This window comes from Antechinus flavipes, chromosome 4, assembly GCF_016432865.1.
Source record: "Antechinus flavipes isolate AdamAnt ecotype Samford, QLD, Australia chromosome 4, AdamAnt_v2, whole genome shotgun sequence".
NCBI classification, from domain to species: Eukaryota; Metazoa; Chordata; class Mammalia; order Dasyuromorphia; family Dasyuridae; genus Antechinus; species Antechinus flavipes.
Genome location: NC_067401.1, coordinates 659821 through 798070, shown reverse-complemented (window position 1 = coordinate 798070; position 138250 = coordinate 659821). Strand labels below are relative to the sequence as shown.

At 52.2% G+C, this 138250-nt stretch overlaps 10 protein-coding genes across 10 annotated transcripts; 2 read left to right on the top strand and 8 right to left on the bottom strand.

Annotated features, from left to right (window-relative positions):
* Positions 1 to 11958: 11958 nt before the first annotated feature.
* Positions 11959 to 12670, bottom strand: LOC127562467 (keratin-associated protein 10-9-like). Its single transcript, XM_051998200.1, has one exon. It carries the CDS (start codon positions 12628 to 12630, stop codon positions 12166 to 12168), a length of 465 nt encoding a protein of 154 aa, XP_051854160.1. The 5' UTR covers positions 12631 to 12670; the 3' UTR covers positions 11959 to 12165.
* Positions 12671 to 15987: 3317 nt separating this feature from the next.
* On the bottom strand, positions 15988 to 17863 carry LOC127562465 (keratin-associated protein 10-3-like). Its single transcript, XM_051998198.1, has one exon. It carries the CDS (start codon positions 17237 to 17239, stop codon positions 16454 to 16456), a length of 786 nt encoding a protein of 261 aa, XP_051854158.1. The 5' UTR covers positions 17240 to 17863; the 3' UTR covers positions 15988 to 16453.
* Positions 17864 to 26919: 9056 nt separating this feature from the next.
* LOC127562466 (keratin-associated protein 10-4-like) lies at positions 26920 to 27761 on the bottom strand. The gene has a single exon (XM_051998199.1). It carries the CDS (start codon positions 27688 to 27690, stop codon positions 27166 to 27168), a length of 525 nt encoding a protein of 174 aa, XP_051854159.1. The 5' UTR covers positions 27691 to 27761; the 3' UTR covers positions 26920 to 27165.
* A 5189-nt stretch (positions 27762 to 32950) lies between these two features.
* On the top strand, positions 32951 to 33382 carry LOC127559290 (keratin-associated protein 10-9-like). Its single transcript, XM_051992965.1, has one exon. It carries the CDS (start codon positions 32951 to 32953, stop codon positions 33380 to 33382), a length of 432 nt encoding a protein of 143 aa, XP_051848925.1.
* Positions 33383 to 50711: 17329 nt separating this feature from the next.
* Positions 50712 to 65043, bottom strand: LOC127562463 (keratin-associated protein 10-3-like). The gene is made up of 2 exons (XM_051998196.1): positions 64946 to 65043; positions 50712 to 51854 (listed from the first exon to the last, which is right to left on the bottom strand). Exon 2 carries the CDS (start codon positions 51828 to 51830, stop codon positions 50796 to 50798), a length of 1035 nt encoding a protein of 344 aa, XP_051854156.1. The 5' UTR covers positions 51831 to 51854; positions 64946 to 65043; the 3' UTR covers positions 50712 to 50795.
* Positions 55071 to 65043, bottom strand: LOC127562464 (keratin-associated protein 10-3-like). Its single transcript, XM_051998197.1, has 2 exons — positions 64946 to 65043; positions 55071 to 55972 (listed from the first exon to the last, which is right to left on the bottom strand). The coding sequence occupies exon 2, from the start codon at positions 55946 to 55948 to the stop codon at positions 55133 to 55135; it is 816 nt and encodes a 271-aa protein (XP_051854157.1). The 5' UTR covers positions 55949 to 55972; positions 64946 to 65043; the 3' UTR covers positions 55071 to 55132.
* On the bottom strand, positions 59128 to 64921 carry LOC127559288 (keratin-associated protein 16-1-like). Its single transcript, XM_051992962.1, has 4 exons — positions 64111 to 64921; positions 61994 to 62204; positions 60782 to 61279; positions 59128 to 60374 (listed from the first exon to the last, which is right to left on the bottom strand). Exons 1-4 carry the CDS (start codon positions 64919 to 64921, stop codon positions 59471 to 59473), a joined length of 2424 nt encoding a protein of 807 aa, XP_051848922.1. The 3' UTR covers positions 59128 to 59470.
* Positions 65044 to 67818: 2775 nt separating the features above from the next.
* LOC127559282 (keratin-associated protein 10-8-like) lies at positions 67819 to 73291 on the bottom strand. Its single transcript, XM_051992956.1, has 2 exons — positions 72739 to 73291; positions 67819 to 69235 (listed from the first exon to the last, which is right to left on the bottom strand). Exons 1-2 carry the CDS (start codon positions 73163 to 73165, stop codon positions 68325 to 68327), a joined length of 1338 nt encoding a protein of 445 aa, XP_051848916.1. The 5' UTR covers positions 73166 to 73291; the 3' UTR covers positions 67819 to 68324.
* Positions 73292 to 74055: 764 nt separating this feature from the next.
* TSPEAR (thrombospondin type laminin G domain and EAR repeats) lies at positions 74056 to 115210 on the top strand. The gene is made up of 13 exons (XM_051992954.1): positions 74056 to 74132; positions 74722 to 74793; positions 77833 to 78250; positions 79734 to 79972; positions 80701 to 80791; positions 81448 to 81601; positions 83184 to 83315; positions 84298 to 84524; positions 92271 to 92460; positions 93394 to 93623; positions 106193 to 106380; positions 107746 to 107847; positions 112617 to 115210. The coding sequence occupies exons 1-13, from the start codon at positions 74056 to 74058 to the stop codon at positions 112768 to 112770; spliced, it is 2274 nt and encodes a 757-aa protein (XP_051848914.1). The 3' UTR covers positions 112771 to 115210.
* Positions 115211 to 120505: 5295 nt separating this feature from the next.
* LRRC3 (leucine rich repeat containing 3) lies at positions 120506 to 124598 on the bottom strand. Its single transcript, XM_051998195.1, has one exon. The coding sequence runs from the start codon at positions 124510 to 124512 to the stop codon at positions 123601 to 123603; it is 912 nt and encodes a 303-aa protein (XP_051854155.1). The 5' UTR covers positions 124513 to 124598; the 3' UTR covers positions 120506 to 123600.
* Positions 124599 to 138250: the final 13652 nt, after the last annotated feature.

Here is a 138250-nt window from a genome sequence, read left to right as displayed (position 1 = left end):
AAAGTATTTTTGTTGAGATCATATAGATTTATCATATTTTTATTAAAGTTCCTTAGAGACAACAAAGTAGTTAAGTACATACACACACACACAAACACACACACAGAGTTATGTAAAGTTGGTTCTTAATGTGTGCTTCATCATCTTTCAGGTCATTTTATTCTGACCGAGACAAATATTCAATTCTTTTCCTAGCCCTTTTGTAGTTGAATCCTTTCATATTCTCAAAAAATATTCAATTTCTTTCTTTTGTAAGAAAACTATTGTCTGACAGTGAAAAAATGAAATACCAAAAATTTTAATAGTTGACAAAATGCACCATAAAGCAGTTCCCTAAGGGAGAAGGAATATATGCCCATGGGCTGTATAGTGAGAAGATCAGAAGCTTTGGACCCACAGGATATTTAATTTACAGAAGTCATGAAAAGAATGTTACTGAAAAATGAAAAATCCTGGGTTTGAGTGCCCAGTTAAGATTCTTTGCAGTATATGAGCAAAGCTGTAGCTGCAGTGAGGAAAATGGATGTTCTAGGCTGCTCTCATCTGAGCAGGGACCAGCCTGTCTCAGCAATAGAAGGAGTCATGGAACAAGGATAAGTAGGAGCCTAACTGGCAGCAGGAAGCCTTGTAGGAGGCAATCCCACAGGCTTGCAGCACACAATCAGAAAGATTTGCAGCAATCACACAACCCGCAGGCAGAGTAGCAGGGGCTGGACCCATAGTAGGATACGTAAATGGACCAGCCTGGTAACAGGTGGACTGGTAGGGGCTGGACACACAGGATGATGGTAGTACGTGCCAACTCCATATACTGCTGGCCAGTGGCAAGGATGGATATAGGAGATGAGTGTGGAGCAAGTTGGCAGTGGAGGAGCTGGTGTGGCACATGGTGTCTGGGATGGCTGGGATTTTCAGAAAGGAAAAAGAGGAGAGGATGATAGGGTTACACAGCTACCCCCGCCCCATCCCATCTCTTTGTAGAGTATGTACCAGTATGATGTAGTACCAAAGCAGTCATTCTGCTTGGTTCCTTCAAGTATCGGCTGAAACTCCAGCACTCACAAAACAGCCAATAAAACTTGCAAAATTCAGAGCCAAAAGGATCTGTAAGATCATCTGCCTTGACTCCTCCTTCACCTCAGTGTACAGATGAGAAGCACTTAACTCAGATACTCAGATTCAGAAAGCTGACTGAAGGCAGAATCCCTAGACTCTTAGCCCCTACTCAGAGACCAATGTAGGTCTCTACTGCCTCCTGAATGACCATTTCCTAGAATGAGGTACTCACAAAAGGCTGGTGCCTTTTGCTTCTGGAGAACTGTTGCAATTTCTTTTAACTCTTTTTGGCTAATATTTGCTGACTGCTTATTCTACAACTGATGATGAGAAGAACAAGTGTTGTATCCTGATTTCACCTGTTATAAGCATTTGGAAGGGGGCCATGACTGATAGACTGACATGTATCCCACTCCCTCATGCAGCTGCCCCATCCTCTGTCCACCCATAAGCCTAACAAAGCAACCAGAAGAAATGCAGACAGAGACGAGGTGCCCAGCTTACAGTCAGGGATACTCCCACAATGACAACATGGACTCCCTCCAATCCAGGGACTTCCCCAGCTACATGGGGTAGTCCCAGGCACATTTCTGGGGCAGAGTCCTAAAGTTTCACAAGAAAAAATGATAATTCCAGGTACACATGATGTGTGCCCCAGAACACAGAGTAGAAGGTGAGTCACCAGTTGCATGAACTGCTCTACAATGTTCAACAATGACTATTTACTGGGGCAAGCTCCTCAGACTAAGATCTAAAGCCAGGAAGGACCAGAGGCTCAAGGTCTCTGGTCAAATTTGGATCACATCCCAATTTTATTCCCTGGTAAGTCTTCTGAGAGCAACAGTCACCTCATCCAGCTATGGCTGCAGGTAAAGAAAAGACTGAGGACCAGGAGGTACAAGGACTTCTTGGAGATCCCACTGGCAGTGAAGAAAGGACAATAGGACCAGAGTCTGAGGAAATCTCTGAGGTCTCCGCCAGCTCCAATGTGGCATCCATCCTTGCTGCTCTGCCCTGAATAAGGCTTCCGGCCCAGAGACTGATGCACTGAGTTGGTGGTCATCACCAGAGTCCACACTGGGGGTTTCTTGATTGGACAATCCACTAATTGATTCTTTGGTGTAATGAACAGATTAAAGGAAGAAAGTAGACATGACATGCAGCCAAGATGGAACATCTGCTTTCTCAAACTTCTGTTCTCAACATCTTTACATTATTAAAAATTATTGAGAGTCTGTCCAAAGAGCTTTTTCTTACATGGGTTATGAATATTTATCATATTAAAAGTAAAAACTAACTTTTGAATTTGTGAACCCTTTCAGAGGGCTTCAGAGACCCCTGGGATTCTCTGCAAATCCCTGCTCTAAAGGGTGAAGTTGGGCAGAGACGCTTAAAGCATTTATTAAGCACTTACTACAGCCAGGCATGTGTATACAAATGAAAGCAAAAAGCAAAAAACTCCATTCTAACATGTCTAAAGACAACTCACAAGAGAAACCTGACTTGGGGAGGAGGAATAGGACCTGCTGAGGGAGGTGGGAATGTAGTGGGCTTGGGCAAAATGGGATAGCTGAGGCAGCTGCCGAGCCAATATCCTGTGGAGGAATGGGGGAAAGAGGGCCACAGAAAAGGGCACCAGGGGTCACTGTAGAGGTTAATATGCTATTAGAAGGAAAACAACCCAAATCCCAGTAACCTGCTAAGGTCAGAGAAGAAGGACTTGTCCAAAACACCAAAACATGCCATGCCAACTCCATTACTGCTAGCCTGCTCCATGCCAGTCGCTGCCCCCCAGCGTGCTCTCAAGGGCAGCTACTCCCCTTCATGCTGCCCGTCCGGCCCCTGCCAGCCCTCTGGCCGATGGCCAGTCCCTCCTAGTCCACTTGCACACTGGCTGTGTGTGCCCAAGTGCTACCAGGTAGTCCCTGCTGTTGACCATCCGTTCTCAAGACAGATGGCAAAGGAGACTTTGTGCCAGTTCCCCCAGTTCAAGGCCCCCCTGGAGTCAGAATAATTAGGAAGGCTCATCTTTTGTCTTATCCACCTAAGGGGGGGCATCATTAATTAATCCAGTACCTCGAATACAGTAGGGCTTCAGAAGGCTTTCCCGGCAAGCTCTGCCCAAGTGCCAGCCCCGGGGTACTGCCTGCTCCTCCCCCCACTCTCCTCCACAGGGAGTTACTGGGGGGCGGCGTCTGCTTCCCCCCTCCCTGTCTCCCTCCTCTCTCCTCCCCGCCCCCTTCCCTCTCCTCCCCGCCCCACCCCCACCCCCAATTATCCCTCTACAGACTGAGGCCATGAGGTCCTGTAGAGCTTGCAGTAGGAAGAGGGAATGATAGCACAGACTCTGGGGGGCTCGGTGCAGCCCCTTCCTGGCCTTGACTCCCTCCTCACTCACCTAGGCTCAGGCTCCTCAGCAGCTGCTTCAAGGCCGGGCGGGAAAGGAGAGCGAGCGAGACGAGACTGGGAGCATGCGCCGTGCCCCTCCCACAGCACGTGACTACGACCCGCCCGGACTCCCGCCCCGCCTTCTCGTTGCCTCTCTCGTGAGACTTTCTCTGCGCCTGCGTGTGGGAGCGTGAAAGCGAGCGTCTTCCCCTCGAAGTCAGTTCTTTATGAGAATAAAGGCTGCCGAGCTTTTGTTCTGCCACGATGCCCTTGGGCACAATTTGAACCCGACTGTAGAACTTTAATTTATCTCCTAAAATTCCGCTTTAGAAGAATCTTCCCTATGATCTAGACCTACCGGGATCTTCGTGGACCCCCCTCTTGTCTTTCTCCTTTAGCCGCTTCTCCCTCTTCCCCTTCCCCTTCTTTTCTCCCTCTCCCTCCCCTCTCTCCTTTCTTCCTCTCCTTCCCTTCTGCCTCTTCCCCTTCCCTTTCCTTTTTCTCTCTCCCTCCCCTTTCTTTCCCTTTTCCCCTTCCCCCTTCCCTTTCACTCCTTCCTCTTCCCTTTCTGTCCCCCCCCTCACTATCCCTCCCCCCTGCTCTTCCCTTCTCTCCTTCCAGGCTTTCTCTCTCTCTCTCTCTCTCTCTCTCTCTCTCTCTCTCTCTCTCTCTCTTAATAATTATAACTTATTATTGACAGAACCCATGCCTGGGTAATTTTTACATTTTCCCTTGCACTCACTTCTGTTCCGACTTTTTCCCTCCCTCCCTCCATTCCCTCCCCCAGATGGCAAGCAGTCCTATACATGTTAAATATGTCACAGTATTTCCTAGATACAATATATGTTTGCAGAACTGAACAGTTCTCTTGTTGCCCAGGAAGAATTGGATTCAGAAGGTAAAAATAACCCGGGAAGAAAAACCAAAATGCAAGCAGTTTACATTCATATCCCAGTGTTCTTTCTTTGGGTGTAGCTGCTTCTATCCATCACTAATCAATTGGAACTGAATTAGATCTTCTCTTTGTCGAAGAAATCCACATCCTTCAGAATACATCCTCACATAGTATCATTGTTGAGGTATATAATGATCTCCTGGTTCTGCTCATTTCACTTAGCATCAGTTCATGTCAGTCTCTCCAAGCCTCTCTGTATTCATCCTGCTGGTCATTTCTTACAGAACAATAATATTTCATAACATTCATATGCCACAATTTATCCAGCCATTCTCCAATTGATGGGCATCCATTCATTTTCCAGTTCCTAGCCCCTACAAACAGGGCTGCCACAAATATTTTGGCACATACAGGTCCCTTTCCCTTCTTTAATATTTCTTTGGGATATACAGGCTTTTTCTCTTATCTTCAGACTTCAATTTACAGAGTACTTATTCCTTTTTAGGCTTACCTTGAATGTGCACTGCTATGTAGTCCTGCCAGACATCTGTTTGGTTCAATCAGCAAGCATTCATCAGGCACTTACTGTGTGCCAGATCCTGCCAACACAAGTATGAGACTCAAAACAGTGGGGACTCAAAAATGGGCATTACACATGTGTTTTTCAGGGAGGTTACTGAGAGAGAATGTAAAGGGAAGAGGAGCACTTACGGTCAGACAGTGTGATATCAATGAACCAACAGAGGAGATTGTCATCAGACAGGGTAGTAGTAAGTAGAAACCAGAAGTTCACAAAAGTCTGGGGCCAACCACAAAAGTCTGAAAGGTTGGCTACTAGTGTCAAACATAGCTAATAGGCCAAGAAGGATGAGAGTTCCAATTTGCTGATTAGATAATAACTTAAGAGAGGAAGGACAGCTTCAGTTGAATGATGATGAGATGGTGTGAGAGACAAATTAGGGTTAATTTTCCACAGAATAGTTACAATTGAATTCCTCAGAAACCTTGAGCAGAAAATGAGAAACTTTGAAAAACAAAGTTTCCACAGATGGTTGTGAGTTTTAAGTAATGTAAAATAATAAATATCTCTGATGAATGAGCTTTCAGGAGGAGAAACTGCAGAATTCTTATAAGGGGGTCTTAGCTAGAAACTGGCGTAAACCAGTCAGGGTCAATGATCCTGCTTTATTGTGCTTGTGTAACAAGGCTCATACAGAGTGTCTTCTCTCCATGGGTGGTGGTGGGGTAGCAATAATCCAAATAGGATTGGGAACAGGGCATTCCTAGGGATTCCAGGAACTGTTTCTCTGGGCAGTTAAAGATTAAATGGGAGGGGGCCAAAAAGCTTCCTCTGACTTCTGCAACAGGGCACCACTTCTCAGGGGGATGTATCCCCTTCTCATGAGAATGGAAGGCTTCTTCAATCTTGCACATTCTTTCAACAAAACATCACAGAGTTTGAGATTAAGTTTGGGTCTTTCTAACAGTTGAAAGACAAACTGCAAAGGATTTATGAGTGAAAGAAAAGAGAGTGGAAGAAGTGAGTGTAGATGGCTTTTTCAAGGAACTTGGCTAAGAAAGAAAGGAGAGGTATAGGAGTCCAATGGGGGTTGTAGAATCTAGTGAAGGGTTTTTTTTTTTTTTTTGAGGGGAAGGATAGGGAGAGTTAGACATATGTGAACATAGCAGGGAAGGTCTCATTAGATATGCAGAGAAGTTGAAGATCAGGGATATCCAATATGTTAGAGTAATAAACAAGAAGGGATGTGAAGTTCTCTATGAGATAGGTTGGTGATGGAAAGGAAACCATCTCTATATTAGATATGGAAGGTAAATGAAGAGATTTTGAGAGAGAAGGCCCTAGGCTGATAGAAGCAGGAGGGGAAAGTATGCTAGACTTGAGGAGAAAAGAGGTTTGGAATAAGTGTGAAGTGAAAGAAACCCAAACATCCCTTAAAAAGGCTATTTGTCCCCCATTTGAAGAATGTTCTTCCTTTTATCTCCTCTTAGAATCCCTGATTTCTTGTTTTAAAAAATTGGGAATTTATAATTTTTTTTTAAAGAAAGCATTATTTAAATAATTTTTGAGTTCCAGATTCTTCCTCCTTCCCACCCCTCTTCCACCTACTAGCAGTGATATTCTGGACTAAAAGGTATGTCCAGGTTAATAGACCTTTGGGCCTAGTTTCAAATTGTTCCCCAGAATGATTGGACCAGTTCACTACTCCACCAACATTTCATTAGTATACCTATTTTTCCCCCCAGCATTTATCATTTCTGATAAGGGTGAGGTGGTATCTCAAAATTGTTTTAATTTGCCTTTCTCTAATCTATAGTGATTTAGATCACTTTTATATCACTATAAATAGCTTTGATTTCTTCTGAAAACTGCCTGTTTATGACCATTTATCATTTGGGGAGTGGCTCCTATTTTTTTTTCCATAAATTTGACTCAATTTTATACTCAGTATATATTTGAGAAAAATCTTTATCAGAGAAAATTGCTGTAAATTTTTTTGTATTACTTCATTGTCTACAGCATCTTTTAGCACGTGTTCAACTTCTCTTTTGGGCAATTAGGTGAAAGACTAAAAGTACTGTTTCTCGAGTTAGGAAAACTCTCTGGGTTCAAATCTGGTTTCAGACACTTTTTTCCTTTTTAATTTGATCTCTTTGGTATATAGCTCTAGAAATGGTATTGCTAGGTCAAAGGATAAACATCAAAGGATAAACACAGTTTTATAGCTCTTCTGGCATAGTTCCAAATTGTTCTCCAAAAAGACTGGACCAGGTCATAATTCTACTAAGAGTTTTGTGTACCTATTTTCTTTCATCCCTTCAGCATTTGTCATTTCCTATAGGTGTGAGGTGGCCCCTCAGAGGTGGTTTAATTTGGATTTCTTTAATCAATAATGACTTAGATCAATTTTTTTCATATAACTATATTTTAAAAATCCCAATTTATTAATTTATTTTAATACTTTGAGGTCCAAATTCTCTTCTTCCCTCCCATCCCTTCCCCTACCCACTGAAAAGGCAAAATGATTTATTCATGTAAAATCATGGAAAGTTTATTCATATTAGCTACATTTCCAAAAAAAGTGAATAAAATATAGTGAAAAAAATCTCACATCAGTTTGCACTGAGTATTAGTTCTCTCCCTCTGGAGGTGGGCAGAATTTTTCATCATGAGTTCATCACTGTATTGATCAGAATATTCAAGTTTTCCATAGTTATCATCCTTTAAAATGCTACTATTATTGTGTACAATGCCACATCATTTCTTTTAGTATTCTATCACAATCATATGCCACAACTTGCCATTCTCAAATTAATGAGCATCCCTTCAATGTCCAATTCTTTGCCACTACAACAAGTATTTTTGGACATATAGATCCTTTTCCATGTATCACCTTCCCATATAGGAATGCAAAGAGTTTGATTTTATTGAGTTCCTTATGATTTATTTTTCATGTTTAACGTTTTACAGTCTTGTGGTAATTGGGTTGTTTAAATCTGGTTTCAGATATTTACCAGCCATGTGACTGTGGGCAAGTCACTTAACCTTGTTTGTTTTAATTTCACCTACAAAATGAGCTAAGGAAGGAAATGGCAAATCACTTCAATGTAATTACTGAGAAAACTCCAAACCGGGTCACAAAGAATTGGACATCTGACCCAGTTTTTCCAATTGTCCTATTTAGTTACTCTGCCTCAGGTTCCCTCTTAATGTTTGATGAGATAAAGGTTTTATATCTTTAGGCTACAATCATTCCTTCTTAATGTTTGACAGGATAAAGGTCTATCCATTTTAGACATTATTAGAATATCAGTAACCCCTCCAGTACCTCCCTCCATTGTGTCATCCTAGGTGCCTCCCCCCCATTAGGTTATCCCCATCCTGGTACCTCCCCCATTATGTCATTGTTCTTGTCATCCTATAAAAAATCTTCCTGTCTAATACTCAGTGCGGGATTCTTTGAGATGATAGTCTCATTCAGTCCTGGGATCAACCATGGATCCATTTGGTCCCAATATACCTCTCCATTTAATAAATTATTAAATTGTCCTCTTAAAAAAAAAAGAGTTGGACATGATTAAAAAATGAATGACAATTGAGTCTTGTGTTTGAAGGTAAACTTTTCTATTCAACTCAGGTCTTTTCATCAGGAAAGCTTGAAAGCCCTCTTTTTCACTAACTATCCATATTTTTCTCTCATGAAGGATTATATTGTTTTGCTGAGTAGATTATTCTTGGTTGTAAACCTAGCTCCTTTGTCTTCTGGAATATTATATTCCAAGCCCTCCAATTCTTTAACATGGAAAGTATTAAATCTTTTTTTTTTTTTTTTTTTTTTTTTTTTTGCTAAAGCAATTGGGGTTAAGGGACTTGCCCAGAGTCACAGAGTTAGGAAGTGTTAAGTGTCTGAGGCCAGATTTGAACTCAGGACCTCCTGACTTCAGAGCTGGTTCTCTATCTGCTGCACTACCTAGCTGCCCTCAAAGTACTAAATCTTGTGTGATCCTGATGGTCACTACAATATCTGAATTGATTCTTACTAGCTGCTTGAAATATCTTCTCCTTGACCAGGAAGTTCTGAAATTTGTCTATGATATCCCTGGAAATTTTTATTTAGGAATTTCTTTCAGGAGTTGATTGGTGGATTTTTTTCAATTTTTGTTTTGGCCTTGGATATAAATATTGGGTAGGTTTTCTTTTTTTTTGAAAATTTCTTGTAATATGATGTCTAGACTTTTTTGGTCAATATTCCTTTAAGGATTAGTTCAATAATTCTTAAATTATTTCTCTCTGATCTACTTTCCAGAACAGTTGTTTTTCTCGATGAGATAATTCACATATTCTATTTTTTTATTCTTTTGACTTTGTTTTATTGTTTCTTGTTATCTTAGGGAAGTCATTAGCTTTCATTTGCCCAATTCCAATTTTTTATAGAATTATTTTATTCACTCAGTATTTGTACCTTTTTTTTTTTTTTTCTATTTGGCCGATTCTGTTTTTAAAGGAATTTTCTTTTTTTTCTTTTCTTTTCTTTTTTTTTAAATTTAAATTTTATTTTATTTAATAATAACTTTGTATTGACAGAATCCATGCCAGGGTAATTTTTTACAAGATTATCCCTTGCACTTGCTTATGTTTTGTTTTTTCTACTCCCTCCCTCCACCACCCCCCAAGATGGCAAGCAGTCCTATATATGTTAAATATGTTGCAGTATATCCTAGATACAATACATATTTGCAAAACTGAACAGTTCTCCTGTTGCACAGGGAGAATTGGATTCAGAAGGTAAAAATAACTAGGGAAGAAAATCAAAAATGCAAATAGTTCACATTCGTTTCCCAGTGTTCCTTCTTTGGGTGTAGCTGTTTCTGTCCATCATTTATCCATTGAAACTCAGTTAGGTCTCTTTGTCATAGAAATCCACTTCCATCAGAATACATCCTCATACAATATCGTTGTCGAAGTGTATAATGATCTCCTGGTTCTGCTCATCTCACTTAGCATCAGTCCATGTAGGTCTCTCCAAGCCTCTCTGTATTCATCCTGCTGGTCATTCCTTACAGAGCAATAATATTCCATAACATTCATATACCACAATTTACCCAGCCATTCTCCAATTGATGGGCATCCATTCATTTTCCAGTTTCTAGCCACTACAAACAGGCTGCTACAAACATTTTGGCACATACAGGTCCCTTTCCTAAAGGAATTTTCTTGAGTGAATTTTTGTGCTTTTTAAAAAAACATTAGGCCAATTCTATTTTTGAAGGTGTATTTTTTGTCCCTCGTTTACCAAGCTGTTCATTCTCTTTTCATAATTGTCTTGCATCTCTCTTATTTTTCTTCCCAATTTTGGGGGTTTCTGACTCGCTCTTCACTGCCACTGCAGTACCTTTTTATGGTCAAAATCTTTTTTATTGTTGTTGTTTGCTCATTTTCCCAGTCTATTTCTTGACTTTGAACTTGATGTTAAAGTTGGGCTCTGCTTAGCTGGGGGTTAGGAAGGCACTGTCCCAAGCTTCAGGCTTTTTCATGTTGCTGTTTTCAGAAGTAGTTCCAGAGTATACAAATTTTCAGTGCTTTCAAGGTGATGTGATTTGGGAAATGGTGTGCTCACTCCTGGTCTATAGTCTGCTTTTTATCCAGGAAAGACCACTGCTCTTCTACAGCCACAAGTGCTGGTGTCCCTGTTCTTCCTGGTTCTGTGACCAGGACTTCTGCTCTCCTGTAGCCATAAGAAGTAATGTTTTTTTTTTTTTTTTGCCTTGTAACTGGGACCTGTTCCTCTGCTCCCCTGTGACTGACCTTGGGCATTTCCCTCTACCCCAGAACTATAACCCATAGCTGTGGCCAGTCAATGCCAGCTGCACCCAGTGCCAGGAAAGGGTCCCCTGTAATCTCTTTCTTACCGATTGTCCTACTCTCTTACTGTTTCTAAACTTGCTGCTGCTGCTAAATTCTGAGGCCCATTACCAGTGCTGCCTCAGCTGGCTTTCTGGGTCAGCCCCTGCTCTTGTATGGCATAGCGCTTTTGTTGACAACCCTAAATCGTCTTGATCAGGAAAATGTATCACTTTGACCTTTTGTTGGCTCTGCCACTGCAAAATTTTATCTGAGGGCTATTTTAAAGTTGTTTGGAGGGAAATATTGAAAGAATTTGGCTGAGTTACGGTTTCTACTTTGTCATTGTGGCTTCCCCCACCCTGATGTACTTTAAAATTTAACTCCTCCTAGTTATTAATGCCAGATTTCACCTTGCATTAATTTTGTGTATGTTTACATATATTGTCTTTGTTGATAAAATGGAAGTTCCCTAAGTCAGGGATTACTGAACCACTTTTTGTTTTTGTTTTATGCTTAGTATAGGCCCATAAGTGGAGCTCAATAAATGCTTGTGTATTGATTGATCATATATCTTTTGACCACATTAATACTTCCTCATCTGGGGGTAATATAGAAGTTTTTTGTGGAAAGAGATTTAGAGTGCATTCCAATGAAATAAAAAAAAATTTAGAAGAGATATATTAAAAGCAGTCACATATTTTTTAGGATGTTATCAGTTTTTGTATCTTATGATAGGGAGGAGAACTGTCCTTAAGTGGAGAGTATTGAGGGTTGAGGTTTTCCATAATTATCTTCCTATAAGTTTCAAGAAAATCACCTGCTAGAGTGATACATCTCTTTTGAATGCCCAGAAAAAACCTCAGAATTGGATTGACAAAGCCGACCCCAGTGATCCATGAATAGTAGCTCTTTAAGATGACAGTGCCTTCCACCCAGTTCTTGCCCTACTCAATAATGGAAGAAAACATGGAACTCTTGGAGTACACCTAGAGTACTTTGCTTCCATTATGTGCTTTCCCTCTAGGACCCACAATGGCAGCATGTGAAGAGAAAAACTAAAAAGTAAAGAACTTTAGAACTTATAGAAGTGAAAGAAAAGAATGAGAAGTAGACATATGGCAGATCCCATTGATTTATTAGTTCAACCTTGCTTCTGTGACCAAGGCTGATTCCAACAGCAAATATCCAATGGGACGGCCTTTTGAGAGAAGATCTACCCTCAGGCGAAGTGGACAATGAGCAGAGCCAAAGTATCTGCCTTGAGGATCTTTATTTTGTGGGTCACAGAGGGGATGGGGGAAATGGAAGCTCCTGTTGACTGGATCAATAGCCCTGCTTTGTGTCTCCAGGGAAAGCTTACAGAGTTCTAAGGGATCTGCAGAGCTGTGGCTACAAAGACCCAGGTCAGGGGTTCCAGTCTCATCTGGACTCTGTGTGGATGGCTTAGAGCATTCATTCCTGTTCAGCAGCAGCAGGAGGGGGCACAGGTGGGTCTGCAGACCAAGGTTGTATAGGAAACTGGTTGGCAGCAGGAGACCTGGCAGGAGGGGAGCCCACAGGTCACCGGTTTGCAGCAGACAGGTATGCACACAGCAGGTTTGCAGCAGACAGGCACGCAGCAGGCAGACTGGCAGGGGCTGGATACACAGCAGCTGGATTGACAGGGGCTGGACACACAGCAAGAGGGGCTGCAGGGACTGGCCTGGCAGCAGCTGGACTGGCAGGGGCTGGACACACAGCAGGAGGGGGAGCAGCTGCCAGCTCCACAGACTGCCTGACAGCTAGTCACCACAGGGCAAGCTGGGCGGCACAGCAGGGCCACACAGGAGGCTGGGCGGCAGCAAGGACGGACACAGCAGACGGGCTTGCAGCACATGGGCATGGAGCAGGTGGGCTGGCAGCCAGTGGAGCAGCTGGTGTGGCACATGGTGGGTGAGTGGATGGATATTTCAGGAGAGGAGGAGAGGAGGAGGGATGGGTTTGAAGTGCTCCTTCTCCTCTGCCCAAGGCTTTTATACTCCTCTAGAGAATGACCCATCTACAGAGTGGCTTTCCTTCTTCCTTGGTGTTTTCTCCATGTTCCCTCCCAATATCTTATGACCCTGCTGTATAACTTCCTATGAGAGTTGACTCAGATACTGCACTGACTCTTAAGCATAATTTGTGCCTCCATCTCTCAGCCTTCATTTCCTGGGGAAAGGGATATCTTGTATCCATACAACATATTTGTATACTGCTTGTAAGAAATGGGTGGACTATTTTTTTAAAAAAACGAAGTCCCTGTAATCTAAAAGAATCTAAAGGCACATCTAATGCCTATGATTTTAACATATCACTAATTCCCTCTCAAACTGACCCTTATCCTCTTTTTTTTAAACAGTCCAACTTCTTCATTTTGTTTGTTTTTTCCATGATCAGATGTTTATTTTTTCTTTCCCTCTTCCTTCCTTCTTGCCCATGAGAAAGAGAAAGAAAAGGAAAGAAAAACCCTTATACCATATAATTATGCCCAAACCAAACAAATTCCCAAATTTATCAGATTCAAAATATGTTTGTCATGCTTCATTTTAGTTCATTCTCTCTATGTTCATCATGAACTCTCTGGGACTATGTTTGCTCATTTAGTTAATCAGAGTTCTTATATCTTAATTGTTTTTATTTACAGTATTGATACTGTAAAACAGTATCCTGTTTCTAGTCATCTCCCTCTGTATCACTTCAAAGCAGTAGTCTTAGGTTTTTGTGAAACTGTCTTTCTCTGTGTTTTACAGCACAATGGTATTCAATCACATCCTATACCACAAGCTGAAGCACCTCCTTAATTCCCAATTCTTTGCTGCCACAAAAAAAAAAAAAAACTACTAGAAATATTTTTATAGAAATAGAACCCTTTCCTCTTTGTTTGATCTCTTTGTGGTATAGGCCTAATAGTGATATCCCTAGGTCACAGAGCATGCACATTTTAATACCTTTGGGGCATAGTTCCCCATTATACAGCTCCACCAAATCTGGTATCAGTGGGCCTGTTTCCCACCAACAATTGTAATTGTCCTTTCTTTGTAATCTCTACCAAAACTGAAGAACCTCGGAGTTGCTTTCAGTTTCCTAATAATTAGTGATTTGGAGCATTTAAAAAAAAAATTGGCTACATATAGCTTGGGTTCTTCCCTTGAGAGCTAACTGTTCATAATCAGCGGGGGAATGGCTCTTCTTCTAAATTTGAATCAGTTCTTCATAAATCCCATTTGCTCTATTTCATTCTGTGTAAGACATTTGATCTCATTGGATTTTATTTTTCACATCTGTGAAATGAGAACTCCAGGTTACACTACCTTAATTTGATACCTTCTAACTCTTAGTCTATGATCCATACTTCCTTATATCCACCCTGATCTCTAGCATACCAGCTGACCATCAGTAGAATACCTGATCTCTTTGCTTTTTCTCCAACTTTCCTTATGGGATTCCCCTTCCTGTGATAGTATTACAAACTTCTACCTCTCTAAAGTCCAGTGTTGCCTTAAAGCCTAGTTTAGATGGACATTAGAGTCATAGTCCCATAGTCCCCAATCATCTATTACATTCTTTTATGCTCCAGATTGCTAGTAAACAGTTCTATAATATCCACTGGCAAGGTGAGCAACAATCTTGTGGTCATACTGGGTGACCAGAGGAAGTTGTAATTGCTGGGAAAGATGTTGACCATAGGAGTAAGAGAGATTATTGGACATACTTTTAGAGAGGACCTTGAGACTGGTTGAGACAAGGAAGGGGTACTTTTAAAATGGTGGATTATTTTTAGAATTGCAGACATATAGAGAAAGCCTCAGGTCCCTTGACTTCCATTGCCTACAACTGTCAAGACTATTGAGAGCAGATTCTGCCTAATTCCAAGCTTAAGAACTCTTTTACTCTCATGTATTCTTTAGTTCCTTTTAATTGGTATAATTGCTCTGATCACTGTTCGCTGCTTTCTTTGGTGAGGAGATTGATAATGGCCTTTTTATAAATAGCACTTGATGAGAAAGTGCTAAGCCAGTGAGTATAAACTGAGAGTTATCTTCCTCCTGGACAACAATAAGAATAAAGGGTTGTTGCCCTAGACTAGACATGTTTGAAATATGGCATAGCAACATGTCTAGCTTAATACCTTTCTAGAGAAAAGAGAAATCTGCCAACTTGATCCTGGCAACCTCTGCCTTCCGAAGTCTGTAAGGCATACTAGAATGGTTCCTACTTTGCGAAGGTGGAACAAATCCCAGATCATACTGTTACTGGCATCTTTTTATATTAGGCACAAAACAGAGAGATCTTTTTAAGGTGCAAATTCCTTTTCATTTTTTATAGTATTTAATTTTCCACCAATTATGTCAATTATGTATATATATTTACAAGATCCCCCCCCCCCAAGTACAAGATTTTGAGTTCCAAAATTTAATCTCTCCTTCCGCTCTCTTCTTCCTAAAATGGTAGGCAACTTGATATAGGTTGTATATGTGCAATTATGTAGAATGTATTTTCATATTAGTCACAGTTGTAAAAGCAGCAGCAGATCAGAAAGAAAAAAATCATGAAAGAAATAAAGGATGTGAAAAAGTACACATCAATCTCCTTTCAGAATCCATCAGCTTTTTTATATGGTCAGGGATAGCACTTTCCATAATGAATCCCTTGTACTTGTCTTGCATCATTGTGTTCCTGAGAAAAGCTAAGTCATTTATAGCTGGTCCCCATACAATGTTGCTAATACCATGTACAATATTTTCCTGGTTCTATTCATTTTGTATCAGTTTATACAAGCCTTTCCTGGTTTTCTGCAATCTTCCTGTTTAAGATTTCTTAGTGTAAAATACTATTCCCATACATTCATTTATCAGACTTGTTCAATCCTTTTCCAATTGATGGACATCTCCTCAATTTCCAGTATTTTGGTTCGATAAAAAGGGCTAGTATAAATTATTGTGCATGTAAATCCTTTCCCCTATGTGTGTGCGGGAGGCATCTGGTCTTTTGACTGGTGTGATTGGAAGTAGTGATGGTGGACACAGGGAAAGATTTTAAGGCAATAGGATAATGGCCTGGAAGGCAGGTGGATGGGAGTGCCCGTGGGCAGAGTGTGGGTGGGATGTTTCAGGGCCTGACTCCTGACATGGAATGCTGGTCACTTTGGGCACTGACTCCTGAGGCCTCGTGGGCTCCGCAGGCTGCCTTGTGCAGTATGAAGCTCCCGCTTTCCCTGCTGGGTCCTAGATAAGGAAACAGGACAAGTGAGAGACCAGAAAAGTGAGTTGATGCCGTTTATTACCAGGAGGGCAGTGGCCAGGGCCATCCCCGAGCACTTTGACTTTAGAGAGAGTCTGCCAGGGGCTGCAAGCAGTGGGCCCGGGTGCAGGCATGAGCTTAGAGAGAGCCTGCCAGGGGGCTGCAAGCGGTGGGGCTGGGTGCGGGCATGAGCTGAGAGAGAGCCTGCCAGGGGGCTGCAAGCGGTGGGGCCGGGTGCACACTGAAGCTGGTGCTAAGGCTGGGGGCAGCCATGGTTTGGAGGAGGCCTGGCATTGGTTCCACTGGCGGAGCTGTTCGCTGTGCCTTGGTGTCTGTACGGTCTCTGCAAGGCAGGGTGGTGGTGGGTGGCTGGTCAGATGCTGAAGCTGATGCCCAGGGAAGGAACCAAGAGGCCCACTGAAGTCGGGCCCGGGGTGGGGGAGAGACAAAGGGCATCAGCCAGGGGGACAGAGAGCAGCACCCTGTGGTCAACAGCAAGATTTCTGGCCGCAGCTGGGAGCGCAGCAGATGGGTTTGCAGCAGGTGGGCCGGCAGCTGAGGGACACGTAGGAGGCAGGGCGGCAGCAGGTGGTGGCTGGATAGCAGGAGGGTGTGCAGCAAGAAGAGGAGGAAGACGTGGGTGCGCAGTAAGGGGGTTTGCAGGAGACAGGCACATAGCAGGAGGCTGGACTGCACACTGGCCGGCAGATGAGGGACACGCAGGAGGCCGGGGGGCAGCAGCTGGACGGGCAGCAGCAGGAGGCGGGGCAACAGGATGTGGTCACAGAGCAGCTGGGCAGGGAGATGCAGCAGCTGGGCTTGCAGCACACGGGGACGCAGTAGGACGACTGCACCGTGCAGGGAGAGGCAGCGGAACTAGGAGCTTGGCAGCAGGACTGCTGGCAACAGGAAGACCCGCAGCCAGTGGGCTGGCAGCAAGACTGCTGGCAGCAGGATGGCGAGCAGGAGGAGGCGCAGACAGCCTGGCAGGGGCCGGGTTCACACGCTGCCTGGAAGGTGGGGGGTACGCAGCAGACTGGCCGACACATGAGGGCCAGGCAGGAGGCCGGTGTGCTGCATGGGGCTGGGCAGCAGGGGGGGCCGCAGCAGCTGGGGTCACAACAGCTCTCTGGGCAGTTGTCCAGCTGCCAGGAAGAGCCGGTGCAAGAACTGGGCAAGCAGACTCTGTTGCTGCCGCGGCTCACGTCACTGGAGCAGACCGAGCCGGCTGAGGCCGTGGGCACACAGGGCCCGGTAATACAGGGGTCTGCCATGGTGAGATGTCTTGGGCAGCAAAGACTGGGAAACGGGTGTCAGCGAGGGGCCGAGAACTTGACGCAGGGAGGGGCTGGAGCCTCCCTGGGATGGGGCTTGTTTCTGTGCCTGTGGGTATGGGTGTGGGGATGTGAGTGTGGGTGTGGGAATGAGTGTGAGTGAAGCTGTGGGGCTGCGTGGGAAGGTGCCCTAGCCTGGAGGGCTTTTATATCCCTCCTGCCAGGAGGATGGCCCAAGGGAAGACCGGTCCTTCTTCTCTGTTGTTGTTTGTGGCCGCTTCCCTCAGAAGCCAATCATTAGGGGATGGTGACATAGCCCTTGAGATGGCCATTGGTCCATAAACACCTCTACCTGTGTGAGTGTGAGTGTGCTGGTGCTGGCTTCTGTGTGTGTGTATGTGTGTGTCAGAGTGTGTGAGTGTGTGAGTGTGTGTTTGGGAGAGCACACAGGTATGAGCATGGTAGTACTTTGAGTTTATGGTATCCTACCTTGGGTTCTGTTGGCTCCCTGGTGCCAAAGGTGAGGCTGAAAGGAAGTCAGTGGGTTTGACTTCTGGTGAAGGGAGGAGAGGGCTAGCCAACGTTGGGCATCATCATGTCATACTGAGGGGCAGGTGCCGAGGCTTCTGTTTTCTGAATCGGTTCTTTGTTGTAGAAGCTGTGACTTCACAAAAAGCCAGGGAGAGAAAGCGTCCGCGAGCCCACTGACACAGCGATCTGATTGGCTGGCGGGGCAGCTTCCATTCAGTGACGTCGGAGCGAGCGTGTAGGGGCTTAAGGCGAGAGGGAGAGAGCAAGAAGTGGCCGCCGGCTGGACCGGAAGGCGACTCGAGGGGTGGCCCAGCCTTGGCGGAGGCTGGAGCTGCTTGGAGGGAAGGAGAGAGCTGAGAGCGAGCGAGAATGGCGGAGGCGCGAGGCTGGCGCAACGCGAGCAGGGCTGCTCCGCGCGAGAGTGAGTGGGAGAAGAAGGGCCTCCTGTAGGGAAGAGGAGTTGTAGGTCCATGTCAGGGCTCTTGGGCAGGAAAAGACTTCCCACGCTTGGTGTCTCGCTAACAGAATGGGAGGGCGGAACAACCAACAGGTGGAATACAACCAAATCACCCGGGGAGCACTTGGGTGTCCGGGAGCTCCTGGCCTGGACTCGAGGGCCCCGAGGGACCTTTCTTTCCAGCCTTGTTGATCATTCCGCCCCCACGCCCGTGTCCTGCAATCCAGCCAAGCGCTTCCTCTGTCCCTCGCACCCAACACTGTCTCTCATCTCTGCGCCTTTGTACTGATAGCCCCCATGCCTGAGATGCCCTCCCGCTTCTTTCATCCCTAAGGTGTCAGTCCCTCACTCTGAAACCCCCTTAAATGCAACGAATATGTATGCTATATCACTTACTCTTTTTCTCTTTATCTCATATTTCTCTGTTTTCAGCACCCCCTTAGAATGAATGAATAAAGCAGCGGCCATTGTGCAGACCAGCCCTGCTCTGCAGAAGCTCCCATTTCAGTGGGAAAGGTTTGAGCTATCAGTCAGAGGGAAAAGCCCCAGGGGCCTTGAGGGCAGCAGCAAAACTGATGGCCAGGCCTCTTCTTCCTCCTTCTGATGTTAAACAATTTCAGCCAAGGACTTGGGTAACGAAGTCTGAGTGGGCAATCACTGCAGCTGCAGCCTCTGGAGGAGCCATCATCCCCCAGAGCAGCCTCCCAGGAGGATGCTGACATCTCTGGTGAAGGCCCTGCCCTTTCCAAGACCCTGGGGACGCCACTGAAGGAGCTCCTGGGGTCCTGGGCATCTGCATCAGCGTCCGAGGAGAGACAGTGGTCAAGGTTTTGATGTAGTCTGGCCCGCTAGTCCCATGGTACAGCTCCAGGTATGGTCTGAGAGCAGGACTAAGGGGTTGGAGCTGCTTCCTCTCCCAGGGCTCTCGCTCCTCATGAGTAAAGTTACTGTGTTTTAATTCTTTGTCTTCATGTTCCTAGTGTCTGACATATGGTAACTCTGCAAAAAGTTGTGGATTCATTGATTGAATGTGTTCCCATAAGAAATTCGAAGAAATTCAGGGAATTCCCCTTCTGTTAATGATATCAGAGTCAAGGGAAGTCTAGGTAGACTCGTCACCCTCATGGGTGCCAGCTGTGGGCTGGGGCTGCTGACCTAGAGATACAGAAAAAGGCAGAAAGGATCCTGCCCTTAAAGAGGGATATGAGGGTGAAAACAGCTAGATGGACAGATAGACAGACATGTAGTAGAGGAGAGTTGTTAAGGCGACCCTTAGGACCGTTTTCATCATTAATGCTCCAGCCCCTCCAGCTCCCAACCCCTCCTGCCGGTTCTTCTCTCTGACCCTCGTCTCCTTTTCCAGATTGCCATCCATATTGTTGCTTCCAAAGCTTTGTCCTGGGCCCTCCCTTCTCTACTTTCTGGGCAATTTCATCAGTTTTCATGGGCTCAGCCAGGTGCTCACACATCTGCTTTGGCCTGTCTCTGAGCTACAATCATGCATTGCCAACTGCTACTGGGAACCTCTAATTTATTGTCCCATAAGCATTTCAAACTCAATGTCCAAAGAGTAAAAAAGCCACTTAATATCTTTGACTCAAAACCACTGCTTCTTCCCAACTTTCCTATTTTCATGGAGGGATAAATCAGACTTGGAAACCTAGGTCATCCTTAGTCTGACTCAACCCACATGTTCAGTCTGTGTGTTTTGTGATTTTTTTACATTCACCACGTCTTTCCCAGATATCCTTTTCTGGGATCCCAAACTGACCTTCATCTCTCACCCGCACTATTCAATAGTTTCCTGCCTCAACTTTCTCCACTCTGGGCCGCCAAAGTGATTCTCCTGAAGCAGATATCTGAGTGGATCACTATTCAATAACCTCCAGGGGCTACCTCTTGTCTGCTGAAGACATTCCCTTCCCATCTCACACAAGCCCTGCTCAGCCCGCTCTCAATCTGGCACCCCTGGAAGGCTTGCACTTATTCTAGTCAGTCTCTGCTCCGGTAGCCTTCACACCCTCCTCACCTGTGCCTTTGAGTTTGTCTGCCCCCCCTTCTGAAGGCAACCTTTCCAGTCCCCTGCCTCCTACTATTAGAGCCTTCTCCCTGAGACCACTTTCACTGGCCTCTACAGCTCTTATATGTTCACAGTTCTTTTCTCATTGTCTCTTGTTTTAGTTCCTTGAAGGCCGGACCTGCCACCTAGTAGTATAATATATAAGTAATATAATATCAGTTCCTTGAAGGCCAGGCCCGCCACCTACTAGTATATCATATAAGTTCCTTGAAGGCTGGACCTGCCACCTAGTAGTATAATATATAAGTAGTATAATATAAGTTCCTTGAAGGTTGTGCCCGCCACCTACTAGTATAATATATAAGTTCTTTGAAGGCTGGACCTGCCACCTAGTAGTATAATATATAAGTAGTATAATATAAGTTCCTTGAAGGTTGTGCCCGCCACCTACTAGTATAATATATAAGTTCTTTGAAGGCTGGACCTGCCACCTAGTAATATAATATATAAGTAATATATCAGTTCCTTGAAGGCTGGGCTTGCCACCTAGTAGTATAATATATAAGTAGTATAATATAAGTTCCTTGAAGGTTGTGCCCGCCACCTACTAGTATAATATATAAGTTCTTTGAAGGCTGGACCTGCCACCTAGTAATATAATATATAAGTAATATATCAGTTCCTTGAAGGCTGGGCTTGCCACCTAGTAGTATAATATATAAGTAGTATAATATAAGTTCCTTGAAGGTTGTGCCCGCCACCTACTAGTATAATATATCAGTTCCTTGAAGGCTGGACCTGCCACCTAGTAGTATAATATATAAGTAGCATAATATAAGTTCCTTGAAGGTTGTGCCCGCCACCTACTAGTATATCATATAAGTTCCTTGAAGGCTGGACCTGCCACCTAGTAGTATAATATATGAGTAGTATAAGTTCCTTGAAGGCCAGGCCCACACCTAGTAGTATAATATAAGTTCCATGAAGGCCAGGCCCATTACCTAATAGTATAATATACTATAAGTAGTGTAATATAAGTTCCTTGAAGGCTGGGCCCACACCTAGTAGTATAATATACTATAAGTAGTATAATATAAGTTCCTTGAAGGCCAGGCCCATTACCTAGTAGTATAATATACTATAAGTAATATAAGTTCCTTGAAGGCGGGGCCCACCACCTAGTAGCATAATATACTATAAGTAATATAAGTTCCTTCAAGGCTGGGCCCATCACCTAGTAGTATAATATACTATAAGTAGTATAAGTTCCTTGAAGGCTGGGCCCATCACCTAGTAGTATAATATACTATAAGTAGTATAATATAAGTTCCTTGAAGGCCAGGCCCATTACCTAGTAGCATAATATACTATAAGTAATATAAGTTCCTTCAAGGCTGGGCCCATCACCTAGTAGTATAATATACTATAAGTAGTATAAGTTCCTTGAAGGCTGGGCCCACCACCTAGTAGTATAATATACTATAAGTAATAAAAGTTCCTTGAAGGCTGGGCCCATCACCTAGTAGTATAATATACTATAAGTAGTATAATATAAGTTCCTTGAAGGCTGGGCCCACACCTAGTAGTATAATATACTATAAGTAGTATAAGTTCCTTGAAGGCTGGGCCCACCACCTAGTAGTATAATATACTATAAGTAATAAAAGTTCCTTGAAGGCTGGGCCCATCACCTAGTAGTATAATATACTATAAGTAGTATAATATAAGTTCCTTGAAGACCAGGCCCATTACCTAGTAGTATAATATACTATAAGTAATATAAGTTCCTTGAAGGCGGGGCCCACCACCTAGTAGCATAATATACTATAAGTAGTATAAGTTCCTTGAAGGCTGGGCCCACCACCTAGTAGTATAATATACTATAAGTAGTATAAGTTCCTTGAAGGCTGGGCCCACCACCTAGTAGCATAATATACTATAAGTAATATAAGTTCCTTCAAGGCTGGGCCCATCACCTAGTAGTATAATATACTATAAGTAGTATAAGTTCCTTGAAGGCCAGGCCCACACCTAGTAGTATAATATAAGTTCCATGAAGGCCAGGCCCATTACCTAATAGTATAATATACTATAAGTAGTGTAATATAAGTTCCTTGAAGGCTGGGCCCACACCTAGTAGTATAATATACTATAAGTAGTATAATATAAGTTCCTTGAAGGCCAGGCCCATTACCTAGTAGTATAATATACTATAAGTAATATAAGTTCCTTGAAGGCTGGGCCCACCACCTAGTAGCATAATATACTATAAGTAATATAAGTTCCTTCAAGGCTGGGCCCATCACCTAGTAGTATAATATACTATAAGTAGTATAAGTTCCTTGAAGGCTGGGCCCATCACCTAGTAGTATAATATACTATAAGTAGTATAATATAAGTTCCTTGAAGGCTGGGCCCACCACCTAGTAGTATAATATACTATAAGTAGTATAAGTTCCTTGAAGGCTGGGCCCATCACCTAGTAGTATAATATACTATAAGTAGTATAAGTTCCTTGAAGGCTGGGCCCATCACCTAGTAGTATAATATACTATAAGTAGTATAATATAAGTTCCTTGAAGGCTGGGCCCATCACCTAGTAGTATAATATACTATAAGTAGTATAAGTTCCTTGAAGGCTGGGCCCACCACCTAGTAGTATAATATACTATAAGTAATAAAAGTTCCTTGAAGGCTGGGCCCATCACCTAGTAGTATAATATACTATAAGTAGTATAATATAAGTTCCTTGAAGGCTGGGCCCACCATCTTGTAGTATATACTCTCTATACTATATAGTATATACTATAAGTAATATAAGTTCCTTGAAGGCTGGGCCTGCACCTAATAGTATAATATCATGTAAGTAGTATAAGTTCTTTGAAGGTCAGGCCTGCCACCTAGTAGTATAATATCATATAAGTAATATAATATTAGCTCCTTGAAGGCCGGGCCCGCCACTTACTAGTATGATATCATATAAGTTCCTTTATAATATTAGTTCCTTGAAGGCCGGGCCCGCCACTTACTAGTATAATATCATATAAGTTCCTTGAAGGCCAGACCCACCACCTAGTAGTATAATACAATTTAAATAGTGTAATATAAGTTCCTTGAAGGCTGAGCCTGCCACCAAGTAGTATAATATACTATAAGTAATATAATATAAGTTCCTTGAAGGCCAGGCCCATTGCCTAGTAGGTAATATATTATAAGTAGTATAATATAAGCAACTTGAAGGCCGGGCCCACCATCTAGTAGTATAATAAAAGTTCCTTGAAGGCCAGGCCCGCTACCTAGTAGTATAATATCATATAAGTAGTATAAGTTCCTTGACAGTTGGGCCCGCCACCTAGTAGTATAATATTATATAAATAGTATAAATAGTATAATATAAGTTCCTTGAAGGCTAGGCCTGCCACCTAGTAGTATAATATACTATAAGTAGTATAATATAAGTTTCTTGAAGGCCGGGCCCGCCACTTACTAGTATAATATCATATAAGTTCCTTGAAGGCCAGACCTGTCACCTAGTAGTATAGTACAATATAAGTAGTGTAATATCAGTTCCTTGAAGGCTAAGCCTGCCACCTAGTAGTATAATATACTATAAGTAGTATAATATAAGTTTCTTGAAGGCTGGGCCTACCACCTAGTAGTATAATAAAAGTTCCTTGAAGGCCAGGCCTGCTACCTAGTAGTATAATATCATATAAGTAGCATAAGTTCCTTGAAGGCTGGGCCTGCCACATAGTAGTATAATATCCTATAAGTAGTATCATATAAGTTCCTTGAAGGCTGGGCCCGCCACCTAGTAGTATAATATCCTATAAGTAGTAAAATATAAGTTCCTTGAAGGCCGGGCCTGTTACCTAGTTTTTTAATATAAGTAGTGTAATATAAGTTCCCTGAAGGATACTGTAAGTAGTATAATATAAGTTCCTTGAAGGCCAGGCCTGCCACCTAGTAGTATAATATATAAGTGGTGTAATATAATTTCCTTGAAGGCTGGGCCTCCCACCTAGTAGTATAATATACTATAGGTAGTATAAGTTCCTTGAAGGCCAGGCCCACCACCTAGTAGTATAATATACTATAAGTAGTGTAATATAAGTTCCTTGACGACTAGGCCCACCACCTAGCAGTATAATATAAGTTCTTTGAAGGCCAGGCCCACACTTAGTAGTATAATATGCTATAAGCAGTATAATATAAGTTCCCTGAAGGCCAGGCCCACTACCTAGTAGTATAATATAGGTACTATAATATAAGTTCCCTAAAGGCCAGGCCTACCACCTAGTAGTATAATATACTATAAGTTCCTTGGCAGCTGGGCCCGCCACCTAGTAGTATAATATACTATAGGTAGTATAATGTAAGTTCCCTGAAGGCTAGGCCCATATCTAGTAGTATAATATACTATAGGTAGTATAATATAAGTTTCCTGAAGGCCAGGCCCACCACCTAGTAGTATAATATACTATAAGTTCCTTGGCAGCTGGGCCCGCCACCTAGTAGTATAATATACTATAGGTAGTATAATGTAAGTTCCCTGAAGGCTAGGCCCATATCTAGTAGTATAATATACTATAGGTAGTATAATATAAGTTTCCTGAAGGCCAGGCCCACCACCTAGTAGTATAATATACTATAGTTAGTATAATATAAGTTCCCTGAAGGCCAGGCCCACCACCTAGTAGTATAATATACTATAAGTTCCTTGGCAGCTGGGCCCGCCACCTAGTAGTATAATATACTATAGGTAATATAATGTAAGTTCCCTGAAGGCTAGGCCCATATCTAGTAGTATAATATACTATAGGTAGTATAATATAAGTTCCCTGAAGGCCAGGCCCACCACCTAGTAGTATAATATACTATAGTTAGTATAATATAAGTTCCCTGAAGGCCAGGCCCACCACCTAGTAGTATAATATACTATAGGTACTATAATATAAGTTCCCTGAAGGCCAGGCCTACCACCTAGTAGTATAATATACTATAAGTTCCTTGGCAGCTGGGCCTGCCACCTAGTAGTATAATATACTATAGTTAGTATAATATAAGTTCCCTGAAGGCCAGGCCCACCACCTAGTAGTATAATATACTATAGGTAGTATAATGTAAGTTCCCTGAAGGCTAGGCCCATATCTAGTAGTATAATATACTATAGGTACTATAATATAAGTTCCCTGAAGGCCAGGCCCACCACCTAGTAGTATAATATACTATAGGTACTATAAGTTCCCTGAAGGCCAGGCCCGCCACCTAGTAGTATAATATACTATAAGTAGTGTAATATAAGTTTCTTGAAGGCCGGGTCCACCACCTAGTAGTATAATATACTATAGGTACTATAAGTTCCCTGAAGGCCGGGCCCACCACCTAGTAGTATAATATACTATAGGTTCTATAAGTTCCCTGATGGCTGGGCCCACACCTAGTAGTATAATATACTATAGGTACTATAAGTTCCCTGATGGCTGGGCCCACACCTAGTAGTATAATATACTATAAGTACTATAAGTTCCCTGAAGGCCAGGCCCGCCACCTAGTAGTATAATATACTATAAGTAGTGTAATATAAGTTTCTTGAAGGCCGGGTCCACCACCTAGTAGTATAATATACTATAGGTTCTATAAGTTCCCTGATGGCTGGGCCCACACCTAGTAGTATAATATACTATAGGTACTATAAGTTCCCTGAAGGCTGGGCCCACACCTAGTAGTATAATATACTATAGGTACTATAAGTTCCCTGAAGGCCAGGCCCGCCACCTAGTAGTATAATATACTATAGGTACTATAAGTTCCCTGAAGGCCGGGCCCACCACCTAGTAGTATAATATACTATAGGTTCTATAAGTTCCCTGATGGCTGGGCCCACACCTAGTAGTATAATATACTATAGGTACTATAAGTTCCCTGAAGGCCGGGCCCACCACCTAGTAGTATAATATACTATAGGTTCTATAAGTTCCCTGATGGCTGGGCCCACACCTAGTAGTATAATATACTATAGGTACTATAAGTTCCCTGAAGGCCAGGCCCGCCACCTAGTAGTATAATATACTATAGGTTCTATAAGTTCCCTGATGGCTGGGCCCACACCTAGTAGTATAATATACTATAGGTTCTATAAGTTCCCTGATGGCTGGGCCCACACCTAGTAGTATAATATACTATAGGTACTATAAGTTCCCTGAAGGCTGGGCCCACACCTAGTAGTATAATATACTATAGGTTCTATAAGTTCCCTGATGGCTGGGCCCACACCTAGTAGTATAATATACTATAGGTACTATAAGTTCCCTGATGGCTGGGCCCATACCTAGTAGTATAATATACTATAGGTACTATAAGTTCCCTGAAGGCCGGGCCCACCACCTAGTAGTATAATATACTATAGGTACTATAAGTTCCCTGAAGGCCAGGCCCGCCACCTAGTAGTACCTCAGTAGAAGCTTGTTGTGTCCTTTCTCCAAACCTTGGATCCAGTCTCCCAGCACCTTGAGAGAGTCCACTCTCAAATGAACAAGCCTTTAGACCTCCTGGAAGTGAAAGGAAAGAATGAGAAGTAGACATGTATATGGCAGATCCCACTGATTTATTAATTCAACCTTGCTTCTGACCAAGGCTGATTCCAACAGCAAACATCCAATGGGACGGCCTTTTGAGAGAAGATCCACCATCAGGCAAAGTGGACAATGGCAGAGCCAAAGTAACCGCCGTGAGAATCAGAGAGGGGATGGGGGAAATGGAAGCTCCTGTTGACTGGATCAGTAGCCCTGCTTTGTGTGGCCAGGGAAAGCTTACAGAGTTTTAGGGGATCTGCAAAGCTGTGGGCACAACGACCCAGGTCAGAGGTTCCAGTCTCATCTGGACTCTGCGTGGATGGCTTAGAGCACTCATTCCTGTTCAGCAGCAGCAGGAGGGGGCACAGGTGGGTCTGCAGACCAAGGTTGTATAGGAAACTGGTTGGCAGCAGGAGACCTGGCAGGAGGGGAGCCCACAGGTCACAGGCTTGCAGCAGACAGGCACACAGCAGGCGGACTGGCAGGGGCTGGACACACAGCAGCTGGACTGGCAGGGGCTGGACACACAGCAAGAGGGGCTGCAGGGACTGGCCTGGCAGCAGCTGGACTGGCAGGGGCTGGACACACAGCAGCTGGACTGGCAGGGGCTGGACACACAGCAAGAGGGGCTGCAGGGACTGGCCTGGCAACAGCTGGACTGGCAGGGGCTGGACACACAGCAGGAGGGGGAGCAGCTGCCAGCTCCACAGACTGCCTGGCAGCTGGTCACTATAGGGCACGCTGGGCGGCACAGCAGGGCCACACAGGAGGCCGGGCGGCAGCAAGGACGGACACAGCAGACGGGCTTGCAGCACACAGGCACGGAGCAGGTGGGCTGGCAGCCAGTGGAGCAGCTGGTGTGGCACATGGTGGGTGGGTGGATGGGTTTTTCAGGAGAGGAGCAGAGGAGGAGGGATGGGTTTGAAGTGCTCCTTCTCCTCTGTCCAAGGCTTTTATACTCCTCTAGAGGATGACCCATCCACAGAGTGGCTTTCCTTCCTCCTTGGTGTTTTCTCATGTCCCCTCCCAACACCTTATGACCCTGCTGTATAACTTCCTATGAGAGTTGACTCAGATACTGCACTGACTCTTGAGCATAATTTGTGCCTCCATCTCTCAGCCTTCATTTCCCGGGGGAAAGGATATCAGTTCAATTAGCTCTAGACAATGACAAATTTCTGCAGGACCAGTGGCTCACCCCTTAATTCCCTTCTTTGTGCCTGGTCACCGAGTTCCTGCCAGCTCCTTCAGTGGATCTGTTCATGTGCCTGCTCCCATCCTGTGTCCTTTCTGTTCCTGCCATAGAGCCTCCAAGCTGGGACCCACGCCCCTTCTTCTGAAGCCTTTTTCCTTGTCTCCCTCTATCCCCTGGATGCTGGAGGCCTCCTCTCCCTCCTGGCTGAACCATGCAACCCCGGAGCGCCGTCACTGCCTCCACCTTTCAGGCCATCCTGCATGGCTCATGGCCACCTGCTCATGCCCCGTGTCATCGTATCCCCCTGGGTTTGCGCTACTTGGATTCCTTGGTTGATGTGCTATTTCAAGGTGTATGACAGCACAGGATAACACAGGTGGAAAAGATGGGGTTTGGAATCAGAGGGGATTGGGGTCTTAAAAAAGCCTCAAACAAAACCTGAGGCCCACGGAGCCGAATCTGCAGACATCCTGACAAGAAGGGGAGACAAATGGCCGCTGAAGCCACCTTTCCCAGGTCACCTTCCTGGTTCTGTGGTGCTGAGAAGAGCTCCTTGTGCCCTTGGCTTGTGGGTCACAATAAGCATCTGACTTCATAGAGCAGGGATCTCTACTGGCCCAAAGCCGTGGAGAGTGAGCGTCCAGTCACTCAAGTCAAGCGTGTGGTGTCAAAGTATGTCTGGTATCAAAGCGGTGCCGGCCCTGCCCCAGAGCCCAAGCGGGGAGAGGCCTCCCTTGGGATGGGGGTGGGACAGGTCACTGATTTAGGGGCCGCAGACTGTGACCAGGCCCCTCAGTAAGATCGGCGATTGCTCCGAAGTGGGGAAAGTCCAAGCAGAAAAACCCAAAGGGATGAAAAAACATTCATTTCCCCAGAGCTGGCATATCTGGAAGGCTAGTCCACTGAGCACAAATAGGAATACTCAGACGACAATATCTCCAAGGTTTGGTGGGCCCTGCGCTGGTCACTCCCCTGCCCTTTCCCTACCTCAAGGTTTCCCCTCTCTCACTCGGGGTTTCTTGCCAAGCAAAGAATCCCATTTTTTTTCTAGGCCTTTAGGGATTTCTGAAAGCCAGAAAACCTAGGTCTAAATTCTGCCTTGGCCATGGCCACGCCCCTCAGCTTCAGGGAGAGAAGTAGCTCCCCAATGAAATCACAGTTCGATTCCAATCCATCCACATGGGTATCATCTCCTGATGGAAAGTAAGCTCCCAGGCAGGCACTGTGGGAAGATGCAGGCTTTGTACCACCGGCCTAGAACCCATCATAGTGCATACAGAAGGCACTTAAGACATGGTTGCTGAGTGTTGTCGAATGGACAGGTCACAGATGGTGCTTGATATAGAATAGTCATGGAGGAGGAGAGTCGGCTGGGAGAGTTTGGGGGAAAGGCCAAAGAGCTTCCATGTGCCCCAAAAGATTCCTGTGGTGATCTTTTAAAATAAGCAGAATAATTCTCTCTGGGGGAGAGAGCAGGCTTCTCGGGGGAGGTTTTCTTGGAGGCAGCTTTAGTATCAGTTCAGATCAATAATTACCCCAAATGCAGCCAGCTGGTAAAAATACAAATGCTTATTTCTCCTTCCAAGTCTTGTCTCTTTCCTTGGGCCAGGATAGCTAGATTCTTAGAGGCCGATCTCTCTGCTTGGTTCCAAGAGCTCTTGCAGATTGTCCTTTGCTTTCTTCAGCCTCCAGCCAGCACAAAGATGGAATGAATCTCTTGTCTCCTTCACTTGGGGCTCGGCTAGCTTTCTGGCGAGTCTTTCAGACCAGCTTGGTCTCAGTGGGGGAAGTGCAGGAGCCCAGCCACCACAGAGAGCCTTCTCAATCTCCTGCTCAACTCTCAACTTGTAGCTTCTTCCTCTCAAAACTCTTCTTCTGCCACCAGCCAGCCAAGTGGAAAATATTCGAATGAATCACTCTTCACTGGCTTATATATGACTCTTCTGAGAGAGAGGGATTATGGGTTTTCTCCCATACTGCTCTCTGGCCCTAAGAGCTTCAAGGGAGATGTGAATTCACAAAGTTACACAGTTAACTTTGTGAATCTCCCATACTTGTGAACTCCAATGAGTAAAGGTGCAAACACAAGCATTGTATCAATTAGTTCTACTTAGAACCTCGTCTCAAGTTCTGACCCAAAACATCTTCTTGTAAGATCATATCAATAATCTATCAATTCTACAGAGAGGACTGGCGAGACTTACATGAACTGATGCTGAGTGAAATGAGCAGAACCAGGAGATCATTATATACCTCAACAACGATACGGTTTGAGGATGTATTCTGATGGAAGTGGATCTCTTCGATAAAGAGAGCCTTAATTGATCAAAGATGGACAGAAGCAGCTACACCCAGAGAAAGAACACTGGGAAATGAATATAAACTGCTTGCATTTATGTTTTTCTTCCCGGGTTATTTATACCTTCTGAATTCAATTCTCCCTGTGCAACAAAAGAACTGTTCGGTTCTGCACACATATATTGTATCCAGGATATACTGCAACCCATTCAACATGTAAAGGACTACTTGCCATCTGGGGGAGGGGGTGGAGGGAGGGAGGGGAAAAATCGGAACAGAAGTGAATGCAAGGGATAATGCTGTAAAAAATTATCCTGGCATGCGTTCTATCAATAAAAAGTTATTTAAAAAATAATCTATCAATTCTAATGAGTTAGCAGTTTGTAAAGATTCCAACAGATGCCCAGCTGTTTGTTTCTGGACCAATCCACTGACTCAAACACAAACTTCAAGCATCTGTCTGAAGTGAACATAGGCCCTGCCAGAAATAGGTGGAGAACTCCCAGATGGAGCTTGTTCTCTAGGGCATAACAGCGAGCTGGGGAGGTAGCTCCTACGTGCCTTCATTCTCCAAATTGATACCTGCAATGCTGAAAAATTACCATGCATGTGTTTTGTAAATAAAATATTTTAATAAAAGAAAAAATTTAAATAAAAATCAAAAACACCCCCCCCCAAAAAAAAACCTCAGGTGGTCCTGACTTCAGGTGCTCTACTGCACCAACTAACTGCCCCAGATGGCATTTTCTGTCCAAAGCCTATTGGGCTTGCTTTGGATCTCTGAACCACTGAGAAGGACCAAGTCTTTCATGGTTGATCATCCCACATTCTTGCTGTTAGTGTGTACAGTGTACTCCTGACTCTGCTAGTTTCGCTCAGCATCAGTTCATGTATATCTTTGCAGACCATTTAAAAAAAATTATAACTTTTTATTGACAGAACCCACGCCTGGGTAATTTTTTACAACATTACCCCTTGCACTCACTTCTGTTCCAATTTTCCCCCTCCCTCCACTCTCTCCCCCAGATGGCAACATGTTAAATATGTCACAGCATATCCTAGGTACAATATATGTGTGCAGGACCGAATAGTTCTCTTGTTGCACAGTTGAGCATTTATTGGGGAATGAGTATTGGATTCAGAAGGTAAAAATAACCCAGGAAGAAAAACAAAAATGCAAAGTTTGCATTCATTTCCCAGTGTTCTTTCTTTGGGTGTAGCTACTTCTGTCCATCATTGATCAATTGAAACTGAATTAGCTCTCTTTATCGAAGAGATCCACTTCCATCAGAATCCATCCTCACACAGTATCGTTGTTGAAGTATATAATGATCTCCTGGTTCCAGACCTTTCTAAAATCAGCTTGTTCATTTTAAATAAATTTTGTGGAACAATAATATTCCATTCTCTTCATATACCACAGTTTATTCAGTCATCCCCCAACTGATGGGCATCTAATCATTCTCCGATTCTTGTGCTTTGCAAATCTCAAAATGGAACATGAAGGAGAGCTGCTACTATGGGGGGAGGGACTGAAGGGGGGTGGAGGGGGCAGAAGGGAAACCCATGAGCAGTCATGGAAGAGGAAGAAGGAAGGGTCCTCCTCATACCAGGTTAATGAACACTATGGGCACCCGGAAAGGGAGCTGTGTACCAGAAAGAAAGCTGCTGCAGGCAGGAACGATTCCATCTTTGTCTTTCTGATGGCCAGTGCAGCATCCAGCACTTTGCAGGTGTTTAATAAATACCTATTTGATTAATTTCAAGAAGTCTCAAAGAGGCAGACAGCTTGAGACCTTTGCAGAAGGGAGCAGGGGACTCCCATAGTTCAGGGGAGTTCTCCATCCAAGGCAGCCCTTGGGCTGTTGCTGGGACCAGGAACTTCCCAGACCACCCTGTGAGAGCTATCATTTTCCATGAGGTCTGACACATCTCCTAGCAATAAGGGGCTCTGACCCACTTGTCAGTTGGCTCACTGATCAGTGATTCAATGAACGATTTGTCCCTGAGTGATCCTTCCTCTTCTACCTTTGTCCTCCTTTCAAATCCTCCAAGCTTAAGAGGCGGGTGGGCCTTTCCCCTCTCCACCCTCAGCAGGGAACGTTGCACCACCACCCTGCCCTGGGCTGTGCGATGAGTATCAAGCCAGAAACCTGGGGGCAAGTCCAGGGATGTGTACATGTGTAAATGCTGAAGCCACTGACCAGCAGTGCTTCTGTAGCCAAGTAACCAACCAATCAGAACTGAAAACTAAAAGCTTGGGGCACTATGACCTGGAGCCTCAGGGGAGGGCCTGTGACTCCTGCCAAGGTTCTGCTGGTGGCTCACACATGTGTCCCCTAGTCGTATCCAGGGAACACCCAACTTTATGGAAGTTCACTTAGGCTGTGAATGTGAGAAGCCTGGGAAAGAGGAAGGGATAGGAGGGAAAGGCCAGGGAGGCAAAGGAATGAAAATATCGGAACCACAAGAAGGAAAGCAGCTGCTGTGTTTGTTGTTACTATACATGTACACCTGCGTGCATGCACACACTCAGCAGAGGGATATAAAAGCCTTGGGCGGAGGGGAAGGAGCACTCCAAACCCATCCCTCCTCCTCTGCTCCTCTCCTGAAAATCCTCCCCACCCCAGACACTATGTGCCACACCAGCTGCTCCCCTGGCTGCCAGCCCACCTGCTCCGTGCCCGTGTGCTGCAAGCCCGTCTGCTGTGTCCGTCCTTGCTGTTGCCCGGCCTCCTGTGTGGCCCTGCTGTGCCGCCCAGCGTGCCCTGTGGTGACCAGCTGCCAGGCAGTCTGTGGAGCTGGCAGCTGCTCCCCCTCGTGCTGTGTGTCCAGCCCCTGCCAGTCCAGCTGCTGCCAGGCTAGCCCCTGCAGCCCTGTCTGCTGTGTGTGTAGCCCCTGCCAGTCTGCCTGCTGCGTGCCTGTCTGTTGCAAACCTACTGTGTGTGTGCCCTTGTGCTACAAGCCTGTGACCTGTGGGGTTGCTTTCTGCCAGGTCTCCTGCTGCCAACCAGCTTCCTGCACCTCCTTGGTCTGTGGACCCTCCTGTGCCCCCTCTTGCTGCTGATCACACTGTCCAAACTGCCACATTTCCATTAGAGAAGGAGATGAGCCTTGAAAATCAACTCCTCAGACCATTGTGTTCAGAGCCTTGTTGACCCATTTTAAGGGGCCTTTCCCCTTGAAGCTTGCTTGAAGCTCTGCTGTTGACCTAGGACTTTCGATGGTTCAATAACTCACTTCCCATGACCTCTGTGGAATAAAGATCCTTTGGATCCAAAGATTCTGATCTTCTCCTTGACCAGTTCAAGGCCATTATAGCCCTTCTCTTTCAGGAACACCACTTTGTAACTGCATCTTTGGGTTCCGATTCTGCCCTAAACGGCAACGTCCACTTAATAAATTCATTTAATCAGTGACATAGCAATCTTTGTCCCATCCTTTTCTCTCATAAGTTTTTATTGAGACTTTCTGTTTTTTACATCATCATAGTTATTCCAAGTGTCCTTCCTCCTCCCAGAGAGTCTGCTCATATGACAAATAGTACTTTTTAGAAAGAAAAAGTGCTCAATTCATGGGGAAAGTCTGAAAACATGTGTGATGGGTCACAAAAAGTTGCACAGGGAGTGTCCTCTCATCTCTTCATCTGAGGCTCACTTGGTCTTTATATAATTTTCCTATCATGTGTCATTATTCTTTCCATTTCCATTATTATTATTACTGTGTAGATTGTTTACTCGGCTCTGCTGATTTCACTCTGCATCCGTTCATGTAGTTTTCTCACGATTCTCGTATTCATTACATATATCACTTTTTAGTCCAGTTTCACCTTCGTGTGCTACAATTTGCTTAGCTCTTCCTCATTTGATGGGCATCTACTTTGTTTTTGGTTCAGCTATCACAAAAAGTACCACTATTAATATTCTGGGATATATAAGGATTTTCTTCCTATTAATGGCTTCCTTGGGTATAAGCCAGGAGGGGAGTCTCTAGTTCAAAAGGTATGGACCTCTTAGACATTTCTTTTGCATATTTCCAAATTGCTTTCCAAAATGGCTAGAGAGTTTCACGGCTGCTCCAACAATGTATTAGTATACTATCCTACCCTCCAATTAGTATTACACTCCAATATTGACTGTTGGTTTTAATCTATTTGCAGAGTATGGAATGAAACCTCTGAGTTGTTTTGATTTGCATTTTTCTTATTATTAGTGATCTGGAGCATTCATTCATGTGGTTGTGAATAATTTGCAATCCTTCTTTTGAAAATTTTGTTTATATCTTTTGAACATTTATTGGGGAATGGGTGTTAGTCTTTTACACACACACACACACACACACACACGTTTATTATTTGTTTATATATCTTGGATATCAAACCCTTATCAGAAAAATCTGATATTTTTCCATTCAACTACTTCCTTCTCATCCTAGGTACATTAATGTTGTCTGTGCAAAAGCTTCTTAGTTCCAAGTAATCAAAGTGACCAATTTTATCTTTTGTTTGGTTAAGGATATATCTCTTATTCGTACCTGTGGTAGGTATATGATCTTTTCTATTTGTTTATTTATATTATTTGTTGTTCAGTCAGGTCTTATTCTTTGGGACTTCATTTGAAGTTTTCTGGGCAAATATCCTTCTTTCTCCAACTCAATTTGCAGATGAGAAAAGGGAGGCAAATAGGGTAAAGTGCCTTGCCCAGGGTCCCACATCCGGTGAGTGTCTGAGGTTGGATTTGAACTCAAGGAGAGGAGTATTTTTGACTCTAGGTACTCTGTGCAGTGTGGTGCCACCTAGCTGCCCAATTTGTTTATAATATGAGCTTTAATATTAAATTTGCATATCCAACTAGAGTGTCTGGGGAATGTGTTGTAAGTGTTGGTCTAAACCTAATTTCCACCAGCCTGCTTTCCAGTCTTCCTAGCAGTTTGTATTGAGTAAGGAGTTTTTCCCTCAGTATTTATATTTTCTACTTTATCAACCATTATTGGGTTACTGATTTCTACCGTCTCTGATTCTAGCCCCCCATTGGCTAGTCTGATTTGTTGATTTATTTCTCTGTTCTTTAACCACACTAAATGATTCTGATGACTGCTGCTTTATAATATAATTTGAGGTCCGGGACACATGTTTTCCAACGCTGTCCTTCCACAGAAAGGCATAGAAGAGGGAGCATTTATATAGTCCCCCCAAAATGCACCTTTTGTATGGACAAGGGGGGCAGAGATAGATCATGGGGTGATGAAAGCTGTGGATGCAAGATATCAGTGCCAGAGCTCCCCTGCTCGAGCTGGAGCAGGTAAAGGAAATGCAGAGCTGGTATCTGGTGCATCTGCGTTCTTCCATTAATTCTCTTTCTCCTCCTACTCTTTGACCTTAACATCTCCTTCATATAAATTGAGCTCAATGACTCGATCCCCAGCTCTAAGCGCTGGAGGTGGGACAGCAGAGACCACGAAATCACTTTGTCCTGAAGCAGGTTATGTAAGCTGTGCACAGCAGACAGCAGATTGGTGGAACAGGCCCCCAGGTGCCAGGGTCAAATGCTGGGCTACGGTGACTGAAGCACAAAGTCCACAGGCAGATCTAGCGCCTCTCCGTGCTCTGAGGTGATACGATCATTTCCCTTTCTGGGACTTGTCAGTGCAGATTCTTCCAAGGGCAAATACATGTGCCCCTCGCCAAGGGCCCAGATTTCTGACTGAGCATCATTCCCAATCTCTCTCCAGATGGAGTCATCCACCGCCTGCCGCTCTGCTTGTTGCCCAGCTTCTAAAAGAAAACCGGAGGGAGATTGGCTCTGCTTCATGCCCCTTCATTCCCTCACATCATTCCTAGTTCCAGTTCTGTGCCCTCATGCCCAGTCATCCCAAGGTTCCACATGGGCCCTGCTGAGATACCGTCTTAGCAGAGGGCCCTTGCCCTAGTGAGCTGTCCACCAGCCCAGGGATCGGGAGACAGCAAATTAAGGGAGAGAGGGCCGGTCCAGTGATAACATCCCCTTGCTAAAGGGGCTGAGAACAGCTCCGTTGCACTGCACGTGAGTGTTCTCTGTCTAGTTTCCCAATGCTGGAGAACTATCACTAGGAAAGACTGATGACTGTTCTACGCTGCCTTCCTCTGCAGGGCGAATCCTCTCTGTGGGCGCCGGCTGCGCCCACGCATCCTGGCCTCTGCTCTACTCTTATATCTCCCCTTGGCTGCTCCCGATATTACTGATATGACCTGAAACCTAAGGACCAGCCTTCAGGGAGCCTATCAGACAGGGTGGATGGATGGCTTGCCTTCAGGTTCAGCTCCTCGCCCCCAGACATGCTCCTGGGTCACTGACTGCGTTGTGCAAACTTGCGCTTGGTCCCCCCTCCTCTTGGGAAGGAGCTTCCCACAAGCTGGCTGTTGGGCGCATCATCCCCCCCATCAGAGCTCTCCCAAAACACCAGATTCTCCCGTGTGCCTTCTTGGCTACAATTGCTCAAGGGCCACGAAACATGTCAGTGATGTCCCCGAGAGCACCTGTATCACTCTCACTGGACAATGCTGAGAGTCTACGTGAGAACAGATTGCAAGACCCTGAGCATTTAACCAGACCAATGCTTGACCAATTCCAAGGGGTGTGTGTGTGTGTGTGTGTGTGTGTGTGGGTGTGTGTGAGTGTGAGTGTGTGTATATGTGTGAGTGTGTGTATATGTGTGAGTGTGTGTATATGTGAGTAAGTGTGTGTGTATATGTGTGTGAGTGTGTGTATGTGTGTATGTGTGAGTGTATGTGTGTGTGAGTGTGTGTATGTGTGTGAGTGTGTGTATGTGTGTGTGAGTGTGAGTGTGTGTGTATGTGTGAGTGTGTATGTGTGTATGTGAGTGTGTGTATGTGTGTGTGAGTATGTGTGTGAGTGTGTGTATGTGTGTGTGAGTGTGTGTGTATGTGTGAGTGTGAGTGTGTGTGTATGTGTGTGAGTGTATGTATTTGTGTGTGAGTGTGTGTGTGTGTGTGTGTGTGTGTGTGTATATGTATGTGCTCTCACTGAGCTTTCCCACGTATAGCTTGCTACGCAGGAAGAAGAGATGGGCTGGTGAGTGAGGGATGCTGGGAAGGGACCTTACAGTGTCAGGAGGAGGTCACCAGGCTCTGGCTGCTGGGAGAGTGGTGGTTTTCTTCATGGAAGGAAACGCCCACAGCCCTGAGCTCACGGCTCCATTAGCGTGAGGTAGGTCCTCAACACAATCTGAGCTTTGAATAAGGCTGGTTTATGAGGGGCGGGAAATAAACTCACAAATCGTGACAGATGGTAGAAGAGCCAGGGACCAACACGTGGATTGGAAAGGGTTGGGGGCTCCTCTGTGTCCCTCAGGGCAACAGGAGGCACCACCCTGGCACTGAGATGTCTCGAGTTGCCACAGGGGCTAGCCCAGCTCACCCCTCCCCCAGCTGGAAGGGCGGATCTCCTTCCAAAATGGGCTTTTCCCCAGCCGGCTCTTTGTGGGCAGTCCCGTGCTATGCTTTAAATCCCACCCTGTGACTCTACACGTCCCCAACCCCGCACAGAAATGAAAGCTTCCCCTCGGGCCGAGCTGGCGCCCGGGACGCCAGGCTCTCCCCTGACTGGCCCTCCCCTGGAGGCCGGCATCGTCGGGCCCCAGAAATGAAGCAACAAGAGTCTGAGGCAGCGGAGAGGGCTCCTCGGGGATTTATTAAGCTCCTGAGCCCGCAGAACTCAGGGGCTCTGTGAGCAAGCAGACCCTGGAGGCTGGAGAGCGCTTCGAAGAGGAAGCTGCTGGGAGGAAGACTGGGAGAGTCAGCAACTGATGGCCTCTCCACAGAGCAGACTGAGGGAAAGTCGGCGCTGGCACATGTGAGTTCAGATTAGTCCCCGCCGCGAGACTGGCTGTGATCACATGGTCACCGCACACACAGGACAGATGGGAAAGGGTGGCTTGGAGGACAGCTGGTCAGCAGCAGGAGGGGGCACAGGAGGGTCCACAGAGCAGGGAGGTGCAGGAAGCTGGCTGGCAGCAGGAGGCCTGGCAGGAGGGGGCCCCACAGGTCACAGGCTTGCAGCAGACTGGCACACATACGGCAGGTTTGCAGCAGACTGGCACACACACGGAGGGTTTGCAGCAGACTGGCACGCAGCAGGCAGACTGGCAGGGGGTGGACACACAGCAAGAGGGGCTGCAGGGACTAGCCTGGCAGCAGCTGGACTGGCAGGGGCTGGACACACAACAGCTGGACTGGCAGGGGCTGGACACACAGCACGAGGGGGAGCAGCTGCCAGCTCCACAGACTGCCTGGCAGCTGGTCACCACAGGGCACGCTGGGCGGCACAGCAGGGCCACACAGGAGGCCGGGCGGCAGCAAGGCTGGACACAGCACACGGGCTTGCAGCACACCGGCACGGAGCAGGCTGGCTGGCAGCCAGGGGAGCAGCTGGTGTGGCACATGGTGGGTGGGGTGGGGAGGATTTTCAGGAAAGGAGCGGAGGAGGAGGGATGGGTTTGGAGTGCTCCTTCCCCTCTGTCCAAGGCTTTTATACCCCTGTGCCCAGTGCGGGTGTGGGCTCAACAAACAGCAGCTGTTTGCCTCCTTTCCTCTCCAACACCTTATTTAGCTGTGGAACTTCCTGGAGCGTGCTGCTCACAGGGAGATGCGGAGTTTTTCCACATCCTTCTTGGCTCTTGGAGAATAGCTGTTTGTCATCCTGCCTCTGCCTCCTATTCGAAGCAGAGTGGCTGCTCCCCCTGCCCCGCGTACATCTTGCCCCCCATCCCCTGGAAACATCCTGCCCATTAGGCCAGAACTCAACGGAGCCTCTCTGCTGAGCTCTGCTGCAGCTAGGAGGGGCTCCTGGGAGCTCCCCAGCAAGGAAACCCCCTCCACCTTGCAGGGCGTGTCTGCCAGGGGACTGGAAATGAAGTGACTTGTACAAGGTCCCCCGACAGTAAGGATCCCAGACACAGTGGGACAGAGACTACAGTGAGCTTCTGTGCCTTGCCTGGGGTCAGCCCAGGGTCATCATCTGAGGCAGCCTTCGCATGCCAGCCTTCCTGCCTCCAAGGGCAGCGTGCTATCCCTGCCCGCCTCAGGGCCTCAGCAGACTCCCTTCCTCCCTTTGGGACCATCACTGGGTATCTGTTAGTATATATACCTAGAAATAAGAGAATATATGTACACATAGGAATGAGAGAATGCTGCCGCCAACAGCTATGGGACCTCTGAGGGGAGAAGGCTCTCCTTGGTCCCCCCAGGACTCCCGGTCTGAGGGGACCTTGGGTCTGGACCCCTTCTCATGGCCTTGTTTTTGAATGAATGAAAATGAAATACGCAGGAAACTGAGGCTTAGTGCAAACCAAGGTGACAGTTCCCCAACTTTACAGATGGGGGAGGTCTCTGGTCAAGGGAGCCCACGTTTAGAAGCCGGGGTCTGAGACAATCAGAGAAGTTTTGCTGAAAAGCCTCAGTGGCCCTGGCTTCAAATCCCAGCCCTGCTTCTGGTGGGCCAGTCTGGAGCCCAGCTTCCCTTTATTCTGGCCCCCAAGTCCTCAGGGGGCCTCGAGTGGTCTCTGAAGTGGGCTGTGGGCCTTGTGCCAAAGCCTGGAGCAAACTCATGAGAAGAGTAGTGAGAAGACAGGACCTCTTCTGGGCACCAGGCAGAAGTGGAGGGTAAAGGCCCGTCTCCCCAGGTGCTGCTGACCGGCCAACCCGGCCTATGGAGCTGCGACTTCGTCCTGTGGGGGAAGGACGGGGGAAAGGCCTGGATGCACAGCACTGACCCAGGAGTGAGGGGCTCGGCTTGGCCTGCCAGTCACCTGATAGCTGGGGAGGAGAGCGCCCGGAGAGAAGCCTCCTCCTGCTACTCCCCCAATGCCTGTGCCCAGTGAACAAGAGAACCATAAGCACATGCACGTTTGTGTCAGGGTGGGTGATGGGGGAGGCACTGGAGATGGGGAGGACCCTCCTTCATTCTCCTTTCTCACGGTGGCCTCCTTGTCTCACCGGGAACTGCCTGATGCCAGAGAGGGCTGGCACCCCAAGGGAACTTAGAGCCTGGCACAATGTCCTGTACAGTGGGAAGCCCTGGGAAAATGCTGGAAATGGAGAGTTACACAAGATGTACAGGGAGAAGCTGGCAGTGAGAGTCTGGGGGCTGGACAATCTGGATAACAAGTGCAGAGGGGTTAGAAGCACCCTATTAATTCACATTGTGATGACTTAGGAGCCTTGCCCCCCACCCCCACCCAGCACAGAAATCAGGCACATGTAGTCTGACTTGGGCACGTGACCAGCAGGTTTGGGGTATGAATCCTAAAGAAGCAGGAGCTCGTCTCTATGGAGAGAAGGGTAGAGGCTGGGGGACCGCCCTGGGCCAGTGATCCTGGAAAAGTATCTCTAGGGATCTGGCTCTCTTTTCTCATTTGTAAAGTGAAAGAATTAGATTGGCTGGTTTCTAAGGTTCCCTTCTAACTCTAGGGGTGGTGTCCCATGATCCCCGTCTCAGGAAACAATGCAACAGGCTATTAAGATGCTAGGGGAGGATGTAAGGAAAGCATCTGCTGTGTTTGTTGCTGTGGCGTCCACACACACACACACACACACACACACACACACACACACACACTGCAAAGGAGTATAAAAGCCTGGGGCAGAGGAGAAGGAGCACTCCAAATCCATCCCTCCTCCTACACTCCTCTACTGAAAATCCTCCCCACCCACCCACCATGTGCCACACCAGCTGCTCCACTGGCTGCCAGCCCACCTGCTCCGTGCCCGTGTGCTGCAAGCCCGTCTGCTGTGTCCGTCCTTGCTGCCGCCCGGCCTCCTGTGTGGCCCTGCTGTGCCGCCCAGCGTGCCCTATAGTGACCAGCTGCCAGGCAGTCTGTGGAGCTGGCAGCTGCTCCCCCTCCTGCTGTGTGTCCAGCCCCTGCCAGTCCAGCTGCTGCCAGGCCAGTCCCTGCAGCCCCTCTTGCTGTGTGTCCAGCCCCTGCCAATCCAGCTGCTGTGTGTCCAGCCCCTGCCAGTCCAACTGCTGCCAGGCTAGTCCCTGTAGCCCCTCTTGCTGTGTGTCCAGCCCCTGCCAGTCTGCCTGCTGTGTGCCTGTCTGCTGCAAACCTGCTGTGTGCGTGCCCATCTGCTGCAAGCCTGTGGTCTGTGGGGTCCTCTCCTGCCAGACATCTTGCTGCCAGCCAGCCTCCTGCACCTCCCTTGTCTGTGGACCATCCTGTGCCCCCTCCTGCTGCTGAGCAAGTCTTTGGATTACTGAGGCACAGCTTAGCTGGCCCACTGGAGAAGTCTTTCCTGGTCCTATACAATTCCCAGTGAGAAGGAGACGGTTTTCCCAGAAAGACTCTCTCTGAAACCTCCATCTCAATTGAAGGAAAGATCTTTTGGCTTGGAGTTCAAGAACTGAACTGGCTTTGACTGGAAGAACTGGCTTTGACTCTCCCACTGGGTGACCCGTCAGGTCACGCCTCTACTTCAGTTTTTACATCTTTAAGGTGAAGAGGAAGCCCAACTGATTTATAATGAGGACAACATAGGATTCCATAGATATGAAACTCTGCAAACCTGAAAGTGCTCCCTCAGTGACCAAGGGGAAGAGATTCAGCTTATTCCTGACCAGTTTTAGGCCCTCCAGGAGGCTGGGGGTTATGACCCCTTTCACATCTCTTTCTGGGCACCTCCCCAGCTAAGGAAACCACTCTTTATTGCACTGATTTACTCCTACTTAACAACTTAATAAATCCATCAGATCTTCCATATATGTTCATGTTTCCTCTTTCATTGAATGGCTTGTCAAAACCCCAATTCCTGGGGCAGTCAGATGGCCCAGTGGCTAGAGCATTAGCCCTGAAGTCAGGACGACTTCGGCTCAAATTTGGCATTAGACACTTAACTCTTCCTAGTTGTGTGACCCTGGGCAATTGCCTTGCCAAAAAAAAAAAAAAAACAATAAAACTTCCAATTCCTTTGGGAGAGTGAGAACAAGTGTAATTCTGCCCAATTCTGTTCAACCACACCAATATCAATTCAGTTCCTTTTGTTCTCCTTGTGTTAGGGCCACCTGTTAGGTGGAGTGAGTGAGGATGCCTGGAGAGCTGACTTGCATTGAGCAGAGCTGGGGATGGCCACCTGCTCAGGTTCTAAGAGAAAAGAGAATTATCTCTAAACTCCATTGATTCTGAAGTGGGAGGGGCTCAAGGGAAAGGAAAGAGAAACCCGGAAGGGACAAAAAGCCCACTGTGAAGTCAGAGAGGAAACAGTGGGGGAGTTACTATTTTCTGAATATGCAAATAGCATTTGGAACTGTTTTAGGGGATGTCCACAGGGCAATGGAAAGAAGCTTGGAGAGGATCTTCAGGCAGCTGTGGCTTGTAATAGTGAGAGGAAAGATAGATTTGGCAGGCTTGTGAAGATACAAACCCCCCCACCCCCAAGAGGTGATGGGGTGGCCATGTGCTGTGATGAATGCTCTGCTGGCATAGTTGCTGTTACTGTTGCTGCTGCTGCTGCTATTACTGTTGCTGCTACTGCTGCTACTATTGTTGCTGCTGCTGCTGTTATTGTTGCTGCTGCTGCTGCTACTGTCATACTGTGGCTGCTGCTGTTACTGTTGCTACTGCTACTGTCACTGTTACTATTGCTGTTGCTGCTGCTACTGTCATACTGTGGCTGCTGCTGTTACTGTTGCTACTGCTGCTGTTACTGTTACTGTTCCTACTGCTACTGTCATACTGTGGCTGTTATTGTTACTGTTGCTACTGCTACTGTCACTGTTACTGTTGCTACTTCTACTGTCATACTGTGGCTGCTGCTGTTACTGTTGCTACTGCTACTGTCACTGTTACTATTGCTGCTGTTGCCATTGTTACTGCTGCTGCTGCTACTGTTGCCATTGCTGCTATTACTTTCATTGCTGCTTTTACTGTTGCTACTACTACTAACCCTAAACTCTAATTCTAACCCTAACCCTAACCCTAAAAGCACCCTGCTATTTAGCAGCAGAATAGGAGATACCCCATCCATCTTTTTGAGAATTCATGGATTTATATGAGTCCAGGGCAGATCTAGACAGATACAGATGCAGAAAGGCCATTTTCAAAAGAAGTTTCAAGGATTAGAACTCCAATCAGTAAAGAAGAGAGCCCCATGTGGAATGGGACAATGTCAGTGAAGGGAGGGTCTCTGAAGAGAATTTTGAAGCACTGCAATACCAGGAGTTGGAATCTGCCTTGACCTATTCTTCCTATCAATGCTATACATGTTTGTGTGACATTTGTATCACCAGAGTTACAGGGTTTGAGGGGACAGAATGTACTGTAGTTGCTGTTTTTACAATGCCATTTCAACAAATGTCTTTGCTAAGAGCTAATCATATCTCCTGGCTGATAGTTGATGGGTGTTCACAATGTAAAGAGTGTAAACTCCTAGGATTATCAACCCTCTCTGTGTACCCAACCCAAGAGTTCAGGGGCTAGTGGATGAAGAGTAGGCAATACAAGGGCAATGGGTGATGACTTGGAACTCAAGTTCTAGTAGGTTGAAGAGTTATTTTTCTAGATTCTCAGACTTATAACCGTGAAGGATGTAGAAGACCCTTACCCAAAATGATTACTCAGAGATCACTCAATAGAAGGCAGAAAAGTCGTTTATTAAAAACCTTCAGAGGATGAGCCGTCCTATCTCGAGATAAAAAAGAGAAAGATACACAGCTTTTATACAAGAGATTATATCACAAGTAAGAGAGCATTGAGAGGGGGAGGGGAAGGTATCTAATTGGTTGTTGCTATTTGGGGAGATTGGAATGGAAGGTTTCTGTTTCCTCGAAATCTCCTGATTTCTAGGAAACAGAAAATCAGGCCTTCAGGTTTAATCCAGCAGATAGTGGTCAAGCAAATAAACTAAATATTGAAAAATGTCAAATACTGATAAATGCCATCAGCTCAGGTTAAGTAAATATGTTTCTAGCTGGCCAAGGCTCAAGTCGATATGAGCCTGAACATATACAGGTCATAGGGGAAACACAGACATAATGAAAATAAAATACAGAAAAAGAATTCATCCATTCCTGTAAGTTCTTCACCTTATCTCTCTATTCCTCATATAACCATAGTGTCTCCTCACTCACCTCACACCCCTAGGTCCCCCAGCCTCAAATGGAGACTTCTAAACACATTTTTCTTGCCATATCTCCCTGCCTCTCAGAGCCTCATTAGTCTAGCTAGAAATGTTTAGTGTCTCTGTATTCAGGAGCCTTGCCTAGATGTTCTCACCATTCTCCATTCTCCCACAGCTCTCAGCATGTGCCCACTATCTGTCCAGTCCTGGAGCTTAGCAGCTTGTTTATGTAAGTCACTTCAGCCTCTCCCTGGTATGGCCCTTCTCAGCACCAAAGGAAGGGTTTCAACATCTCCTCTGCTATTCCAAGGAGCAAAAAAAAAAAAAGACTGAGAAAAGACTATTAGATTTGGTATCCTTGAGGACAGAGGTCTCTCTAATTTGATAGGCGAGAAGCCAGACTACAAGGGGCTGTCAAGTCAAGAAGCATGTGAGTGGTTCTGGGCCTAGAGCTACAAGGCCTGGAGTCAGGAAGACCCACACCTACTCTTGTACCTATATATATTCTCACATACACTCATAGTCTCCCACATACAATCACTTATGCACACACACTCATATCCTCACATACATACACATACACACACTCTCACTATATATTTATAATCTTACAATACATACACACATATACACATACTCTATTGCACACACATCACCCCCCCACACACTCACACTCTTACATACATGTATACTCACACACTCATACTCTCACAATATTTATATATATTTTATATATTTATGTATTTACATTATATATACACATACTCTCACAACACATACACACACTCATACTTTTACATATACATACACTCATGCACACTCATACTCTTACACATACATACACCCCACACTCTTACACACTTGCACACACATCCACATAGTCACACTTACACAAACATACACACACTCATACTCTCACATACATACACACACTTGCACATATGCTCAGTCTAATGCACATGTATGTATATGTGCATGTCAATAATTCTCATAATGTTTTGAAGAAATGGCTAATCAGAACGTGAGAGGGGTGTTTTTTGTTTTCTTAGACATCTTTTGGAACACTCATGTTTGTGATTCCCTCCATAATAGTCAATTCCCTCACTTTTCGCCATCTCTAGAGGACTGATCCCCTTCCTCCCTCCAAGATTGTGGGAAGTGTAAAGCCCACATAGCTCCTGAATGTTTGCTTGGTCGAGGCTGGTTACCAGCCATACTTTTTGTGCCCTTTGGTGGATCTTCTCTTTCTTCCTTCAGCTCACTGGGGACGTGAGGCAAGAGTCTGGATGCAGAGGTCCCACTGCCATGAATAGAAAGATGTTTCTGATCCATCTCGGCAGATTCTTTCCATTTCCCCCTGTGGCATTGTTCCGATTTCCCCTTAGATTCCTCAGGGGGAGACGGCTCCGTGGGTTCATCACAAGGCTTTCTGGGAATCTGATTTTTCCTCCCCTGATTCTGGGCTTTCTATGAGACAGTGCTGCATTGCTTGTTTCACTACTTCCTGAAGGAAACTACTTAAAAACGTTAGCTAACATTTGGGGATTTATGAGGAGAGGCATTCAAATGTTGGGTGGGAGCTACAGATTTGTCTTCAATGAGAACTCTGCAGAGCAGGCAGCCGTGGCTCAGGGGAAAGCCACCTCAGCTTTCCTGTCTATGAAATGGGAAAGTTGCTGACTCTATGATCTCTTCCATTCCTGAATCTTAAATGACAGATGCAGTGGAGTGAACATACCGTGATATCCTTACGACAATTCTCAAGAAAGGCCCAGAAAGAGAACTAGAACATAGATTCCTGGACAGTGAGGTGGGATTTCGGATTATTCATTTTCAGTTTTGCTCGGAGACAAAGTCAATAAATCAGTTGAGGTCAATGAGAGTTAAGTGGCGCATCAGCTACAAGAAACTGGGGGTCAGCAGCATCTCCCCTCCCACCACCACTGGTGTGACATAAGCAGTGAGTCAGAGTGGGCAGCGCTTCACTGGCTATTATTCCTATCTGACTTGAGATACCCAAGGAGCAAAAAGAAGTTGAGGACTCAGTTTGTCTGGGATGGATTCCAGGCCTTTATTGGGCTGATGCCGGTGCCTAGATTCCCATTACAAGGGAGCAAGGGCCCACTGAACAAACTGTTCCTCCATCAGAGAGGGAGCTGTCCATCATTGTAGGCAATGAAGGGAGACGGAGACTTTGCATACAGGGATCTCTTTGCCCTGAGCTCCAACGAGGTCACCAATCATCTAAGGTCCCTTTATGGTACTTGCTTTGGTTGCCCAGAGAGGGCTTGCTTCAGTGGAGTGGAAAATGAAGCCGTGGGCACCTCTTCCAGGCTAATTTAACTAGATGTCGTGGAGGACTCTTCCTTAGCAGCAGGAGGGGGAACAGGAGGGTCCACAGACTAAGGGGGTGCAGGAACTTGGCTGGCAGCAGGAAGTCTGGCAGGAAGTGGTGACACAGGCTACAGGCTTGCAGCATACAGGCACACAGACAACAGGTTTGCAGCAGACAGGCGTGCAGCAGCTGGACTGGCAGGGACCAGCCTGGCAGCAGCTGGACTGGCAGGGGCTGGACACACAGCAGACAGGGCTGCAGGGACTAGCCTGGCAGCAGCTGGACTGGCAGGGGCTGGACACACAGCAGGAGGGGGAGCAACTGCCAGCTCCACAGACTGCCTGGCAGCTGGTCACCACAGGGCATGCTGGGCGGCACAGCAGGGCCACACAGGAGGCCGGGCGGCAGCAAGGACGGACACAGCAGATGGGCTTGCAGCACATGGGCACGGAGCAGGTGGGCTGGCAGCCAGGGGAGCAGCTGGTGTGGCACATGGTGGGTGGGTGGGTGGGGAGGATTTTCAGGAGAGGAGTGTGGGAGGAGGGATGGATTTGGAGTGCTCCTTCCCCTCTGCCCAAGGCTTTTATACTCCTCTGCAGTGTGTGTGTGTGTGTGTGTGTGTGTGTGTGTGTGTGTGTGTGTGCATCTGTACCATAACAAATAGAAGCTGTTTTCTTTCCTGTTGCTCCTCCTACTCTTCCTCCTCCCAGCTTATTAATCTCCTGAATAGATCCTTGTCCAGTGTTTCTTAGACCATCAGATTGTTACTTGTAATTTGGGTCTCCTCTGAGGTCACTGTTCTCTTTGTTTAATTATGTCTTCATAATGATTCCCCCTTCTTCCTAGAGCTCTTGGGTGAGTCTTCAAAGCAGGAAGCCTCCCCTTTCTGGTGTTTTCTTCATTTCTCTAAGATTGTCTAGACCCAAATATTTAATGTATTTAATGTATCCAGTGGCAAGGGGAATGGGGTGTAACCTTCCAAATTTCGGGGTTTGGACCTCTTCCTGTTAGGTCATAGGGAGTTTCAGGATTGCTGAGTGAGTGGAATGCTCAGTGGTCCCCTGGGCATGTGTGTTGTAGCTAGGATACTGTCCTGGACCAAACATCACAGGGAGAGAGAGCCGTCCTAGAGGAAAGGTCATTCCCTTTTTCTGGACCTAAATTGAAAAGTGCCATTTTTAGGTTTGGAGATGCCATCCACACCCTGCCCCCTGTGCTCATAAGGCTTCAGTGGTTTCTGAAAATACAAGTGAAAAGTCCACTGGCTGAGTCTTTCCCAGCTTTCAAGCTTCTTTCCATATTACCTCCTTTATCACATTCTCTTTCAGCCAGACTACCCTGCCTACTGTGCCTTATAAACAACATGCCATTTCCCACCTCCATGCCTTTGCCCAAATCCCCCCCCCCCCTTGCCTAAGTGACTCTCCCTCCCTTCTTGCTTTGAGACTAAGTTAGGGCTTAAGCCCCTCCTGATCCCTGAAGATTCCAGCCCCCTCTGTCCTTCTGAAATGACCTTGTATTGTCTGCTCTGTCTTCATCCTGTTTTCCCTGGTAGGCTGCAAGTTCCCCGAGACCAGACTGTCTCCCTCTTGTCCTTGGATGCTGCCCCTGACAGGCAGGAGAGTTTCCTGAATGCTTGTGAAGAGCCCACTTGTAGTGATCTTCTTTTTTAAAAATAAGTAGAATAGTTCTCTCTGGGAGAGAGGTGCAAGTTTCTCGGGGAGGTTTTCTTGGAGGCAGCTTTAGTATCAGTTGAAAGTAATAATCACCTCAAAACGCAGCCAGGTGATAAAAGTTCAGATCTTTTATTGTCTCTAATATAGCCCGGTTAGCTTAGAGCCCTCCGAATGTCTCCAAATCCAAGGGTTTTGTCCTTCAGCCTCTGCCTCTGCTTTCTTCTGCCTCCAGCCAGCATAAAGATGGAATGAATCTCTTGTCTCCTTCACCTGGGGCTCGGCCAGCTTTCTGGTGAGTCTTTCAGACCAGCTTGGTCTCAGTGGGGGGAGTGCAGGAGCCCAGCCACCAACCACAGTGGTGTGAGATGAAGATGAATCTGGTTGTCCGCTGAACTCTCGACTCGTAGCTTCTTCCTCTGAAAACTCTTTCTTCGGCCACCAGCCAGCCAAGTGGAAAATATTCCTTCTTGCCTCGGAGAGAGAGCTTCTGGCGTAATTCCGCTGAAATCTGACCGAGAGCCTCTGTCTGTTTCTTTTATACAAGAGGGAGGAATTGTGGGATATGAGAGAGAGGGATTATGGGTTTTCTCTCTGGCCCTAAGAGCTTCAAGGGAGGTGTGAATTCACAAAGTTACAAAGTTTACTTTGTGAAACTCCCATACTTGTGAACTCCGATGAGTAAAAGTGTAAACACAAGCATTGTACAAATTAGTTCTACTTAGTACCTTCTTTCAGGTTCTGGCCCAAAACATCTTGTAAGATCAGATCAATAATTTATCAACTCTAATGAGTTTGCAGTTTGTAAAGATTCCAACACCCACTCTCCAACTTTCCAGATGTTCCCGGCTTTCTGGGGCTACAATGCTACCTGTGTCTCAATAGTGGGTGACTGGTAACTCAGGAATTATCAAACATGTGAGCCTCTGCAGGTCCCCCATTTTATCCTTCTCCTGGCTGTGCTTGGGGGGAAGAAGGCAAGAAGCCTCATCTCTCTCTTGGCTAATATCCCTCCACACCCCTGCAGACAGTTGTCAAATTTTCCCTTAGAATGATCTGGAAAGATCCTTCTCCAAATCAGGACTTCCTCCTGATTGGGTCTCTCTCCCTCCACTGGAGGATGCCAGTCTCACTCAAAAGCATGGCCCTGACCAAGGATACTCCCTGCCCGCTCCATGGGCCACATGACAATATCATTTTCAGGACCCTTCTTGCGGACGCGGTCCCTTCCTAAGACAGAGTCCTTCCCTGGCAGGGAAAATGGGAGTCCCCATGAGGACAGGAATGGCAGGGCAACTCTGTGAATATGAATGTGCAGGTGTGTTCATGTGGCAGTGCGCGAGGAACCTTTCCAGATTCAATGTTAAGGCCTCTTTCCCCATTGTGACTTCTCTGTTTCTGCATAGAAACTGTCAGTCAGCTCACGGTCAGCCCTGATATTGTTTGGGGTTACATTGTCCTGGGGCTGCTGGCTGTGTTTGTGTGGAACATTCTGGAGGCTGCTTGAATGCTGGGTGTGCAGAGGCTGCCTGCCAGGGACACTCTAAGGGAACTCCCACGTGCCAGGCCTGCTCTGGTGAGAGTCGGGCCGTCCAATGTGAACGTGCTGCCTGTGTGGCTGAAGGAGTACGGAGGCATCCAAGTCAAAGAATATTTTCTGGCTAAATTCATGCCATTGCTGAGGCTCTAGAGGAGATGCTGGGGCAGGGTGCACTGGGTGTCCCGCACTTGAAGTAGACACGCTGAAGTTGATCTGTGAGGCAGGACAAAAGAACGGTAGCCAAGTGTGCAGCCTGATGGGTGTGAAAGTGGCTTAAAACGGGATGGAGAGGGATGGGTCAGGACATGGCCCTGCGTGACCACGGGGAGCTGTGTGCTTGGTGCGGCCATTCAGTTACTATCTCGGGCAGCCTTCTGGGCTCTCCAGACCGTCTTGTGTGGTATTTGTGCTTTTCAGCCACGCCCATACGATGGGCCTAAGGTGAGGAAACAAGACGAGTGACAGGCCAGGAAAGTGAGTTGATGGTGTTTATTACCAGGTGGGAATGGTCAGGGCCATCCCAGGACCATAGAGAGAGCCTGCCAGGGGGCTGCAAGCAGTGGGCCTGGTTACAGGCACGAGATTAGAGAGAGCCTGACAGAAGCTGCACCAGGGGGCTGGGTGTACACCAAACCAGGTACTAAGGCAGCCATGGGCTCGAATAACTGAGGTGTGTATGGGACCTTGTCCTTCACAAGAAAGGGCTGGAGTGGCTGGTCAGTTGCGAGACTGATGATTGAAGATGGATCCAGGAGGCCCGTTAAAGTCAGGCCCGAGAGACAGGGGGCGTCAGCCGGGGGGACAGAGAGCAGCAGCCTGTGGTCAGCAGCAAGATTTCTGGCCACAGCTGGGAGCGCAGCAGGCGGGTTTGCAGCAGGTGGGCCGGCAGACGAGGGACACGCAGGAGGCCGGGCGGCAGCAGGTGCTGGCTGGACAGCAGGAGGGGGCGCAGCAGCAAGAGCAGGAGGACGTGGGGGCGCAGCAAGAGGGTTTGCAGGAGACGGGCACACAGCAGGAGGCCGGGCTGCACATGGGCCGGCAGACGAGGGTCACGCAGGAGGCAGGGAGGCAGCAGCTGGGCTGGCAGCAGCAGGAGGCAGGACAGCAGGAGGGTGCACTGCAGAGGCAGCAAGAGGAGGAAGAGGAGGAAGAAGAAGATGAGGAGGAAGAGGAAGATGAGGAGGATGAGCAGGAAGCACAGCAAATGGGTTTGCAGGAGACGGGCACACAGCAGGAGGCCGGGCTGCACACGGGCCGGCAGACGAGGGACACGCAGGAGGCCGGGCGGCAGCAGCTGGGCTGGCAGCAGCAGGAGGCGGGGCAACAGGCTGTGGTCACACAGCAGCTGGGCTTGCAGCACACAGGCAGGGCGATGCAGCAGCTGGGCTTGCAGCACACGGGGACGCAGCAGCAGGACTGCACCGTGCAGGGAGAGGCAGCGCAGCAAGGGGCTTGGCAGCAGGACTGCTGGCAACAAGAAGTCCCGCAGCCAGTGGGCTGGCAGCAAGACTGCTGGCAGCAGGATGGCGAGCAGCAGGAGGTGCAGACAGCCTGGCAGGGGCCGGGTTCACACGCTGCCTGGCAGGTGGCGGGCACGCAGCAGACAGGCCGGCACACAAGGGTCAGGCAGGAGGCCGGTGTGCAGCACGGGGCTGGGCAGCACGGGGCTGGGCAGCAGGGGGGGCCGCAGCAGCTGGGTTCACAACAGCTCTCTGGGCAGTCGTCCAGCTGCCAGGAAGAGCCGGTGCAAGAACTGGGCAAGCAGACTCGGTTGCTGCCGCAGCTCACGTCACTGGAGCAGACCGAGACGGCCGAGGCCGTGGGAACACAGGACCCGGAGAAACAGGTGTCTGCCATGCTGGGAGCAGCTGGATGGGGCGCCTTGGGCAGCAAAGACTGGGAAACGGATGTCAGCGAGGGGCCGAGTGCCTGATGCAGGGAGGGGCTGGAGCCTCACTGGGATGGGGCTGGTGTCTGGATGTGTGGATGTGGGTGTGGGGATGTGCGTGTGGGTGTGAGTGTGAGTGAGGTTGTGGGGCTGCGTGTGAAGGTGCCCTAGCCTGGTGGGCTTTTATATCCCTCCTGCCAGGAGGACGGCCCAAGGGAAGACCGGACCTTCTTCCCTGTTGTTGTTTGTGGCCGCTTCCCTCAGAAGCCAATCATTAGGGGATGGTGACATAGCCGGGTGACGGCCATCAGTCCAAAAACACCTCTAGCTGTGTGAGTCTGACTGTGCTGTTGCTGGCTTCTGTGTGTGTAGGAGTCTTGTCAGTGTGCGTGTGTGTGCGTGTGCGTGTGTGTATGGGGGGAAGGGGGAAAGTGCTAGGGTTTGAGATGAAGGAACCCTGCCTTGGGTTCTGTTGGGTCACTAATGCCAAACGTGAGGCTGAAAGGAAGTCAGTGGGTTTGGCTTTAGTGCAGGGGGAAAAGGGGCCAGCAGGCAAAAGGAATGAAGGCCTGGAACCCGTCGCCTGCAAGGAGCGTCCGTGGGGGCGCCACCGCTCGGTGCCGCGGCGCTGGGGGCAGAGGTGTCCGCGCGTGTGTGATCGGGTGCTCTTGTCTGAATGGGAGCTAGTTCCTGTGGGCAGGGAGGTCCCGGGGGGCTTTTCAGGGAGCTTTTTCACCCCCAGGGAGATGCGGCACAGCGCGATGCAAAGCGGGACTGGAGGGAGCCGCTAGCCGGTGGGCATTCCCGGGCACACGTCTCCGCAGAAATCTGTCGGAGGAAGCGCGGCGGCCTTGCTGGGGGGTGGACGGGGGGACTTGGAGGGCTCTGGGGCCCTCGGTTGTGCCGTGTGCGGCCAGCAACGGGACAGCCAGTGCTTCTCAGCGCAGGGAGTCGGGTAGCAATGGGGAGATGAGCAGGGCGTGGAGAAGATGCCTCCCATCTCAGGCAAAAAGGGCAGTGGGCTCCCTGCGGGCCTTTCCTGGAACTAGGTCTCTGGAGCATGCCAAGGGAATGCGTAGGAAGAACGTCTGCCGCTGGGCCAAAAGAGACGGGCTTGCCTCTGCGACTCGAGCTCGTGCCAGCCCCGTAACCACCATGCCAACAGTCGCGCTTCCCAGGCCCTCTGCCGAGAGGTCCTCCCATGACCGGGGGAACAGCCGGGCACTCGGGAAGTGATGGAAAGGGCGCTCGTGCCAGGCAGACTTGGATCAGTAGGTGGCTCTTCAAGGTTGACCCCGAGGGGCAGAAGCAGTCATTCCAAGCAAGGGAAGGTGGCCTGAGGGGATGGGCTCTCATGGCACGTTCTGACCTCTGTTGGGCGTCTCCAGGAATCAGGGGGGATGACTTGCTGAAGGCCATGCTCTTAAGCTAGTCGATGCCTCCAGTGGAGGAGGGACCCAAGCCAAGCTTTCTGAGGACTGTGGTTCCTCTTGTGACTTGCCATGCGTGACCTCGTGGCCAGAGAGAGGCTGTGATAGTTGGCAGGCAGGAGCGTTTTCTGACCCTGACCTTTCCCAGGGGTCTCCTGTGGCTGTTTAGCCCCTGATTGGAGTCTCAGGAGAGCTCCTCGCCACACAGTTCTTCCTGTCCTTGCCGTGGGAAATGTCACCTCAGATCTTACTCCTGCAGGGCCTTTCTACCATGGCCAAAGTGTTTTTCCAGGGCCAGAATCCCTGAGGACTTGTGGTGGAGACAACAGGGCCCGGGATATCCTTGCCCAGCGCCACATTTCTCTTGTGTTAGTCATGACTGTCGGCAAGACTGCTGGCATGGGGCTTTTTCCTCTTTTCCCTTGTACCTCAGGTGGGTCCCATGCTCAGACACCTTTGCCTCTGCGGACATGTGAGCCACAGGTGTCATGGCCTGAAAATTCATTCAAGAAAGTACAGGCTGCTGCAGAGGCAGCACTGGATGGGCTGGTGAGCCCGCTGCATTGAGTGTCTAGGGCCCTGCCAGCACACTGGGCCATAAGCATTTGGTGCTTGCTCACTGCTGAGTTGCCCGGCTGTGGGTGAGGCCCCTGTGCTCTGAGAGCTCCAGCCTCCTCAGCAGTTCAGGGGCCGCAACGCCCTCTGTGCTCATGCTATCTGCCTGGACTGCTGGGTGACTAGGGCTTGGTAATCCTTCAACCCGTCCTGGCAACAAACGAGGCTTCCACAGTGTATCAGCTGGCCGCATCGTGTCAAGGCTGGCTCTGTGCCAGGGACCTCTCGCACAGGATATGTGTTCTTGTACATGGATCAAGGTGTTCCTTGTGCTCTGGAGCTCATTCCAAAGCAGTAGCTGCCAGTAGTCGCCATGAGGGCTCAGGGTCTTCAAGGCCAGGCAAAGGCCAGCTTGTGAGGTGCAAGTGCCAGGTGAGGGTCCCCTCATGTCTAAAGGCCTATTTCTAGTGAGCTTGACGCCAGAAAGCTGGAGTGCCAGGGAGTCATTCCAGACAAATGCCTGCCAAGGACATCTTTCCTAAGCAGTGCATGCAAAGGTTCCCCCCTCCTGTGACCTGGAGGCAGCTGGACTCTTGGCTGGTGTGCTTGGATGTGGTGATGGTGTGACAGGGGAAAGATAGTAAGGCAATAGGATTGTGGTCTGCAAGGCAGGGGGCAGAGTGTGGGTGCGATGTGTCAGGGCCCGGCTCTGCAGGACCTCAGTGAGGCGTGAGGTGCTTGGTACGCCGGTCACTTTAGAGGCACTGACTCCTGGGGCCTCGTGGGCTCCTCAGGCTGCCTTGTGCCAGCGTGAGGCTCCCGCTTTCCCGGCTGGACCCAAGGTGAGGAAACAGGACGAGTGAGAGGCCAGAAACATGAATTGATGCTGTTTATTAATAGGACAGCCTATGGCCAAAGCCATCCCTGAGCATTTGACATTAGAGAGAGCCTGCCAGGGGGCTGCAAGCAGAGGGCCCGGTTACAGGCATGAGCTGAGAGAGAGCCTGCCAGGGGGCTGCAAGCAGTGGGCCCGGGTGCACGCCACACAGGGGCCGGGGCTGAGGGCAGCCATGGTTTGGAAGAGACCCACATGGGTTGTGATGGCAGAGCTGTTTGCTGCACCTTGGCATCTCCGAGGTCTCTGCAAGGCAGGGTGGCGGGCGGTGGCCGGTCAGTTACTGAGGCTGATGCTCGGGGAGGGATCCCGGAGACCAGCAGAAGTGGTGCCCGGGGCGGGGGACAGACAGGGGGCGTCAGGCGGGGGGACAGAGAGCAGCAGCCTGTGGTCAGCAGCAAGATTTCTGGCCGCAGCTGGGAGCGCAGCAGGCGGGTTTGCAGCAGGTGGGCCGGCAGACGAGGGACACGCAGGAGGCCGGGCGGCAGCAGGTGCTGGCGGGACAGCAGGAGGGGGCGCAGCAGCAAGAGCAGGAGGACGTGGGGGCGCAGCAAGAGGGTTTGCAGGAGACGGGCACACAGCAGGAGGCCGGGCTGCACACGGGCCGGCAGACGAGGGACACGCAGGAGGCCGGGCGGCAGCAGCTGGGCTGGCAGCAGCAGGAGGCGGGGCAACATGCTGTGGTCACACAGCAGCTGGGCTTGCAGCACACAGGCAGGGCGATGCAGCAGCTGGGCTTGCAGCACACGGGGACGCAGCAGCAGGACTGCACCGTGCAGGGAGAGGCAGCGCAGCAAGGGGCTTGGCAGCAGGACTGCTGGCAACAAGAAGACCCGCAGCCAGTGGGCTGGCAGCAAGACTGCTGGCAGCAGGATGGCGAGCAGCAGGAGGTGCAGACAGCCTGGCAGGGGCCGGGTTCACACGCTGCCTGGCAGGTGGCGGGCACGCAGCAGACAGGCCGGCACACGAGGGTCAGGCAGGAGGCCGGCGTGCAGCACGGGGCTGGGCAGCATGGGGCTGGGCAGCAGGGGGGGCCGCAGCAGCTGGGTTCACAACAGCTCTCTGGGCAGTCGTCCAGCTGCCAGGAAGAGCCGGTGCAAGAACTGGGCAAGCAGACTCGGTTGCTGCCGCAGCTCACGTCACTGGAGCAGACCGAGACGGCCGAGGCCGTGGGGGCACAGGGGCCGGAGAAACAGGTGTCTGCCATGCTGGGAGCAGCTGGATGGGGCGCCTTGGGCAGCAAAGACTGGGAAACGGGTGTCAGCGAGGGGCCAGGTGCCTGACGCAGGGAGGGGCTGGAGCCTCACTGGGATGGGACTGGTGTCTGGACGAGTGGATGTGGGTGTGGGGATGTGCGTGTGGGTGTGAGTGTGAGTGGAGTGAGGTTGTGGGGCTGCGTGTGAAGGTGCCCTAGCCTGGTGGGCTTTTATATCCCTCCTACCAGGAGGACGGCCCAGGGGAAGACCGGACCTTCTTCCCTGTTGTTGTTTGTGGCCGCTTCCCTCAGAAGCCAATCATTAGGGGATGGTGACATAACCATCCGTGAGATAACCATTGATCCACAAACATCTTTATCTGTGTAAGTTTGAGTTTGTTGGTGCTCTTCTCTGTGCGTGTATTTGTGTGTAAGAGTGTGTCCATGTGCGTGTGTGTATTTGGAGACTGGCATTTCTAGGGTTCTGAGGTGATGCATACCTATACTGCCTTGGGTTCTGTTGGGTCCCTGATGCCAAAGGTGAAGCTTGGCTTTGGGCTTGGCTTTGCTGCAGGGGGAAAGAGGCCAGCAGGCAGAAGGAATGAAGGCCTGGAGCCCGTTGCCTGCAAGAAGCATCTGTGGTGGCGCCGCCGCTCGGTGCCGCGGCGCTGGGGGCAGAGGTGTCTGCGCGTGTGTGATCGGGTGCTCTTGTCTGAATGGGAGCTAGTTCCTGTGGGCAGGGAGGTCCCGGGGGGCTTTTCAGGCTCCTGGGAGGTGAGGCTTGGTGCTGTCTAAGACAATGGTGCTATCTTAGTCAAGGCTGTCAGAGAGACGCTGTTGGCTTGGGGTCTTTCCCTCCTCTCCCTTGGACTTCAGGTGCATCCTGTGGCCAGAGGCTTCTTCCTCTGTGGCCCTGAGAGCCACTGGTGACATGGACTGAAAGTTCCTTCAGGAAAGTGCAGATTGTCACAGAGCCTGCGCTAGATGCGCCGGAGAGCCTGCTGCAATGCGTGTCTGTGGCCCTTCCACATACACTGGTCCATAAGCATTTGATGCTCACTCACTGCTGAGTTGCCTGCCTTTGGTGAGGCCCCTGCAGCCTCCCCAGCAGTCAGTCGGGGCCACGAGGCCCTCTGTGCTCACCCTACCTGCTAGGATTGCTAGGAGGCGAGAGCTTGGCAATCCCTCGACCCGCCCTGGCAACAAGCAAGGAGTTATTATGTACCTGCTGGGCCCATCGTGCCAAGGCCGCCTCCTTGCCAGGGACCTCTGGCACAGGGTGTGCGTGCTTGTAACATGGGTCAAGATGGTCCTTGTGCTCCGGAACCCATTCCAAAGGGGTAGCTGCTAGTGGCCAGGCCCTGAGGGCTCAGGGTCTCCAAGTTCCAAGTTCCCCGGTGAGGGTGCCCACAAGTCCATAGCACTGCTCTTGTGAGTTTGATGCTAGAAAGCTGGAACGACAGAGAGGACATTCTAGAGAAGAGTGCGCCAAGAAGTGTGACATCCTTCCTAAGCAGTGCATGTGAAGGCTCCCCCCTCCTGAATCCTGGTGGCAACCACCATGCCAACAGTTCCGATTTTCAGGCCCTCTGCCAAGATGTCCTCATGGGATCAGTCGGGCATGGGGGATGTGATGGAAAGGGAGCTCATGCCAGGCAGACTTGGATCAGCAGGTGCCTCTTCAAGGTCGTGCCCAAAGAGCAGAAGTGGCCATTCCAAGCAAGGGAAGGTGGCCTGAGGGAATGGGCTCTCAGCATGTTCTTCCCTCTCTGCTGGGCGGCTCCAGGAAGCAGAGGGAGACCTGCTGAAGACCATGCTCATAACCTAGTCGATGCCCCATCTGAGGACTGTGGCACCTGTTGTAACTTGCCATTATGCCCTCGGCTAGAGAGAGGGTACAATAGACTGCTGGCAGGAGCATTTTCTGGTTCTGACCTTTCCCAGTGGTCTCCCAGGGCTGTGTGGCTCATGGTCACAGTCTCAGGACAGCTCTTTGCCACATAGTTCTTCCTGTTCCTGCCATAGGGAACATCCCCTTGGACCTCACCCCTGCAGGGTCTTCTTACTATGGCCAAAGTGGCTTCCTCAGGGCTGGAATCCCTGAGTTCCTGTGGCTGTGACAACAGTATCTGGGAAGTCGTGGCCAAGCGGACATTTTTGTGGTGTTAGTCACGACTGTCAACAGGACTGCTGGCATGGGGCTTTTTCGTCCTTTCCCTTGGACCTCTGGTGAGTCCCGCTCCCAGAGGCCCCTCCGTGTCCCTATAAGCCACTGGTGTTACAGGCTGAAAATTCCTTCAGGAAAGTGCAGCTGGAGAGCCAGCTGCAACGAGTGTCTGTGGCCCTGCCATGCACACAGGCCCATAAACATTTGGTTGCCTGGCTTTGGGTGTGGCCCCTGAGAGCTGAGAGGTCCAGCCTCCTCAGCAGTGCAGGGACCATGATGCCCTCTGTGTTCCTATTATCTGCCTGGACTGTGGGGAGGTTAGGGCTTAGTAATCCCTCAACCCATCCTGGCAACAAGCGAAGTGTCACAATGTACCAACTGGCTGCATTGCGTCAAGGCTGGCTCCTTATCAGGGACCTATCACACAGGATGTGTGTTCTTGTACATGGATCAAGGCGTTCTTTGCACTCTGGAGTTCATTCTAAAGGAGTAGGAGACAGTGGTTAGACCCCAAGGTCTCAGAGTCTGTGAGGCCAGGCAATAGCCAGTTTGTGATGTGCTAGTGCCCAGCCGAGGGTCCCCTCATGTCTAAAGGACTATTCCTAGTGAGCTCAAAGCCAAAAACTTGGAGCAGCTGGGAGTCATTCTAGAGAAATTCTTGCCAAGGGCATCCTTCCTAAGCAGTGCATGCAAAGGTTTCCCCCGTCCCGGGACCGGGAGGCAGCTGGCCTCTTGGCTAGTGTGCTTGGATATGGTGATGGTAGAGACAGGGGAAAGATATTAAGGCAACAGGATTGTGGAGTGGAAGGCAGGGGGCAGAGTGTGGGTGCGATGTGTCAGGGCCCAGCTCTGCAGGACCTCGGTGAGGCGTGAGGTGCTTGGTACGCCGGTCCCTTTAGAGGCACTGACTCCTGGGGTCTTGTGGGCTCCTCAGGCTGCCTTGTGCCAGTGTGAGGCTCCCGCTTTCCCGGCTGCCCCAAGATGAAGAAACAGAATGAGTGAGAGGCAATAAAAATGAGCTGATGCTGTTTATTAGTAGGGTTGGCCATGACCAAGGCCATATGCACTTTGACATTAGAGAGAGCCTGCCAGGGGGCTGCAAGCAGTGGGCCCGGGTGCACGCCACGCAGGGGCCGGGGCTGAGGGCAGCCATGGTTTGGAAGAGACCCACATGGGTTCTGATGGCGGAGCTGTTTGCTGCACCTTGGTATCTCCGAGGTCTCTGCAAGGCAGGGTGGCGGGTGGTGGCCGGTCAGTTACTGAGGCTGAGGCCCGGGGAGGGATCCCGGAGACCAGCAGAAGCGGCGCCCGGGGCGGGGGAGAGACAGGGGGCGTCAGCCGGGGGGACAGAGAGCAGCAGCCTGTGGTCAGCAGCAAGATTTCTGGCCGCAGCTGGGAGCGCAGCAGGCGGGTTTGCAGCAGGTGGGCCGGCAGACGAGGGACACGCAGGAGGCCGGGCGGCAGCAGGTGCTGGCTGGACAGCAGGAGGGGGCGCAGCAGCAAGAGCAGGAGGACGTGGGGGCGCAGCAAGAGGGTTTGCAGGAGACGGGCACACAGCAGGAGGCCGGGCTGCACACGGGCCGGCAGACGAGGGACACGCAGGAGGCCGGGCGGCAGCAGCTGGGCTGGCAGCAGCAGGAGGCGGGGCAACATGCTGTGGTCACACAGCAGCTGGGCTTGCAGCACACAGGCAGGGCGATGCAGCAGCTGGGCTTGCAGCACACGGGGACGCAGCAGCAGGACTGCACCGTGCAGGGAGAGGCAGCGCAGCAAGGGGCTTGGCAGCAGGACTGCTGGCAACAAGAAGATCCGCAGCCAGTGGGCTGGCAGCAAGACTGCTGGCAGCAGGATGGCGAGCAGCAGGAGGTGCAGACAGCCTGGCAGGGGCCGGGTTCACACGCTGCCTGGCAGGTGGCGGGCACGCAGCAGACAGGCCGGCACACGAGGGTCAGGCAGGAGGCCGGCGAGCAGCACGGGGCTGGGCAGCACGGGGCTGGGCAGCAGGGGGGGCCGCAGCAGCTGGGTTCACAACAGCTCTCTGGGCAGTCGTCCAGCTGCCAGGAAGAGCCGGTGCAAGAACTGGGCAGGTAGACTCGGTTGCTGCCGCAGCTCACGTCACTGGAGCAGACCGAGACGGCCGAGGCCGTGGGAACACAGGGCCCGGAGAAACAGGTGTCTGCCATGCTGGGAGCAGCTGGATGGGGCGCCTTGGGCAGCAAAGACTGGGAAACGGGTGTCAGCGAGGGGCCGAGTGCCTGACGCAGGGAGGGGCTGGAGCCTCACTGGGATGGGGCTGGTGTCTGGATGTGTGGATGTGGGTGTGGGGATGTGCGTGTGGGTGTGAGTGTGAGTGGAGTGAGGTTGTGGGGCTGCGTGTGAAGGTGCCCTAGCCTGGTGGGCTTTTATATCCCTCCTGCCAGGAGGACGGCCCAAGGGAAGACCGGACCTTCTTCCCTGTTGTTGTTTGTGGCCGCTTCCCTCAGAAGCCAATCATTAGGGGATGGTGACATAGCCCGGGTGACGGCCATCGGTCCACAAACACCTCTAGCTGTGTGAGTCTGACTGTGCTGCTGCTGGCTTCTGTGTGTGTAGGAGTCTTGTCAGTGTGCGTGTGTGTGCGTGTGCGTGTGTGTATGGGGGGAGGGGGGAAAGTGCTAGGGTTCTGAGATGATGGATACCTATACTGCCTTGGGTTCTGTTGGGTCCCTGATGCCAAAGGGGAAGCTCGGCTTTGGGCTTGGCTTTGCTGCAGGGGGAAAGAGGCCAGCAGGCAAAAGGAATGAAGGCCTGGAGCCCATTGCCTGCAAGAAGCATCTGTGGTGGCGCCGCCGCTCCGTGCCGCGGCCCTGGGGGCAGAGGTGTCCGCGCTTGTGTGACGGGGTGCTCTTGTCTGAATGGGAGCTAGTTCCTGTGGGCAGGGAGGTCCCGGGGGGCTTTTCAGGCTCCAGGGAGGTGAGGCACAGCGCGATGCAAAGCGGGACTGGAGGGAGCCGCTAGCTGGTGGGCATTCCTGGGCACACGTCTCCGCAGAAATATGTCGAAGTGGGGGTAGAGGGGGGGACTCGGAGGGCTCCGGGGTCCTCGGTTGTGCCGTGTGCGGCCAGCGACAGGACAGCCAGTGCTTCTCAGCGCAGGGAGTCGGGTAGCAATGGGGAGATGAGCAGGGCGTGGAGAAGCTGCCTCCCATCTCAGGCAAAAAGGGCAGTGGGCTCCCTGCGGGGCTTTCCTGGAACTAGGTCTCTGGAGCATGCCAAGGGAATGCGTAGGAAGAACGTCTGCCGCTGGGCCAAATGAGACGGGCTTGCCTCTGCGACTCGAACTCGTGCCAGCCCCGTAACCGCCATGCCCACGGTCCCGCTTCCCAGGCCCTCTGCCGAGAGATCCTCTCATGACCGGAGGGACAGCCGGGCACTCGGGAAGTGATGGAAAGGGCGCTCGTGCCAGGCAGACTTGGATCAGTAGGTGGCTCTTCACGGTTGACCCCGATGGGCAGAAGCGGTCATTCCAAGCAAGGGAAGGTGGCCTGAGGGGATGGGCTCTCATGGCACGTTCTGACCTCTGTTGGGCGTCTCCAGGAATCAGGGGGGATGACTTGCTGAAGGCCATGCTCTTAAGCTAGTCGGTGCCCCCACTGGAGGAGGGATCCAAGCTAAGCTGTCTGAGGACTGTGGTTCCTCTTGGGGCTTGCCACGCGCGCCTTCTTGGCTAGAGAGAGGGTGCGGTAGACGGCAGGCAGGAGCGTTTTCTGGCCCTGACCTTTCCCAGTGGTCTCCCGTGGCTGTGTGGCCCCCGGTCGGAGTCTCAGGAGAGCGCCTCACCACGCGGACCTTCCTGTCCCTGCCATGTCACCCAATGTCACCTCGGACCTCATCCCTGCAGGGCCTTTCTACCATGGCGGAGGTGGGGGCCTTCCCAGCGCCAGAATCTCCAAGGACCTGTGGCGGAGACAACGGGGCCCGGGAAGTGCTTGGCCACTTGGTTGTCTACGAACCCAGCTGGCGGTGAGACTCTGCTGCCGGCTTGGGGACAATTCCAACTCTCCCTTGGAGCCCAGGTGTGGCCTGCGCCCAGAGGCCCCTCCCTCAGTGGCCCTGCGAGCCACTGGTGACATGGGCCAAAAGTTCCTTCAGGAAAGTGCTGACTGTCGCAGAGGCTGCGCTGGCTGGGCAGGAGAGCCTGCTGCAATGCGTGTCCGTGGCCCTGCCACGCACAGTGGCTCATAAGCATTTGGGGCTCGCTCAGTGCTGAGTTGCCTGCCTTTGGGTGAGGTCCCTCCAGCCTCCCCCGCAGTCAGCCGGGGCCACGAGGCCCTCTGTGCTCACGCTATCTGCCAGGATTGCTGGGAGGCGAGGGCTTGGCACTCCCTCGACCGGTCCTGGCAACAAGCGAGGCGTCGCAGTGGCCCTGCTGGCTCCATCGCACCTGTAATGTTCTCTTCTTTTTCTAAAAGGTGATGGTGCTGTCTGGGAGCAGGTTTCTTGGGGGAGGTTCTGGAGGCAGCCTTAGTTTCAGTTCCAAGTTATAATCAACAATCACCTCAAATACAGCCAGGAGTTAAAATCCAGTCTTTTATTGTCTCTTCCAAAATAGCCCGCTGAGTTTTCCTTGGTTCCAAGAGTCCTTGCAGCTTGTCTTTTAGCTCTTCCAGCTTCTGCCTCTAGCTCAACTCCGACTGCGGGCTTCTCAATCTCCTCCACTGACTTCTCACTTCTCAATCTCTTCACACCTGTCCCCCACTGACTTGGGTCATTTTAATGCTCTTTTAGAGGTGTAAACTCAAAGCTTTACTCCTCCTCCGAGAGTGGGATTATGGGAGGTGTAACTTGTCAATCTCCAGGACTTGTGAACTCAAATGCGTGAGCTCTAATACATTGTAAACTCTCTTGAAGGTGGGAGCTCTAATGTGTGAACCAATTACATAAGCATTGTTTCTATCAATTGCATTGGGTTAACACTAGGATTCTAGCACACGCCAAGGCGCCCAAGGCAGCCCCCTTGCCAGCGACCTCTGGCACAGGGTGCGCGTGCTTGTAATGTGGGTCAAGGTGTTCCTTGTGCTCTGGAGCCCATTCCAAGGGGTTAGCTGCCAGTGGCCAGGCCCCAAGGGCTCAGGATCTCCGAGCTCCAAGTGCCCCGCCGAGGGTCCCCTCCAGTCTAAAGGCCTATTCCTTGCAACCTTGATGCCGGAAAGCTGGAGCGATAGGGAGGTCATTCTAGAGAAATGTGTGCCAAGGAGTGCGTGATATCCTTCTTAAGCAGTGCATGCGAAGGTTTCCCCCGTCCCGGGACCTGGAGGCAGCTGGCCTCTTGGCTAGTGTGCTTGGGATGTGGTGATGGTGGACACAGGGGAGAGATTTTAAGGCAATAGGATCGTGGTGTAGAAGGCAAGGGGCAGAGTGTGGGTGCGATGTGTCAGGGCCCGGCTCTGTAGGACCTCGGTGAGGCGTGAGGTGCTTGGTACGCCGGTCACTTTAGAGGCACTGACTCCTGGGGCCTCGTGGGCTCCTCAGGCTGCCTTGTGCCAGCGTGAGGCTCCCGCTTTCCCGGCTGGACCAAAGGTGAGGAAACAGGACGAGTGAGAGGCCAGAAAAGTGAGTTGGTGCCGTTTATTTCCAGGCAGGCCATGGCCAAGGCCATCCCCATGCACTTTGACATTAGAGAGAGCCTGCCAGGGGGCTGCAAGCAGTGGGCCCGGTTACAGGCATGAGTTGAGAGAGAGCCTGCCAGGGGGTTGCAAGCAGTGGGCCCGGGTGCACGCCACGCAGGGGCCGGGGCTGAGGGCAGCCATGGTTTGGAAGAGACCCACATGGGTTGTGATGGCAGAGCTGTTTGCTGCACCTTGGCATCTCCGAGGTCTCTGCAAGGCAAGGTGGCGGGCGGTGGCCGGTCAGTTACTGAGGCTGAGGCCCGGGGAGGGATCCCGGAGACCAGCAGAAGTGGCACCCGGGGTGGGGGAGAGACAGGGGGCTTCAGCCGGGGGGACAGAAAGCAGCAGCCTGTGGTCAGCAGCAAGATTTCTGGCCGCAGCTGGGAGCGCAGCAGGCGGGTTTGCAGCAGGTGGGCCGGCAGACGAGGGACACGCAGGAGGCCGGGCGGCAGCAGGTGCTGGCGGGACAGCAGGAGGGGGCGCAGCAGCAAGAGCAGGAGGACGTGGGGGCGCAGCAAGAGGGTTTGCAGGAGACGGGCACACAGCAGGAGGCCGGGCTGCACACGGGCCGGCAGACGAGGGACACGCAGGAGGCCGGGCGGCAGCAGCTGGGCTGGCAGCAGCAGGAGGCGGGGCAACAGGCTGTGGTCACACAGCAGCTGGGCTTGCAGCACACAGGCAGGGCGATGCAGCAGCTGGGCTTGCAGCACACGGGGACGCAGCAGCAGGACTGCACCGTGCAGGGAGAGGCAGCGCAGCAAGGGGCTTGGCAGCAGGACTGCTGGCAACAAGAAGACCCGCAGCCAGTGGGCTGGCAGCAAGACTGCTGGCAGCAGGATGGCGAGCAGCAGGAGGTGCAGACAGCCTGGCAGGGGCCGGGTTCACACGCTGCCTGGCAGGTGGCGGGCACGCAGCAGACAGGCCGGCACACGAGGGTCAGGCAGGAGGCCGGCGTGCAGCACGGGGCTGGGCAGCACGGGGCTGGGCAGCAGGGGGGGGCGCAGCAGCTGGGTTCACAACAGCTCTCTGGGCAGTCGTCCAGCTGCCAGGAAGAGCCGGTGCAAGAACTGGGCAAGCAGACTCGGTTGCTGCCGCAGCTCACGTCACTGGAGCAGACCGAGACGGCTGAGGCCGTGGGGGCACAGGGCCCGGAGAAACAGGTGTCTGCCATGCTGGGAGCAGCTGGATGTGGCACCTTGGGCAGCAAAGACTGGGAAACGGGTGTCAGCGAGGGGCCGAGTGCCTGACGCAGGGAGGGGCTGGAGCCTCACTGGGATGGGGCTGGTGTCTGGACGTGTGGATGTGGGTGTGGGGATGTGCGTGTGGGTGTGAGTGTGAGTGGAGGGAGGTTGTGGGGCTGCGTGTGAAGGTGCCCTAGCCTGGTGGGCTTTTATATCCCTCCTGCCAGGAGGACGGCCCAAGGGAAGACCGGACCTTCTTCCCTGTTGTTGTTTGTGGCCGCTTCCCTCAGAAGCCAATCATTAGGGGATGGTGACATAGCCCGGGTGACGGCCATCGGTCCACAAACACCTCTAGCTGTGTGAGTCTGACTGTGCTGTTGCTGGCTTCTGTGTGTGTAGGAGTCTTGTCAGTGTGCGTTTGTGTGCGTGTGCGTGTGTGTATGGGGGGAAGGGGGAAAGTGCTAGGGTTCTGAGATGATGGATACGGACCCTGCCTTGGGTTCTGTTGGGTCACTAATGCCAAACGTGAGGCTGAAAGGAAGTCAGTGGGTTTGGCTTTGGTGCAGGGGGAAAAGGGGCCAGCAGGCAAAAGGAATGAAGGCCTGGAACCCGTAGCCTGCAAGGAGCGTCCGTGGTGGCGCCACCGCTCGGTGCCGCGGCGCTGGGGGCAGAGGTGTCTGCGCGTGTGTGATCGGGTGCTCTTGTCTGAATGGGAGCTAGTTCCTGTGGGCAGGGAGGTCCCGGGGGGCTTTTCAGGCTCCAGGGAGGTGAGGCACAGCGCGATGCAAAGAGGGACTGGAGGGAGCCGCTAGGCGGTGGGCATTCCCAGGCACACGTCTCCGCAGAAATCTGTCGGAGGAAGCGCGGCGGCCTTGCTAGGGGGTGGAGGTGGGGACTCGGAGGGCTCCGGGGCCCTCGGTTGTGCTGTGTGCGGCCAGCAACGGGACAGCCAGTGCTTCTCAGCGCAGGGAGTCAGGTAGAAATGGGGAGATGAGCAGGGCGTGGAGAAGATGCCTCCCATCTCAGGCAAAAAAGGGCAGTGGGCTCCCTGCGGGGCTTTCCTGGAACTAGGTCTCTGGAGCATGCCAAGGGAATGCGTAGGAAGAACGTCTGCCGCTGGGCCAAACGAGACGGGCTTGCCTCTGCGACTTGAGCTCGTGCCAGCCCCGTAACTGCCATGCCCACGGTCCCGCTTCCCAGGCCCTCTGCCGAGAGGTCCTCCCATGACCGGCGCGACAGCCGGGCACTCGGGAAGTGATGGAAAGGGCGCTCGTGCCAGGCAGACTTGGATCAGCAGGTGGCTCTTTAAGGTCGACCCTAAAGAGCAGAAGCAGTCATTCCAAGCAAGAGAAGGTGGCCTGGGCATAGGCTCTCATGGCACGTTCTGGCCACTGCTGGGCGGCTCCAAGACGCAGAGGGGTCCTATTGAAGGCCATGCTCTTAACCTAGTCGATGCCAGCAGTGGAGGAGGGACCCAAGCCCAGCTTTCTGAGGACTGTGATTCCTCTTGTGACTTGCCACGCGTGACCTCGTGGCCAGAGAGAGGCTGTGATAGTTGGCAGGCAGGAGCGTTTTCTGACCCTGACCTTTCCCAGGGGTCTCCTGTGGCTGTTTAGCCCCTGATTGGAGTCTCAGGAGAGCTCCTCGCCACAGTCTTCCTGTCTTTGCCGTGGGAAATGTCACCTCAGATCTTACTCCTGCAGGGCCTTTCTACCATGGACAAAGTGGTTTTCCAGGGCCAGAATCCCTGAGGATTTGTGGCGGAGACAACAGGGCCCGGGATATCCTTGCCCAGCGCCACATTTCTCTTGTGTTAGTCATGACTGTCAGCAAGACTCTGCTGGCATGGGGCTTTTTCCTCTTTTCCCTTGTACCTCAGGTGGGTCCCATGCTCAGACACCTTTGCCTCTGCGGCCATGTGAGCCACTGGTGTCATGGCCCGAAAATTCATTCAAGAAAGTACAGGCTGCTGCAGAGGCAGCACTGGATGGGCTGGTGAGCCCGCTGCATTGAGTGTCTAGGGCCCTGCCAGCACACTGGGCCATAAGCATTTGGTGCTCGCTCACTGCTGAGTTGCCCGGCTGTGGGCGAGGCCCCTGTGCTCCGAGAGCTCCAGCCTCCTCAGCAGTTCAAGAGCCGCAACGCCCTCTGTGCTCATGCTATCTGCCTGGACTGCTGGGTGACTAGGGCTTGGTAATCCTTCAACCCGTCCTGGCAACAAGCGAGGCTTCCACAGTGTATCAGCTGGCCGCATCGTGTCAAGGCTGGCTCTGTGCCAGGGACCTCTCGCACAGGATATGTGTTCTTGTACATGGATCAAGGTGTTCCTTGTGCTCTGGAGCTCATTCCAAAGCAGTAGCTGCCAGTAGTCGCCATGAGGGCTCAGGGTCTTCAAGGCCAGGCAAAGGCCAGCTTGTGAGGTGCAAGTGTCAGGTGAGGGTCCCCTCATGTCTAAAGGCCTATTTCTATTAAGCTTGATGCCAGAAAGCTGGAGTGCCAGGGAGTCATTCCAGAGAAATGCCTGCCAAGGACATCTTTCCTAAGCAGTGCATGCAAAGGTTCCCCCCTCCTGTGACCTGGAAGCAGCTGGACTCTTGGCTGGTGTGCTTGGATGTGGTGATGGTGGAGACGGGAAAGATATTAAGGCAACAGGATTGTGGTCTGGAAGGCAGGGGGCAGAGTGTGGGTGCGATGTGTCAGGGCCCGGCTCTGCAGGACCTTGGTGAGGCATGTGCTTAGTACGCCGGTCACTTTAGAGGCACTGACTCCTGGGGCATCGTGGGCTCCTCAGGCTGCTTTGTGCCAGCGTGAGGCTCCCGCTTTCCCGGCTGGACCCAAGATGAAGAAACAGCATGCGTGAGAGGCAGAAAAATAAATTGATGCTGTTTATTAGTAGGACAGCCTATGGCCAAAGCCATCCCTGAGCACTTTGATATTAGAGAGAGCCTGCTTGGGGGTTGCAAGCAGAGGGCCCGGTTACAGGCATGAGCTGAGAGAGAGCCTGCCAGGGGGCTGCAAGCAGTGGGCCCGGTTACAGGCATGAGCTGAGAGAGAGCCTGCCAGGGGGCTGCAAGCAGAGGGCCCGGTTACAGGCATGAGCTGAGAGAGAGCCTGCCAGGGGGCTGCAAGCAGTGGGCCCGGGTGCACGCCACGCAGGGGCCGGGGCTGAGGGCAGCCATGGTTTGGAAGAGACCCACATGGGTTGTGATGGCGGAGCTGTTTGCTGCACCTTGGTATCTCCGAGGTCTCTGCAAGGCAAGGTGGCGGGTGGTGGCCGGTCAGTTACTGAGGCTGATGCTCGGGGAGGGATCCCGGAGACCAGCAGAAGTGGTGCCCGGGGCGGGGGACAGACAGGGGGCGTCAGGCGGGGGGACAGAGAGCAGCAGCCTGTGGTCAGCAGCAAGATTTCTGGCCGCAGCTGGGAGCGCAGCAGGCGGGTTTGCAGCAGGTGGGCCGGCAGACGAGGGACACGCAGGAGGCCGGGCGGCAGCAGGTGCTGGCGGGACAGCAGGAGGGGGCGCAGCAGCAAGAGCAGGAGGACGTGGGGGCGCAGCAAGAGGGTTTGCAGGAGACGGGCACACAGCAGGAAGCCGGGCTGCACACGGGCCGGCAGACGAGGGACACGCAGGAGGCCGGGCGGCAGCAGCTGGGCTGGCAGCAGCAGGAGGCGGGGCAACAGGCTGTGGTCACACAGCAGCTGGGCTTGCAGCACACAGGCAGGGCGATGCAGCAGCTGGGCTTGCAGCACACGGGGACGCAGCAGCAGGACTGCACCGTGCAGGGAGAGGCAGCGCAGCAAGGGGCTTGGCAGCAGGACTGCTGGCAACAAGAAGATCCGCAGCCAGTGGGCTGGCAGCAAGACTGCTGGCAGCAGGATGGCGAGCAGCAGGAGGTGCAGACAGCCTGGCAGGGGCCGGGTTCACACGCTGCCTGGCAGGTGGCGGGCACGCAGCAGACAGGCCGGCACACGAGGGTCAGGCAGGAGGCCGGCGTGCAGCACGGGGCTGGGCAGCATGGGGCTGGGCAGCAGGGGGGGCCGCAGCAGCTGGGTTCACAACAGCTCTCTGGGCAGTCGTCCAGCTGCCAGGAAGAGCCGGTGCAAGAACTGGGCAGGTAGACTCGGTTGCTGCCGCAGCTCACGTCACTGGAGCAGACCGAGACGGCCGAGGCCGTGGGAACACAGGGCCCGGAGAAACAGGTGTCTGCCATGCTGGGAGCAGCTGGATGGGGCGCCTTGGGCAGCAAAGACTGGGAAACGGGTGTCAGCGAGGGGCCGGGTGCCTGACGCAGGGAGGGGCTGGAGCCTCACTGGGATGGGGCTGGTGTCTGGACGTGTGGATGTGGGTGTGGGGATGTGCGTGTGGGTGTGAGTGTGAGTGGAGTGAGGTTGTGGGGCTGCGTGTGAAGGTGCCCTAGCCTGGTGGGCTTTTATATCCCTCCTGCCAGGAGGGCGGCCCAAGGGAAGACCGGACCTTCTTCCCTGTTGTTGTTTGTGGCCACTTCCCTCAGAAGCCAATCATTAGGGGTTGGTGACATAGCTGGTGAGATAAACATTGGTCCACAAACATCCTCAATTCAATATTACCTTTCTGTCCTTTAGTAATCATCCCTGAAACCCTTAGTCCTGGCCTACCATAAGACTAAGTCCTGAACATGGAAATTTGAGAAAAGAAGCATCTGAAGGATGTAATGAGGCAGGCTTTTAGTACAAAGTCCAACTTGTAGTTCCTGGAGGTGGGAGGGAGGAGGGCAAACAGTCATTCTGAGTCCTCCCAGCTGCTTGAGGAGTCAGCGAATATTATGTTGGGAAACGAGCAGGCCAAAGGAACCAATGACATAAAGCAACATTTTCTGAGAAGTCTAGAGAGCAAGATCATGCAGAACTTTGAAGGGCCAACAACAGAGCAGTTTGTATTCTATTTGACAGCAGAGACTTGGGTCATAAAATGACATGATCACTTTTCCAACGTCATTGGGACAGCTTCCACAGCAAAGGGACCACATACACGGCTCTCAATTATTTTGAGGTCAACTGGATTAGATTAAAACCTCTTGGGTGAATATTTTAAAAATGAATGAAAATACAGCAAAATACAGAAAGACATTTTTAAAGCTAGTTGATATTCCCTCCAGAGGGATCCTTACGCTTGGGTTAGTGGCCCCCAATGCTTTTTGAGTTTGTAATGCCTGGTCTGGAGGATGGACTGAAAAGATGGAAGATCACTATTCCCCAGTATGGGCTAGTGGAAAAGTGTGTGAGGAGAAGGGAATGGGGGAGAGAGACACACACAGAGAAACAGAGACAGACAGAGACAGAAATAGAGAGAAAAGCTGAGAAAGAGACGTACACAAACACACGGAGAAAGAGTGACAAGGAGAGATAGAAATGGAAATGGAGACGGAGATAAAGGAAGAGAAAGAGATAAAGAAATAGAGGAGAACAGATGCAGAAAGAAAAAGTTAGTGATGAGGAGAGATATTGGAAGACAAAGACAGAGACAGACAGAGATAGAAGGGGTGAAAGAGTGGGGAGAAGAAAAAAAGAAGAGGAAGAGGAAGAAGAGGAGGAGGAAGAAGTAGAGGAGGAGGAGGAGGAAGAAGAAGAGGAAGAAGAAGAAAGACAGATAGGAAGAGACAAAGATGGAGGGGAAGAGATGCAGAGACAAAGAGCTGAAGAGAAGGAGAGATAGAGGGAGAGAGAGAAAGACAGAGGGGCAGAGGCAGAACTGAAGAATAACCTCCTAGAAGAGCAGATGATAATGGAGAACAGTAAGGAGAGTCTCTTTCTTTTGATCTTACTAGCCCCGGGATGGAGAAATAGGTGGTGTAGAAAGAATTTGAGATTTAACAGGGACGAGGGAGTCCCAAGGCTCTGTATTCTCTGCAAAGAGGAAGCAAGGTCTCCTTAGAGGGAGGAGCTGGGACTGTTCTGGGATGCTCGAAGAGGGGAGGTTTAAGTAGCTATTGGTGGAAGACAGGGAGGCGATGAGAGGTCAGTTAGGGCATTGTCCAGCATCAAGGAACTCCCAGGGGAGCTTGAAGAAGATCAGTTGGTCAGCCCAACCACGGAACTGTGCCCAGGGTCATTCTGAAGCCTGGAATGGGAGCAAGGAAGGCTCATGGTTTGGGCTACTCCTGCTTCGTTGGGTTTTCTTCAGGCCCTGAAACCACCATCGATTTGGGAGTGGGGTTGAGGGGGGTTGTGCATGCAGGGCTGTGGGGGCACTTGGTAGGGCCAGATAATGGGGGTGGGAAGGCTCCCTGAAAGGACAGATTCCAGCCATCAGGTGCTCAGGGGTGATAGGTGGGAATCTCTTGGTAACTGGTGTCCCAGGTACAACACCCATACATTCACACACACACACACACACACACACACACTCACACACACACACACACACACTCACACACACACACACTCACACACACACACACACACACACACACACACTCACACACACTCCAGACAAACTCATATCACCCCCCAACACGTCACACACACACACACACACACACACACAAATTCACACCTGGACATACACACTCACAGACATCCCCACCCCTACATACAGCTCTCTCCCCATATTCACATATCCACTCACACCCACACTTATACACATATTCATACTCATATAATATTCACACCCGCACTCACACACATCCACATACCCTAACACCTATACTCACTCACGTAACCCCCCAAATTCACACATGCACACATACCCTTACATACATACGTACCCACACTCACAAATAACCCTCTCATTCATACACATTTACTCACACAGCCCCCACTCACACACACACACTCACATACGCCCCGCCACATTCACACAGACACTCGCACTCTCACACTGCCCCCTCCCCCGGAGGCACCCAGCTGCCCGGGACTTCCCAGTGTTGTCATACTCATGCCCACAGGACTCTTTTCTCCCTCGTGTCACTGGGCCTGACAGCCCCATGTTACTGCGAGCAGCTGTGGCCCGGGGTCTCCCCCACAAACCCTCAGCAGAGCGGGGAAGCTGCCGGCCCCCTTCTCTCCCCAGCCCGAGTGCCACGGGGCCGGATGCTCTGCGGGGAGGCTATGACAGTTCCTGTCCATCGGGCACCTGCTGTGTCCTCGGCACTGGTACCTAGACCTCCAGTAAATGGGAAGAGAAGGCTGAGGGAAGGGAGGTCAGTCCAGACCTGAATGAGCAGCGCAATGATGAAGCGAGAGATGAGCCCCAGATGCAAAGTGAGGGGACTGAGAACCCAGTCTCTGCCACCCCCAAAGGGAGGCATTGGGTGGCGCTTGCTGCTGTGCCCTCTGCCCTCCCACAATGCATCTCCAAAGCTGGAGAAAGCAGGCAAATCCCTTCCAGGTTCCCATAAGTCTGGCTTGATCCCCTCGGACCATGAGCATGGCATCTCCCCAGGAACCTATGAAACTGCTTCCTTCCCCTTTAGGCAAGCTGCTTCCTCCCCCCCACCCCCAACCATCAGGCTTCAGGAAACAAAGGCCTGGGAACTTTTTAGAAACGTCTCCTTTGGAATTTATTACATGGTTGCTTTGAGGCTGTCAGAGGGAGCTTCACTGTGGAAAGCCGGAGCTCGGTGGCCCGGGGTCTGGGGGTTCCTGCTCCAGAGCGAAGGCCCTGAGGTGAGACGAGTCCCAGCTGACTCTGACAACAATGACCTAGCCTGGGTCTCGGGCCTTGTGAGTCCCACCAGGTCACGTAGAATGTGAGGGCCCTGTGACCATGGTGATGGGAGGGGAAGCTGTTCCAAGCTTCTCTCGACTGAACTGGGCTAAGGAGTGCTCAGCAGCAGGAGGGGGCACAGGAGGGTCCACAGAGCAGGGAGGTGCAGGAGGCTGGCTGGCAGCACGAGGTCTGACAGGAGAGGACCCCACAGACCACAGGCTCGCAGCACACGGGCACACACACGGCGGGTTTGCAGCAGACTGGCACGCAGCAGGCAGACTGGCAGGGGCTGGACACGCAGCAAGAGGGGCTGCAGGGACTAGCCTGGCAGCAGCTGGACTGGCAGGGGCTGGACACACAGCAGCAGGGGGAGCAACTGCCAGCTCCACAGACTGCCTGGCAGCTGGTCACCACAGGGCACGCTGGGCGGCACAGCAGGGCCACACAGGAGGCCGGGCAGCAGCAAGGACGCACACAGCAGACGGGCTTGCAGCACACGGGCACGGAGCAGGTGGGCTGGCAGCCAGCGGAGCAGCTGGTGTGGCACATGGTGGGTGGGTGGGTGGGGAGGATTTTCAGGAGAGGAGCAGAGGAGGAGGGATGGGTTTGGAGTGCTCCTTCCCCTCCGCCCAAGGCTTTTATACTCCTCTGCAGTGTGTGTGTGTGTGTGTGTGTGTGTGTGTGTGTGTGTGTGTGTGTGTGTACATCTGATAGTAATACATCCATCATTTCCTTATTTTTGTTTCTACTTTTATCCTCACCCCTTCCTCATTAACCTGTTTTAGAGTTTCCTGGAGCCTTTGGAGTCTCATTTGTTCTTGCTTAGAGATCCCCAGAATCCCTTCTCCACTCCACAGGATTCCTCCGATAGCCACGATCCCACTTCTGCAGGGATCCTAGTTAAATCGGAAATAGCAGTTCTGGTAGCCAAGGGCATGGATTCAAATCTTGACTCTGAACCTTTCTGGCAGAAATGCCGTAATCTCTTGGCCTATGACCTCAGGCCCTGGGCTGTCTGGACAATCAGGGTACATCTGTGACGACTGAATTCGCTTCAAACTTGCTCCCGAGTCATAGGAACCCAGGAGGCTTATTTTTGAATTCTCCAGCAAGACGATATGTCAGCCCGGAGCCCCCAGATCCCAGAAGTCTTGTAATCCCACCCCATTGTAAGGAACATGCCCACGATGGGGACATCCAGCCTCGGCTGCTCCAACCCCCGAGCTGCCTGGCCCCTTTTAGGATAGAAACGAGGGTCCCTAGATCTGCCTCCTTGTACCTCCAGTTGTTCTGGAATGAAACAGAAGGCTCAGTGGCACTGTGCTTGACAGGGAACCCCCATCACTAACCAAAGGCCTCTCAAGGTCACCTCCCTGGCTAAAGGGCACCGAGCGCCCGGGATCCCACTAACTCCTCGTCTGGGAGAAGTGTCGGTGACGATGGGCAACGCTTGGAACCGGGGAAGAGTGTGGGAACTGAGCAGGACCCTGCTGGGCAACAGATATGAAGTCAGGATGTGAGCGGACAGAAGCTTTGCTGATGGCGGCTACTATTCCTCGGCTGAGCTGACGCGTCCGGGCGTAGGGCGCTTCCCCCTGGCTTGGTATCTCCCAGGGTTCCTTCCTTGTGCCTTGGCGGTCTCAGTCACTCCTAGCCTCTCGATGGCCTGAGCTTATTCTAACTCCAAGCCCAAAGGGTCCTGAAGCCCTCATCAATCTGTAATGTCTCCACCCATTTGGGGGCTCACCCAGCTCCTGCTGTCACTGGTCATTGAGTCCCCAAAGAGACGGCGGCTCTGACTTTCCCGCTTCTAGGACTAAACTTCCTGGTGGCAAGCTTCCTAAACCCTCACTCGTGGACCCCACCCGGGGGGTTTCTGCTTAACGACCAGCCTGTAGACTCGGAGACATTTGACCAAATGGCCCAGCAAGGAGAGTAGCTATGAAGCCCCCAGGTTCACACTCTCCCACACCCAGAGTCCAAAGGAGAAGCACTGTGGTAGTCAGGGCCAGACTCGCCCTCCCGGGGGCACCGGCAGCTCCGGAACGGCATGACCTCATTTCCTTGCTCTGCTGGCCTCCCTGACCTCGTGATGTCTCGGCTAGACAGATCAAGCAGCTCCCTCGGCAGCAGGGCGAGCGAAGAGCCTCGCCCTGCCTCTGGGCGGCTGCAACACGGTCAGGTGGCTCTGCTTCTGGCTCCCCCTTGGCATCCCTCTCCCCCAGTTTTTAAAAATTTTTATTCAAAATGTTGAGTTCCAAATTCCATCCCTCCCTTCCTGGAAGCGATCCGCTGGAGGTTATTCTAGTAAATATTTCCATGCCAGTCATTTTGTACAAGACCCAAATAAAAGGGAAAAATGAAAGAAAAAAGGGGGAAATAGTCTGGAGTCCATCAAGCTCAGTTCTTTCTCCGGAGGGCCGTGGCGGACGTCATCAGGGTCCTTTGGGCCGCTCTTGGGTCGTTGTAGAGTGAGAAGAGCTAAGTCATCACAGTTCTTAATCCTACAATCTTGCTCTCACTGTGTCCAGCGTTCCCCTGGCTTTGCTGAAATCGTCCTGCTCATCATTTTTCATAGCACAATGATACTCCACTGGCTCTTCCTTTGCTCAAGGGTGTCCAGATCCGGGGTTTTGAGCTGGAAGTCTTCCCATTTCTTCTTTTCTGTGGTCTGGACAGGGTCCTAGCTTGGAAGGGAAGGGAAAGCATTTATTTAGCACCCGCTACAACTCTCTGTGATAGGTGCTGTTATTTTTACTTTACAATTGAGGAAACTGAGGCAGATGAAGTGACTCCCCCAGGGTGACACAGCTCTTAAGGATCTGAAGCCAGATTCTTGGTTTTTCCTGACTCCAGGTCTGATTTACCCTTATGCTGCCCAGCTGCCTCTGAGACCAGGGCTCCTCATCTGCCACGGGGGAATCATCAGGCCTGACGTCCCCGTCCTGCTGCTCTTCCTGGGTGGCCACAAGGGCCTTCAGTGGAGTTTAGGAGCGGGGCTCGGGCGCAGAGGCAGCTAATGGCCCGGAAGAGGTGGGGGCGGGAGAAGGGGACGTTTACAGGGCACAGAAGCAGCCTCGTCAGCAGGATTCCCTTCAGTTGGATTGCCCCTGGGCCAGCCTGGATGGGACATCGGAAAGTGGGCGCCGCCCTGGCAGAGCCCTGCTGCAGGGAGCCAGGGGAGGCCAGGTGTGCATGGCGAGGTGCTGCCAACCACTTATCAGGCCGGATCAGGAGCCGCCTCTCCAACTGGCTCCGTCTTTTCAGCACCCCGGGGTGCCCCGAAGCTGGCACTTGGAGGTTTCTAAGAATAAACCCTAATTATCCCTGCCCGGGAATTCAAACATGTAAGAAGCTCTGAACAAAACGTGGCCCTTGGGGGTGCCCGGAGTCTGCACCGGCAGAAATCTCGCCAGGGTTCTGGGGCCCGGCCTGGAAGCTCTTTGAGGGCAGATCATTGTCCTCCCTGTGCTTGTTTTCCCAGCGCACATGGTACGTGCTGGAGAAGCGCTGGTTGCCTGACAGTAGGAGGAAATCCTGCTCATCGACTCACTTCCTGTTAGCAGCTTCTGCCTAATCCCAGCGCCCGGGAGCTGCCCCATCTCCTGGGCAGGAAGCTCCGGAGGCTGCTTCCTCAGCTGTCACCAGGGCTTTGGGGCTCCCCTCAGAACCTTGGGCCCCGGCCCAGGCAAGTCGTCCCAGAGAAGGGAGCTCAGAGCCTTCCCCTCCGGAGAGGGCCCGATGGCCAGCCTAGGTCGGGCCTCTGTGGCCAAGCAAATCCAAGCTGGCCCCCTCCCCAGGCCGGCAATGGTCCCTACCTCCAGATAGCGCATTTCGCCATCGTTTTCTCATCTGCAAGCTGAGCAGCACCAGCCCCTCTTTTGGTCATAATGAAATTCTGTCTGTGATAGAGGAGACCACCTGGTGTCCTCCTGCCCCCTACACACACACACACACACACACACACACACACACACACACACTTACAATCCCCCCACTCACACATATATACACAAACACTCACAACCCCCCCACACACTCACAATCCCCCCCCACACTCACTCACACACAATCCCCTCCCACACTCACACACACTCACACACACAATCCCACACATACTCACATACACACACTCACACACTCACACACACACACTCACTCACGCACACACACACACACACACTCACTCACACACACACACTCACACACACTCACACACACACACTCACTCACACACGCTCACTCACGCACACACTCACACACACACACTCACACACACACTCACTCACACACACACTCACACTCACTCACACACCCTCCCACACTCACTCACACATATACACACACTCACACACACACAATCCCACACACATACTCACTCACACACTCACACACACTCACTCACACACACGCACACACACAGTCATAATCCCACACACATACATACATACACTCACACACACACTCACACACACACACACTCACTCACACACAATCCCACACACATACACACATACACTCACACACACATACACTCACACACACACTCTCACACACACACTCACACACACAGTCATAATCCCACACACATACACACATACACTCATATACACACTCTCACACACACTCACACTCATACACACACAGCCAATGCTGTGCCCATCCTCGGTGCCTCGATTCCTCCTAAAACTCTGCCTTTGAAATCCTTTCTGTCCTTCTGTCCTTCCTCCCTGAGGAAGCCCCAGTCTGGGACCCTCGGCTGGGGGGCGCTATCTCTGGTGACGTCTAAAGGCAGTGCTCAGAAGACAAGGAATACTGTTGTCATTTCCCCGTGTGCCCCCAGAGTTTGGGCCCCTGCCCCCCCCCACTGTGATACCGATTTCTCTGCAAAGTTGTTGGGGGAGGGGCGTGCCTATTACTTGGAGACCCACAGACTTGGGCATGGGGGTGGGGCAGAGCAGCCACGGAAGCTTTTACAGGGGGGCCACTGGGTACCCCATGGCCCGAGGTCCCAGACGGAGGCCCCGGGTGCAATCCTGCCTCAGTGTTCTCATCTGCCAAATGGGGGCAGGGTGGGGGTGGGGGATGGGAGGGAGAGGTTGGGCACCCTGACCTGGCTAGCTTTCTGACCTGTTAAGAATGAATGTTTTGTCCCCTGGAGATGCTTAAGGAAGCAGAGTCCTGTTGCTTTTCCCCCCAAAGACAATTTAAATCAGGGAAGAAGTGAAACCAAAGACCTTGCCCCCTGCGCCTGCTGTGCCCACTGTGCCTGCTGTGCCAGCTCCCACCTGTGGAGGGCTGAGAGAGGGAGGGGGCGGTAGAAGACCCGCTCTGACCCTGCGAGCAGCCCGTGACCAGGGCTGGGGGCACCTCTTCAGCCTGTGCTCTCTCTTACCTCCCACAGATCTGCGCCCTTTAGACATCCTCTCCGAAGTGATCCCCCCGAGCGGCAGCGGTCCCTCTGGCGGCTTGAGGATGATCCAGGCCCAGGGGGCCCGGGGCTTCCAGCTGTCGGCCGTGTACAGCCCCCGCCTCCTGAGCTTCCCGGCCTCCAGGATCTTTCTACACTGTGACCTCTTTCCTGAAGAATTTTCCATTATTGTCACCCTGAAGGTCCTCAACCTCCCCCCCAAGGTCAGTGAGCGCTCGGCTAGGATCGGCCGGGGCCTCGAGCCGGGGATGGGGGCGGGGCTCACACTCTCCACATCCGGCCTGATGCCCACGGCACGTCCTACATGCCAGTGACCTTCTGGGGAGGAGCCAAGTTTGGGGCACTCAGAAGCCTTACAGGCTGGTCCTGATGGGGTGACCCTCACGAGCCCCCAGTCACATTCTGACTCCCCTCTCACGGGCAATCGGGCCATGTCCTGGGCCTGGAGCGCAGCAGGGGAAGGTGGGGGCCCTTCAGGGCCAGGGCCTGAGCCTGCTGCTGACCTTCGGAGGGGGCCCAACCTCAGCTCCGACGGGGCCACCCTGCACTGGCCCTGGCACTGGTAACAACCAGGATGGCTAGCGGGCGTCCGGACCTTTAGCGGGCACCACGTAGTCAGTATTAGGGCACGGAAGGGGCATGAAGTCGTGTCACGAGTGAGGGCAAAAGCAAGACAGAGACAGAGACAGAGAGAGAGAGAGAGAGAGAGACAGAGAGAGAGAGAGAGACAGAGATGGAGTGAGAGAGAGAGAGAGAGACAGAGACGGAGTGAGAGAGAGAGAGAGACAGAGACGGAGTGAGAGAGAGAGAGAGACAGAGACGGAGTGAGAGAGAGAGAGAGAGACAGAGACGGAGTGAGAGAGAGAGAGAGACAGAGAGAGAGAGAGAGAGAGACAGAGACAGAGACAGAAACAGAGAGAGAGAGACAGAGAGAGAGAGACAGAGACAGAAACAGAGAGAGAGAGACAGAGAGACAGAGACAGAGACAGAAACAGAGAGAGAGAGACAGAGAGAGACAGAGACAGAAACAGAGAGAGACAGAGAGAGAGAGACAGAGACAGAAACAGAGAGAGAGAGACAGAGAGACAGAGACAGAGACAGAAACAGAGAGAGAGAGACAGAGACAGAGAGAGAGAGACAGAGAGACAGAGACAGAGACAGAAACAGAGAGAGAGAGACAGAGAGACAGAGACAGAGACAGAAACAGAGAGAGAGAGACAGAGACGCACAGAGAGATAGACAGAAATCCATAGGGAAACAGAGATGGAAAGAGACAGACAGAGACCGAGTTAGAGAGGAGAGAGACAGAGAGACAGAGAGAGAGAGAGAGACAGAGAGAGAGAGAGACAGAGAGACACAGAGACACAGAGAGAGAGACAGAGAGAGACAGAGAGAGGGAGAGAGGAAAAGGGGAAGGAGACACAGACAGAGCCGTGATCTAGAAATGGGTGAGGGGACATGCCAGTGAGCCAGGCTCACTCACGGCGCGTGGCCCTTGGCTAGGACACCTGGCCCTTCCTTCCACTCGCCACTAACCGGCCTGGGCGCTGCGGGCAGTGTGGCGCAGGGGAACGAGCCCGGGCTCTGGAGCTGTCCCAGGACGTGGCGGCCCTCGTGTCTTTGCCCACAAAAGGGGAGGGGCTGGCGCCCAGAGCTCTGTCCCCCGCCCCCCGCCTGTCTCTGCAGAAGAACGAGTACATCTTCACGGTGGTGGAGGAGGCCAGCGACACCCTGCTGGTGGGCCTGCGCTACTCGCCCCGCAAGCTGCACTTCCTCTTCCTGAGCCGGGAGCGCTCGGGCAGCTGGCAGACCCGCGTGACCTTCCAGGACGTCCCTCTGACCGACAACCAGTGGCACACGCTGGTCCTGGCCGTGTCCGAGAGCTCCTTCTCCCTCACGGCCGACTGCAGCGTGCCCACGGACGTGTAGGTGCCGGGAGGGGAGGGAAGGGTGCGTGTGCATGTGCTCCACACACACGTGTGTCTGTGCATGCATGTTCATGTGTGTGCACGCATGTCCGCATCTCGTGCATGGGGCTGTGCGCCGCACACGTGTTCCGTGCAGGTGTGCACGCGTGCCTTGTTTGTACTGTACACACGTGTTGGCACATGTAGCCCCGTGCATGTGGTCATGTGCGCTGCACGCGTGTCCCGTGCATGTTGCGTGTGCGTGTGCACGTGCTGTGCCCCCCCCCCCGAGTGCGTCCCTCGCACTTCCCAGGAATCGGGATTCCCCGAGATCAGGTGACCCTGGGCCCCTGTAGCCACCGCCTTGTCCAGCAGCTGTCCCAGCCAGAAAGCACAGAGCCCGCGAGTCGGGGAAACCCGTCATTCCTTGCTGAAATTACGAGAGGAGTCAGGGAGGGGGACCCCAGCGTGGCTCCAGGACCATGAACCCTTCCAGGGCCCGGAAAATCCGCTCCCAAGGGCTTGCCCATCTGCTGCCCGCTGTTGCCTTGGGTCTGGGGGTCTCTTGGCTTGGGCCGAGGGCAGGGGGAGAGACCCTGGAAGTGGGGCGAGTTCTCGCTCACCCCGCCCCCACCTCCCCGAGGGCACAAATCGGAATTATGCCGCCCGGAGAAGGGTCCTGTCACTGGGGGTGGCAGGAAGGCCCAGGCCCGCCCCCATTGACACGGCCCGCTCCCCGCTTTCAGGATTGTCGACACCCCGTTCCCGATGTCTTTGACCATGAAGGGATCCCGGTTTTTCATCGGGAGTCGGCGGAGAAAGAAGGGCACCTTCACCGTGAGTGCAAAATCAGCCCTCCCCCCGTCGTGGTCTTCTCCGGGTGCCCGAGCGCCAGCAGGGACATTAGTGAGAGATGCCCTTCGGGGCTGGAGGGGAAGTGGGCAGCAGTGGGGAGGGGTCGCTGTTTAATGAGTTCTGGGCCACTCTGTAATGAGGTCCCAGGCAGAACAGGCAGGCTCTGGGGGGGGGGCACTGTCTCTGCCATGAGCCCCCTAGGACCACCCCTCCCCACTGCTTACAGGGGTCCCTTGGCCGTCAATACCCAACATGCATCTGGACTTGGGGCTGGGAAGCCCTCAGTTCGAATCCTGCATAGACATGTCTTAAGAATCCTGTGTGACCCTGAGCAAGTCCCCTTATTCCCTGGGCCTCGGTTCCTCCCCTCGTCCAATGGGGGCTCTCTGGGGTCCCTTCCACATCTGGACTATGATCTTAGGGCATCCCCTCTAAGTTTCTTCCTCAGGAACTCTTGCGAAATGGCAGCAGGGACCCCCAAATTAGGATGGGACCCCAAAGCCCAGGAGCAGCCCCCGCCCCCTTTGGGCCCTGACTCGCTCTTGCAGCGAATCCCATTGGACCAGAAGACCTTCCTCCCCTTTGCCCTTGGTGGATGATGGCATTTCCACTTCCCAGCCCTCTCCCTCTTCTGCCAGGGCCTGCTGAGGCAGCTGGTCCTGCTTCCTGGTTCCGACGCCACTTCCCGGATGTGCCCCAGCAGGAACGCCCAGCTTACTGTGCTGTCCATCCCCTCGGTCCTGCAGGACCTCGCAGGGATGCCCGAAGATGAGGTGCTCCGGTTCCCTTATGGTGAGTGTCCCGGGGTCCTTGTGCTGCCGGAGGGCCCTGGGCTGGACGGTCACTGAGCCGGCTTCTGGGGTCCTTGTGCTGCCGGAGGGCCCTGGGCTGGGCGGTCACTGAGCCGGCTTCTGGGGTCCTTGTGCTGCCGGAGGGTCCTGGGCTGGATCACTGAGCCGGCTTCTGGGGTCCTTGTGCTGCCGGAGGGCCCTGGGCTGGGCGGTCACTGAGCCGGCTTCCGGGGTCCTTGTGCTGCCGGAGGGCCCTGGGCTGGACGGTCACTGAGCCGGCTTCCGGGGTCCTTGTGCTGCCGGAGGGCCCTGGGCTGGGCGGTCACTGAGCCGGCTTCCGGGGTCCTTGTGCTGCCGGAGGGTCCTGGGCTGGGCGGTCACTGAGCCGGCTTCCGGGGTCCTTGTGCTGCCGGAGGGCCCTGGGATGGGCGGTCACTGAGCCGGCTTCCGGGGTCCTTGTGCTGCCGGAGGGCCCTGGGCTGGATCACTGAGCCGGCTTCCGGGGTCCTTGTGCTGCCGGAGGGCCCTGGGCTGGATCACTGAGCCGGCTTCCGGGGTCCTTGTGCTGCCGGAGGGTCCTGGGCTGGATCACTGAGCCGGCTTCCGGGGTCCTTGTGCTGCCGGAGGGCCCTGGGCTGGATCACTGAGCCGGCTTCCGGGGTCCTTGTGCTGCCGGAGGGCCCTGGGCTGGGCGGTCACTGAGCCGGCTTCCGGGGTCCTTGTGCTGCCGGAGGGCCCTGGGCTGGACGGTCACTGAGCCGGCTTCCGGGGTCCTTGTGCTGCCGGAGGGCCCTGGGCTGGACGGTCACTGAGCCGGCTTCCGGGGTCCTTGTGCTGCCGGAGGGCCCTGGGCTGGGCGGCCACTTTTCTGTTCCATGCAACCTCTGTGGCCGGGGAGTTCACAGGACTCCAGAGTTGCCCCTTCGGGGCTGGGTGTGCCGTGGGATCTGTGGGCAAGGTCATGGCCCTGTCGGGTATTCAGCGCCCAAAGGTCAGCGCCCAAGGCGGACCGCCAGTCTGGAGGCCGATTCCCGGGCCTCCAGGCTCCATGGCCCTAAAGTGGCTCCGTGATCAGCACAGCAGGTGGGGTGTGGGACCAGCTGTGGGGGCGAGATGGGTGGAGATGTGCCCGCCTGTGCCCGTATGCCTCGGGGGCCGAGAGCTCGATAGAACTGAACAATGAGACGGGACAAAAAGAGCGAAAGGTATCGGAGGCTGGGCCGGGCAGCATCTCTCCAAAACGGCAGACGGCGTTTCACGGGGCCCACTGCCCTGGAAATCACCCGGCGGGGCCCCCGAAGCAGGGCTTGACCCTAGAAATGCCCCAGCTCCCGTGGGGCAGCGGCCTCCGAGCCAGAGGGGCGCCATGATTCTGGCCGCAGGGGCAGCAACGGGGGCTCCCGTGGCTGGGGTCTCACAGGAGGGAGTGTCAGGGGCAGGGGTTTTGACTCTAAAGCCCCCCCACCCCCCCAGGACCCCCAGGGTCAGAGCCCCCACAAGGGTATTCCAGAAGTGCTCCTTAATTTTGCCGCCCAAGAACGGTCACCTCTGGGGGATCAGTCACTCCTTTGGTCTGTGTGCAGAGGCTGACATGAAAGTGACCCTGGGCCCGCGGCCTCAGTGCACCAGGAGGGAGCCCGCCCGCTTCTGGTTCGACGCCTCCCGGAGGGGCCTCTACCTGTGTGTCGGCACCGAGTGGGTGTCCATGATAGAAGGTGAGCGGGCCGGCTTTGGTCAGGTTTCCGGGCCGGGGAGCTCCGCCCAAAGCCCAGGGAGGGGGCCCAGGCTGGGCCCCGGCAGCCAGAGCAGGCTCGGGGCTCGGGGCGAGGGAGAGGGGAAGGTCCTTTGAAAACCTTCACTACTGGCTCTGGGCCCAAATTTTGAAAATCTGCAAGAAACTGAGATGAAAAGCTGTCAGTACAGCACCCAATGGTCAGCGCCTTCTGCTTGGGGCTTGCCTTGTCTCTCAGCACTGGGGGCTTGGGCTGGGAAAGGCTGTGTCCTCGTCCTTATTTGGGGAGGTTTGCCTGGGCAGGGGGGAAGGGGGCAGTGGAGGGGCCTCCTCCCTCACCCCGAGCCCAAGTCCCTTCTAAACAATCATGGAAACAAATAGAGAAATGAGGTGGGCTTCTTCTCCCCTGCCCTCCCTCTTCTCCCCTCCTCTTTCTCCTCTCTTCTCTCTCCCCTTACCCTTCTCCCTTCCCCTCTCTCTCCCCTTCCCTCTCTTCTCTCACTCTCCCCTTTCTTTCTTTCCCCTTCTCCCTCCCTTTTCTCTCCCCCTCCTCTTTTCCTTTCCCCTTCCCCTCTCTCCTCCTCCCCTTCCTCTCTTTCCCCCTCTACCTCCCTTTTCTCCCCTTCTTCCCCATTTCCCTTTCTCCCCCTCCATCTTCTCTTTCCCCCTCCTCTCTCCCCTCCCTCTTCTCTTCCTTCTCCCCTCCTTTCTCTCCCCATTCCCCTTTCCCCCCTCCCCCTCCTCCTCTCTCCCCTCCCTCTTTCAGACACATCCTTCTCTGCCCCCAGCTCTCTGCTCCTCCCATCGCACTGGGTGGGGGCCGCTCCTTCTTCTAGAGATTCCCTCCGTTTGTTCCCATCCAAACGGGCCTCCCTGGAGCCCGGCAGCCCTGGGACCAGCTCCTCCCCAGGCCCCCACCTGCTTCCCCACCTCCCGCCCGGTGACTGCTTCTGTTTCCGGCCCAGCCAAGGTGAAGCTGGACTATGTGGAGGAGCACCAGAGCCTGGCCACGCCGTCGGAGACCATGGGCATCGAGGTCTTCACCATCCCGCACGTGGGGCTTCTGGCGGCCGCCGCCAACCGCCAGGCCAGCTCCACCATCTACAAGTGGGTGGACGGAAAGTTCGTTTCCTACCAGAACCTCCCCACTCACCAAGCCCAGGCCTGGAAATATTTCACAATAGGAAAAAAGGTAATGGGGTCTGAGCGTCCCCCGCTCCCTTGGGGCCCGGCGGGAACGTGAGGGGGGCTTCCTGTGGTCCAAAGGCTGCGCCCTAACAAGGTCGGTGCTGACGACCGACCTCCATCAGGGACCGTGCCTTTGGCCGCAGGGGCTGGTTGTGGTCTGCAGGGCAAGACTGGGGCGTTTGGGGGCAGAGGGGTGCTCATCTCCTGAATCTGCTGGCCTGGGGGCAGGAGCTAGGGAGGGCCGTCGCCCGCCGCTCTCACCAAAGCGTCCCCAGTGTTTCACCGGATTGCCCTCTCCTCTCCTCTGCCCTGCCTCCACCCTTTCCTTCTACTTTATATCGTCTCCCTCTTTCCCTTCTGCCAGTCTCTAGAGCTTTTAAATTCAGTAGGAAGCTAGCAAGAGCCCAGAACACGTTTCCACTTCGGTGAAATGTGCTCTAAATACTTTATTTTCTATCTGCCCATGATCTCGCCTTATATTCTTGCCAGAGAATGACATAATTGAGCCTCTGGGGGGCGTTATTATTTTAATCTTCTCTCCCCTCCTTATCCCATATGGGAATAAGAACATGGAGAGAGAGGTGGTTTAAAGGGGACCTATTGAAACTCACTTTTTTTGAGGCAATTAGGGTTAAGTGACTTGCCCTGGGTCACACAGCTAGGAAGTGTTAAGTGTCTGAGCTAGATTTGAACTCAGGTCCTCCTGACTTCAGGACTGGTGCTCTATCCACTGTGCCACCCAGCTGCCCTGGGAGCTCACTTTTTAAAATTAAATTTTACTTAAAAAATAAACAAATATTTGGTTTATCTCCCTCCTATCTGGAGGAAGGAACAACAGCAAAGTCCTTGTAAGAGACCAGCAGAACAAAGTCCCGTATTGGCCCGGCCCCAAATGGCTCGTCACCACCTGAGCTGTAGGGTGCCCTCTCTCTGTCACTGGTCTCTGGGGTCCATGCTGATTCTGACAATGTTGTGATTGTGTAAATTGTTCTGTTTCTGCTCACTTCACTCTGTGCTGCTCCACACCAGCCCTTCCGGGTTGCACTGATTACAGCACCACGGTCTCCATCACATTCACTACCCATTTCTTCAGCCATTCCCCAACGGATGGGCGCTCCCTCGGTTTTCCCAAAAAGCCTGTCTGTGCACCTTCCTCCGCTGTCTTGGGGGAATGCAGACCTGCTAGCAGTGTCCTAAGCATGGAAGGGAAGCCCGGACTGTTCAGTGACTTTCAGAGCATCATTTCCACAAGGATTGGACCACTTTCTAATTCCACCAACAGGTTTTTAGGACCTGTTTTAATGTGTTACATAAGCATTGTTCAAGATGCTCCATGTAACTGAAAACGATGTATACTTCTTTCTATTCCTATTCAGAAATCGCTGGAGGTTTATCATATCAAGCTTTTCTAAAAATCCTATTGAGGTCAACTTCTTTGTTTATTTTTTATTTCTATTTGTCTAAGTCTTAAAAGTAGACTGAGGTCTCACAGTGTTAGAGCTTTCCTGTCTTAATCCCTGTAACTCGGTTGGAGTGGTCTGCTTTAGTCAGAGTGATGGCTTCTTATTAATCCTTCCACCTTCTCAAAGAGAGTTTCAAACGGAGAAGGCTTCCAAGCCTGGCTTTTTCATTTTTATTTTATTTCTGTTGCTTGGGAATAAGCAGAAGAGGCGGCTCTTGAGACTTGTGGCCGCAATCCCACACACTCGGGCGTAGTATCCAGTTTGTCCAAAGACTCTGGGGAAGGGGACGCTTTTTGCTGGGCCAACATTTGCTGCATTTGGTTTTTTTTAGACTTGTGTTCAGATTGCTCTGCATGCAGAGGTGACATGTAGGACTATATTGGTCTGAAATTTTCCAGGATCTTATGACCCCAAGGCACCCCAAGTTATTCTCACCTTTTTCATTAGAAATATGATCATAAATCTTCGACTCTGTCAAGCAAGAATTTCCAGTTGGCTCGGAGCCGAGGGCCGAGGCTGGGGGGGAGCGGGTGGATGGGGTGATGGTCCTGGGGCCTTTTTTCCAAACCAATATCTATTACGCCTTTGTCCATCTTGTGCTCAGAAAGTTGGCTTTTTTTTTTTTTTTTACTAACCCTGGGTGAGGCACTTAGCCATGTTTGCCTTAATTTCCCCATCTGTAAAATGACCCAGAAAAAGTCTAGTGTCCTTGCCAAGAAAACCCCCGATGGTGCCACGGAGAGTTGACCGGGACTGGATGCCTGAACAGCACCATTGCTGGATCGTCCCTTTGTTGCCCAGGGTGTTCCCCATCTCTGCCGATGCATAGCGATGCCCTGGGCCTTTCTCTACATCACTGAGAAGAGGGGCTCGCAGCGCAGGATGGACCTCAGAAGGGTCTTGCTACATGGACAAAGGCCACTGGTGACAGATCAGTGGTCCGGCCACTCCTCGTTCTGAAGCCATTTAACCAGACTGTCCCCCGCACCAAGGCTCTTTGCACGTGCAGAGCATGAGAGACTCTGGAACTCTGCCCAAACCTGTACAAACCTCACCACTGCATGTGCTCTCTTCTGCTTTCTTGGAATCTGCCTCATGGAGCTTTGGGTGGCTCTCTGTGGCATCTAGGACTCTCCCTGGCACCTAGGACTCTCCATGGCATCTAGGACTCTCCCTGGAACCTAGGACTCTCTGTGGCATCTAGGACTCTCCCTGGCACCTAGGACTCTCCGTGGCATCTAGGACTCTCCCTGGCACCTAGGACTCTCCCTGGCACCTAGGACTCTCTGTGGCATCTAGGACTCTCCCTGGCATCTAGGACTCTCCATGGCATCTAGGACTCTCCCTGGCACCTAGGACTCTCCCTGGCACCTAGGACTCTCTGTGGCATCTAGGACTCTCCCTGGCATCTAGGACTCTCCATGGCATCTAGGACTCTCCATGGCATCTAGGACTCTCCCTGGCATCTAGGACTCTCCCTGGCACCTAGGACTCTCCCTGGCACCTAGGACTCTCTGTGGCATCTAGGACTCTCCCTGGCATCTAGGACTCTCCATGGCATCTAGGACTCTCCCTGGCACCTAGGACTCTCTGTGGTGTCCAGGACTCTCCGTGGCATCCAGCCACTCTCTGTAGGATCAGGACTCTGTGGCACTTTCTATGGCATCTAGCGGTGGCTGGAGGTGGTGGCGTTTCTTCCCCGCTTTCCATTGCAGTTAGAGCTGTGAGGTACCAAGTCAGCGCCAGGCTGCCAGTCCTTGCTTGCTCCCGGGGTGTACGCCATCCCTGGCCAGGAGCCTGAGGTTCAAGTGCCAGTCTCGAGATGGTTTTCTTCAACAGCTGCTCCCTTCTCACACCTGCCACCCTGGCCATTAGTCAGCCACAGATAAGAACACCACCTGTGTCCCAGGGTCTTTAGTTCCTTGCCCAGGACTTAGTCATCCTTGGCAGGGCTTTCAGGGCTCCCTCGGGCATCAGCCTTCGTGCCCACATGAGTCACCAGAGAGAGGGAGCTGTCATACACCTGGACGAGTCACGGAAGGTTGTGTCACATCTGGGCCGGCCTCAGGAGACAGTCGAGCCCCTCCTGCCCTTCTCTCCCTCTCTGGCCCTCCTTCTCCAGCCTCTGCTGCCTCTTTCATACTCCTCGAGTGCCTCCAGACCTGTCCTCTCACCCTTCCTGGAGGGGCCGGGGGACTGGGAGCTCCCCCCCGCAGGGTCGGGCCGTGCACGGAGTACCAGGTCTCCGCTAGGAGACGTCCCCTTGGGGCTGGACGTTTACTCATCGGCCTGAGACGAGGCACCAGCAATGGGGAGATGGAAGGACTGAGCAGAGACGGAGAGATTATGATAAAGTATGGCCTGGAGATAGAGATTCCTGACTACCCACCGACAGTCTGTCTGTGAAGCGCTTTATATCCCCACGATACCCTGAGGGTCACTGCTTGCTAGTGAAATCTCTATTCGACAGCTGAGGACACTGAGTCTGAAGGACCTCCTGGGGTCTTTCTTGCTCTCTACCTTCTCCTGGTGGGGAGGGGCTTCCCAACATGGAGGAGGTCTGAGGAGAACCGAGGCATCCTGGGAGATTGCAGATGAGAGCAAGAAAGAGGCAGGGCCTGGGGGAGCTGAGGGCTGGACCGGCCGGGGCTGGGAGAGAAAGGCCAGTCGCCAGGACCCCAAGTGTGGGGCTCAGGGAATGCAAGGTCCCTTGGGGACCGGATCCAAGTTCTCACTAATGCCAGAGGGGCGGCCCCCAAGCCACAGCTGTTCTGGCTGGGCGGTCCAGCCTGCCCCTGCTGCCTCTTGTCCGGGCTCTGAGGGGGCTTTGGGGGCGCCCGGGGCCGAGCTCTGGGGGTCTCAGTCTGCGGCTGATCCCTGGCGTCTCAGATGGGGAGCAGGAGGCAGGAGAAAGCAAAGAAAGCTCCCGCTGAGAAGGGGGTGCGCCGAGGCCGCTGCTGCCCTCTGTCTGGGGCCACCAGGGAGGAGGCAGCGGAGAGAGACTGAAGCGATGGACTCGAGCCTTGTAGATGAGGCAGTGGGGTGGGCAGCGGGGCCGGGCACGCCGGGACGGGCAGCAGGAGAACCTCCGCCTGCCTCGAGACCACCCGCAGTCGGGAGCAGGTCAGAGACACCATCGGCCCCGGCAGAATTGTCTGATTCAGACTCTCAGGCTCGGAAGGGACCCAGTGGCCGTCGGGGTGGGCTCAGGGCCCAGAATCCCCCCTGATTCCCCGGGACCGTCTCTCGGCCCCAGCTTGAAGGCTGCCCTCCCTGTCCCCAGCGGCCCTCCCCCCCGAGAGGGGACAGGTGAGACACCTCGGGCCTCCAGCTGTCTGCAGCCCAGGCCGGGAAGCCCAGCTGTGTGCGCGTAAGCAGGTGGGTGAGGGCCACGGGGGAGACACATTCCCCAGCGCAGGCCCCGGCTCGCTCTGCCCCGGGCTCTCGCGGCCTCTCCTTCTTCGGGAGGCAGGCATGTCGGCGTCCCCAGTCAGGCCCACCAGTCGGCTGTAGCGTGCCCCGTGCACCGGGGTGTGCCCTGCGCCTGGGGCTCGGCGGAGCGCTGCCCTGCCCCCCGCCCCCCAAACACAGCCCTCAGTCTTCTCTGCCTCTGGGGTTACTGGAGCTTGTGTGTGTGTGTGTGTGTAAGGGAGGGTGTGTGTGTGTTAGTGTAAGGGAGGGTGTATGTGTGTTAGTGTGTGTGTGTGTGTGTGTGTGTGTAAGGGAGGGTATATGTGTGTTAGTGTGTGTATATGTGTGTGTGTGTGTGTAAGGGAGGGTGTATGTGTGTTAGTGTGTGTGTGTGTGTGTGTGTAAGGGAGGGTGTATGTGTGTGTGTGTGTGTAAGGGAGGGTGTATGTGTGTTAGTGTGTGTGTGTGTGTGTGTGTGTAAGGGAGGGTGTATGTGTGTGTGTGTGTGTAAGGGAGGGTGTATGTGTGTTAGTGTGTGTGTGTGTGTGTGTGTAAGGGAGGGTGTATGTGTGTGTGTGTGTTAGTGTGTGTGTGTGTGTGTGTGTGTGTGTGTAAGGGAGGGTGTGTGTGTGTTAGTGTGTGTGTGTGTGTGTGTAAGGGAGGGTGTGTGTGTGTTAGTGTGTGTGTGTGTGTGTGTAAGGGAGGGTATATGTGTGTTAGTGTGTGTGTATGTGTGTGTGTGTGTGTAAGGGAGGGTGTATGTGTGTTAGTGTGTGTGTGTGTGTGTGTGTAAGGGAGGGTGTATGTGTGTGTGTGTTAGTGTGTGTATGTTAGTGTGTGTGTGTGTGTGTGTGTGTGTAAGGGAGGGTGTATGTGTGTGTGTGTGTGTAAGGGAGGGTGTATGTGTGTTAGTGTGTGTGTGTGTGTGTGTGTGTAAGGGAGGGTGTATGTGTGTGTGTGTGTGTTAGTGTGTGTGTGTGTGTGTGTGTGTGTAAGGGAGGGTGTGTGTGTGTGTTAGTGTGTGTGTGTGTGTGTAAGGGAGGGTGTATGTGTGTTAGTGTATGTGTGTGTGTGTGTGAGGGAGGGTGTGTGTCTTAGTGTGTGTGTGTGTGTGTGAGGGTGTATGTGTGTGTGTGTGGGTTAGTGTGTGTGTGTGTGTAAGGGAGGGTGTGTGTGTGTTAGTGTGTGTGTGTGTGCGTGTGTGTGTGTGTGTGTGTAAGGGAGGGTATATGTGTGTTAGTGTGTGTGTGTGTGTGTGTAAGGGAGGGTGTATGTGTGTTAGTGTGTGTGTAAGGGAGGGTGTATGTGTGTGTGTGTGTTAGTGTGTGTGTGTGTGTGTGTGTGTGTGTGTAAGGGAGGGTGTGTGTGTGTTAGTGTGTGTGTGTGTGTGTGTAAGGGAGGGTGTATGTGTGTTAGTGTATGTGTGTGTGTGTGAGGGAGGGTGTGTGTGTGTTAGTGTGTGTGTGTGTGTGTGAGGGTGTATGTGTGTGTGTGTGGGTTAGTGTGTGTGTGTGTGTAAGGGAGGGTGTGTGTGTGTTAGTGTGTGTGTGTGTGCGTGTGTGTGTGTGTGTAAGGGAGGGTATATGTGTGTTAGTGTGTGTGTGTGTGTGTGTAAGGGAGGGTGTATGTGTGTTAGTGTGTGTGTGTGTGTGTGTAAGGGAGGGTGTATGTGTGTTAGTGTGTGTGTGTGTGTGTAAGGGAGGGTGTATGTGTGTGTGTGTGTGTAAGGGAGGGTGTATGTGTGTGTGTGTGTTAGTGTGTGTATGTTAGTGTGTGTGTGTGAGGGAGGGTGTGTGTGTGTTAGTGTGTGTGTGTGTGTGTGTAAGGGAGGGTGTATGTGTGTGTGTGTGGTGTGTGTGTGTGTGTGTAAGGGAGGGTGTATGTGTGTTAGTGTATGTGTGTGTGTGTGTGAGGGAGGGTGTGTGTCTTAGTGTGTGTGTGTGTGTGTGAGGGTGTATGTGTGTGTGTGTGTGGGTTAGTGTGTGTGTGTGTGTGTAAGGGAGGGTGTGTGTGTGTTAGTGTGTGTGTGTGCGTGTGTGTGTGTGTAAGGGAGGGTATATGTGTGTTAGTGTGTGTGTGTGTGTGTGTAAGGGAGGGTGTATGTGTGTTAGTGTGTGTGTGTGTGTTAGTGTGTGTGTGTGGGGGGGGGTGTGTGGGGGGGGGTGTGTGGGGGGGGGTGTGTGGGGGGGGGGGTTGGTGGGGGGGGTGTGGGGGGGGTGGGTGTGGGGGGGGGTGGTGTGGGGGGGGGTGGTGTGGGGGGGGGGGGTGTGTGTGTGTTAGTGTGTGTGTGTGTGTGTGTAAGGGAGGGTGTGTGTGTGTGTTAGTGTATGTGTGTGTGTGTGTGAGGGAGGGTGTGTGTGTGTTAGTGTATGTGTGTGTGTGTGTGAGGGAGGGTGTGTGTCTTAGTGTGTGTGTGTGTGTGTGAGGGTGTATGTGTGTGTGTGGGGGTTAGTGTGTGTGTGTGTGTAAGGGAGGGTGTATGTGTGTTAGTGTATGTGTGTGTGTGTGTGAGGGAGGGTGTGTGTCTTAGTGTGTGTGTGTGTGTGTGTGAGGGTGTATGTGTGTGTGTGGGGGTTAGTGTGTGTGTGTGTTAGTGTGTGTGTGTGTGTAAGGGAGGGTGTGTGTGTGTTAGTGTGTGTGTGTGTGCGTGTGCGAGTGACCCTGAAGAAAGGGGTCCTTGCCCACAGGCTGCAGGTGGCAGGATGGCTGGGACAGAGATCACCGCGTGGGGGGCAGGAGGAGGTGCCCAGGGCCTGCTGGCTGGACACGGGTCTCCACGGTCCCTCGCGGGGTCAGTCTCCCTCTGTTTCAGAAGTGGGGTGAGGGACGGACGGGTGAAGGGGGCTCAGGACTTGTCCTTGTCTGTTCCCTCTTAGGTCTTCCTGGTGGTGGCGAACTTTGAGCCCAAAGAGAAGGGTCGGCAGGAGCTTTCGGTCATCTACAAGTGGAGCCCCAGGAAGCTCAAGTTCGTCGCCTACCAGCGGATCGTGACTCACAGCGCCCGGGACTGGGAGGCCTTTGAGATTGGAGGGGAGTCCTTCCTGGCCGTGGCCAACCACCGGGAAGGTAGGAAGCTCCAGGGGGGCCAGAGCAGCCCTGCAGGCGCCTCTGGGAGCGTGAAAAAAAAAAACAACGCTCGCCCCTAAAGTGCCTACTACGCGCCCGATGGCGTGCCCAGCTCTTGGCAGTATTGCCCTCATCGAAGGGATGAGCTCATGTGACTTGGCCAGGGTTCGTTGGCTAGGACCGTTTGAGGCTGGAGTCCACTGCGGCTGGTCCTGGCTCCAGGCCCCCAGCACCTCACTGGCTCTTTTTGTAAATGAGGGAATGAAGGCCCAGGGATGGCAAAATGAGCCTGGGGGACAGAAGGCTTGGGGGCTGGGCTGGGGGAGGTGCCCTTTCCAGCCCTCACTGCCCCAAGGGCGGAGCGAGCTGCCTGTGATGGGGGGGGGAGTGAGCTGCCTGTGATGGGGGGGCGGGGGGGGGGGGGAGGGGGGGGTGGGGGGGGGTGGGGAGTGAGCTCCCTGTGATAGTGGCAACCTGCTCTCCGCCTTTGTCACAGTGTCAAAAGTGCAGTCTCACCGATGCCTGAGGGGAGCCGCTTTTGGCTGGGGCTGGGGGCTGATTTCCAGTTGAGGAAACGGAGGCACTCATTTCTGCTCAGTCAGAAGCACAGGGGCCCTTTGGGGGCTTCCCTCCCCACAGGGAGGGACTCACATGGTTATAAGATGATGAAACTTGAGGAAGGGTGGGACTCTACCAGGATAGGAAGGATAAACAGGGAGAACTTCCTGGCTGAGGCAGTTCTTGGAAGAGCAAGGTCTGGAGAGGAGGAAAGGAGAGGGTTGGGGGGCATGAGATGGAGGGAGGGGGCGCAGCTCCACGGGGGTCTGCACGAACCCTCCTGAGGAAAACCCTCCTGTTTGCCCCCCCCGGCCACTCCGTGTGAGCCTCCAGCGACGGCCGCCTCCTTACTGCCTTTCCCTCCTCTTCCTCCAGGGGACAATCACAACATCGACAGCGTCATCTACAAGTGGAACCCGAGATCGGGGCTGTTCGAGACCAACCAGACCGTGGCCACGTCGGGCGCCTACGACTGGGAGTTCTTCACCGTGGGGCCCTACTCCTTCCTGGTGGTGGCCAACACCTTCAACGGCACGTCCACCAAGGTGCTTTCCCACACCTACGTGTGGCTCCTCGGCTCCTTCCGGCTCTTCCAGTCTTTCCTGGTAAGGAGACAGAGACCTGGTCCCCTGGCGGCCCGGGAGAGCGGCCTTCACCGGCCAGACTTGTTATTGATCCTTATTGATTATCTTGTTGAGCAGAGAGCACCCGGGCTCTCGGCTGGGCGCCAAGGCCCCTCTGTGTACTTTTCGATGCTTCCTTGCTGGTCTTTTCCCCGTCTCTACCCCGTCCCTCCCACCTCACCCCCTCCAGACGGAAGCCCGGCCTCGTGAGCCGTCGGTGCGGGCAATTCTGCCGCCATCTTGGCTGGGTTTTTCTTTTTTATGATGACTTTTAGAGGCAACAGGAGAGAAAGTGGGTTCCAGGAGAAATGCGAGCCTCCGGGATGCGGGTTTTACAGTAGGAATCCCATGTAGTTCTGTTAACAGAACTGCACGTGTCTGCCCGCGTGCACACGCACACAAGTGCCCCCAAACAGGGTTTTCCATGAGTTAGCAGCCCCCAGGAGCTCAAAGGGGGCACTTATCTTCCCAGGCTGCCAAAAGGGAAGAAGGTCGGCTCCGGAAACCAGACTTGTTAGTTTGGTGTCAATCCCAAGGGAAAAAATTAGGCTGGATTATAAAATGTGGAGGAATTGATCAATCAGTCCACAAGCACAGATTAAACACCTACTGTGTGCCAGCACAGGGGACAAAGAAAAAGCAGAAAGCCCCTCACGGAGCTGGCCTTGTAACAGGGAGAGACACAACACGCGTCCACACACACGAGGGCACACGCGACAAAGGCACGGGCGAAAGCTCTACCCTGGGGCAGACGGGAAGGGACTCCAGCCCCCTGGCTGACCACACAGAATGGGCAATAAGGCCCTGCTCTCCAGGAGCCAGACGGGCGCAATGCCCTTTGAGCCTCATCACCGACTCGATTTCCTATGGATGACACAGGGAAATATCCATGCTCTGGGGCTGGCTGCCAGCGGGGCGCCATCTCCCAAAATGTCCTTATGGATGAGTTGGAGAAATATGGGCAATTCTGCGGAAGAAAGACAGCTGAACCTGGAGCGAGAGGGACCAGGTTCAAATCCTGACTCCACTGTGAGCTTCGGGAAATCCCTCCCCAGCCAGGACCCCCATTTTCTCATCTGCAAATCCGGGGCTTGGACTTTGGAACACCTGGGGCCCTTTCCCAGCGCTTGTGACAGAAGGATGGATGGGAGGGCCTTGCTTGGCCCTGCTCCATGCGCTGTCCTTTCCATTGCTGCAGCCTGCTAATGACCAGGCTCTGAGAAGCCTCCCAGGAGGCTGACGGACCTCTGCAGAGCCCGGCAAGCGAGGGAGAGCTCGATGCCGAGTCCCATTGCATGGGCATGGGATGAGGGAGCTGCAGGAAGGAGCGGGTGTGCCCTGCCCCTCTCCAGAAGACAGGACCAGGACTGAGGGAGGGAATGACCAGGGATGTCGGAGGCCATTTCTTTTTTTTTTTTTCCTGAGGCAATTGGGTTTAAGTGACTTGCCCAGCCTCACACAGCTGGGAAGTGTTAAGTGTCTGAGGTCAGGTTTGAACTCAGGTCCTCCTGGCTTCAGGGCTGGTGCTCTATCCACCTCACCACCTAGCTGCCCCCAGAGGCCATTTCATGCGCTGGACTGGAGGTTGGATTCAGGGCCTCTGAGATCTGATCCAACCTCAGGGCTGAGCAGGTCCAGACCAGTGAAATGTCCCCAGGGTAGCCTTAGTCCATTCAGAAGGAAAGGAAGCAAGAGTGGGCTTGGCTTTTGGGCCCTCCTGGGCCCTCTGCACTGCAAAGGGGCTCGTGTATTTTTTCTGATGCCTTCTGAGATTGGCAAGCACACAGTAGGCAGGCATTGACTCAGCTCCCTGTGATGGACGTTCTGCCTGTTGAGGAGGGGCAGAATCAGGGACTCTTTCAAACACAGATGCCCCCAGAGCCTGGCCCTCAGCATGGGGCAGCAGCTAGAGTTGGCGGTTCAGGACTTGGAGAGCCTGTAAGGTCATGGAAGGCGAGTGGCCATTCCGTTACCCTGCCGCAGCCCCAGGAAGACCCTCTTGTTCCTCAGGAGTGTGGTAGTGGGCTCTCCTTTGTGTATTGGGAGCCATCGACTCCTATTCTGTGGGCACCCACCCTTGGTCCTAAGAGACCACCTCCCCTAAGTCTGTACAGTGAAGCGAATAAGCAGATGAACCTGCCCTTGCCCCGAGTTGTTATCCCTCTGCTCTTGTGGTGATCACCACTGCTGCTACTACAGATTAATTGGTCACTATGCCAGGATCCTTTCCCAGGTGGCCGAGCATCTCAGGGCTGCTGTCTCTAACTCTGAAGAAGGCACTGGGTGGCTCCCTTCTTTCACTGGATGGCCTTCTTCTCTCTCTGAACAGCCCTTTTCTCTCATTGGGCTACTCCATTCTCTCACTGGGAAGCTTCTCTCAATAGAAGGCTCTCTCTCTCTCTCACTGCAAGGCTCCCATCTCTCACCGGACAGCTCCATTCTCTCACTGGGCATCTCCCTTCTCTCACTGGGCATCGCCCTTCTCTCACTGGAAGGCTCCCATCTCTCACCGGACAGCTCTCTTCTCTCACTGGGCATTGCCCTTCTCTCACTGGGCATCGCCCTTCTCTCACCGGAAGGCTCCTTTCTCTCACCGGACAGCTCCCTTCTCTCACCGGACAGCTCCCTTATCTCACCAGACAGCTCCCTTCTCTCACTGGGCATCTCCCTTCTCTCAATGGGCATCGCCCTTCTCTCACTGGAAGGCTCCCTTCTCTCACTGGAAGGCTCCCTTCTCTCACTGGGCATCGCCCTTCTCTCACTGGGCATCTCCCTTCTCTCACTGGGCATCTCCTTTCTCTCACTGGGCATCTCCCTTCTCTCATTGGGCATCGCCCTTCTCTCACTGGAAGGCTCCCTTCTCTCACTGGGCATCTCCCTTCTCTCACTGGAAGGCTCCCGTCTCTCACTGGGCATCTCCCTTCTCTCATTGGGCATCGCCCTTCTCTCACTGGAAGGCTCCCTTCTCTCACTGGGCATCTCCCTTCTCTCATTGGGCATCGCCCTTCTCTCACTGGAAGGCTCCCTTCTCTCACTGGGCATCTCCCTTCTCTCATTGGGCATCGTCCTTCTCTCACTGGAAGGCTCCCTTCTCTCACTGGGCATCTCCCTACTCTCATTGGGCATCGCCCTTCTCTCACTGGAAGGCTCCCTTCTCTCACTGGGCATCTCCCTTCTCTCACGGGAAGGCTCCCTTCTCTCACTGGGCATCGCCCTTCTCTCACTGGAAGGCTCCCTTCTCTCATTGGGCATCGCCCTTCTTTCACTGGGTATCGCCCTTCTCTCACGGGAAGGCTCCCTTCTCTCACTGGGCATCTCCCTTCTCTCACTGGGCATCTCCCTTTTCTCACTGGGCATCTCCCTTCTCTCACTGGGCATCTCCCCTCTCTCACTGGAGGCTCCCTTCTCTCCCTGGACAGGCAGGTGCTCCTCAGAGCTCAGAGTCTGCTGGATCTAGGTGGGCACATGGTGTAATTATTTCTTTAAATAGACCTTGGAACCTCACCAAAAAGCAGCCTTATAAGGGCAAGCAAACCATCCACTCTTGGTCGTGGACTAAGCTCCCTAGAGCTCCAGGCGGGGGGTGGGGGAGGCAGGTTTGAATGTTGGGTGCCCACAGGCACATGTCGGGGTTCTGGCTCCCTGCGGCAGCGGGGGAGGTTTGGACAGCTGGGGCAGGTCTGGGAAGGGAATGATTAATGAAGTGTGAGGGTGGGGTGGGGGGAGAAGAAGATGTGACTCAGCTGGGGAGGCAGAAGGCCAGGGGGCACTTTCACTGTGGTCCTGTGAGGGAGCAGAGGGGGAGCACGGTCTCCCCCAAAGTCTTCTCATGGTCTTTATGGCCACAGATTCTGTCTCTTTTCTTCCGAGTGCAGGGGCCATGGCTCAGGTGAATGAATGAGTGAATGAATGAATGAATGAATGGATGGAAAAGCCTTTAATGAGCTCCTCTTTGTGTGCTCAGTGCTATGCCTTGAAGCACTTACATCTTTTTTTGTCAGTTTTTTTATTAGAGCTTTTTATTGACAAAACATATGCATGGATAATTTTTCAACAGTGACCCTTGCAAAACCTTCTGTTCCAACTTTTCCCCTCCTTCCCCCCACCCCCTCCCCTAAAAGGCAGGTAGTTCCATGCATGTTAAACCATATTAAAGTATATGTTAAATCCAATATATGTATACATATTTCTACAGTTGTCTTGCTGCCCAAGAAAAATCGGATTTAGAAAGAAGGTAAAAATAACCTGAGAAGAAAAACAAAAATACAAGCACACAATAACAGAAAGAGTGGAATGCTATGTTGTGGTCCACACTCATTTCCCAGTGTTCTTTCGCTGGACGTAGCTGGTTCTCTTCATCACTGAAACATTGGAACTGGTTTGGATCATCTCATTGCTGAAGAGAGCCACGTCCATCAGAATTGATCCTCATATAGTATTGTTGTTGAAGTATATAATGATCTCCTGGCCCTGCTCATTTCCCTCAACATCAGTTCCTGTAAGTCTCTCCAGGCCTTTCTCCTGCTGGTCGTTTCTTACAGAACAATAGTATCCCATAGCGATCATGAACCACAATTTATTCAGCCATTCCCCCACTGATGGGCGGCAACTCAGTTTCCAGTTTTTGGCCACTGCAAACAGGGCGGCCACAAACATTTTGGCACATACAGGTCCCTTTCCCTTCTTTAGTGTCTCTTTGGGGTATAAGCCCAGTAGAAACACTGCTGGATCAAAGGGGATGCACAGTTTGATAACTTTTGGGACATAGTTCCCATTGCTCTCCAGAATGGCTGGATGTGTTCATAATTCCCACCAACAATGCATCAGTGTCCCAGTTTTCCCGCATCCCCTCCAACATTCCTCATTATCTTTCCCTGTCACTCTAGCCAATCTGACAGGTGTGTAGTGATATCTCAGAGTTGTCTTACTTTGTATTTCTCTGATCAATAGTGATTTGGAACACTCTTTCATATGAGTAGAAATAGTTCCAATTTCATCCTCTGAAAATTGTCTGTTTATATCTTTTGACCATTTATCAATTGGAGAATGACTTGAATTCTTATAAATTAGAGTCAATTCTCTCTATATTTTGAAATGAGGCCTTTTTCAGAACCTTTAACTGTAAGGATGTTTCCCCAGTTTATTGAAGCACTTACATCTTAAAGGGGAGCTGGCCGAGTGGGGAAGCTGTCCCCCTCATCCCAATGGCAGTGTGGCAAGCAGCCTGGGGAGGGGGGGGTACACTCTGGGGTCAGATGCCCTGGCTAGGCTCCCTCCTTGGGCCCCACAGATCCCCTCCCCAGTGGATGGCTCTGTCCACTGCCTGTGGAAGAAGGAGGCAGCGTAGGATCTCTGGCTATTCCCCCAAGCTGCCTTCTTCCCGACATAATAGCATTTTCACAGCCCTCTGGGGGAAGGTGCTGTGATGAGTCTCATTTTACATATGAGGAAACTGAGCCAAATGGATGTGAAGTGACTTGTCCAGATTCACATGACTAGTAAGTGTCTGAGGCTGTATTTGAACTCACTCAGACAGTGGTCCTCCAGCAATGTAGGGACGGGATATTCATCTAAAATGAGGGAGAGCCACCAAGGCCTAGAGGCTGCACTCTCTCTTCCCTCATCTGTCACAAGGATGGAGATCCTGCTTGTGTGTCTTGAGGGGACAGGCCCACCTTAGCCAGGGTCTCCCGGACTCCCTCGCCACCTGTACCACTTCTCTAACATTTGCAAACCCCCTCCTGAGAGGGGCCGTGGTCCCAGTGTTTGATGACCCTCCCAAAAAGGCTGCCCCTTACATATTGGACCTGCAGGCAGTGACCCCTGAGAATGTCCCCCATGGGCAGCCTGGGGATGGGGCTTTGGAGGGGAAACCTGGGTGCCCCTGGAAGCAGGGAAATGACCACCCCCTAAAGAGTCCAGCCAGAGTAAAGAGCCAGCTCATCGTGGGGAGAGAAGGTGCTCCAGGGCTTTGGAGTCAGCAGGCAAGGTTCCCCCTGGATGTGAGAAGAGAAAAGGTGAGCCCAGGGACAGCTGATCCTGACAACTTGCAGGGAAAGGAAGGGGACCCCGTGATAGGAAGGCTGGCCCAGTGTGGGGTATCCTGTTCTTGTGCTGAGCCCATGAGGATCGGCTTGCTGCCTGAGCAAGGACAGAACCAGGCGAGGAGACGGGACAGCCGGTCTTCCCCAGGCCATCTTCTGAAAACTAGCTCTTTCCACTCAGTGAGTGCCTGCTGTATACCCAGATGGGCCGGCCTGACCCATGGGAGGCAGCAGGATGTCCCGTGTGTCCAAGACCTCTAAGGGAGCACAGGAGGACAGATCTTCCTTCACACCTCATCCATGGAGCTTCAAAATGGAATAACTGAGCGACTTTTGGTCCTCTTCCCAAGTGGCCGTGGGAAGGGGAAGGTGCCCCTGTCAAGGACCAGACTCTGGGGTTTCTTTATTAGATGGGGGAGGGACCCCTCAGACTCTCCAGTTCCTACCCCGTAATAAAAACCTCTCAAGAAACCTGAATGGTGGATGGCGGGCGACGAGAGGGACACAGCTGCTCATCTGAGACAGCCCGGCATCCCGGCCACAGCCTGCACACCCGAGCGGCCTGCCTTCGCACACGGATGCACACACACGTGGGCAGACGGGCCCAAAGCTCACGGAGCTCCATGGGGCTCGGCTGGGACGTCCCGGGGAGTCGAAGACCAGAGACAGAGTGGAGCCATCCCGGCCCCCCGCTTTCTCGAGGGGAAAATGAAGTCTGGAGGGCAGGGGCCTCTCTGGCTCCTACGGACAGAGCAGAGGGGATCGCCTGGCTTGGAGCCGGGCGTGGAATGCGAGTGCCTAGTGGGCCACTTTTGGTAAGCAGAACTGGCGCTGCGGGATGAACCGAACGCCGGGTTAAGGCAATATAACAATATAGCAATATAACACAGGCTAGTAGTAATGTAACAAATAACATGAATCATCCTGAAAATTTACACATGTCCATAAGTCCTAGAAACAGTCCAAAAGGATTCCATTGTCCATTAGTTCGTGTGCCAGGAATCCAATAGTTCCTGTAAGCCCTGAAGTACTGCAAAAGTCTCATCAACAATTTTTCATCTCAAGGAATCCGATGATTCTTGCTGTTTTTTCAAGAACTGGAACAGTCTCATCTTGTCTTAGGAAATCCAATGATTCCTGAAGATTTTAAAAGTCTTTTTAACCGTCTCCTTGTCAGCCATCTGATTCTTTCTCCATCTGTGGAAATATAAGCAGATCCTCTTCCCCAAGCAGTTAACCTAATTCCCTTCTCTTTACCAAATTTGGGATTTCTCCTCATCATCTGGTAATTACATTGGAGCTGTTTGCACTGGATATTGCCTTGTTGTCTTAAAAGGCCTGTATTCTTCCCAACTGTGATCCTGATTGCTTTTCTGTTGGTTGATGACATCAGAGTCCTGAATTTCTAAAGTCTCTCTGCCACTGCTGCCCCCGGGTCTCTCTGTGGCCCGCAGTAGGTAGGGCCGTGCCAGACCTGGCACAGAGCTGCCGTGAACAAGGATGTGTCCGCAAATGGCTGGATGGGCCGGAACCCTCTTCCTCACTGGTGAGCCCAAAGGCCAGAGGGAGGGCCCAGGCGGACAGGTCACCCGTTACAGCAGTCGCCGCTCGGTCTGGGGCTGAGCTGGTGCCAGGGTCCCTGAGGAACGGCGCAGCGGGCAAAGGCACTTCAGAAGCAACGGGATTTCCCTGCCAGCCAAGGATTTGGGGAAACCGGATCCAGAGCCAGCTGGAAAGCCTTTGAATTCTGCCAGAAACAGATGGGCACACTCTTGTCCTGGCTCGTGGGCATCCTGCCCGTCCGCAGCCTGGAGGAGGGGCAGCAAGTTAACCCTGCTGGGCTCAGATTACCCAGTGCGGTGAGCTGTCTGGCTCCTCGTGGACCTGCCATCGGGCCCTGCTTGTCCCAGCTGCTGTGGGGCATTTGGGGGGCACCGGCTTTTAGCCCTCCTGCCTTCTTTACCTCCAGCCCCCCCAGGAGGCCTTGGCGAGGGCTGGGCAATAGGTCCTCCACCACTGCCAGGGTCCTGTCCTATTAACCACTGGCCAGTCTGGAGCTCTGCCATCAACAAGGGGCTGCCAGCTGCTGCCCAGCCCCACGTCCGCTCATGTCTGGAGACCTCCTCAACCCATCCTGCTTTCCTTGGACCCTTGGGAAGGCAGACTTCCTCCCTGGGGAATTCCAGGCTCCTTGAAGAGGATTCTTCCGTGGCCTGGGGACACGGGAGCTTCCATCCCGCCCTGCTTCCTGCTGCCAAGCTCAGGAGTGGCAGCTTTAGGGCTTGGCTGGAACTCCTGGGTTTGAAACTGGTCTGGGCAGGGGATCCTTGCCAGGCTGGGCTTGGTCCTGTCTCTCCCTGATCTGATGAGCAGTGAACAGGCTTGGGATTGTCCAGAGGGACCGTGGTGGGCCGGGCGCAGGACCGGGGCCCTCTGCTGGCCCACAGAGAGGCTTCCGCACTCGGCCGGGAGCTCTGGCTCTCATTAGGGAAAAGTCTCCGCATGTGGAGGGGAAGGAGAAGGCCCATCCCGGGATCAGAGCCAGGAGGGGCGGCTCCCCTTGCTGAGCCATCAGGCAGGAAACACTCATGTTCTCGGATAGTCTGCCGTCGCCGCTTCTGGGAGAAAGGGTTCCCAAGGCGGCACGCCTGGGACCGGGCAGGGGTCTCTGATTGCAGTAGGACAGGCCCAGGGCGGCCAAAGGCTGAGGGAGAGCTCTGGCTACAGCTGGTGCCAGGAAGGGATGCCCGTGCCCGCCCCGGGCGACCACGAACGCCCATCTTCCCTTCTCCTGGAGCCTTCAGGGATGGCCACCCAGTGTCAGCTGCAGTGCCCTCTGGGAGCCTCTCCCGGGCCCTCAGCCAAGCCCTCCTGCCCCCCAGCCTCTCTCTCCAGAGCCCGGGGTCCCTGACTGGAGGCCCTAGCTCTAAGTCTTTTCTCTCAAACTTCCCCTGGCCCGACCCTAAAAATGCACATGTGGAAGCCCCATGGTCTAGCAGGCATCAAGCCATTAACCCTTGGTAAGTCACGTTGTAAGTTTAATACTGGTGAGCTCCAAAAGAGAAACTGCAGCGAGTGGGGGGGTTCCCCCATGTGCACACCAGGGTGGGAGGTGGGGCGCCCCCCGGGCAGCAGCCTCCGAGGAAACCCCCAGCAAGCCTGGGTCTGGGGTTCTCTTTGGGGCCGCAGTGTCACTGGGGCCGGACGGGCTTCCTTGGGGCTCCTGCCTTCTGTGGCCCCTCTGCCCCCCAGATGGAAGGCAGCCCCAGAGCAGGGCAAAGAAGCCCTGGTTTGGTGGGAAGGTTCCCTAAAGACTCATCATTGGGGATACTCCCAGTCATGGTGGTTTTATCCCAAGCCATGAATAACAACTGGTAGTGTAGATATAGCTGGTGGTCTCTCCCCAAAGCAGAAAGAGCAGCTGGCGGTGTGGACGTAGCTGGTGGTTTTTCTGTGAGACAAAGAGCAGCTGGCGGTGTGGACATAGCCGGTGGTTTTTCTGTGAGACAAAGAGCAGCTGGCGGTGTGGACGTAGCCGGTGGTTTTTCTGTAAGACAAAGAGCAGCTGGCGGTGTGGATGTAGCCGGTGGTTTTTCTGTGAGACACAAAGAGCAGCTGGCGGTGTGGACGTAGCCGGTGGTTTTTCTGTGAGACAAAGAGCAGCTGGCGGTGTGGACGTAGCCGGTGGTTTTTCTGTGAGACACAAAGAGCAGCTGGCGGTGTGGACATAGCCGGTGGTTTTTCTGTGAGACACAAAGAGCAGCTGGCGGTGTGGACGTAGCCGGTGGTTTTTCTGTGAGACAAAGAGCAGCTGGCGGTGTGGACATAGCCGGTGGTTTTTCTGTGAGACAAAGAGCAGCTGGCGGTGTGGACGTAGCCGGTGGTTTTTCTGTGAGACACAAAGAGCAGCTGGTGGTGTGGACATAGCTGGTGGTTTTTCTGTGAGACACAAAGAGCAGCTGGCGGTGTGGACATAGCCGGTGGTTTTTCTGTGAGACACAAAGAGCAGCTGGCGGTGTGGACATAGCCGGTGGTTTTTCTGTGAGACACAAAGAGCAGCTGGTGGTGTGGACATAGCTGGTGGTTTTTCTGTAAGACAAAGAGCAGCTGGCGGTGTGGACATAGCTGGTGGTTTTTCTGTGAGACAAAGAGCAGCTGGGGGTGTGGACGTAGCCGGTGGTTTTTCTGTGAGACACAAAGAGCAGCTGGCGGTGTGGACGTAGCTGGTGGTTTTTCTGTGAGACACAAAGAGCAGCTGGCGGTGTGGACGTAGCCGGTGGTTTTTCTGTGAGACACAAAGAGCAGCTGGCGGTGTGGATGTAGCCGGTGGTTTTTCTGTGAGACACAAAGAGCAGCTGGCGGTGTGGACGTAGCCGGTGGTTTTTCTGTGAGACATGGCAGCAAAGACAGAATGGCTTGGGAGGGAAAGAAGGCGGGGAGGGGGGAGAAGCAGAGGGGGGAGCAGGTGGCCGAGCAGCCTCAGGCTTCTGCCTGAACTCCTCGTCTGGCTCCCACTGACCTTTTGAAAAGATCTTTTTCCAAATGATCTTTTCTGCATTTCCTCCCATCCCCGCGTGAGTTTCCAAGGGTGCCCGATTTCTATTCAGCTCGGGGCCTCCGATTTTTCGGCTCCCTCCCAAACGCCAGATGCAGGTTCAACGCGAACCATCCTTTTAGCCACGTCTCCGTCTCCGTCCCATTCTCGCCGGCCTCCTCCTCCGCTGGCGCGGGCTGCGGGCGCCTCGCTTTATGAAGCCCGCTTCGGGCGGCCCACGTGGCGCAGGCGTGTCGGGGACATGGCCCGGTGTCACAAGGGGGACCGGGAAAACCCGGGCCGCTCACAGAGCGAGCCCAAGGGCCAACAGAAGGCTACCCCGGCGTTCCCGTCACAGGATGGGCCCTGGTGTGGGCCCCCAGAGCTGGCCGGGCGGGCGGACACAGATGGGCTGCAATCTGCATCACCGGAGGGAACGCCACCCGGGGGAGGAGGATCGGACCTCATCCTTCCTCTCTGCCCCCGGCCCGCCCTCAGTGCTGTGGAGCAGGGGCCCAAACTCAGCCTTTCTGCTAGTGCCCTCGGCCTGAGCTTCCGGACTTGTTGGAAGGCTTCAAGTGGATTATTACCCTGACGGTCCCTGCCGCTCTCGGGAGCGGACACGGAATTTCCCCTGAGATAAAGGGGCTTAGGGAAATTCCCAAGGGGGAGGGGGGAGACAAAGGCTGCTTTCTGCCTGCCAGGTTTAGATTTCCATATGGAGGGGAAATAATGGCCGGGCCCAGAGCCCTCAGCCTCCACAGAAGAGAGGCTGGCCACGGAGCCAGCCCTGAGACGTCGCTGTTCCCCCTCCCCAGAGGGGGCCGGCCAAACCCCCCAGGACCGCCAGGGGGCCAAGGGCCCGCCAGGAGCAGTCAGGAGTCCCTGGGTCCTCCTCTGTGGAAGTCACTTCTCTAAGCCACGAGCCGCCACCGCGGCCGCCTCCCACCTTGGCCTTTGGTGGCCTGCCGAGGGTCCGCTCTGGGATCTCCGGCTTTGGGGGTAAAGGCTTTCTCCTCAGTTTGCCCAGCTTGACAATGGGGAGAAGTCGTCACAAACCACATTTCACATTGCTTTTTGGGAGACTCTTCCCAGGTCAATGTTTGTGAATTATTGGAACCCCCCCCGTCTCCCAGTCAATTAAAAAGCACCAGGGGGGCCGCGCTCCCCTCGGTGAGCAGAGGTTTGTCCGTTATTGGGGTGTGTGGGAAACCGCTTCCATTTTTCCACCAGTGATTATAGTGGAAGAAAGCAGCGCCTTCTTGTGGACACTAGGCTCAGAGGCAGGGACTCAGCATCTTGTTGCTGGGGGAAGAAAATGGGATTTTTCCTAAGGAAAGTTTTTTCTTTCTAGAATCCATAGGATTTGGGGCGGGGGGGACCCCATAATCTGTCTGGTCCAGGCTCCCCCGTTACAGATGAGGAGGTAGAGGCCCAGAGGGACTGAATCACCCAGGGGGCAAGTGGCTGAGCGGGGACGCACAAAGGGGAGTCCTGGGCAGCCGGCTCGTTTCTGGGCTCACGGTGGCTCCCGGGCCCTGCCGCTCTGCCCCCTCTGGGTCTAGCTCTGCTGGGCTGGGATGGCTGCACGTTTGGCCGAGTGTGAAACAAGGAGCCCCTGCAGCCCGCCGGTGAAAGTGGGCTCCCCAGCTGGCTCGGGGCTCGGCAGAGGGCCCCCTGACACCGGGGTGGAGGGCCGGGGGAGCCTCGGCGCGGCACAGGGACCCGGGAAGCGGTTCCCCCACGGGCAGCAGGGCCCGGGCTGGCCGGCCTCCGCCCCCTCTCCGGCAGCTGTGGAAGACTGAATGCCCCGTGCTGGAGGGCAGGGGAGAGAAGGCGCTCCAGTCCCTCCCCCGTCTCCCCCGCCCACTCCCCGTCTCCCACCTGGAGGCTTCCACAAGCCTCCCGAGCACCCTGTCACTGCGCTCCCTTCACGTGCTCCCCCTTCACGTGCGCTCCTCGTTTGACCCTAGACCTTCGGGGCTGCAGACTGGGAAGTCTTTCACATCGGGGAGCGGCTCTTCCTGGCCGTGGCCAACAGTCACAGCTATGACAGCGACGCTGGGGCGCAGACCAACTCCTACGCTGTCAACTCCGTCATCTACGAGCTGAACGTCACCGCTCAGATGTTCGTCAAGTTCCAAGACATTCCCACCTACAGGCAGGTACCTGTGGCCTGTGGATCGCCCGCAGGCTCGGGGAACAAGGGGTGGGGCAAAGATCTGGGGGCGCAGAGCCAGCCCTGGGCCTGGGGAGGCCTGAGGTGGCAGCCTGGGCCGGGGTGAGCCCCGAGGCAGTGGGCGGCTGCGGGAGGACATCCCTGTGGCCAGGAGAATGGAGAGGGCCCCACAGCCGTGTCTGTCTGAAGGAGAGGCGGGTGCTCTGGGGAGGGGTCCCGGGGTTCCTACAACTGGACCCATGAGTCCATTGGCAGTAAAGCACTCCCAGCTCAGGAAAGCATTCCACTGCTGCAGTTGGCACCTTCCTGGGACTTGTGTCTTGGAGGAGTAATGTCCCCTGGAGGGGAGATCCCCCTGGAGGAGAGATTCCCCCTGGAGGAGAGATCCCCCTGGAGGAGAGATTCCCCCTGGAGGAGAGATCCCCCTGGAGGAGAGATTCCCCTTGGAGGAGAGATTCCCCCTGGAGGAGAGATGCCTTTGGATCTTTGCCTCCTGGGGCTACTCTGGGTTTTCAGCTGCTCAGTCGCTGCTGGGTTGGGGCCCAGCTCTCCTGCTGCTGTTCCACATGGCCTCCCTGGTCCAGGAACCAGTGAACCCGAGTCTGCCCACGGCCTAGCTCTGGGACATGGTTCCGGGAGCTGTCCATGGCTCTGGACTTAATTTGGGATCTAAGACTTGAGGAGTGGGCGGCCGGGGCCAGAGCCTTGCTCCCAGGGCCCCGAGTGGAAGACTCAGCGATGTCCCCTTTGTGCCACAGAGGCCCCCCTGCGCGGCCCAAGATCCTGCCCATGAGACCATTTAACAATGACCGAGGTCAGCGAGAGTAGCGTGGCCACAGCGCGGAGGCAACGTGACCTACGGGTCCTCTCGTGACGTTGCCCTGGGCCTCCTGGTAGCTCCCGGCCACACCCTGGCAGGACCTTCGAGCAGAAGCCTTGGCTGGGAGGAGGGACACTAAGACACACTGGGATCCCCGGGCCCTGGCTTTGGGCCTTCAGGAAAGCCTGGCCAGGGTCAGTCAGGACCAGCACCGAGAAGCTGCGCGCAGCCCCAGCCGCCCTGAAGTTTGGGGTATTCTGAGGGCAAATGCTGGCTGCCTTTGGAGATGGGGGGGGGCTCATTTGTCATAGATCCATTTCCCAGGGACTTGTGGATGTGTGCCCGAGGTGACTTGGGGCTGGCCTTGGGCTTGAGCCTCGTCCTTTGCCGCGAGACCCAGACCCACCTCCTCCTTCCAACAATGGCGCCACCCTCCTCCGACATTGCTCCCCATAACGCCCTGGGGGAGGGGCTGCTGCCCCCCCCCCCCGTCCTCCCCCCCTGACTGCCCTGTGCTCTCTCTGCAGTGCTCTGGACTGGGAGTTTTTCTCTGTGGGAGAAGATTACTTCCTGGTTGTCGCGAACTCCTTTGATGGGGAGTCCTTCTCCGTGAACAGTATTATATACAGGTACCCCCTCCACCACCGCCGCTCCCCTGCAGACAGCCCCACGGTTGTTGCCACAGAAAGGATGGCAGGAGGGCGACCAGCTCTCTGGGGCCGCCTCCTTCCTCTGCCGTTGGGATCGGGGAAGAGCCTCCCGGGCCAGGAGGCAGACTCCAGAGGGGAGGCCGGCTTCTCAGGGCTGACGGAGCCAGGGGGCGACTGCACACACCTACGCCCCCTCCCACTGGGGCTGCTGGGCTCCTTAGAGCATGTGAATGGAGCTTTCCTCGAGGCTGATGAGGCAGGGAACGCAGGAGGCCGAGGAGGCCGAGGATCCCCAAGGGAAGTGAGGCAGAAGCCGGGCCCTCTCCTAACAGCCCGTGGTGAAGCTCTCGGGGAGGAGGTGTTGTGATAGCTGGAGCTCCCTGGCGGCCAGGGGCCCACAAGGCCCAGAGGGGCTGGGAGGCCCGGAGGCTCGGAGGGTATTGGGCAGACAGCTCCCAGTCCAGTGCATCGAGGGTCGGCAGCTGGAGGTCCAAACTTCTCCCCCAGGCTCAGAGACGCCCAACGTCCCTCCCATCCCAGGCCACCGGTGGGGAAGGAGAAGCAGCTTGCATGGACGTGGCTGGCTGCCCATGCGATTCCAGCAGTCCTCGCCTCTACCCAGCACCCCCGGCTACCTCTCCCCCTTTTCTCCTCAGCCCTCGTGCCCTTCCTCCCAGCAGAAGTTGGCCTGGTAGCTGTTACCAGGGACATGGAGGCCATTTGTCCCAAGCTTACCCCTCCCTCTGAGCCCCAACACCCTTCCCTGTTTCCCTGGTGCCTCCAGGGGAGGCCGACTCTCCTGCTGCTCGGGTCCCCTCCTGCTGCTGCTCGGGTCCCCTCCTCCTGCTGCTTGGGTCCCCTCCTGCTGCTGCTCGGGTCCCCTCCTCCTGCTGGTCCGGTGCCCTCCTCCTGCTGCTCGGGTCCCTCCTCCTGCTGCTCGGGTCCCCTCCTCCTGCTGCTGCTCGGGTCCCCTCCTGCTGCTGCTCGGGTCCCCTCCTCCTGCTGCTCGGGTCCCCTCCTCCTCCTGCTGCTCGGGTCCCCTCCTGCTGCTCGGGTCCCCTCCTCCTGCTGCTGCTCGGGCCCCCTCCTGCTGCTGCTGCTCGGGTCCCCTCCTGCTGCTGCTGCTCGGGCCCCCTCCTGCTGCTGCTGCTCGGGTCCCCTCCTGCTGCTGCTGCTCGGGTCCCCTCTTGCTGCTCGGGTCCCCTCCTGCTGCTGCTGCTCGGGTCCCCTCCTGCTGCTCGGGTCCCCTCCTCCTGCTGCTGCTCGGGTCCCCTCCTGCTGCTGCTGCTCGGGCCCCCTCCTCCTGCTGGTCCGGTGCCCTCCCCTAGCAGCTCATCCCTTTGATCCCACTTCCCTCTTTTTGCTCTGCAGTTTCCCTCCTCCTCTGGCTCCGGCTGCTGCCAGGAAGCCCGCCCAGATTTCTCCAGTCTCCGAGAGCCTCGGCTGGCCCGCTCCATCTCCTCACGCTTTCCCATATCCCTCCTCCCTTTCGATGCCAGACTGAGGTGCAGCCCGCCACGCGCACGGCCTGCGCTTGCTCCTCACCGCGCCTTCTCCCCTCCTTCCAACACGGCTTGCCTTCCAGTCGCCGGCTGAGGATGTCTTCTCCACCCTCATCCTTCTGGACAGTCTCTGCGGCCGCTGATGCTTAGCCACGCCCTCCTATGCTTAGCCACACCCTCCGGTGCTTAGCCACGCCCCCGATGCTTAGCCACGCCCTCCTTTCGGAGCCTCGTCTTCCCTGCTCTGCCCCAGTCTCGTTCTCAGCTTCCTCTAATAGGTCCTCATCCACTTCTGCCTCTGTCTTGGGGACCTCCCTCTCCGTTGTTCCTTTTCTCTCTGCGTGTGTTTCACAGTACCATCAGGCCTTTGTTTCCTTCTGTCTCTCTATCTCTTTCTCTTCTTCTGTCTCTCTCAACACTACCAGGTCTCTGTTTCTGTGTGGCGCTATCTCTCTCTCATATCTGTCTCTATCTCTCTCAATACCATCAAGTCTCTGTCTCTCTGTTACTCTCCCTCTCCCTCAAAACCATCAGATCTCTGTCTCTGTCTCTCTTTTTGCCTTTGTCTCTCTCAACACTATCAGATCTCTGTCTCTCTAAATCTTTCTCTGTATCTCTCTTTGCCTTTGTCTCTACCTTTTTTTTGTCTCTGTCTCTCTGTCTCTTCTTCTCTGTCTCTCCCTCTGTCCCTCTCTGTCTCTGTCCCTCTCTGTCTCTGTCCCTCTCTGTCTCTCCCTCTCTGTCCCTCTCTGTCTCTGTCCCTCTCTGTCTCTGTCCCTCTCTGTCTCTCCCTCTCTGTCCCTCTCTGTCTCTCCCTCTCTCTCCCTCTCTGTCTCTGTCCCTCTCTGTCTCTGTCCCTCTCTGTCTCTGCCCCTCTCTGTCTCTGTCCCTCTCTGTCCCTCTCTGTCTCTCCCTCTCTGTCCCTCTCTGTCTCTCCCTCTCTCTCCCTCTCTGTCTCTGTCCCTCTCTGTCTCTCCCTCTGTCCCACTCTGTCTCTGTCTCTCTCTGTCTCTCTCTCTCTGTCCCTCTCTGTCTCTGTCTCTCTCTCTCTGTCCCTCTCTGTCTTTGTCCCTCTCTGTCTCTGTCTCTCTCTGTCTCTCCCTCTCTGTCCCACTCTGTCTCTGTCTCTCTCTCTCTGTCCCTCTCTGTCTCTGTCCCTCTCTGTCTCTGTCTCTCTCTCTCTGTCCCTCTCTGTCTCTGTCCCTCTCTGTCTCTGTCTCTCTCTGTCTCTCTCTCTCTGTCCCTCTCTGTCTCTGTCCCTCTCTGTCTCTGTCTGTCTCTCTCTGTCCCTCTCTGTCTCTGTCTCTCTCTCTCTCTGTCCCTCTCTGTCTCTGTCCCTCTCTGTCTGTCTGTATTTTGCTAACCCCATCAGGGTTACATTCAACCAGCCTCAGCTCTCCTTTTGTCTGCATATCCCAGTTGCCCAGCCTCTCCCCTTGGTCCTGCAGATCGACAGCTCCTGCTCAAGAAGCTCCTGTAACTCCCTGTTGCTAGGAATATGCAGGGCAAACTCCCCTGCTAGACATTTCCTGTCCTTCCCACTGTGGCTTCATTTGATCCTCACAGATCTTTCCAAGCCCACCCCACGCTCTATGTTCCAGTCAGCCCAACATTCCATCTCCAGCCTCCATGCCTTTGCCCAGGTTGTGCTCCTTCCCCCCCTCCCCAGAATGTTCCTTCCCTTCTCCTCTTGGAGTCTCTTCTTCCCTGAAAGACTCTGCTTAAGTCCCCTCTCTTGCAAGAGGCTGGCCCTGCCTCCCCTGAAGTTATTTTGTACTTATATGATGCTGATTAATTCCTGAATACACAAAATGTGCTCCTTGAGGGCAGGACCGTTTTTCTTTATATCCCAGTAGGCCCAGGAGGCACTCAGGCTAGACAGAGATGGGATGGAACCCAATCCCCTTTTGGGATGACCTTTGGGCAATGGGGTTCTCCCCACCCCGACAAGCCCTCTGTAAACATAAACAGCAGACAAAGCCATAAGCATCAATTAAGCACCTACTGGATACTGTATAACTAGGCTAAGTGCTGGGGATGAGCCTCTAAGAACTCACAATCAAATACAGAGACCTGGTAGTGTGAGAGAGACAGAGGGAGAGAAAGAGAAAGAGAGAGACAGAAGGAAACAAAGAGACAGCCTGTGTGTGGTAGACCTGGCAAGTTAGGAAGTGTCTCTGAGGGAAATCCTTAGGTTAAGCAGATCTTGAATATAAACACACCCTGATGCATCTTTGCTATCCATTCAATACCTGTGCTGGGCAGGGTACACAGGACCAAGCCTGCCCTTTAGCCATGAGAGAGCTTGTCCACGGGGCACACGGGTTCTGTCCTTGAACCTTCAGCAGGGCCCTAAATGCCCCAAGCAGCAGAAAGGCCAGAGTTCATGTCCCACTTGGGTGATGTCCTACAACGTGGCCGTGGCCCTCCCGGGTGATGCCCTAGCAGCGTGGCCGTGGCCTCCCGGGTGATGCCCTAGCAGCGTGGCCGTGGCCCTCCCGGGTGATGCCCTAGCAGCGTGGCCGTGGCCTCCCGGGTGATGCCCTAGCAGCGTGGCCGTGGCCCTCCCGGGTGATGCCCTAGCAGCGTGGCCGTGGCCCTCCCGGGTGATGCCCTAGCAGCGTGGCCATGGCCTCCCGGGTGATGCCCTAGCAGCGTGGCCGTGGCCCTCCCGGGTGATGCCCTAGCAGCGTGGCCGTGGCCTCCCGGGTAATGCCCTAGCAGCGTGGCCGTGGCCCTCCCGGGTGATGCCCTAGCAGCGTGGCCATGGCCCTCCCGGGTGATGCCCTAGCAGCGTGGCCGTGGCCCTCCCGGGTGATGCCCTAGCAGCGTGGCCGTGGCCCTCCCGGGTGATGCCCTAGCAGCGTGGCCGTGGCCCTCCCGGGTGATGCCCTAGCAGCGTGGCCGTGGCCTCCCGGGTGATGCCCTAGCAGCGTGGCCATGGCCTCCCGGGTAATGCCCTAGCAGCGTGGCCATGAGCAAGTCCCTGGGATGCCAATATGGTGGCCCCTGGGCCCAATCCAATCACAGAAGAGTGAGATGTAGAGACTAAAAAAGGGAAGGACCTTTGCAGGCCGCCCCGCCCAATCCTCTTCTTTTCCAGAGGAAGGGGCTGAGGCCCAGGAAGGGGAGGTGACACAGGGAAGAAGGGGCTGAACCTGAGCTTGAGCCTAGCTCCTCCCAGTAACTCTGGGTCAGTGGCGAGCGCCCCCATGGCAGGGCCTGATTCCCTCTCTCCTCTTGTAGGTGGCAAGGCTACGAAGGCTTCGTGGCCGTTCACCACCTCCCAACCTTCGGCTGCAGGGACTGGGAAGCCTTCAACACAACCACAGGCTCCTACCTCATGTATTCCAGTGCCAAAGAGCCGCTCTCCAGGGTGCTGAGGCTGAAAATAAGCTGAGCCAGGCAGCCACATCCCACCTTGCCTCGCCTTCCGCCACCTTCCCAGGAGCCCTGGGAATAGCTGCACTTGAGGACAGCCCCCTGGTTTGGATGACTCTGGATTGGCTACAAGGGGAGGGGGCACCTGGGCACCATCTGGCACTTTAAAGACCTCTTACTGACTCCTCCACTTGGGAGGAGAGCAGACACTGCCTGCATGGGCAGGAACCCCCTACTCCCTGATTTCCCCCACAAAGAAGTTGGCAGATTCCTTCCCGAGAGAGTCTTTCCTGGTACGCGGCAGAAGGGAACGGAGCCAGGGCGCCTTCTGGCTTGGTTTGTTCTCTGTCTCCCTAGTCACGGTTCCTCATTAAGAAAAAGGGCAGCATCCCTCAGTGGGACTGGTTCTCACAGGGCAGCACTCGCAGCTCAGCACACAGGGAGAGGAAGGTCTGCTCCCTGCTGGAGTTCGTGGTCAAGCTTTTGGACATGGTTACTCCCGAAGGGCCCCCCGTACCAGTGGCGAAGGAAGGTGCCCGTCTCAAGGAGCTGGCCTTCTGAGCCCATGTTCGCAGGGCCTGGGTTCCTCGTGGTGCTTTGGGAGAAGTGCCCTTCAGGTAGAAAGGTGTCTTGTTATTTGCTAAAAGTGAGACCATAAAATTGTTCACCTCCTAGAAAACTGGGGGTTCTCTCAGTGATCTGCAGCCTGCTTCTCCCCTCCCTTCAGCTGTTTGAGATAAGGACTCAGCAGGAAGAACTCACCATGGATAATAGAAGGGGCCAATAATATGTGGCTAAATCACATGTGGGCAGAACGTCTGGACCCTGAAAAGCAGGAGACAGGGGGGAAATGATGGCCTTCTATTTCCAACCCCCAGAAATTCGACCCATTGCAATTAGCCCTGGTTAAGTACCTTCTCTACCAGACACAAGGGGAAAGACACTGGGGAGAGGACTGGCTGGGGAGTCACAAGGCCTCTGACGTACTATAAACATTATGTGGAACTGGCGATGTGGATCTGAGATCCACGAAATTCTCCAAGGCATGGGAGGTGCAATTTACTCCAGGGAGGGAGTTTCTACAGGAGTTCCCTCTACTAATGAGAGCATCAGTCCAAAGGGACACAAAAACAGACCAGGGGCTGTCCTCAGGAACAATACTTTTTATGTGGGTATGCTGTGGAATATTATTACACAGACGATGAAATACTGATTCCGTTAGAGAGAGTGAGCACTAGCAGCTAGGGGAATCAGGGAGAGCTTTGCATGTACCAGTGCAGGATCTGCTGAGGATGCTAAGAAGCAGGGGTGAGGAGGGAGGATGTCCAGGTACAGGGAACAAGCTGTTCAAAGACTGGGAGGGGGGAGATGGTGTCAAGGTCAGGAAGTTGCTTGTAATCCAGTTTGGCTGGAAAGTAAGATCCCTGAGGAAGTCCGGGTAGTGGGATGCAGAGCTGGCTGGTTTTATCCCGGATGCAGGGGGAGCAACATGGCCAGATGGTATCTTGGGAAGGTTCGCCGGGTGAGGAGAGGGAGGCAGAGCAAGCTGGCCACCGTCGTTAGCCACAGACCAGGGACAGTGAAAGTGTGCTGCCCACAAGTAGGAGGGGGGAGAAGAGAGGAGTGCACGAGGGGAGAGGAGAGGAGAGGAGTACACATCTGGCCCTTGGTGAAACGGGCTTCCAGCCCGCCTGCTCTTTCCCCTCACAGAGAAGAAGGAAACATGGAGAGTGTGGCCTCCATCTGCATCTTCCCAGAAATCTGGGACATAGTGAGTGAGAGAGGCAGGAGCACAAGAAGTTCTTCCCAGGCAATCGGGGACAAGCAAGAGGCGGTGCTGTACAATGGAAAGTGCTGGATTGGGAATCGGAGGCCCAAGGTTCAGACCCTGCCTCTGCTCCTTCCTGCCCCTGTGACCTTGGAGGGACACCCCATCTTTCTGGTTTTTGGTTTTCTCCTCTTAAAGTGAGAGCAAGTGGCCTCAGGTGAACACTCTCTGACCCTCAACATCAGGGGCCATCCCATTTCCCAAGCATTTGTAATCCTCCTGGCCAGAGAATCTGGTCCCTTCACATCTCCTGCCTGGCTCGCACCCACTGCCCTCTCTCCCCTTAGAGGTGCTTGCTGGAGCCCTCTCTGCTTCCCAAGTACTTCTATCACCTTTCTTTGTGCTTTCTGTCTCCCAGATATTTCTTCATGCCCTCCTCACTCCATTATTGAGCCCATCTGAGCCAGCCTGGTCGCAGGGATGCTGTCACCTGATACAGGGAAGGGAACTCTGTCATGTCAGAGGAAAGATGCGGGGCTCTGGGGAGCTCTCTGCCCTTTTAGCCACCCCGCCCCATCCTCTGCTTTGTCAAGGAATGTATTTATGTTGCAACGTGTGCTCCCTATGTAGAAGACCCTATTTATTTCATTGTTCTGTTCTTAAATATATTTATGATCTTTCCAACAGAAAAGCTGTGCTCCAGAAGTGTTTCTTACTGGGTAGACCATTTCCTCTCCACACATCCCGTAAGGTGGGCAGCCCAGCATGGCGTGTCCACACCAGAGTGGGCACTGTGCTCTAGGAGTAAAGCAGAATTGAAGTAGCTCCAAAGCAACGTGAGGGGCACAAAGTTAGAGAATCCACCCGACTGTTCTCGGGTTCTTTGTGCCTAATCCCCGGAGGAGCCGTCTGGGCTCCTCTCCGTCTGATCAGCTGCATGTGGACACACTGGACTTCACCCTAGCATAGGGATGCCATTCAGTAGGTCACCAGCGAGCAAATATGTACAAACTAGTTCTAGACAGGATAAATTGGAGATAACCAATGAGGGAAAGCACTGGAGTGAAGCACTATGGGTTGGGAAGGGCTTCCAGTACAAGGTGGGATTTTCATTGGAACTTCAAAGAAGCTGGGGGTGGAGATAAGGAGCGAGAACATTCCACCTACTGCGCTGATCCTTGGTCCCTGTTATTCACTCTGTCCTGTTCCTCCAGAAGGGTTTTTAAAATGCTGCGCTCCAGAATCCACACTTCCCAAAGCGGGAATACTCCCACCACTGCCAGGATCTTTAGCAATTTAGTGGCCCTCCCCAGGCTGCCAGTCCAAGCTTGGTCCTAATGACTGTCACCCAATTAACAAGCATTTGTTAAACATTCTACAATTAGTGGGGGTTTTAACTAATCAGAAAGCAGTCATTAGCTCCTAAAAGGTTCTCCTGGGAGAGAGGAAGAAAGCCCTTCTCCCTTCCTCCTTTAAGCTGACCCCTGGAGATGGGCCGCAGGGTAAAGGCTGGGAAGGAGATCTTGGATTTGGGCTGGGATTCGGATTCTGCCTCTTGCCACCTGAGTCCTCTCTGGAACTCATTTTTCTCATTTACACGATGAGGCGTTCAGAATAGAGGGTCTCCAGGATCCTAAATCTTGCTGTGATCATTCATTGCAAAGACCAGAGAGCTTAGCAACAAGCAAGGTCAGCCTGTTGCGAGGGACGTTCAAGAAGGATGGAATGAGGGACAGCACGAGAGTAGCATGTCCTAGAGGAGAGGGCGAACACTGTAGGATGGGGATCCAAGTATTGAAGCCGAAGTAGGGGCCACCAAGACCAACCTGGGTGTCCCTTTAGCCCCAATCATAACTGACAGTTTCTGTGCTAGAAAGGTAGGAAGTTTGGGGATTGGGGGGACCAGATGACCCCTCAAACAGACTGAAACAAGTATACTGCCTTTTAAGGGGTTAGGACATCTCCCTATTACCTCTGTGTTCTCACCACCAGCTTTGATCAAGTAGGAGCTCCATCTTCTTTTTGAAAGTTTTTTTTCCCAAAGCTCAGTCTGTCCAATTGACCTTAGATGTTGAGCAAACCCTGCAGATGGAAGGCGAGGTGAGCTGTCGCCGAAGCCCCTCCCACCAAATCCTGTCAAATCGCTTTAGTTGGTTTTGTGGGACCGGGGTGGGGTGGGGGGGTTCAGGAGAAAGTCTAAGAAGTCCTCAGCTATGGCCTTGGTTGAACAGCTGCAGCCAGAGAGTGATTAATGCTGGTCTGGGAGTGTTGTCTGCGACACCCTCCAGGATGGTCTTCAGCCCTGTCCTTTACATGTTTGTCACTGGCCATAAGGCCCTGGGAAATCACCAGGTCTTCCTGTACCTAGTTTTCTTTTTCTGCTGTTTCCGACAGCTGAGGGTTGTGTCCTTAGGGTGCTGGTAGCCTCTGGCTCTGTGCTCTCCGGCTACAGATGTTTGAAGAGCCACAGATGGAAGAGATTATGTTCATTCTGTGCTGCTCCAAGAGGTCAAACTGGGTGAAGTTCTGGGGAGTCAGATTCCCTGGGAGGTAGTGAGCTCCCTGTCACTGGAAGTACACAAACAAAGGACGATGGCCGTCTCAGGACCGTGGAAGCAGCCTTGCTTTGGGAGCTAGGGTGGGCTCCATGGTTTCAGATGCCCCTTCCTGCTGCGAGGGACTGTGACCTCAGGTAGAGCTGTAAGCAAATTGGCCCCCGAGTTGACATCCCTTTCCTTGTTCCCTTGAACAGGAGGTGGGGACCCTCAGAAATTCTCTGCAGGTGTCGGAGTGCAGCCCCAGTGAATGCCGAGAGTGAATGAATACCCCAGGCCAGCAGAAGATGTGCTTTGCAATCTCCGTCTATTAATCTGAGCGCCAGGGCTTACACACTCTTTAACTAGTGTTAACAACTTCCTCCAGGGGCCTCTCGGTACCTTCCAGGGTTAATGCACAGACCATACTTTGACATCCCACTTCACCTTAACTGGCAAAAACAAGATCTCGATCGTGACAGGGCCGTCGATGACAGAAATCGTCACCACAGAGTTGTACAGAACAGCTGTGGTGCCTTGTCCCTGTCACGTGCCCTCTCCATCAGGATCATTCTCCGTGTATCCCGGGTGTGGCTTTCAAAGATTGTTAGGGAGCCGGTGAGCCAGGGCCTCCAACTGTTCAGCCCTGACAGGGAGCAGATCTCAAGGGATCCGCGGACTGGACTCTTCCTGTAAAGAGCTTATTCAGGACGGGCCCTCTCCAACCTACAGCCCAGGTGCCCTGTGCATCTGGGGGACCCTGGCTAGCACGCACCAGAGCAGGGCTCCTCCACCATCTGCCCTGGGCTCCCTTGACCCTGGCTGGGAAAAGCCTGGGGCCTTTTCTTCAGAATCGTGTTTTTAATGGGGCCCCAAATAAAACGCGCAGAATTATGGAGAAAGCCAAATGTGGGAGGCAGAGTTAGCCAGGTATTCTTAAAAGTGAAGTTCACAGGCCCTACCTTGGGGGAGCCATGGGACCATAAAGGCAAGGGAACTTATCTACTCTGCCTCCATAGGACAGCCCCTTGCCCCGGAAACAGATCATCTTGTGCCCGATGGCCAGCTCCAATGGCCTGATGCGCTCTGGCAGGCCCCTTTCTCTCCCTGAGCCTCAGTTTCCCCCTCAGTACAAAGGGGCCCATGGAAGCTCTTACCCCCAAGCGCATGGCGATCCCTGCTTTTGTCAGCAGGTGGCGCTGCAGAACCAACTTTCTCTAGTTCCTCCTGAAGCACCTTGGGGAATGTGGGTGAGCCCCACTTTAAACCACTTTCAGGCCTGGAGGTCTGGTGGAGAGTGCCCTGCAACAATAACACCAGAAGTTGTCCAAGGGCCAAACCTTTCCATTCCCTTCTTCTTGGGCGGCTGCGCCAAAGAAAGTCCCATCCTCCTCTCATCCGGCCTTCCCACCAGTCGAGTCCTGGCAGCTCCAACCCTTTCCTCCACGTCCCCTGAGGCTGTACCCTTTCTCCCAAGTTTCCAGGCCGGGATCCATTCCAAGGGCCTGCCCATCTCTCTACAGATCCGGTTTCTGGCTTGCTGATGCAGATCCCAAAGCCAGAGCTTTCTTAAATTGTCTTGGGCCCCACCTTCTGAAATGGAAACTCTGAGGGAAGGCATCGGGAAAACCTGCCTAGAAATTGGTACCTGTCCTAAGAGGTTCCACAAAGCAGAGGTGAGGAGGAAGTCAGCTCAGAGAGAGTAGTCCAGTTTGAACCAAAGACTTGGGGAAAAGAAAGAAAGGGGAGGGAGACTGGAAATGCAGGTGCAGGACAAATGGGAAGGGCCTTATTAAAAGTCAAATGGAAGTTTATTGTTGTTGTTCAATCATTTTTTCAATTGTGTTTACTCTTCAAGACCCCATTTGAAGTTTTCTTGGTAAAGATACTGGAATGGTTTGCCATTTCCTAAAGGTCAAAGGGAGTAGCTGGAGTTTATTGAATTGGGGATGGGATGAAATTTCTAGAACTCAACTTTGGGAAACTCTTTGGCAGTGGGATGGAGGATAGACTGGCATGGAGGCAGGGTAGAAAACTAGCTGGTCATTGGCATGTGGTGAACTATGAGGAGCGACTATACTAGGCTGATGAGAGAGATCTAAGAGCCACCTTGGAAATAGAAACAAGATTTAGCCAATGATTGACCGTGTAGGGGTGAAGGAGAGTGGGGAGCTAGAAATGAAAAAAAAAAATTATGCTCTAAATAATAGTATGTTCTGAATAAAAAATAGTAGTAAATAATAGAAAAGGTTTAGAGGAGTGGCTACAGAGGTTTAGAAGAGACATCTGTTAGTCTTTGCTGAGGACAGGAAGAGTTGGATTTTTACATTCCTGTTTCCAGCACCTAGCACAAGTATCTGACACAAAAGAGTACCCAATAAAGACTTCATTAAATGAATGTAGTTGTTTGAAGCCATGGTTACCAGGCTGAGATTTTCAGTGTGAGAGTAGTGTGAGGAGAGGATTCATTGTGAGAGGAAGACCCTCCCACTGAACTGTAAGATGTTAATTTTTATGACTCCAAATCCCGGATTCCTTGGTGTTGTAAGCAGAGGGTTTTTCTCGGCCCACCATTCTCTTTCTATCAAGCTCTCCAGATTCTAGCCATGGCCTGTTCTCCTTCCTGGGGCCCCTCCTTTCATGCCCTTTCTGGTACCCATGCTAATTAGATCCCCATTGCCTTGAAACTTCAATGAGAACTTTCTGAGGTGGACGAAACACGACAGGATTTGGGGCTTGGGGCCGGGCTGCCCAAGCCTAGCTTCCTCAGGAGCTCATGCAGCAGACCTGGGCCTGCCTCCAGGCCCCAGCAGCAACCTTACAGGCCAACAAGGGCTGAAGCTGGGACCTGCCTTTCTCTGCTCAGCTCCAGAGCTCACTAGGGGCCTAGCCCAGAAAAGCCTTGCCCCTTGTCTGAAAAGAGTAGCCTCTGGCTTTGTCCATGAGGGGGCACCTCCAGGGGCTGAGAAGACAGCCCTTCTTGTCACTTGTGCCAGTGACCTCATCAGCTTCTAAAAGGAGGGTGCTAGGCCCCTGAGGGGCAGAATTAGGAGAAGGGTCTCAAACTTGCCATTCCAGTTAAGAGGCCATGATTCAACAAACAGCAACACAATGGAGCATGGGTCAGCCCTGTCCTAAGAAACATCACAGGCCATCTGAACCAACCCTTCCAGTAACAGATGAGGAAACCAAGACCCAGAGAGAAAGTGGCTTAGCCAGAGTTATCCGGTTTGATAAACCCAAAGACCCAAAACTTACTATCTAACCAAAAACTGCTGGGAAAACTGGAATATGATAGCAAAAACTAGGTATAGATCAATATCTTATACAGCATATTAAGATGACATCAAAATAAATAAATTCTTCCTTTCTCCATAGATCTGATAGGTAAACTATTCAATTCTCTGGAGAAAGGAAGAATTTAAGACCAAACAAGAAACAGAGAGCATTACTAGATATAAAATAAGCAATTTTGAGTATATTAAATTAAAAAAGGTTTTGCACAAACAAAAACCACTGCAATCAAGATTAGAAGGAAAACAAAAAAACTGGGGAACAATTTTTACAGCAACTGTCTCTGACAAAGACCTCATTCTCAAATATATAAAGAATTGAACCAAATATATAAGAAATAAGTCATTCCCCAATTGATAAATGATCAGTGGATAGAAACAGTATTCAGATGAAATCTACAGTCATATAAAAAACCCCGTAAATCACTATTGATCAGAAAAATGCAAATTATAACATCTCACACCTATTAGATTGGCTAATATGACAGAAAAGGAAAAAATAAATGTGGGAGGGTTTGTGGGGAAAGTGGGACACTGATGTACTCACTATCTGTAAGATTGTGAATTGATCCAACCACTCTGGAGAGCAATTTGGAATTTTGCTTTAAAACTGAGTACCCTTTGACCCAGAAATGAGACTATATTCCAAAGAAAAGTTTTAAAATTTGGAAAAGGACCTAGTTATCCAAAAACCATTTATAGCAGTTTTTTGTGGCAAAGAACTAGAAATTGAAGTGATACCCATCAATTGGGGAATGACCGGACAAGTTAGAAATAATGTTAATTGTTAATAACTTAGCTATTCTCAGCAATACAATGATTAAAACAATTCCAAAAAATTCATGAAGAAAATCGCAATCCATCTCCAGAGAAAGAACTGATGGAGTATTAATGCAGATCAATAGTTATGTAAATGGGGCTGAGCTGGGACTTCCCCCAGAAGAACAGAGCAGCCTCATAAAAGGCCAGCCCCTCACTCTCCATTTCCACCCCCATGTTCCTCAAGTTTCCTCTGCATTTTGTGCTGCCCAGAGATTCCCTCCGAGTTACATTAACTACAGGTTTGACTTTTTAGGCAGAGAAAGGTTTGGGAGAAGAGGGAGGCAGGAGGGAGGGGAAAAGGGAAGCCCCCAGTAACAAAAAGGGGAACTGGAGAGACAGCCAAAGAGCCAGCGTGGTTCACACCTAGATTCTCCCCACCCCTCCCAGAGAACTGCAGCTTCTTATCCCGGAGCTGAAAGCCATCGGCCTTCTGTGTACACTTGTTTGGACAGGGATGACGCAGGGAGGAAGCCACTCCACAGAGTGAAGTTAATCTAGCCCTTCAATACCCCGTAGCAAGGCTCAGGTGGGTCGGGTGCCCCTACTGGCTCCCTCAGACCCTGCTCAGCAAAAGGTCACCAGCTCTCACAGCTCCCAGCAGGGTGGGGGTGGAGGGGTCCACATTGGGCAGACGTAGCTGCTTCCTTTCTTGTGCTCACTTTTAGTCAAGCTTCATTTCCCTGACGCTACTGGATGGTAACTACAAGGGCCAATGTCCAGAGTGCCCCCATAGGTCTCCGCGGGGAGCTTGCAAGCGCTCTCCCACACGGAGCACTCAGTCCCTGTGTTTCTATGCTTGGGGAACCCCTAGGACATGCATCACACATGCATGTCCACAAACGTGTCCGCGTGACTGTGTACATGCACTCCCAGGGACGAGCCGCAGAGCTCCAACCCCCTGAGTGGGTAAATGACACGTCAGGTCCAGCTCTTCCTGCTGCAAAGCCAGCCTGTTGTCTGCTCTCCTCTCCAAGCCAGACTTTCTCTGAAGGTGCGAATGTGGTTCCCAAGTTCTAAGGAAGTTAGTGACGAGTACACAGCAGCGGGGGGACGATGTGCTTTCCTCTGCTTCACATGCTTCTGTCCAGACCTTTGGCTTAGGTCTGTCTGGCCCCAAATTCACCTTGTTTCTGGAACTGGGCTGGGTCTCCCGGGCCCTCCCTCTGCCCCAGAGTCACACAGACTCCTGGCGCTGCTTCAGGAACCCAGCAGTTTGGGATGGCAGTAAGGACTCCACCTGAGTCCCCACTATCCAGGATTGGGAGGGATTCAGGGTGGGAGCCTGGTCCTTCCATACTTCCCTGCTTCCAAGGATGGTATTACTGGCTTTGATTACTCCAATCTCACCTTGGGACTGCCCTCCTGCCTGCCCACCCTCCCATTAGCCCACCTAGCCCCCTATCTGTCTGCCTGCCCATCCTCCCATCTGCCCACCCAGACTCCTACCTGCCTGCCCATCCTCCCATCTGCTTACTTAGCCTCCTACCTGTCTGGCACGTGGCCGATGGGCATTCTCTTTGTGCCACTCTGTGTGGCCATTTGCCAGTCTGAGTGTGGCAAACACCTGACCCTTGGGGGGGTTCCTCCCTCCCTCTTACCCAATAAGCATCACGCCCCCATCCTATCAGCCAAAAGTGGCCAGAGATTCACACGGCTTTCAATGATGCCCTGGAGAACACAACGGGTCCAGGACTGCTTCAGGACAGAGGTCATCCACCGTGTCCGGGCTTTCGCACAGTTCACATGCCCCAGGCCAATGTCACTGGCTCCCCACTTCTCAGTCACAGCAGACTCCCGGGGCCACGGCCACCCAGGCAAGCAGGCTGACCAACAGCATCCAGAGCTTGACGCCTTCTCCTTCTTGGCTTTTGGTGAATAAAAACAAGGCATGTTCATTGCTGGACCCCTGAGGCACAGGACAGCACGACTGCGGGAACAAAAGCAGAATTTTCCTGGTTGGTAAAATGGGAGGGTTGGACTCGGTGACCTCCCTCGGTCCCTCGGTCCTTTCCTGCTCTGAGAAGCAGCCTCGAGAGGCTCATCTCCTGAATCTCCAGAAGAGCTCCAAGCTTGAGTGCCTGGTGACTAGGAACAAGCCAAGTTCTGACAGTCTGCTTTGGAAGCCAGCACTGGGAAAGTCAGTTCCAAGTCGGCTTCCTCCCCAAGCTCGCTAGGCAGCTGCAGCTCCTCCCTGGGACTTCTGGGAGGTCTTCACCAGGCTCCTCCTCCTCCTCGTCCTCCTCTTCCTCCTCCTCGTCTTCCTCATCCTCCTCTTCCTCCTGCTTTTCCTCCTCCTGTCCTACGCTGATGTGTACAAAAAAATGCGTGTTTTTGACAAATGGCCCTTTAGAAGAGAATCCAACGAAAGGAATCGCTGCCTGCTGGGGATGTGGCCGTTGTCCCCTCGGTTTCCCCTGGGAAAGCTCTGTGCCCTAGGAAGGATGGGCCCCTGGTCGCCCCAGCTCCAGGGCGGCACTGGCAGCACTGCCAGGGGCTGGGATGCCAGGGAGCATGTTCTTCAGGTACTCCAGATGCTTCCTGGCATCTTCCTGGTTCTGCCGCACGTAGTGCACGATGTAGGTGACCACCATGGCAAACCAGCCGAACATCGTGACGAACATGGCGATGTCCGTGGTCTTGTGGCGGGAGCTGCAGAAGTTGGCGCCCGAATCGAGGACCTGCACCAGCGGCTTCCCCACAGCCTCGGCCCGCACGGACGTCTGGCAGGCCATCTCGTTCGCCGACACTGGGTCCAGTTTGAGCTCCCAGAGCACTTCCTGCAAAGCGCACCCGCAGTGCCAAGGATTGTGTGACAGGCGGATCTTGGCCTTCAACCTGAACAGCGCCTCCTTGGGAAGGCTCTGGAGACGATTGTGGGAGAGGTCCAGCAGCCTGAGGTCCCTAGACAGGCCCTGGAAGGCGGCTGCATCCAGCTTCTCGATCGTGTTCTGGGATAGGTCTAGCTCCCGGAGGAGGGTCAAGCCTGAGAAGGCGTGGCTCGGGATCTGGGTGAGCAGGTTGGCGTCCAGCTTCAAGAACACGGTATCCTTGGGTATGTCTCTGGGGATTTCCTTGAGGTTCTTTGAACTGCAGTGGACAGTCATCAGGCCACTGCCATCTGAGCACTGGCAGTTTTGGGGGCAGGAGGTGCCCACGGGGAGGTAGAGCAGCAAAAGGAAGAGGCACAGTGTCCCCCTGGGGGGCAACAGCACCAAAGGCCAAAGGTCTTCCCCCATCTGAAGCATTCTTATCCCTGTGCAGAGGGACTCTTTAAACTCAGGCTGGCAGCCGGGTTCTCCCAGGGTCGACCAACCTCTCGTGAGCCTGGCTTCCAGCAGTCTCATTCTGGCCGCCAGGGATTCTCTAGAAACAGAAGGCTCACCATCTCGTGTCCCCAAATGCCAATCTGAAAGGCAAACAGACAGAGAGACACAGACTGAGAGAGGGAGAGACAGAGAGAAACAGAGAGACAGAGACAGACAGAGACAGAGAGAGACACAGGGGGGGAGAAGGAAGGAAGGAGAGAAAGGGAAGAGGGAAAAGAAAAAGAGAGAAGGAGGGAGAGAGGGAGAGAGAGAGAAACAGAGACAGAAAGAGAGAGAGAGAGACAGAGTCAGGGAAAGACAGAGATAGACATATACAGAGAAGGGGGAAAAGAAGGAAGCAGAAAGAGGAAGGGAGAAAGGGAAAGGGGAAGAGAGAAAGAGAGGGAAGGAGATAGAGAAACAGACAAAAAGAGGGATAGAGACAGACAGAGAGACAAAGAGGGAGGAAGGCAGACAGACCGAGGCAGGGAAAGAGGGAGCAAAGGGAGAGAGACAGAGACAGAAATGCATGGAGAGATAGAGAGGGAAGAAGAGGCAGAGAGAGAGTGGGCAGTACAAAATGGACTTTAGTGACTGTGCGTGATAGAGCCAAAACTAGAGGAGAGTGGAGAGAAGGGGATGAGGTGCCGCTGGATGAACCGGACCCTGCACCTGGCAGAGATCAGCCTCCCTCTAAACTTGGTCCTGTCTTTCCCCTGTTAAAATCTACGCCGCTGGTCACCGCTTCACATCCAGCCGAAGCAACAAGCCTACTGTGAGCCAAGCTGCTGCTAAACACTTGGGGAAACCTGCAAATTCAACTCCACCTTGGGTTTCTCTGGGCCAGAGCGGCACAGTGGCAAACAACCACGAGCTTGGAGTCGGGACCTGTGGCGGATCCCCAGCTCAACCTTGGCCAAGTCCTGGGCCCTCTCCGCAAGCCTCATTTTCTAGGCTTACATTCGGGAGTTTAGAGTTGCAAGAATCCAGCTGAATAGAAGAAGGGATCATGTTGTTAAATGAAGAAAAATGGGAGACTGCCCCCTTCCCCCATCATCAGAGCCTTCCTACCAGGCAGGAGATCTCTGGCCAGGTGGGCCAAGGGTGGAGAAAACTTCAGCAGCCAGAAGCGGCCTCCCAGTGTGTCACTCAGAGGTGGCCCTGCAGTCCCCAGGCACCCAGAGTCATGGGGGGGGGGGGGCCGAGAAGTCACAAGTGCTTCCCATTAGAATCGCCAACCCTTCCCTCAGAACCTTCATCTGGCTCTAAGAACAAAAGGGGGAGGAGCCCTTGCCCTGCCCTCCCAGGCAGCTGGGCCTGAGTCGGGTGTCCAAGGGACTATGGCAGGAGAGCCCAGGCAGAGGGCACCCAGGGAGGGGCCAGAAAAGCTCACCTGGATTCACTTTCCTTGGCTGTGAGGGGTGTGTGAGGGGGTGTGTGAGAGAGAGGGGGGAGGGAGAGGGGGAGAGGGGGGGGAGGAGGGAGGAGGAGAGAGCAGAGACAGAGACAGAGACACACACAGAGAGAGACAGAGAAAGACAGAAACAGAAAGAGACAGAGACAGAGGTGGGGAGGGAGGGAGAGAGAGACAGACACAGAGACAGAGAGACGTGTGAATGAGGAGTGTGATTTGTATGTGCAGGTCCCTCCCACGTGTATCCCAGAGCCATTGCCAGCCTGGCAGTCTCACTCACCCGTCAAAGCAAAGCTCAAGCAGTGCAGAAGGAGGCCAAACCTGAGGCGGAGGGCTCACCGTGTGCCTTTGGGAGGGCAGCGGCTGCCGGAGCTGGAACTGGCTCTGGGCGGGGCTGGACTTTAGGCGGATGGAGCCGGGGCTGAAGCTCAGTCACTCTGATGGTGACTCCTTGGGGCACTCCTGAATCAATGGTAGGAGCTCATGGGAACATTCTGTCCCCCTCCCACTTCCTTCCTTTCCTCCCTCCCTCCTCCCCTCCCTTCCCCCCACCCCAGCCTGCCCTTTACTGGACTCCACAGTTCTCATCTCCTCCAGTCCAACTTCTCCCTCCCTCCAGACCAGGACCCGCCCTGGCTGTCACCGGGCTGATTCCTCCATCCTTATCCTTCTTCTCTACTTCCCTCCCTCATCCCTGCCCCCATCCTTCCTGGACCGGGTCCCTATCTCAGCTTCTTCTTCAACAACCACCCAGTGCCTAACCGATGGGGCAGGGGAGACATGGAACTCAGTCAGACCCCAGATCTTTGGCTCTAGCGCCCATCAATCTGGTCTCTCCCTTCCCGGGGTGCTAGTGCTCTCCTTCCCTCTCCCTCTCCCTCTCCTCCTCTCTCTCCGTCTCCCTCTTTGCCTCCTCTCTCTCCCTCTTCCTTTTTGTCTCTTCTATCTTCTCCTCCTCTTCTTCCTCTTTCTCCTCCTCCTCCTCCTCTTCCTCTTCCTCCTCTTTTTCTGTCTCTCTCTGTCTTTCTCTCTGTCTCTCTGTGTGTGTGTCTATCTCCTCTCTGTCTCTGTCTGGCTCTGAATCTCTCTTTCTTTGTCTCGTCTGTGTCTCTGTCTCTCTTTCTCTGTGTCTCTGTCTTTCTGTCTCTCTGTGTGTCTCTGTGTGTATGTGTGTGTATGTCTGTGTCTGTCTCCTCTCTGTGTGTGTCTGTCTCCTCTCTGTGTGTCTCTGTCTCTGTCTCTGTCTCTGTCTCTTTCTGTCTTTGGCTGGCTGGCTGACTCTCTCTTTCTGTCTCTGTCTCTCTCTGGCTCTGATTCTCTGTCAATGTCTCTTTCTCTATCTCCCTATGTCTCTGTCTCTCTGTGTCTCTTCTAGTTCCCCTTCTCTCACACCTGGACTACTTTTGGAGGTGCTCCTCCCCGCAGAGATGGGAAATCCTGGATCTCACGTACTTGGGAGCGCTGGGGTCGGATGATCTGGAGCCCCCTCGGAAACGGGCCGATCTGCCTGCCGGCCCTGGCTTTGTGCTCTAGGATGGGGCAGCAGACGCATGTCTCGGCGTGTGTACACGTGAGTGGCAGTGTAGCCATGCCCTCCTCTTCAGTCACTGACGAGTCCACCAACGAGCTAACTCGGAAGTTCCTGGAAATGGGGGGGGACTTCCAGCCCGACCCCCGACCCCCACCAGCGTCGTTGAGCGGCTGTCTGGCGCCTCTTGGGGATGGGAAGGAGGCGCAGCTTCTGCTCCGCCTTCTTTAGTGCAGGATATCAAAGCCCCCGACTCAGGAGCTCTGGCCTCCCCACAGTTGGGCAGGGTCACTAGCCCAGCTTCCTTTCAAAGTACAGGACTCCGCCACCCTCACTTTTATTTCCTTTTGGCTTTTGTGACCAGGGTCCGGGTGCAGGGGCTACTTAACTTCACAAATATCTGTGGGGTGGACTGAGAGGGGGGAAGGGGAGGGAAGGAGTAGGGAGGCTGCAACTTCTGCTTGGCCCAAGAGGAAGCTGCCCCAGCATTGGCCCTGGACAGGTTTAAAGCATTTCTTTCACCCTTCTTTTCATTCCTCCATGAGCCCCTCCGCGTACCCCGGAGTTTAGAGGCACCTGGAAGCCCGGGCCAGACTCTCAGGACTCTTGGAGAAGGTTGCCATTTTCCCAAACAAAGCTTCCCTCGGGTCTGCTAAGAGCTAGTCTGCCCCCAGGGACAATTTTTTTCAAGGCTCAATCTTGTGCCCTCTGCCCTTCCTCTAGACAGAATCCCGGGTTTCAATCTCCATAACGGGCTGATTAGATTTTCTGCCTCCCTCCCTTCCTCCCCAGCCCCAAGCTCGATGAGCTCAGTCACCGCCATCCCCGCCGGCCCCTCCCGGGACCCAGAAGAGAACAGCATGGCTTGTCAGCCTATGTGAGCCCTTTCCAACAAGATGCAGGGCAATATCTTGTCACCAGCCATTAGCGAGAAGCTTTTTCTCACTGCCCAGATCTTGGCTTCCTCCAGGAAGTCCCGGTTCCACAGACCTGCCGCTCCTCCAGGAGTCTCTGAGGGCTCTGATGGGTCTGGATCTGAAGGCTGCTGGTTTATTGTGTGTTCGTCATTGGACTCCGAGATGGATCATGTCCCAAGAACCAGCATTGGGAGCTTAGGCTCTGTTTTTCTGGGGCTGAGGTCTCAGGGCAGTCCCTGCCTCCGGAAGGCTTTTTCCTCCTTCCAAATGCATCCCAAATGTCTGACTGCTGGCCACTTACAGGATCAGCTCTAGAGCAGGATAGGGCCTTTCCAGTTCCCTTTTTCCAATTCCCTCTCCACTACCTCCCTCAGCCTCCTCTTCCCTCTGATCAGAAGGAAGAGTGGAGCCCTCCACTCCCAGCTTTTCTTCCCACAGGGCAGGAGGGGGACTCTTCCCTTTACACTCCACTTTCCATTCGCCGCTGTGCTGGTCCCAATTCCACAGACCAAGATGATACTTCTCTAACCCCCTTCCAGCCCCTTTGTGGGTGTTGTCTTCCCCTAGACTGTAAGCCTGTTGAGGGAGGACTGCTTTCCTTATTTTATTTGTATCCCCAGGGCTTAGCTTAGTACCTGGCACATAATACTTTATATAATAAGTATATAAATAACACATAATACTTTAATAAATGTTTATGGAATTAAACACTGAATTGTATTTAGGTGCTTCTAGAACCCAAAGGAAAAAAGAGCAAGTGTGTGTGTGTGTGTGTGTGTGTGTGTGTGTGTGTGTGTGAGAGAGAGAGAGAGAGAGAGAGAGAGAGAGAGAGAGAGAGAGAGAGAGAGAGAGAGAAAGAGAGAGAAGTGGGGGGAGGGTGGATTGGCAGTATTTAAAAACATCTAGCCCATTTTCTTCCAGTTCCAAGTCCCTGGTTTATGGTTCCCATAAGATATCCTATTTCTTAACTAAACAATAGATTTTTTTTTTGCTATTTGCATAAGTTCATGTGACAGTTCCTGTCAATTACTCAGCTGGTCAATAAACACTTATTAAGCACCTACTAAATGCCAGATTCGGGGGTTAGAACATGGGTCGGGTGATTGAATTACCATCTCTCACCTGCTGCTTCTCTGACAAAGTCTAGGAGGATGTAGAAATCATATGTCATTTATGGGCTTAACTCCTCCTGGCCATGTCCAGTCCTTCCAGATCCATTCTCGTTTCAGTCACTCAACCCTAAGGCCATGGCTAACCAACAGTCCAATCAGATTGGAGAAAAGGAAATGCAAATGCATAAACAACAGATGTTTATGGTAGAAGTGAGTTCTTCTTCACTGAAAGGAGGGGGTAGAAGTAGGCAACCGTTTACTTGCCTGTCAGATACAAAGCCCTAAGGCAGAAGAAAAAACCTTCTCAATTGCAGTCCCATCCTTCACTCTTTAACCCCTTGAGAATGAAAGAACTCAAGCAACCTGCTTGTGATCCCCCACCTCCCACCTCTCCCGGGGCAGTACCAGTGCTGGGTTGTGGCTGCTTGGGCTCGAACAGCACTGAGTGGCTCCATGGCTTTCTCTATTAGGCTCCTGTGGGCAGATCTAGGTCCCCACCTCCCCATTCCCCAGCTCTGCTGTAAACTACTCTGTGCCAAGGGCAAGTTCTCAGACCACAGAGAAGGGAAGAGCCCTTGAAGTCTTCTGCCCACCTGGGCAAGGGGAAAGCAACTATAGGCTCTGTAGGTAGAGAATTCTTCTTTATGGCTTTCAGAATTCTGCATGGCCTTCATGAGTCTGACAGCCCCTCCCTTCAAGGTGCAGCTAGATGGCACAGTGGAGAATGCTAGAGCTAGAGTTAGGAAGACCAGAGTTCAAATCCATCCTCAGACCCTTTGTGTGACCTTTGGCAAACCACTTCATCTCTGTCTCAGTTTCCTCTTCTGTGAAATGGGGGTAATAATAGCACCTGCCTCCTGGGGTTCTCATGAGGATGAAATGAAATAATACTTGTTAGGCACTTAGCACAACGCCTGATACATAGTAAAAGTCATTTAAATATAAGCTATGATTATTACTCAGTATCTGCCCAACTGAGGCTACACTGGCAGTGATGCAAATCAGATTTTGTCTCAGTCCTAGCATTCCTATGGAAACCCTGTCCCTGTGGACTCCTTCCCAGCATTTGTTTATTTGTTCAAGATGGTAAATTATTTAATTTGAAAACGCAAGTAACAAGTGAAGACTGAAGTGGAGGGAGAGATAATTCATGATTTTTTGTTTATATGATTATTTCTTGATGTAATCTCTGAAACTGATATGCAAAAAAGTGTCAGTTTTCTGCTGCTCGTGCTAAATTTGGCCTAATAATTAACACCAAGAAAACATAGGTTCTGGGGCAGCTAGGTCGTGCAGTGGATAGAGCACCAGCCCTGAAGTCAGGAGGATCTGAGTTCAAATCTGGTCTCAGACATTTAGCACTTCCTAACTGTGTGACCCTGGGCAAGTCACTTAACCTCAATTGCCTCAGCGAAGAAGAAGAAGAAGAAGAAGAAGAAGAAGAAGAAGAAGAAGAAGAAGAAGAAGAAGAAGAAGAAGAAGAAGAAGAAGAAGAAGAAGAAGAAGAAGAAGAAGAAGAAGAAGAAGAAGAAGAAGAAGAAGAAGAAGAAGAAAAAGGAGGAGGAGGACATAGAACAATGAGGTTAATACAACCTCTGCAGACCTTCAATAAAATGCAAGCAAACAACAACAAAAAGAGTGAAAATGCTATGTTTTGAACCACATTCATTTCCCACAATTCTCTTTCTGGGTATAGAAGACTCTCTTCATCACTGAACATTTGGAATTGGTTTGACTGATTGTTTTTTATACAATAATATTCCAATATTCCATAACATTCATAGACCATAATATTCAGCCATTCCCAAACTGATGGGAAGCCACTCAGTTTCCAGTTTCTTGCCACTACAAAAAGGGTGCAGCATTTTTGCACATGTGGGTCCTTTTCCCTCCTTTATGATCTCTTTGGAATATAAGCCCAGGAGAGACACTGCTGGATCAAAGGGTATGCATAATGATAGCCTTTTGGACATAGTTCCATGTTGTTCTCCAGAATGGTTGGATCCATTCACAACTCCACAACAATGTTTTAGTGTCCCAGTTTTTCCACAACCCCTCTAGCATTTATTATTATATTTTCCAGTCATCTTAGGCAATCTGAGAGCTGTGAAATGTGAAATGGTACCTCAGAATTGTCTTAATTTGCATTTCTCTAATCAATAGTGATGCAGAACACCTATTTATATGACTAGAAATGACTTTAATTTCATCATATGACAATTGTTCATATCCTTTGACCATTTATCATTGCAGAATGGTTTGTATTCTTATAAATTTGAGTCAATTCTCTACATATAGAAATGAGACTTTTACCAGAACCCTTGGGTGTAAAAAATCTTTCCCCAGTTTTCTGCTTCCCTTCTAATCTTGGCTGCATTGCTTTTGTTTGTGCAAACCCTTTTTAATTTAATATAATAAAAATTAACCATTTTGCATTCCATAAGGTACTCTATTTCTTCTTTGGCCATAAATTCTTTCCTTCTCCACAGATCTGAGACATAAACTATCCCTTGTTCTCCTGATTTGATTATAATATTGCAATTTATGTTTAAATCATGAACCCATTTTGATCTTATCTTGGTATAGAGTGTTAGGTGTTGATCAGTGCCTAGTTTCTGTCATACTAGTTTCCAATTTTCTCAGCAATTTTTGTCAAATAATGAGTCCTTATCTGTTTTGGATTTATCAAATACTAAATTACTATAGTCACTGACTATTGTGTCTTATGAACCTCCTCCACTCCACTCCACTGATCTATTACTTTATTTCTTAGCCAGTACCAAATGGTTTTGATGACTACTGCTTTATAATTCAATTTTAGGTCTGGTAATTTAGACCACCTTCGTTTTGGGCATCTACTTTGTTTCTAGTATTCTGTCACCACAAAAAGTACTGATAATGAGTGTTTTGCTATATATGGAACTTTTCTTTTTGTCTTTGACTTTCTTGCATATGTGCCCAGCTGTGATCAAAGGGTATGAGCATTTTATTCACTTTCTTCATATAATTTCAAATTGCTTTCCAGAGAATTCAGATCAGTTTACAGTTTCACCAACAGTATGTTAATGTGCCTGGCTTTCTACTGCTCCTCCAATATTATTGTTGTTGAGCTCTTTTAGTTGTGTTCAATTTTCCATGACACTGATTGGCAGAGACACTGCTCCATTTCCTGTTCCACCTCATTTTACAGATGAGGAAACGAGGCAAACTGGGTTAAGTGACTTGCCCAGAGTCATATAGTTAGTATCTGAGGCCAGATTGGAACTCTCTAGCTACCCTCCATCTTAGATCATCCTCCACCAATTTGCTAATTTACTGTCAACTTGCAAAAGGGATTCTTGTTGGGAGAGGTATTTCTTAGTCAATTCATTTTGATAGCTCAGCTCAATTGGAAAAGGTATAAGAAACAGATGAATTCTAATTTCCTTGTGTCCTAGGAACATGTGGGCAGGAAATGTATCCTAAGGTTCTCTCATGGGCCAAGTATCTTGCCTGGAGACAGACACATCAGAGGAAGAGGTGAAATGGACATGGCACCTTAAGGTTCACAAAGCTCTTTCCAAACTATCTCCTAATGCCATGAGTCTTGTTCTCCTCCTGCTCAGGGCAGGAAGTGATTTGTCCAAGAGCATGCAGAGCATTCCACTTCCTGACTCTGAGTCTGACACTCTAGTCACTATTTTATTTTTAATCTTTTTTTTTATTATGAGCTTAGCAACCACTAATGAACACAAACACTTCACATTATAGAGAAGAACAAAAATAAGATTATGTAAAAAACCATCAACTTTGGGTCTACAGTTAGGTTTCCTTTCAGAACTGATGAAATCTAATAAAGCAGTAATGAAATTATCCTTTTGGTTGGTGTTCCTTTCTGGATATTGCTTAAGTGTTGTATTGTTTCCTCTGGCTGCTTCTCATTGTCATGTACTGCCCCTAAAACTCTCCCCATCATCCTCTGTAAGTAGAACGAATTTCCATAAAAGACAAGTCTGAACTCATTTATCTCATCTTGTGCCTTGAGTCTTTCACCACCACTCCAGAGAGGAGGGGGCACGGGCACTCCATCCTCAGACTTCAGAAGCCATAACTGGCCAAGGCATAGAGCAGATTTTGGAAAGACTTTTTATGTTTTCCTTTTCATTGTTATGGTTGGCTGCCTGGCACACAGGGTGTTCTCAATGGATGATATCTGATTGGTTGGCCAATTGGTTCTAATATTTCACTCAACATCAAGCCTGCTAATTTGCCCTTTTTCCATGGTTACCTCTGTCCTCTCAATGCCAGCCTGGCTACAGTGCCCACTGTAGTCACCTGAGTGGATGTGGGAGGTATGGAGACTCATTCCTCCAGCTCTCTGTCTCTGTCTCATCTTTCTCTCTCTCTCTCTCTCTCTCTCTCTCTCTCTCTCTCTCTCTCTCTCTCTCTCTCTCTCTCTCACACACACACACACACACACACACACACACGCACATGCACACACATTTAGCTCCATCTAGAACAATAAATCTCAGGAGAGGATGTAATGATGAATCATTGACTGAAAGAACAGATTTTCTGTAGCTAATTGGATCTAACCTCTTTAATGTAGAACTGACCCACCCACGCACACAGTTCTGATTGCCAGCCTGGCTAGGGTGCCCCTCCCTAGTGGGGCAGTCAACCAACAAGCATTTGTCAAGTGCCTGCTATGTCAGGCTCTATTTGAGGATCTGGGAAAGCAAAGAGAATTGATTAAAATAATCTCTGCCTGAAAAAAAGTCTACATTCAAAAGGGGAGAATAAGGGAGACATCTTGTGGCCTTACTCAGAGTAGACCTTTTCTGTCCGGCCCCTCATTTTTCAGATGAGGAAGCTAAGGCCCAGAGAGGTTGTGTGACTGATCTGAAGTGACACAGCTCTTAGTGGAGGCTTGTTTAACTCTGGGAACTACTGTATTCCATGGCTCTCACTTCTCTAAAGAGAGTGGGAGACTCTCAGGGAGAGGCCTGAGGAGAAGATTGGAAGCAATGGTCACCAGGTGACAGTAGGAGGTAAAGAATATGGGGGTGTTGGCTGCCCCAAGGAGAAAAACAAGTGTAGAGCCAATGAAAAGAAGTGTGGAAAGGGGAGTAGGTCAGGTACAGAGAGGACTTGGTCTTAGAAACTCCTCTGGGATCGGCTTGTTGAGAACTTGGCCCTGGGAGGTCCTATTAAGGTCAAACTCAACCTGTACTTTTATTGCTCAAATGGAGATAACTTGATAGCAAGCCAAGGTCCTCAAGTCTCATCCCTTCCAATTCCAAGGACTTTTGGGTGCCTGTGTATTGGTCTGCCCTCCACCAGGGGATCACAAGCCTCTCAAAGTCAGGAGCCACCTTTTTCTTTTCTGGCTTCCCCACCTCACCTCCAGGACCTAGTCCAACATTGGGCATCCAGTGGGTGCTCAATCAATAAGCACTTATTTAGCTCTGATCAAAGAATCAAAACACAGACTGATTAACCAACACAAAAAATGAGCAACCAATTAATTGACCAATGAATAGGTCAGCTAACAAATAGACTGACTGACCAGCCAAGCTGGGAACTGAGACAAGGAGCTATCAGTTTTCAAGCCTCCTTTCCATCTAAGATCTATAATCTAACCAACTAACAAGGACTCATTAAGGCCTCGCTTTATTCTAGGCCCTAGACTGGGCACTGAGGATATTAAGTGGGATATCTTATGGGATGTCTCCCACAAGGGTCTTACAGTACAGCTATCAAGGACAGCATGCACATCCAGTCTACAGGAACATACAAAATATAACCTGGGTGTGGGAGTCTCTGGGGGTCTGTGAGAGGCTTGAGAATCTGTGAGGGTCTGTGGGAGGCTTGGGAGTCTGTGGGGGTCTGTGGAGGCTTCGAAGTCTGTGGGAGTCTGTGGAGGGTCTGTGGAGGCTTCGAAGTCTGTGAGGATTTGTGGGAGGCTGTGGAAGAATGTTGTGAAGTGACCAAAGTTTGGATCTCAGCTGTAGGTGGGATGCTGTCAATGAGCCTTAGCCAAGACACTATGCTGTGGTGCTGGCCTTGGTGCTGAAGTGAGCAACACACCTTTGCTTGCCCAGAAACAGGTAGGGGTCATGGTAGCCGGCATTTTTTGGACTTGCTGATAAATCTCTTTATTAAGAGTCCACAGGGAGACAGTGAAGTTCATAGAAATGAAAGACATGCAAAGCCAGGCCGAGTCTGATCTGCAAGGCTCCAGCAGAGAACACTACAGCCTCTTTGCCGGAGATCAGAGATCTGGAACCCTGGAGGCAATCCAGGGAGGATGTGCCTACCCCAGAGGGAACAAAAGTTTCAGAGAAGAGTCTGAAGGTCCCCAGGCTCTTCAGGAATGGGCCTTCAGTGTCTTTAGGCTAGGCTAGGCCCAGAATTCCTTACTGAGCCACCCTGACCAGCCCTGCCTTCCTAAATCTCCAACCAAACCCACCCATCCTGGATTTTCCTCCCTCGGGACCTTGCAGAGGAGCTGAAATAATGAATTTCTAAGAGTGCACTGAGATTTTACAAGCCCCTTATTTGTTAAATAAAGATTAAAGGTTTGGAAGATGGGGCAGAGAGACCTGGGGTCACAAAGATGGCACTGCAACTATTCAGGAAATCAGGGTTTTCAAATCTGGAAAGGGCCCAGAAGTGTTGGGAGTGACCAGAGCCTTTGGCTGGGAGTCAGGAGCCCTGGCTCCCACACTGACCCTGATCTTAACAAATGTGGCCATGGTGCCTCTGTGCAAGGAGGAGGGCAGCGGGCTAGAGTAGGGCTTCTTAATCTGGTGCCTCTGAATTTTGTTTTCTACACACTTTTATAACGATTTTAAAATACCTGGTTTCCTTGTAAGCCCGTCTGGGGTATTTTATTTGATGCATTTTAAAACATGATTCTGAAAAGGGCTCCATGGGCTTCACCAGAGGAACACAAAGGGTTAAGGAATCCTGGCCAGGATCAAGAGAGGCTGCATGGTGTGGAAAGAGCTGAGTTTGATTCTCTCCTCAGATGCTCTCTAGGTGACCCTCAGCAGCTCGCTTCATCTTTCCAAGCCTGTTTGGCTTTCCAGATCCTTTCGAGATGGAGAGCTAGAAGCCAGTGATCACAGCAGTCTTCGGGTCCCCTTCCAGATCTGGCTTTCTAATAGTAGATAATGTGTAACAAGGGCAGTGATAGAGGTCCCATGATCCCCTGTCCCTAATTCTTGGGACCCTCAATATATTCATCTTCATTTTAGGATTGTTTCAAAACTTAGAAGCATCTGATCTTAGCTGGGGGGGATTCTGGGACAAGCTTAGGAAGAGTTCCTTGGGTGGGGGGAAGCAGGGATTGAGCCTCTGTGGATTTGTGGTCATGGTCAGAGCTAATGAGATGTGAATCTATTTACAAAACATCATGCCTTTCTTTCTCCATATTTTCCTTGACCAAAGCCAATTCCCACTTCCAAACAATTCTACATTCTACAAATCAGTCTTCACTTTCCCTAGTCACAGGATCCTAGAAGCTCAGAGCTGGATAGGGCCCCGGAATTCCTAACAAGGAGCTGGGAGCCCTCCAGGAATGGGAAGCCCTACAACTCTGAGGACAGCCCATTCACCTTTGGTCTGCCTACTTCCCCACTCCTAGGATTAGTCTAGCAAAGTTCAGAGATGCTCCTTATAAGGAGACAGGCCCACCAAATTTGGGAATTGTTTTGACAACTGTATTCAGACACTGACTGACATGAATTCATGGAGCAAGTGTGAAATCCCTGCTCTTCCAAAACTCTGAAGTCAGAATTTCTCAGACTGAGAACTGCTCCAAGTTAGATCATATTCTTCCGGGTCACTCCCCTTACCCCTAGCCTTCACATGGGTTCAAAGTTCAGGCAACAGTAACCGATTGATGGATTGATCAAGGTATCCATGGATACCCTTTCAACTGATGCCCCGGTGACATGGACTTGAGGTTCTTCACCATCCTTGCCTCATCTGTCATTTTCCTAAAGTGAAATGCCCAGAACTGAAGATAACAGTCTAGACATCACTGGGGCAATATGGCTTATGTCGGGGCTGTCACTTCTCAAGTCCTGGGCACTCTTCTCCCAAAGCAGTTCTAGTACTCTATTACACTCACTGTGGACTTGTAGCTCAGAGCTTGTGGTTCATTGTAATACCCAGGCTCTTATAGGAGCTGCTTTTAGCACTGCCCCTATCTTATATAGTAGATTTTTGACTCCTTTCAAAACTTGATATTTATTCCTGATAACTCATTTGGCCCAGTGCTCTGTCTCACGTGCCTTCTTGGACCCTGACTGTTCTTTCCCAGCTTTGCATTTTACACCAAGCCAACTACCATGCCATCTCTACTCCCAAGTCATTGATAAAGAGGCTCCTTTTCCTCTATAATCAATAGGACAAACCCCCAATGTCTGGTGCCTCTTCCTTCTGAATGTACCTGCATATTCTTGGTTGCTCAGCATTTGTTTCATCCTGGGACAACAAAATCCCTCCTCTGAGGCATCCTCCTGGTAGGAAGGCAGTTCCCGAGACTCTCAACAGCCCAGGCAAGGGAGTACAAACTCTGGAGTTGTCACTTCTCTAAGGAAACTTTGGGCACACTGTCAGGCAAGGACAGTCCCAGAGAATAGCAGGAGACCTCAGCAGGCTGGCCAGTATCTCACTGAGTCTCATATGTGTCAGGTTAGAGCAGGATGGTGAACCACACTAGCAGAGAGGAGACCTGTACTGTACTGAAGAACCACCATAACGTCTTGATTCTTCTCTAAACACCAAAACTATCCTTCTGGCCCTGACTCTG

Excerpts from the sequence above, each read along its gene's own strand:
- LOC127562467 (XM_051998200.1), bottom strand. The coding sequence starts at position 12,630 with ATGTGCCACACCAGCTGCTCCACTGGCTGCCAGCCCACCTGCTCCATG.
- LOC127562465 (XM_051998198.1), bottom strand. The coding sequence starts at position 17,239 with ATGGCAGACCCCTGTATTACCGGGCCCTGTGTGCCCACGGCCTCAGCC.
- LOC127562466 (XM_051998199.1), bottom strand. The coding sequence starts at position 27,690 with ATGTGCCACACCAGCTGCTCCACTGGCTGCCAGCCCACCTGCTCCGTG.
- LOC127559290 (XM_051992965.1), top strand. The coding sequence starts at position 32,951 with ATGTGCCACACCAGCTGCTCCCCTGGCTGCCAGCCCACCTGCTCCGTG.
- LOC127562463 (XM_051998196.1), bottom strand. The coding sequence starts at position 51,830 with ATGGCAGACACCTGTTTCTCCGGGTCCTGTGTTCCCACGGCCTCGGCC.
- LOC127562464 (XM_051998197.1), bottom strand. The coding sequence starts at position 55,948 with ATGGCAGACACCTGTTTCTCCGGCCCCTGTGCCCCCACGGCCTCGGCC.
- LOC127559288 (XM_051992962.1), bottom strand. The coding sequence starts at position 64,921 with ATGGCAGACACCTGTTTCTCCGGGCCCTGTGCCCCCACGGCCTCAGCC. Across the intron at positions 62,205-64,110 it reads CTGCGGCCAGAAATCTTGCT|TGGCTCGCAGGGCCACTGAG; the intron begins GCTGACCACAGG and ends CCATGTCACCAG. Across the intron at positions 60,375-60,781 it reads CAGAACCCAAGGCAGTATAG|CCCCTCCCTGCGTCAGGCAC; the intron begins GTATCCATCATC and ends GTGAGGCTCCAG.
- LOC127559282 (XM_051992956.1), bottom strand. The coding sequence starts at position 73,165 with ATGTGCCACACCAGCTGCTCCGCTGGCTGCCAGCCCACCTGCTCCGTG. Across the intron at positions 69,236-72,738 it reads CTCCTGTGCCCCCTCCTGCT|GCTCCAGCCCCTCCCTGCGT; the intron begins GCTGAGCACTCC and ends CATCCCAGTGAG.
- TSPEAR (XM_051992954.1), top strand. The coding sequence starts at position 74,056 with ATGGGCAACGCTTGGAACCGGGGAAGAGTGTGGGAACTGAGCAGGACC. Across the intron at positions 93,624-106,192 it reads GGCTCTTCCAGTCTTTCCTG|ACCTTCGGGGCTGCAGACTG; the intron begins GTAAGGAGACAG and ends GTTTGACCCTAG. Across the intron at positions 106,381-107,745 it reads CAAGACATTCCCACCTACAG|TGCTCTGGACTGGGAGTTTT; the intron begins GCAGGTACCTGT and ends CTCTCTCTGCAG.
- LRRC3 (XM_051998195.1), bottom strand. The coding sequence starts at position 124,512 with ATGAGACTGCTGGAAGCCAGGCTCACGAGAGGTTGGTCGACCCTGGGA.